This window comes from Argopecten irradians, chromosome 2 (assembly GCF_041381155.1).
Source record: "Argopecten irradians isolate NY chromosome 2, Ai_NY, whole genome shotgun sequence".
In the NCBI taxonomy this organism is placed as follows: domain Eukaryota; kingdom Metazoa; phylum Mollusca; class Bivalvia; order Pectinida; family Pectinidae; genus Argopecten; species Argopecten irradians.
In genome coordinates, this window is record NC_091135.1 from 23,871,926 (window position 1) to 24,016,104 (window position 144,179).

The window sequence follows — 144,179 nt, forward strand, 5'->3', positions numbered from 1 at the left end:
CCCCATAACTAGGCACTAAGGAGAACCTACATATGAACCCCCATAACTAGGCACAAGGAGAACCTACATATGAACCCCCATAACTAGGCACCAAGGAGAACCTATATATGAACCCCCATAACTAGGCACTAAGGAGAACCTACATATGAACCCCCATAACTAGGCACTAAGGAGAACCTACATATGAACCCCCATAACTAGGCACCAAGGAGAACCTACATATGAACCCCCATAACTAGGCACCAAGGAGAACCTACATATGAACCCCCATAACTAGGCACTAAGGAGAACCTACATATGAACCCCCATAACTAGGCACTAAGGAGAACCTACATATGAACCCCCATAACTAGCACCAAGGGAGAACCTACATATGAACCCCCATAACTAGGCACTAAGGAGAACCTACATATGAACCCCCATAACTAGGCACTAAGGGAGAACCTACATATGAACCCCCATAACTAGCACCAAGGAGAACCTACATATGAACCCCATAACTAGGCACTAAGGAGAACCTACATATGAACCCCCATAACTAGGCACTAAGGAGAACCTACATAGGAACCCCCATAACTAGGCACCAAGGAGAACCTACATATGAACCCCCATAACTAGGCACCAAAGGAGAACCTACATATGAACCCCCATAACTAGGCACTAAGGAGAACCTACATAGGAACCCCCATAACTAGGCACTAAGGAGAACCTACATATGAACCCCCATAACTAGGCACTAAGGAGAACCTACATATGGATATCTCTTTACTATCTTCTGAGAGAATCTAGTACTTACCGTACTAATTGCAATTGTCAAAATCCAAGATGGCTTTCAGTTCGCCATCTTGAATCTGCAAAACTAGGCACCAAGGGGAACCTTACCACGAAAGGGAACCTTACAATGGAATACAGTATTTGAGAAAAATCCCTCCAGAATAAGAAGTTTCTGAGAAATAGAAATAACAATTACTGTACTTCATTGTCTAAATCCAAAATGTCTGATTAGTCCCAGAATGTGATATGCGCATCTAGACACCAATGGGAATCTACATATGAAATTTGAAAGAGTATAATTTAAATACCCCACCATCTGATAATGGTGGGTTAAAATCCTCCAATGATTAAAAGAAAGTTAAAAAGATAAGTTCTTCCTGTTGCAGTAACAAAAAGTTACTTGTACTATAATTTTTTTTTTATACCTTTAAATCTGAGGTAGAGGTCACCTTGAATCAGAGTAACCCAATAGCTGCCACTGTCAATCGTTTCTTCGTCAGAATTAATGATCTGCACAAAAGCTGAAGAAGCACCAGAAGAACCCTACTCTAAAAAATATGTAAAGTATGATAAAGTATGTGGTAGAGATATAGATTTGACATATGGTATATCATGGTATACCATCAAATTGATTCCATGAGCTCGGCATGAATTTCAATTTAATAGAAATAATGTAGTTATTACAAACAAAATGTCGGTAAAATTCACATGAATTTCAAGAATCAAAGTACTCAAAGTACTACAAATACAACACAGCAGAAACTTTATGACTAGTAGCGTTTTGAAGGAATTGTCCTCTATTTCCTCTCTTGGGCCCCGCCCCTCCTGCCCCTGGAGGGTCAGAGTAACCATTTATACAAAATCTGTTCCCTTCCCCCTAAGAATGTTTCTGGCCTAATTTGGTCAAAGTCCAATCAGAACTTTATGATAAGGAGCGTTTTGAAGATATTTTCGTTAATTTCCCCTATTGGGCCCCGCCCCTCAGGCCCCAGGGGGGCGCAGAGTCACCATTTATAAAAAATCTGTTCCTCTTCTCATAAAGATATTTTAGACCAAATCTTTTCACATTCCCCCAAAAAATGTTTCTGACCAAATTTGGTCAAAATCCAATGAGAACTTTATGACAAGTAGCGTTTTAAAAAATTACCAAAATTTCCCCTATATGGCCCCGACCATCCAGCCCCAAGGGGGTCAGAGTCACAATTTATACAATATCTGTTTCCCTTCCCCTAAGAATTTTCTGGCCAAATTTGGTTAAAATCCGATAAAAACTTTATGACAAGTAGCGTTTTGGAGGAATTGTCCTCTATTTCCCCTATTTGGCCCGCCCCTCAAGCACCAGGGGGGTCAGAAAAAAGAATAATTAATTTGAAACATCATTAACAGAGATTACGTAAGTTGGACAGAGGGGTCATCAGCAGGCATAACAGTTAAGGCAGTCTTCCCATGACTACCGATTATTATTCAATGAAATTGAATAGGGAATTTATGAATGGAAGTTTAAGAATGAAATGGTTCAAAAGGTCACCACTAGATGTCATTGTATGGCAAGTCCTACAAATCAACAATAAACCAGATAACAATAAATACAAACGCTACACCCGTTGTATAGAAAACATAATCAAAGTCAAGTTTATCTGAAAAAAGCACAAAGAGCAAATTGAAATTTGGGGTGAACAAAAATTGACTTGAATTTTGTGTGAGTATCCTTGCTGTAGAATGTAATGACTAATGTCTGTACTTAGTTGATTCATGGGAAACAACCTCTCAAGGGAGAAAATGGTAATAAATAAAATTAAAAACAAAACAGGTAAACAGTGACTTTCATTTATTGCATACAGAATTCTTTATCACAGAGAATGTGTTTGATGAAGTGATTTGTAGAAGAACATATTCAATATGTCCCACCATGTAGTATCTCCAACATCTATGTTTGAAGTATCACAGTATTTTCAGATATCTCTTTGCATAGTTCCTATAGTTACATATTACAAATATATATATAAGGTAATAGAATACATAAAACCATTTAAATAAATAGATGTCTGATTTGGAATGTTTGGTAAAATAAAAGATCAAATCTATTTTAACAAATTTACACAAAACACCCTTCACCTCTTGGTTAAAGACAAGTCTCTTTTGGATCATTCAGTGGTACATTAACCACTAATTAAAATTAATACAGAAATTAATTGTTACTTAGTACTCAAAGTTGTGATGAAGTTTCATATTATCCTGCCATAAATAACATGATACTTCTTACTTTTAAAAAACTTACTTCATTTTGATATTCTTTCAAAAGTGCTGATTTATTTTAAAAATTGAAATTTTAAAAAATGGCTTGTATAGAAATAACAAATATTTGATCCAAATATACTTAGTAGGATCAATGTGACATAATTACTATTTATCTGTTAATTTTCACACAGATAATATTTTAATGATTTAGCAGGATGTTGGTGTGGTCATGAACATTTCTTCTTCAAAATAATAAGCAATAGATGAGTCATGAAAAATTTAATTTGTAAAAAAAAATCATTTTTGTTTGACCTGCAAAAACTACTGATTATAAAGTATTTTGCAAAAAAAAAAATATATATATATATATATATACATTCTTCTCTCAAAATCATATTATAGATATTACTTTCTTATTCAAACAATAAATTTGCACCTTTTGTAAGGATATTGAGTGTAAATATAAACAACAAACAAAAACTAGCACTAAAGGCTGTGAGTTAAGTATGACTGTATGGAACCACAAATGCATAAAATGTCCGATTTAAAGTAAACTTCACAATTTGAGAATCTGCCAAACAAGAGATCACTCAAGCTCTCACCATTCATACTTTTAAAGTCTGTAAAAAGTAATTGTTCCAGTGTCTATATTTATCAACTGGAATGGCAATATATGAACATATACTCAAAGTATTTGAATTTTAAAGAACTGTGAGATTACTTTAGTTAATGAAATAAGACTTGGTCCCAAGTAATAAATCTTTCTCTAAATGCAATAAGATATGTATATATGAGGAAGATCAAATGAAGACATGTATATTAGTTTGTCAGATAAACTATTGACTACAAACCATCATGTCATGTTTTACTTTGGTAAGGCAATGTCACAGTCTGTTTATTAGGACAGTGAAAGAAACGACACAATATTTGGAGGAGAGCTCAATGGGGTAGTCTAGGAAGGGCACTTATTCATAGGTCAAAAAAGGTCAAATAATTCACACTTCAGCACAACACAGGAAATGCTTGAATAAGGGAGATAATTAAAGATTCAGAGTATCATGATAACATAATGAACAAAGCATAATTCAACAGTTCTCACGCCAATGGCACAATCAAAACCACAAAGACAAAGTATCTAATGTTCTTTGTGCCAGAAATAGCCTTCCCCAATCTCCTGCTGACCAGAAAATAAGTTTGTGCCATTGATGAGAGGCTGATCGACAAAGTTTACAGAACATGTTGATGTCGTCTGACAGGGAGCGCCCTCTAACTCAAACATCAGGAGCACGTTGTTGGTTGGTGCGGTCTGCAGGTATGGCTTTGGGACAAACATTCGCACCTGTGGTCCCTCCTTAGGCCAGTAACGACCGAGGTTAATCTGTCCTTGGAGGAGAGCCTGACCCTGAGAGAAAAAGTCAAAGGAATAAGTCAACATCACTATGATTCAAGATTCATGATAAACATTTTAGATATGTAAGAATATATGTCATTATTTGTGTAATATCTGAAGGCGAAAGAGCCGGTTTGGTGTCTATGGTAGCATGTTTCAGCAGGATATCATGTTTTAGTAGTAAGACAGCATGTTTTAATAGGATAGCATGATATACAATAAAGTAACTCAATAGGAATTCCAGCTTAAAGAAGATAACAACGAATGATTATTTCAACTGTCCTCCAAACCAGCAGGCGCTTTGCTTTTTTCAAAAGCTGTGGTTAAATGAACTTTTTAGATGTTCAGCAATAGAACTTGATTGGATTCTATAATACAGAGCAAACAAAGGCTGATGAAGAGTACAGCTGAAGAATGTTATCTCCCACCTGTAATTAATCAGAATGTTATCTCCCACCTGTAATTAATCATACTATAAAGGTAAATCATGAAAAGAAATAACAGAGAGACTTTTCTAGTGTGAATCCTACTTTTTGAATAATAAACTTACATCAATCTCTTCAGCACTGGATGACTGGTGTATCTTTACAAAACTATCGAAACAGGATAAAGGTTAATAGGAGTGGTCAGTTTTATACCTTGGTCCATCCGGTCATGTCCAGGTAGGTATCCTCAGCACTGCCAGTGATGGTCAGTTTACCCTCGTAGATGGACGGTGTTGATAGCCCAGCTCCTGACTTAGGTCCATCTCTATACAGGTATAATAATGTTATCATTGTAATTATTTTTTAAATTTTAAATGTGTTTCATATAGTTTGATTTATATCATAACAAGCATAATACATAATATATGTTTGATCATGATTGTAAAAGGGTTATATCACAATTCAGAACATGGAACCAAAGAGACAGAAACAAGACATTTAAATTCAAGTGTCAGAATATTCCTTCTTTACATGATGTAGACTCCAAAGACTTACCCTGGCTGGATACTGGTCGGGATGATGTTATCAAGAGATAAAGGAAACACCTCCCAGTCTGCCAGAATCTGTCCCTCCAGCGTGACATTCTCGATGATCCCCTGTGTGGTAAAAACAGTCATATATCACTAATAATTTAAAGTGAACAGTCGGGCAAAGATGGCTAAAGTCGGTAAAAATGGTGTGAATGTATCCAGTATAATTTCTTATGAAATAGAAAAATAAAATCTCTCGCCAAAATCTGTCTGTGTACAAAGAAATTGATTTAAAGTATAGGAATCCTAAAACGTCCTCCCGGCTGACTATGTCCGTGGTTACATTTACACGCAGCCTCGCTTTCAATGCTTTCAACTTTCCTTTACTTTAATGGTCAGAACTGGGAAACGTAAGCAGAACTTGGCCGTTGTATTAATATGTGAGAACTTTTGGAAGGCCAATGAACGCACTTAGACTGGTTTTCTTTGCCCGACTATTCACTTTAACATGTCTGATACAAACTTCAGAAATAAGTTTGCATTTTCGTTCTAATGTAGGCGCCTTTAACATATCAAAGACCTTTACAACAGGCAAACAGAATATGAAGGAACGTGAAACTTTAAAGTTAAAGAAATGGTATAACACTACACCACCGAGCTGTTTCCTGAATCATTATCTTGTATCGGACATATCAAATCACTGTGTTCTTTGCTACCTTGCTGTTATTGTTGATACCACTGTGTACTGAGGAATGTTCTACCTTGCTGTTATTGTTGATACCACTGTGTACTGAGGAATGTTCTACCTTGCTGTTATTGTTGATACCACTGTGTACTGAGGAATGTTCTACCTTGCTGTTATTGTTGATACCACTGTGTACTGAGGAATGTTCTACCTTGCTGTTATTGTTGATACCACTGTGTACTGAGGAATGTTATACGTTGCTGTTATTGTTGTTACCACTGTGTACTGAGGAATGTTCTACCTTGCTGTTATTGTTGATACCACTGTGTACTGAGGAATGTTCTACCTTGCTGTTATTGTTGATACCACTGTGTACTGAGGAATGTTCTACCTTGCTGTTATTGTTGATACCACTGTGTACTGAGGAATGTTCTACCTTGCTGTTATTGTTGATACCACTGTGTACTGAGGAATGTTCTACCTTGCTGTTATTGTTGATACCACTGTGTACTGAGGAATGTTCTACCTTGCTGTTATTGTTGATACCACTGTGTACTGAGGAATGTTCTACCTTGCTGTTATTGTTGATACCACTGTGTACTGAGGAATGTTCTACCTTGCTGTTATTGTTGATACCACTGTGTACTGAGGAATGTTCTACCTTGCTGTTATTGTTGATACCACTGTGTACTGAGGAATGTTCTACCTTGCTGTTATTGTTGATACCACTGTGTACTGAGGAATGTTCTACCTTGCTGTTATTGTTGATACCACTGTGTACTGAGGAATGTTCTACCTTGCTGTTATTGTTGATACCACTGTGTACTGAGGAATGTTCTACCTTGCTGTTATTGTTGATACCACTGTGTACTGAGGAATGTTCTACCTTGCTGTTATTGTTGATACCACTGTGTACTGAGGAATGTTCTACCTTGCTGTTATTGTTGATACACTGTGTACTGAGGAATGTTCTACCTTGCTGTTATTGTTGATACCACTGTGTACTGAGGAATGTTCTACCTTGCTGTTATTGTTGATACCACTGTGTACTGAGGAATGTTCTACCTTGCTGCTGTTATTGTTGATACCACTGTGTACTGAGGAATGTTATACCTTGCTGTTATTGTTGATACCACTGTGTACTGAGGAATGTTCTACCTTGCTGTTATTGTTGATACCACTGTGTACTGAGGAATGTTTCTACCTTGCTGTTATTGTTGATACCACTGTGTACTGAGGAATGTTCTACCTTGCTGTTATTGTTGATACCACTGTGTACTGAGGAATGTTCTACCTTGCTGTTATTGTTGATACCACTGTGTACTGAGGAATGTTCTACCTTGCTGTTATTGTTGATACCACTGTGTACTGAGGAATGTTATACCTTGCTGTTATTGTTGATACCACTGTGTACTGAGGAATGTTCTACCTTGCTGTTATTGTTGATACCACTGTGTACTGAGGAATGTTCTACCTTGCTGTTATTGTTGATACCACTGTGTACTGAGGAATGTTCTACCTTGCTGTTATTGTTGATACCACTGTGTACTGAGGAATGTTCTACCTTGCTGTTATTGTTGATACCACTGTGTACTGAGGAATGTTCTACCTTGCTGTTATTGTTGATACCACTGTGTACTGAGGAATGTTCTACCTTGCTGTTATTGTTGATACCACTGTGTACTGAGGAATGTTCTACCTTGCTGTTATTGTTGATACCACTGTGTACTGAGGAATGTTCTACCTTGCTGTTATTGTTGATACCACTGTGTACTGAGGAATGTTCTACCTTGCTGTTATTGTTGATACCACTGTGTACTGAGGAATGTTCTACCTTGCTGTTATTGTTGATACCACTGTGTACTGAGGAATGTTCTACCTTGCTGTTATTGTTGATACCACTGTGTACTGAGGAATGTTATACCTTGCTGTTATTGTTGATACCACTGTGTACTGAGGAATGTTCTACCTTGCTGTTATTGTTGATACCACTGTGTACTGAGGAATGTTCTACCTTGCTGTTATTGTTGATACCACTGTGTACTGAGGAATGTTCTACCTTGCTGTTATTGTTGATACCACTGTGTACTGAGGAATGTTCTACCTTGCTGTTATTGTTGATACCACTGTGTACTGAGGAATGTTCTACCTTGCTGTTATTGTTGATACCACTGTGTACTGAGGAATGTTCTACCTTGCTGTTATTGTTGATACCACTGTGTACTGAGGAATGTTATACGTTGCTGTTATTGTTGATACCACTGTGTACTGTGGAATGTTCTACCTTGCTGTTATTGTTGATACCACTGTGTACTGAGGAATGTTATACCTTGCTGTTATTGTTGATACCACTGTGTACTGAGGAATGTTTCTACCTTGCTGTTATTGTTGATACCACTGTGTACTGTGGAATGTTCTACCTTGCTGTTATTGTTGATACCACTGTGTACTGAGGAATGTTATACCTTGCTGTTATTGTTGATACCACTGTGTACTGAGGAATGTTCTACCTTGCTGTTATTGTTGATACCACTGTGTACTGAGGAATGTTCTACCTTGCTGTTATTGTTGATACCACTGTGTACTGAGGAATGTTCTACCTTGCTGTTATTGTTGATACCACTGTGTACTGTGGAATGTTCTACCTTGCTGTTATTGTTGATACCACTGTGTACTGAGGAATGTTCTACCTTGCTGTTATTGTTGATACCACTGTGTACTGAGGAATGTTATACCTTGCTGTTATTGTTGATACCACTGTGTACTGAGGAATGTTCTACCTTGCTGTTATTGTTGATACCACTGTGTACTGAGGAATGTTCTACCTTGCTGTTATTGTTGATACCACTACTGTACTGATTGTTGAATGTGTACTGAGGAATGTTCTACTTGCTGTTATTGTTGATACCACTGTGTACTGTGGAATGTTCTACCTTGCTGTTATTGTTGATACCACTGTGTACTGAGGAATGTTCTACGTTGCTGTTATTGTTGATACACTGTGTACTGAGGAATGTTCTACCTTGCTGTTATTGTTGATACCACTGTGTACTGAGGAATGTTCTACGTTGTTCACCTGGTTATTGTTGATACCACTGTGTACTGAGGAATGTTTACCTTGCTGTTATTGTTGATACCACTGTGTACTGAGGAATGTTCTACCTTGCTGTTATTGTTGATACCACTGTGTACTGTGGAATGTTCTACCTTGCTGTTATTGTTGATACCACTGTGTACTGAGGAATGTTATACCTTGCTGTTATTGTTGATACCACTGTGTACTGAGGAATGTTCTACCTTGCTGTTATTGTTGATACCACTGTGTACTGTGGAATGTTCTACCTTGCTGTTATTGTTGATACCACTGTGTACTGAGGAATGTTATACCTTGCTGTTATTGTTGATACCACTGTGTACTGAGGAATGTTCTACCTTGCTGTTATTGTTGATACCACTGTGTACTGAGGAATGTTATACCTTGCTGTTATTGTTGATACCACTGCCAAAGTGATGTGTCCCTGGTTCTCTACCAGTATATCCAGTGTTGAATCCTTTTTCCCTGTGATGGTCACGTTAGTGGTCTTCTCACGGACAACAATCCCCTGGGGTACCTATATAATGAGAGTGTCAAAGTAAATTAACCAGTTTTAAAACACAGATCCATTACACTCAGTCTGTTACATATAGGATCTGATTCAACATTAAAGATTCAAATACCGCTACACCGGTACCGTACCAATGTATTTTAGTCTGACAACATCCCATTAGAAGTCATGTTCTTGTGATATTTTGGGCTGGTCAATTATTTTTTTTCATTGTTCTTCCATGTAGAACTTTTTGTGACTATATATAATGTGGTACCTTCACCTTTACAAGTTTGTGTAAATTGCCTTATGAATATAAACTTTAAAACAAGTAAACAAGCTTTTATAATGACATCAATTAGGACCTACCTTATCCACCATCACATAGCCACGATCTCTAATGCCAGGGATAGCTAGTGTCTTGGACACTACATCCTTCTTTAGGGTGTATCTGTATAGGGCGAATCCCTGGTACTGAAATGATAGACTTGACATAGATACACACAATATCTGAATAGGGCGAATCCCTGGTACTGAAATGATAGACTTGACATATATATACACAATATCTGTATAGGGCGAATCCCTGGTACTGAAATGATAGACTTGACATATATATACACAATATCTGTATAGGGCAAATCCCTGGTACTGAAATGATAGACTCGACATATATATACACAATATCTGTATAGGGCGAATCCCTGGTACTGAAATGATAGACTCGATTATATATATACACAATATCTGTAAGGGCAAATCCCTGGTACTGAAATGATAGACTTGACTTATATATACACAATATCTGTATAGGGCAAATCCCTGGTACTGAAATGATAGACTCGACATATATATACACAATATCTGTATAGGGCGAATCCCTGGTACTGAAATGATAGACTCGACATATATATACACAATATCTGTAGAGGGCAAATCCCTGGTACTGAAATGATAGACTTGACTTATATATACACAATATCTGTATAGGGCGAATCCCTGGTACTGAAATGATAGACTCGACATATATATACACAATCTCTGTATAGGGCGAATCCCTGGTACTGAAATGATAGACTTAACATATATATACACAATATCTGTATTGGGCAAATCCCTGGTACTGAAATTATAGACTCGACATATATATACACAATATCTGTATAGGGCGAATCCCTGGTACTGAAATGATAGACTTGACATATATATACACAATATCTGTATAGGGCGAATCCCTGGTACTGAAATGATAGACTTGACATATATATACACAATATCTGTATAGGGCGAATCCCTGGTACTGAAATGATAGTCTCGATATATATATACACAATATCTGTATAGAAGAATCCCTGGTACTGAAATGATAGATTTGACATATATATACACAATATCTCTATAGGGCAAATCCCTGGAACTGAAATGATAGAATAGACATATATATACACAATATCTGTATAGGGCGAATCCCTGGTACTGAAATGATAGACTTGACATATATATACACAATATCTGTATAGGGCAAATCCCTGGAACTGAAATGATAGATTTGACATATATATACACAATATCTGTATAGGGCAAATCCCTGGAACTGAAATGATAGATTTGACATATATATACACAATATCTGTATAGGGCATATCCCTGGTACTAAAATGATAGATACAACATGTACACACTACACAGAACCAGTGGTTATCTACTGTAAGTATTTTTAAAATTCACATTTGTGTGTGATTTTTCAGGAAGATTCAAAATGATAGCATTGTTTTCATAGCTATAGATTCATGTTCAAATAGAATCTAATACACAGTGACTTTAATTATTACATTTCTTGTTTATTATGTCTCAATAACTGATTTGTTCGAATTCAATGTTTGTAAAAAGATGCACACACATACCTACTGGTAATAGTTGTAGATTTGTCATTTCAAATCATTTATGGGTGACCAGGTCCTTATGATGCACAATTTTTGTAACATGCACTTTAATTTTGTATCTCATTATAACATTTTATATACAATAGAGTTTCTTCAAAGCATGGAAATGATTCCAATATTTTGATGCATAAAGAAAGTATCCAACTAATCAAATTGACTTAACCTACCTGGCCGATTGATTCCATGGTAACCGGGTACTGGGATTTCACTGGCCCCTTGGGACTCAACTGGGATAGGGCATCTTGTAGGGTAGACACCTGTTCGTTTTTACACATAGAGTAGTTTTTATCAAGATGCATAAATAAGTTTTAAAACATCTATTAACAAAGAAAGGATTCCTCATCCATATAAGAATTCTTCATTATGTTTGTATTATTAATACCTGGTAATTGCCCCACTTTTGATTCTATATTTGAACATCTTAACTTCTTGACCAATGTGACCATTAATTTAATATAATTAATCCTTTCATTAACATGCATGATTACACAAAAATGCACAGCTGTTATCCCGTTGTTCGCTTCACATATTTTGTAGAAGATATTAATTGTAATTGTATACTCACAAATTTCATCTGTACTGGTCCGTAGTTGGCTTTTGGTGTAGAATGAGGTATGGGCATATCTGGTACTGGGAGGTACTTCAAACAGATGGAAAATCACAGGCAATTCAGATTGTCAGTAGAGGTAATATATTTATATAACACTACCTCTAAATTAATGAGTACAATCTGAATCATTCTGCATTTAGATCTTCAGATAAAGAGCAACAGGCCTATGGCCATTGATAGTCAGGTGAGCTATCTGATGTACAGTAAGACACATTTATAACAAACTCACTTACAACCAATTATATATAATTCATGGTTATAACAGTCATTTTTATTCCCATTCAATGTTCCTATAAGATGTTTGTGTACAGTGTATTACAAACTATGCTTAATAACAAATAAATTATGAAGGACCCTAGAGGTTTGTTATAATGTATTACATTTTTAATTAGATTTTATTGATACCTGTCACCTTGATAATAAAGGTCAGCATCCCTTGGTCAAATGTTCAACTACTAACCCAATATGATATCTATGGGCCTTGTTTTTACATTGTTGTAATCAATGATGTAGTTTTATTTTCCTACCTTTGATATAACCTGACGTATTTCGAGGTACTTATCAGTTATGTCCCCTGCCTCTGTGAGTGGCCCGTCATAATCGTAACTGGTCGGTACGGGCTGGAAGGGAGCATAGTTGGCTCCTACACAAAATGCATTGTATATCATAATATCAAATAATTAATATAATAAAAAGTACCATTCATAATGATATGTCAAAGCAAATGAACTTTGAAAGAATGTGATACATATAGCATGTGCCCTTGTGCCCACAAGTTAACATAGGAAGAAACTGCAGTCTGTGACCTTAAGGTGCTCATTTCTCTTTTTGTTTCTAAAATCTATACAAGAAGATTACAACAGTGAAATGTGATACAAATATCATACAATTATTGGTAAAAACCAATGTCATCAATACTTACCATTCCAGAAGCCAAAATTGGTTCCACCTTCGAACATGTACCTATAGTATATAGAAAATTAAATTTAGTATTAAACAGTATGTACATATATCAATTGCTTTTAGCTTATATAAGATTCCTGGTGTTGTTTTTTAAAGAGTGATAATATATCTGACTAGTTTCATCTTACTTTTGTACAGACCACCAAGGTGTTGAGATTTATGTATTTTTTGTTTCTCTTTTTTATCTCATACAAACTAAAGAGTCTCTGTTTGATGTAAGATAAACTGTAAGAGTCATGCCTGATGATCTTTAGAAAATTGGTCAAAATCACAATATTGTTAAGGCAGCCAACACTTAAATCCTTCATTTGATAATATAGTATTTGTAGTAAATGGGAAAGTTTGGTTTAAATCCTTCATCAAGATAATGTATTATTTTTACTTTAAGGATAAGTTTGGTAACATTAGTACAGTACTTACATGTTAATATTTGCACCATAGGCTAGCAGCACATCCAGACTAGTGGCCACTTTGTTGGCATCGGTCACTGAGTGCTTTTGGCCCCAGTGGTCAAGCCAGCCCGTGTAGAACTCCGAGTTTACCTAATTATTACAAAAATTATTGAACGTTTCATACGATGATATAAAATACCACGCTTCACCAGTAACTGTGTCAGCATTTTAACTCAATATGTGAAGAGACTGCAGGTAAAACGACAAATTAGGTAAAGCAATTATTTCTACAGTAATTAAATGTTCGGTTAGCTAACAAATAAAATCAAATGTAAGTTTTGAAATCTTCAATGAAACATTACAATTCTATTTCTAAAAGTAAACAGTAAGAGTTACTATAACCTACCAGAGGTCCTTTTGGTTCGTAATCTCTCTGTGCCTTAAAACTACCAGCTGGATTGACTGTAGTTGTAAAATAAAAGATAAGACTTAGTAAAACAAAACTGACTAGAACATTCTGATTACATTCATTTGAGGTTTGCTTTGATGAGGGATCGACGGTTTAACACTGCATTAGATTTTATGGCGTTATTTCCTAAAACTATCTTACTTTTATTACAAGCTTTATTTAGTCACAATTCCAATTAATCCCTTAAGACCAATACAAAATTTTAACCAGTTAAATGAGCCAACAAATATCAATTTATAATTTATCAATAAGGAATGATCTGGAGGCTGTTTCATTAAATAGGGAAAAAAAACTACAGTTTGGGGTTATTCTTACATGACACTCCAAAATCCACCGTGGCATACACCTCTGGGATATAGCCACACTTGAGGAAGCCGTCACTGCTGCCGTCAGTCGTAAAAAGGACCACATCCTTTCCTAGGTGGAACCGAGCCTTGTCACGGAGGTGTGTAGTGTAGTTCCTGTCACAGGCGTAATAACTTCCATACTCATTCTCAATCTGAACCATGATCACAGGACCACCATTGTTATAGAGAAGAGGCTTCAGCTTGGGGAGGAGGACATCCATCCATTGGTCAACATACTTTATATAGGCTGTCAAAGTACAAAGTAGGGCGCTACTCAATGTAGTTTATGTAGGTTGTCAAAGTACAAAGTAGGGTGTTAGACAATATACTTTATAAAGGCTGTCAAAGTACAAAGTATGACACTAGACAACATACTAAAAATAGACAGTGTATATACATTACATGTATATAAATATATGTATCAGCTGTCAAAGTACAAAGTAGGCTGCTATTCAACATACTAAAATGTACATACATATAAATATACATATCTGCTGTCAAAGTACAAAGTAGAACACTTTAAAACGTATTTTATACAGTGTATATACTAGTATAGGCTGTCAAAACAAATTTATATCTATATTAACTGAACCAATGTCATTTACAATTTTTATAGATCTTTGTGAATTTGGAAATGCTTTCATTAACTTTTCAATTGGTCAGATTAAGAATTAAATAATTGGAACTTAAAACCTTCTATGCCAGACACTAGCCGCTTTACTGATAATTCATTCTGTAATTTTTCAGAAATACTTTTGCTTAAAAGTTATCTTAAATGGGGATTTTCTGAGGAAAATCAAATTAATTTTAATTCATTAAATTTCCATTTAGTGATCGGAAGAATACATTTGGAAAATTTATCTGAATGAATGTATTTCAAAATATTTTCATTAATTTGCAACACATAGCTTAATTAATGAAAATGTTTGTATATGAGCTAAATGTATCTAGTAACATAGTGATCAGGTATTGAAGATTTACAGTAGTGTTTACATGTCCATGTCATTAGTTACATGGTTCAAGCAAGAAAATATCTTTATTTGAGATGTACAATGTATGCATATGAAAATTTATGTAACAGATTTCTCAAAATTTGAGATTAAGACTTCAACTCCTAACTTTCAGAATTATAGTGATACAGCAGCCATTCGTGATTTATCTATGCCAGCTTCCAGTAAATAAGTCTACATGTTATATGGTACATTTGCTCACAAGTTATCTAATATTTACTTACTTGGGTCCATCGTTCTAAACACTGTTGCAGGATTTTCTTTCAAGATCCAAGCAGGAAAACCACCCTTTTACGGCAAAAAATTTGATACAAATTAATACAAGAACAAAGAGATGGCTACTTCTGGACAAGCTAGTTATATAGGTCTTACAATTAGCATAAATAAATAATTATCATAGTCACTAGAATATCTATGAATTATTATACAGCTAGCATTTTAAAACTTTTCTGATAAATGCTATTTGTAAAGATTATGTGTTGAAACACTTTCACATGAAAACTAAAATCATTAAGACCTAGCTAGTACGGATAACTTACGAAGTCCCATTCTCCACAGATATATGGTCCCGCCCTCATCACAACCAACAGACCAACATCCTGAGCAGTTTTTAGGAAGGTCACCAAATCCTGCTGGCCAGAGAAATCGTACCTATCCTTCTCTGGTTGGTGGATATTCCAAGGTACATATCTGAATCAGACAAAATGGGAACTCTACAATACTTAACATAGATCTTAATATAAATCAATAAATACACTGTATATAATGGACACAAAGTATTGATAAAAAAAATGAAATGTTTGAGAGCATTTCATTGTAACTTATGGTAAATGTAAGTAAAAATCGTGATAAGATATAGCAAATAGGTGACAGTTCATGTTGTGTTATTACATGTACAAGTATTACAAATTGTATGTTTAGAAGGTTATAAGTACTAAAGCTGTAATTTTGAGTGGATTTGTGTTGTATCACAGTATGACATAAAGTGCAGCAGCATTGAACTCTATTATATATCATTATTATATAACAACTTTTACATGCAGCTGTTGAGTTTGTCTATCAGCATACATACATGCAATCAAACCTTCCCTAGCAACTAAATTTGTACAAACCCAACTGCTTAAAAAGACCACTTTCTCAGCGCCCCAAATGTTTCAACACAATTTGCCATGGGAACAAATTGAAGCATAAATCATTAACTATGTGGTTATCAATAGATTACTGAAGATTAAGAATAATATGTAAAATTTTCCATCCAGTTACAGCAACATATAACTTTACTATATAACCTGTTTTCATTTGGTCCACTACATGGTGGTCTTTATACAGGTTTGAATGTACATTTTATACTCACAGTTGGATAGCATTGAGTCCAGCAGCATACATCTTAAGGAGCCTATCTTTCCAATAATACTGTGGAATCCTACTGTAGTGGATGCTCCCGGATACATAGCGAAATGGCTTTCCATCCTTCAGGAATGTGTTCTTGTCATAATCTATTGTGAAATTGGCTCCATTTGCCTAAAAATAATAGTTGATTTGATAATAATTAACTCACACACTGCATATAAAGTAGAAAAAAAATACAGCTGTCGCATCATACAGTCTTTGTACATTTTGTGTAATATATAATATGTATGGCTACAACAGCACAATATATATATACATGTACAGTATAAAATACACTGTATTTGTGTATGATGTATATCATTACATGTATGGGTCAGCAAGGAAGTAATATCAACAGTTATTTTCCATATAACACTGGATCCTTATAGACATACATATGTCTGTAGGCTACGAATTACTTAAAGCTGACAATGCAAGTTAAACTGATTAAATTTGACAATCTTTTGTCCACACTGTTAGAATTACTTCTTTGTCCTATATCATATTTTTTACATGTACCTTGTAATCAGGTCGGGTGAAACCACCAACTTGAGTATTAATTTATACACAAACTTTTACTATTATAATACTTTTCAAAAAATCACATTGATGTATGCCAAGATAAAGTACAATTTACTAAAATTTGTACAGTATAAGCGTTTGTTACTTAGGAACTTGATGGAACTTTTCTCAAAGTATTGCATCAAGGACATACTTATGTAAAAGGAGCGAGTCGGTGTGACTTGTACATAGTGTTAAATACAGTCTCTGTCACTCAACTGACGGAGCATGCTTCTTTGGCTCAGTCGGTAGAGCCGTAGATTTCCACGCCGGAGACCCAGGTTCGATTCCTGGTCGGGGCACTTGACAGGAATGTGTATTTTCCCTGTTCTTCTACATTGGCGCCCAACTAAATAACCAATGGAAGGTGGTTAAAGAGTCTCGGGTTGAGATTTAGGAAATCTCAAGAAAAACAGGGGGAGTAATATAAAAGGAGCGGGTCGGTGTGACTTGTAAATAGTGTTAAATAGGGTCTCTGTCACTCAACTGACGGAGCATGCTTCTTTGGCTTAGTCGGTAGAGCCGTAGATTTCCATGCCGGAGACCCGGGTTCGATTCCTGGTCGGGGCACTTGACAGGAATGTGTATTTTCCCTGTTCTTCTACATTGGCGCCCAACTGAATAACCCATGGAAGGTGGTTAAAGAGTCTCGTGTTGAGATTTAGGAAATCTCAAGAAAAACAGGGGGAGTAATGTAAAAGGAGCGGGTCGGTGTGACTTGTAAATAGTGTTAAATACGGTCTCTGTCACTGACGGAGCATGCTTCTTTGGCTCAGTCGGTAGAGCCGTAGATTTCCACGCCGGAGACCCGGGTTCGATTCCTGGTCGGGGCACTCGACAGGAATGTGTATTTTCCCTGTTCTTCTACACTTATAAATCCTTGATGATAATCTACAGAAATCGAAAGTGGGAAAGATCACTATATAAAGATATCAATATTATAACAATTGATGATATATGTATAATAAGTGTAGCAGGATTGGAATTGGTGACCAGGTAGCTCAGTCGGTAGAACACTTGGCGAGCTCGAGTCTTCGGAGGGTCCCATGTTCGAATCCTGGTCTGGCCGCTACATTTTCTCCTCTCCTGTTACAGAATTAGCCCCCAACTAAATAACCCACGGTGGTGGTGTTTGGAAGGGTCTTGTATGCCTTTAAGAGGGTGAAGACTTCCAGAAAGGAGGGAGGAGTGTAGCGCCTATGGTTAGCCAATCAGCGTGTCGCCTACGGAATCTTCCGTGTGGTTGATTCATTCGGAAGTGTAAACAGATAATAGTACGTCCCGAGATGTTCCAATTCTAGGCCAGAGGTCATGCTGAGGTAACCTCGAATGAGGCATCGTTAGATCTTGTATTGGAGCGTAACGTAGAGTATCGCAGTGGAGCGGAATAACAAGTCTAATTTTAATTAGATTGGAGTGTAGCGGGATTGGACTTGGTCGATCATAATTGACCAGGTAGCTCAGTCGGCAGAGCACTCGGCAAGTGTTCAAAGGGTCCCGGGTTCGAATCCCGGTCTGGCCCCTACGTTTTCTCATCTCCTGTTACATAAGTTTACAGTGTATGAATATCCATTTGGATTGGAAGTGGGTTTTTTTTCACTTTGCTGATGCCATACATAATTAGAATGGGGATTATGAATTGTGATTGAATGCCAAAGCTAACCCACTGGATGTGCATTGCAATGCATCATGCTTTTAGATAAATGCTTCTGAAATATCAAAGATATAACACTGAAAAGCTGAACAATATAAATCTTGGTACACACCCCCACCATAAAATACACTTTGGAAGATAAAAGATTCAAGAAATTCAAGATTCGGAAACTGGCACTGAAGCATATTTGGCCAAAATGATACAAATACCACAGGAAATCGAATTGATAACGTAAGGAAATAGTGTTTACCTCAAAAATAACCGATATAGCGACTGTAGTTATCAAGGCAAATGCTACATTTGATACTGCCGCCATTTTGTTTGATCATGTGATCTTTCTTGGGTTCAAAATCACGTGACGGTATGTTGGGGTACGGGTGCATTCGATTCCCAATAATGCGACGCGATAATGCATTCAGAAACATGTTTAAACAGGGGTAATCGTCATAAGCAACTTTAATTACATAAATAATGTACATTTAGGCATAGATAGATGACTAATGTGTAATATGCTTCGATTATTGAGGTATGTCACAACATCACTATTTCGAACACTTTATTATTTGATTTTTGGCGAGTGTGATCTTATGACTCCAGATGTCCGGATTAGTTGAAATCAAGTTTTTGATACATAAAAGCATTCAGAAAAGTATTTTGTCAACAAACATTATTAAAATGATAAAAGGATGTTATCATTGATCATGATGACAGATCAAAGCCGACGAAAAGACAATTTTATGGCAGTTTGCTTTGATCGAATAATAAAGCATTTGGAACAAAGATACATTTTCCGTTCACTACTGATATCCGTTACCATCTGATTACTGTGTTGTAATCGGAAAAGGTATATAATGTACGAGTACGAAGAAAAATAAGTGGAAAAAACACATCAAAGTTTCCACGTCACAAAATGAAATATTACTTGTATTCATCTTGAAATACTTGGAAGAGATTTGGAAATAACATAATTTTCGCACACAAACTCATGACGTACGTAACAATCAATGCGTGTCTTCTATGGTATCACTGTTCGGTAAAAATACTGAATATTTTCACAGCAAATACTGCATTCTGATAAGTTAAAGACGATTTACAATATCAACGCTATGTCGCGGTGTTTAAAAAAGCAAATAAATATCTGTGTATGTATGCAGAAATTTGTATGAGACAATGAAGTGATTCCAACCGTGTGGACAAAAAAAAATTGTCAAATGTTCGAGGCGATCTGCCCCTTTATCAAGACATACAAAACGAACACGATTACATAATAGTATACGAACAGTAATAAGGGACAAAGTAGACAAATATTTAACTAAACAGCACAATACAGAAATATTGGAGAGCAATTTACCGTTCGGCAAGTAGCCGAAGGATCGAAGTAACGTTAAAATATGAGCGATGACTGGAAAGCGTGCCACGCGTGACGTCAAAGTGGCGAAATGTCGTGCTCATACAGAAATATTGTACAGAAATTTGTACACAGACACTTTGAGTGTAGATCAATATACGTGTATTCATGAAAAATACTAATTACAACTAAGAAAACCACAAAACTATTGTAATGAAATGGTAAATTATCGTAGTTGTTTTGAATTTCGTCTTTCTTCCTTCCAAACAAGAAAACTGAGCTTGAAATGGTCGTCTAATGAACTAGACAATTATAATCAGCTTTGTTACAACAAAATAAAACGGTTGGAATAATAAATACGGGTATATAAACGCCGCAGATGCCTTCATTGATATCCAAAAACCTGAACGGAATCTGTATCATTAGAACATTCCATAAAGGTCCTTTACCTTTCTAAAACGGGTTTTTAATTTTTAAAACGGTAATGTAAATCGAGATTGTGATTTTGTAGAGTCGTAAAAAGCTACACTACTCTTCACGTTAACAATTCAATTAAAATGAATATAATGTTTAAAAGGTACTTGAAGTTTTTACATGAGCAGGATATTTGTGAAACTGAGTGACACAAGGTAATACTGTGACGGCCATCCTCGATACCTCAGGGGTTCCGATCACTTACGATCTTTTCATCCCTGGACTATATATCTATTCTGTTATATATAAATGCCCCTTTCCAGAGGGAACTGTTCTCCTATAGTGTTGTTTAGTCCCCAAGTCGAAATAGACTCTTGACTATACCTCGCTAGACAACACTAGGAAAACTGTTCCCGGGGGACAGGGTCATATATTTGGTCGCGTTCTTATTCCCATGGAATATAATTTGCAATTGGTATTTATGTCTTGGGCCTAGTTCCCGCAGTCACGTATATAGTCTCCTGTAGTCAAGAAGGACAGGGCATTGTCGCAAAGTAGACCATGGCTGTTATCCAATCGGATTCCTAGTAATTATCATGTGATGCTAGCTCATAGTAAAATTGAAGGCAGCTCAGGGGGAAACACCTGAACCAATCACGGGCCTGCACACATTGTAACTTAATACTTTCCTCAAGTTGAAGAATACAGAAAGAGCGACGGCCAACTTCAAAATCACACTGCATCCACAATTTACCGTTATACGGCCCTTTTGATGTACATTAAAGGACTCAATTACATACTCTGTTATGTTGCCTCCAGTTTTGCTATGAGATAATCCAGGTATGTAAGCTTAATGATAGACTAGTAATTAGGCTATCGAGGATGACATTTTGTATGTTCATGTGTACTTGAAAGTCAAGTTTATTTATTTTAAAACCAGATCAATCAAGAAAACAAATGCTAACCTGTAATTTATCGTAAGTTAAAAAGTAGCTATAGGTCAAAAAGCCCAAATTCAATAGAACAGCCGCTATGTGGCCTAATGTAAACGCGAGAGAGTTTCCGAACGTAAGGATAACGTCATTTCCCACAATTCAATGGATTAAAGATGGAAGGAAGAGGATAGATCCACGAACTCTTGCATCGCAAATGTCGCCTTTTCAACAGATTTCGGGCAAATGCGATTGGATTAGGTGTTGAAGTATTTGTAATCTTTCATTTTCAACCAACAGTACAGGAATTGTACAGATCTTCTGTATCTGTAGTCGGTCACGATCGATCGTCTTAGACAAGGGCCGAAGCCGGTGTGTCCAGCTCACCTGCATTCTCATTAGAGATGGAGGGGGATGCTAGAGAGCTTTAACAATGTTATGATACGCACTTTACCTTAGGTGTTAATTGTATGTATATAATTAGAATATTTTGAGCTCCAGAGGCATTCCAAAACCTCAAAATGGGTGACGAATGTGGCATCAAAGTAGTGTGCCGTGTTCGGCCCCTGAACTCGTCAGAGGAAAAGACAGGGAGTAAATTTGTCCTGAAGTTCCCAACAGACGATTCTATCAACTGTGGGGTAAGTATATAATTGTCGTCATTATCTACGTGTTCGAAATCGTATCATCTCATCATTTCATTTAGAAACGTAACTCATGATTCACAAATTGTTATTTATAATTTATAAATGACAAATCTTATCATCATAATTCATGACAAGATATGTAAGGACAGGAAACGGGCCTGCAGATCAATAGGATTATTGTAAATATGTCGTGTTAATGCTGATATAAAACACATTATGTTTATTGGGCTTATATATATAATTATCATGATACTTTTATTTGTAAATTCTTCCATAGTGCTGTTATTTTGTTTGAGCGGGGTCACCTGCAGGTTGACCTCTGATGCAGACACGTTAGAGCTTCATTGATTGGTTACTGTTGCAGTGTGTTACATCATGGCAACTGGTGCTGAAGCTGTCAACTGCATCAGTGCTGAGTCGTGTGTAATCAAGTGCTACAGAATCATAACAATCAAAACTGTCAACATAATAATACAGTATAATAATATAATTTATTTATCATGTGTGTAATATATATATATATTAACATTCATGAAATATTCAGCAGTTTTATTTTGCTTAATTATCATATTGATTCATTATAAGGGTGTTGTTTTCTCATTGTGTTATAATTAGGTAAAACTTTTTTGTAGAGAAGAAAACATTGGGAGAATTAAAGCGTTTAAGAGTTTGTCCTTAAATTAATGAAAATGTGTAAAAATGAAGCAAAAAAGTATTTAACCAATAACACTTCTCTGCTTTCACATCATATTTTGGTCTGTGATTAAAAATTGAATTCTTGCAATCTGAACTTTTTTGGTTAAATTATTTTTATTACATTCTGATTTGTTAATAGTATGTGTAATAAATCTTTTAAGAGATATTTGCCATGCAGTCATGCAGATTTCCCTAGTATTTCTATTTTTTGAATACAATTATAATCATACAGTTAAGTTAATATCCCAGTGTTTTTCCTGGGCATTTTGGGAAATTGCCACCTGGTGAAAATTGGGAAATTTTGTGCGATAAACTATGAAATGAAAAATTTTAACAGTGTTTATGGAAATTTTGGAAAAGGTAGAAATAAACAATTATTCTTCTCTAAGAATCAAGTGTAAGAATGTATACTAAAATACCACATTCAGACTTGGGATATCCAGAATTTTTTTGTTTCGTCACACAAAATAGGCGTCATCTCACTGATTTGGGAAATTTAGACATAAATTTGGGAAAAAATAACAAGAAACACAATTGGGAATGGGGCCTTATTTTGGCCCCAAATATATAGGCAGGAAAAACACTGTATCCCTTGTTTAATCTAGTGATATTTTGTATGCCAGTATCATTTCTTAAGTGTACAAATTGATAAAAAGTGTGTATGTATTGGGCCTTACCATATATATGCTTTTGTAAAGTTGAACCCGGTCAAACAAGCATTCCTTGTACCCGATATATAGACATTAGTAATCGTAATAGCATGGTTATTTGGTGACAGAAATATGTACCGAACCCTGTGGACTTGTTTTACTGAAATGTACAGTTTTTGCAGATTTTGGAAAAATGGACAAGCAACACAACAAGCTACAATTTGCAAAGTTTGGCCCAATGTATACACAATTTATTAACTCATAGTTAATGAGTAGTTAAGGTATTACTTATTTAAACAGGGACAATACCTTTTATATAAATTAGGGGATGATGCAAAATTTTGGTATTAAATATAGGGACTAGTTGCATTGAGTCACAGCTGGTATATAATAAAAACGGGTACATATTCAGTTTTTGAGTGCCATGCATATTCTTTTCTTGTGGGCCCCCCGCGGCCGGAACATGTCAAAATTTTGGAGTTGATCAACGTTGTGGACTTTCATTGGAAATTCCCACTGAAAAACCAAATGAAATTTCTTTAAGTTAGTACCGGTAATAATATATATATTGGTTTAAATTATATGTGTACAGTAATAATTATACCAATGCAAGCTAAGGTATAATTACACATACATGGTCTGCATACCTTGAGTAATATCCATAAGATTTACCACAAAACTTGTAGTGACTATATGACATAGTTCAACTCAGCAATATATACATGTACATGCAATATGCACTTATGCACTATTGATCAATTATGGTATCAGAATGACAGCTGGTTTCTCCTTTTTTATTGACTATAAAATTGTGTTTTCCAGGGAAAGCTGTTTGTGTTTGATAAGGTGTTGAAACCTAACGTCAGTCAGGATTATGTATATGAGACTGCTGCCAAACCTATTGTCGCTGGTAAGATATGTTTTCATTACAAACTATCCAATTCAGTTGCTTTTTTGTGTTGTCTTTAAATATATTCAGGATTTTTCCTGAGCTTCCATGATTTCTTATTCATATAATTGTCAACACAGATTTTAGCTACTAGCAGAAAGCTTGATGGTAGTCTATAATTGTACATGTAAAGCACATTTTAGCTAGTCTACCACAAGGGTTGCACACTACTAGAAGATCTGGGCTGGCCACCAGTCTCTAGAATATTGAAAAATATCACCAAGATTTGGCTACATAATAAATATACTGCAGCCTCCCAAAATACACACCGCACACTAAATACACGCTATACATATACACTGCAAGCATGTGAGACCGTTCTTACATGACCCTGCTTGTATGATAGGTCGATAATTAATAAAAAAAAAAAAAAAAAAAAAAAAATTGAGACATTTATCATTCTAGAAAAATTCAAACTAAGGGGAGAAATATCTTGTGTTTTAACTGATCTGAGAAAACATTATTAATCTTATCAATAATGTAACGTCTAGTGGTCAGTCTATTTGCAATTGCATGAGTGAAGTCTAAATCTAAAAAATTTTAAAGCTCATTATTGATATACATTGCAAAAAAACCCTTGAAAATTTAAATATAAAGGAAATGAATTACTGAAAATTTCATGGCTGTTGATTTAGATATATATGTCTATGCTTGAATTAAAATACGGAGCTTTTAATAAGTCAGGAATTGGGACGATATTGAAATTGTTTCAATTTTGCCATTATAGATTAAAATTCATGAATCAACCATCATGTTGCTTGTTCACATACATGTTTTTACTGCTGGAAGCCAGCTGTAGCACTTGTATATATGATCAGACACTGTTGTAGTTCTTCTGAGTGTTTTTTTTTTCTGAGAATATTTACTGACTTGAGTACTATTTTAATACATGATATGGAAGCTGAACATATTGGTATACTTACACAATTAGGTGTTTTGAATAATAACTATAAACTACCACCTACACTGCCCAATGTTTAGTTATGTGTACATATGTAACTTGTTAATAATAAATCATCGTTTTATGGACCATTTTGTCACAGGTTTGCTAACTTACAACATTCCTCAGTATATCGGTTTTACTATATAGCTAGCAGACTGTTAGGATTTGCCAAGTACAAGCTGAATGTGATTTTTATGCTCCCCCTCCTCCACGCTATGAAAGTAGCTAGGCACAGAGAGGGACGGGAGGCTTACATTGTTATCCATGTCTGTTCTGTCCTATCTTGTGGCTACTTATCACACCTCATCCAGATTTCATATCTGATGGACTAAGATACATCATTCAGAGTTAGATTTAGATGAAAATGAGAGTGAGAGACTTGAGGGTAACATGTATGACTGGATAAAGACGAGAGTGAGAGACTTGAGTATTGCATGGTTGAATGAAGATAAGAGTGAGAGACTTGAGTATAACATGGTTGAATGAAGATAAGAGTGAGAGACTTGAGTATAACATGGTTGAATGAAGATAAGAGTGAGAGACTTGAGTATAACATGGTTGAATGAAGATAAGAGTGAGAGACTTGAGTATAACATGGTTGAATGAAGATAAGAGTGAGAGACTTGAGTATTGCATGGTTGAATGAAGATAAGAGTGAGAGACTTGAGTATAACATGGTTGAATGAAGATAAGAGTGAGAGACTTGAGTATAACATGGTTGAATGAAGATAAGAGTGAGAGACTTGAGTATAACATGGTTGAATGAAGATAAGAGTGAGAGACTTGAGTATTGCATGGTTGAATGAAGATAAGAGTGAGAGACTTGAGTATTGCATGGTTGAATGAAGATAAGAGTGAGAGACTTGAGTATAACATGGTTGAATGAAGATAAGAGTGAGAGACTTGAGTATTGCATGGTTGAATGAAGATAAGAGTGAGAGACTTGGAGTATTGCATGGTTGGGTGAAGATGAGAGTGAAATACTGGAATGAGTCAGTACATACTATATAGCTACAGCAGAGTATACAGCTTGTGCCCCATCTAACCCTGTATTGATTATTGGACCGGCAGCTGGAGCACACATTTTATACTGTAGTAGACAATAAAACACAAGATGGGAAAGTTCCATTATACAATACAATACTGCTTCACAGACACAACAGTGACTAACTCCTAATTCCAGCATATCTTACAGAATTTAGAATGTTTATCCGATTATATTAGCCCAGTATATATCCCTATGGACTTCATGACCTCGGATAATGTAATGTAGGTTTATATTATTTTTTTTTTCATTTTGCACGTTGTTATCTCATCCAAATGATGCAATAAAGAATTCTATTGATCTATTTACAACTGAAATTTAGATAATTGTACACAGATCTAGAGTCACATGTCTACATCGGATATCACTGAAACCAGCATATATGGCTAATATTACAAGGTAACCGGATTATACAGATTTAGTTACAACAGAATTGGAAAATGCCATAAAGCATCTAGAAAAAAGAATTGGAAAATGCCATAAAGCATCTAGAAAAAAATAGCATACAATGCTGAAATGGATCTTCATTCATCAATCTCTAAGCTTTCGTATAGACTCAATTTTAGATTAACATTTTCAAATTTGAAAAAAAGTGTTCATTTATATATATTTGATTAATTTGTATAACAACTTAAATTATGGACTAAGACAATATTCCCCAGTCAATGATAGCTGAAACAATTGAATGAAGTCTATTAACTCCAGAAGCTAGAATAAAAAAAATATACCCAGTGTGTACAGATTATATTCTCCAAAGTTACAGCTGAAACAATTGAAGTCCAATAACTCCAGAATCAAGCTATATCTAGAATCTCAATATACCCAGGGTACTACAAACAATTATATCATTATACTGTCTAGTGATTTTGGGTTGGAACAACAGATAGTTAGCATGTTGGAATGCCAGCCGCCCTTCCATTGAGATGCTCCCCACCAGATGTGTGTATTCCACATGACTTAGTTGGCATTAGGCCCTCAGCATTATCAGGCAGATTAGCTCTAACTGTGCAGCAAATTGTTGTGTGAGCATTTTGTGTCTACGATAGGGGAGGGGGTGTGTACACATATCTTTACGGAGGTTATGTCATTGTGTGAGTGAACTCAGGCATGGGAACTGTCTTGTTTACTATTTTTAGCTGCTGTAGATATGGTTAGCTGCTCTATACAACTCTCACATCTTTTAAAGTAAGTGGAGTTTGTTTACTCCACCACTAGACCTTGAGGTCATGTAAAGTGTTAAACTGTTTGTAATAAACACATGTACGCTATATATCTAGTAGCCTGACATCACTAACTTGCAAGAGATTTTATGGAATATATGTACATATTGGCATACAAGTTTTTGCTGAATACTCCCAACGCTGATATGAGGACATTGTTTAAGCTTCCATAATTAGAAGCAGTTCAACATGACAAGCAGTTTCCATGTACAAACAAGAGACTTAGAGCTTTTAGTCACAGTTACACTCAGTTAAATCCCCATCAGTAGTATCAGTCTAGCCAAGGAATGCTGATGGGCACAGAATAGGTTAGTGTGTATTAGGGTACCGATAAACGTAAACAGAGGATTTAGGACATTAAATTCCTAGGAAGCAACTAAGGCCAATTCATCAAGTGGTTAAAATATTTGGACATAATACCACAAATTTAAACCATCCACCTTAAGGTTGTCAATTTGAATCCCATGTGGGGCAGTTTTTTTGTGTTTTTTTTTACTCTGGCTTTAATTTCCTCTGCCGTCTCTTAACCCGGCTTGTCTTGAAATGACCCTAGCTGTTGATAGGATCTGATTTGATATTAAACCATTCAAACCAATGTATTCTAAGGATTCAGGGTATTCTATCTACAGTAAGTCTACTTTTAGGTTATTTCTCTTCTGTCCATGTGTTGACCAAACTGTTCATGATTACTGTGCACTGTACATGTAGATAATTTAACCACAAACCATTGTTCCTTTTGGCATTATCTTCATTTCCTTTGTCCAAAATAAATATTTTTTATGTACAGGACCAAATTCTTGTGGGAGGATTCAGTTTGACACTAGACTAGGTTGGGTCATGATCAAGTCATCATAATCTGAGATAAGGATACACATCTCTATGCCAATTGAGTTAGTGTTTATATTACAGGTGGTCAGGAGCCTCCTAGGTCAGAGTGGCCAGACCATTAATGGTGCTTACTTAGTAATTTTATGTCGAATTGTTGATCTTTAACCTGCATTTGCGAAAAACTGTTAGTTCTAATATTAAGTTAAACCTAAGTGTTAGTACCAAAAGGTAAAACCTTCAATATTGCAGGATTCGTCTAATTAGTAGTACAAGTTAGTTAATCTAGCTGAACACTTATTGCTGGAATGTTCATGTAAGTCACAAATCTAAGAAAAGTTATAGATGTTTGGACATCATTTAATTAATGATTATCTCCCTTTCCTAACCTATTTATTAGTTAATTAAGTATCAGAACTTTATGTTTACTCAAAAAATGAAATGATTCAGCATGGAACATAGATAGTATGTATTACAAACAAGAAATTATGATATGCATTCCCTACATTTCCACTTGGTAATCGGAATAACAATCAACATATATATTTAGTTCAATATGGTGAAAACACATCTATTGTCCTCAAACATATTCTTCCACAAACATGCACAGTTGTAACCATTTCGGCATACAGTTTTAATCAAACATTAAAGTTGTAAAACATCTGTTCTATATTGAGAAGGAACATGGAATGAATGATAAAGATTAATGAATCATGAATATTGAAATTCTTTTCATTGGTGATCAATGTTTACTTGTACTCAATAACTTTTTAAGTTACATAGCTTAATGAATTGATGCTAGAAAGTCTCTTTTGTACATAGTGATGAGTAACTAGATGTTGGACAACTGCCAGACGAGACGTGTGTACATCTTTTATAGATCTGTATAAACATCTCCACACTACTCCAGACAATACAGGACCAGACCATTATTGTGACTTCTGGCATTTCTGGAACTCCGCAGTCGCCAACCTTTTATAATGTAACTAGCTAGTTAGCTAGCTAGGTGGTTGTGGATAAAACATAACAGGAATTCGAAGTATTCTCCTTATATCTTCCATGTTCATGTTGGAACTAGAAAATAATAAGCTTGTTTAGGTTGTCTAGGTATAGATCAATTAGTCTCCACATTTATATTGTACAGATTCGGGGAAAACAAGTCAGTAAATGGATGCTCAAAATTGTTTACCACCACATCTAAAACAATGGCTGTCGACTGACATTGACTTTGTTGACTTACAAGTCTGGTTGTATGTATATATTATGCATGAAATTGCTGTGAACGTTCATCACATCAGGTCCACATCTAGATAGACTGATCTTGTGTATAGACATGCAGTTGTTGGTACTATACTGGAAGTTTGTATGAGGAGAGACTCAGTTTCTTGTTTCATCATCACAAACAAGATAGCATTTAATAATCAAATTACAATGTTAACTATTAAAATAAAGAGTATATATATGTGTGCATGTACACGTACCATTTTCACTTTTCAAACATCCCAATTATGAATGATCAAGCTAATATACAGACAGTTATATGTGTTACAAAAAGCTGTGGAATACCCCATTAAGTAAATTAGAATGCTCTCTAACTTTGCTATACTGATATACAATACATTAACATGTGTTTCCTTGGTCTGTGCTGGACTGTGAGACCATTCCTAGCCTGCTGGCCTACATTGTATTCCCATGTGGAAATCTCCAAGCCTGCTATAGCAATGTATTCCTTATCTAGCTAGGATACTGGACTCTCTAGCTGCCATAAACTATGTATATATATACACACACCACAGAAAGAGTGGCTGGCCAGAAAACAAGCTATAAATCCATTATATTGTTTTCATCATATGATGGTCTTAAGTTCAATATTCAACATGTACAGTACTAGTTCACTGTCCTTATATGACAAATTCTTAAGTTTCAAATCATTAGACTATGTATATGTGTATACACACATATATAAATGTATATATACCCTTTGGTGTTACCTTAATTAATTCACACGTGCACACACAATTAAAAAAATATTCGGAAAATCACCAAAATGGAGATCTCAACTTGTTACATAAATGATTTATTGTTTGTTTATGCACAACTGTTGCTAGGAAGTGTGCTAAGTCTCTAAAGTATTTGAAGTTTACAATAACAAACAAACAAAAAATAATAATATGTAGAGTCAATGCTTTCATTTTTTTGTTGTAAACTTCTGCAGTCTTCAAATCAAATGGCTTATATAATTAGTAATTCCATGAATGTTACAGTATAGTTTGAAGGAAAAAAACATGTTTGCTAAAATTATAATGAATTAGGATGGTGTATTGTGTGGTTGTATTTTAACATCCAGTTTTGTAAGGTTAATAATTCCGTCTTTGCATATTCCAGAGTTACCTCCCTTGCAGGTAGCTATAGGTATCCATTAGAGATGTCATTACTTTGCGAGCAAAACTTGTGTCATTTTCTCTGAAAAGTTTGATGTTATGCTCGCAAACACATGATGTCGCAATAAATACATACCTGAAAGGGTAGATAACTATGTAATATGCAAATACAGAATTGACTTGTTCAGGTTAAATGACAGTTTTACATTATCTGATTAGAAGATTGATGATGCCTTTGTCTTTTATCAAAGAGGAATTCTTTACATGTCTTGGCATGCATGTTACAGAGTTACTTGCCCTTGTGGCATCTATACAGGTGTACAGTGTACTTAGTTTGAGATTATGCTCACAAAGGCAGGCTGTGTTCATTTATATGGTTATATTTACAAACTGTGCAATTAGTCCAATCATAATGATATAAAAAAAAAACAGCCAAATACCATACATGATATATATAACTAAAATCTACCATCAAGGGCAGATAACTCTGTTTGGAATATATGCACACTCAGAATAGAAACTTGCGTCCAATTGGTTGAAAATGAAATAAATCATTGGATCAGGTTATATGTACAAGGTGTTAAGTTTGCTGTTTGATCATTTCAGATGTGCTGGGAGGCTACAATGGAACTATCTTTGCCTATGGTCAGACTTCCAGTGGTAAAACACATACAATGGAGGTAAGTGTTCCGACATTCTATACCCCCATAGGTCAGGAAATGTAAACAATTCTGCAAGTCCGAGGATTGACATATTTTATTATCCTGAGAGGACAGCGTCCATTAACTTTCCTTCAAAATTATGCCGGTCAGATGAAGATAAAAAGTAGTGAAAAAAGACATGTGTTTTGGTGTCTTCTCAATGAATGTCGTAACTATAGCATTACCCTGGCCTCTATTGAAGTTCTGTCTCAGAAATACCTGAGTGCTTTCCGTGAGACTTAGTTTACCTGTGTGTACTAGAACTAATGCTATCTGTAAATCTGTTATTGATTTGTTAACTCCAACATCTTTATAAGTGGTCATCATCATGGCTGTGCAGTTGTGTTTTACGGTAGACACAGCATGCATATTGACAAACTGTCTGGGTTTGAAGGGGTGTATGAATTGTAGCTCTTCTCTGATTGGCTAGATATCATCACCTGAATGTTCTTTAAAAGTAAGCTTGCTTGTTATTGGATAGGATGAAGCATCCAACTTGGTTGTTATTGGCTGTTGGTATTCGAATTCCTGACAACACATGTACACACTTACAATAAAAATTATAATCTTATTGAAATGCTGTTACCAACATGTGCAGCTGTCTGGAGTACAGTTTATCAATAACATTTCCATGCCAAAGTCAGTATTTCTAGATCTTTATTCTCCTTTGAGATAAATAAAACTGCTCTTATATATATACAGGTATTAAAATGTGAAACTACATATAGACAGACATCTTTTAGTGACCAAAATTCTAATCTTTGTGCTCAGACAAATTTCAAACTTTCCAGAGTGATTGGGGTTGTTTTTATCATTGATACACATGTCGGGGATGCATGGGATTGACTGTATCAGAAATACATATACTTGAATTGCTGTAAAGATACGAGGAGAGATGGATTTCTGTGTTGGAGCAGTATTGATCAGAACAGCTATAGGAGCACAAGCATCATTGATCGAGCAGTCCTTCTCTGCTGAGTTACAAAATCCACAGCAACTCTTAGTGGCAATTCAGCAGGCTTGAGTATAGGAATAGAATCTACACTTGTTATAATATTAAATAACGTTATATAGCTGTCTGATACTTTATAAGGGTATAGGGTATTAGTTATATCATGTGTTGCCTTCCAAATCACTGACACACCTTAAGTTGATAATTCCTTAAAGGACTAGTGCAAACTTGAGATTGCTTTCCTGGTCAGATGGCCAAAGGTAAAGGTTAAAGCTACTGAAATGTATTAGAAACAAAATACAAGAAAGAATACAAGATCCAATAACGAGTGCTGGTTATTATATAGCTAGTTACTTTAGAAATATACTTGATGTAGATTTTGAATTTCAAAAGTTCAAGAAAAATATAGAAAAACATATCTTCTAATCTTACCCTGGCACCCTGAAACATTTGAACAATATTGTACAATCAGCAGTAAATAAACATATAAGTTGTATCTGAAAACGTTATGTCTGTTCACTACAGCACACAATTGGCCTGTTTCTATACCAATACTAGACAATGTAAAAATCAATAGTCAGGATACACAGGGATATTCTGAGTTTAGATGTGTGTGGCACGCATCACTTAACAATTCAATGTATACAATAAACATGTTGTTAGAAGAAAATAGACTCGTATAAGACATATCACTTACGTTGTGTATCTATATGACTAGATGTATTGATCATGACTGATGGTCTAAAATATCACTGTAGAATATTTTCAATGTTAGCTATGGAAAGCTGTGTGGACTTATACCAAATTTTGAAAATGCAATTTAAATCCTTGATGATAATGATATATAATTGGTCATATTTATTGAAAAGTAAATAAAATCAATGAAATATACTCCATGCAATATAAAACATCTTTTTACCCAACATATGCATATTAGGGCCATTGATGAACAACTTATACAATAAAAAAAATAATTTGGTACAATGTGTAGATTTATGGAAACTAGTACTGTATGTATTATCTTGTGTGTTGATAGCATTATGTAATCATATGATCTTGATTCAACATAGAGATAAAATCAAAACATTGTGTAACCATTTGTTTCAACAAACATTGTATCAATAAATTAATTTTAATGCCATCTTACATCAATTTTCTGATTTATTAAACAATTGATATTTTTTTGTTTCAGGGAGTTATTGGAGATAACCACATGCAGGGAATCATTCCTAGGATTGTACAGGACATATTTAACTACATCTATGGCATGGACGAGAACCTCGAGTTCCATATCAAGGTAAATTGTAAAGGACATATTCAGCCACACATTTATATTCTGTCTTTGCTAATTGAAAAGTTATCTGTCCATGCTGGTAGGTATTGATTGTTAAGTCATGTATTTATGATGAGTGTAAGGGTTTTTTTTTCTGAGAAATTGATGTACGTTGACATCACAATTGATACCTTCTCACAAGGGAGATAACTTTTTAACACGCAATGATGAAATACGGCACCGACGAAACTCAATTACTATTTTAAAGAAAATTGTACTGGCAAAATGAATTTTGATAAAAAAAAAAAAAAAATTCAACCGAAATAAATGGTTAAAATTTCCAAAATTTGAAAGAATTTGTTCAAAATTTTATAAGATTTGACTCACTTTTAAGGCTAAATTTTGAAGTTATTTAAAGAATGTAAGAAAGTGGTAATTATATAAAGCAGGTATCCAAGAAAAGTCCATCAATGCACTATTCTGTTGCCTCTTGCAGGCATACAGGAAATTACAATAGATTGATTAGAAAAGTTTGTCTTAAAAATGTTGTAATAGAATAAATGGGATATTGTAAATTACAGGTATCTTACTTTGAGATTTATATGGACAAGATCAGGGATCTGTTGGACAGTAAGTACAAAGTTCGCTACGATAACAGTACATAATATGAATTGTTATAGAAATTAATTAATTTTTGAAATATACATAAAAGTGTAACATTTAGCTATGATAATATAAGTGGATATTGACCTAAGAATTTTTAAATTAAAGATCATTTTACATTTAAAATGATCATTGCTATGTCTAGTTTATGGAAAAGATATCATGTTACATGTAAATTCTATATTCCCAAAACAAAACAAAAATGTTGTTTAGAAAACATTGATGTAATGATCATCATCTTTTCTTGACATAAAATTAGCTAAACTATAAAAAAGTTGCATAATGATAATGGGTAATGAAATTTTTGTCCTCCTACAGTTTCCAAGACCAACTTGGCTGTACATGAAGATAAGAACAGAGTGCCCTTTGTCAAGGTAAGCTGACATATAATTTATAACAAACCCCTGTCTCACTTCTAGACTTTATTGTCTACCGGGGACATAATTTTGAAAATTGATAGCAACAAAATAATTTTTAAAATATGTCGTTATAGGTCGTTATTGTTTAAAAAAACTGGGATACTGTAAGATGATTCGACCAAAAATAAATGGTATTTATATATAGCCATGTGGACTTATACACAGGGCAAGTAGTGTTGAAATTGACTATTTGGGACCTTGAGAAAGTTGTCTTATTAAGCAGATGCATGGTCCTTATAATTATACAGAGGTGGTCGCTAAGGCTGGTTTGACTACTTGTCAAGAAAGGTTGCATTGTGTTGTATGTATTGCAGGAAATAGTGAATAAATTTCAATATCATTTAGAGTATTTGATTAATTGAAGCTATCATTGCTCTAAGATCACCTATATAAAAATGAGATAATGTTTTTGTGACAGGGCGCAACAGAAAGATTTGTGTCAAGTCCAGATGAGGTGATGGAAGCTATTGATGAGGGCAAATCAAATCGCCATGTAGCTGTGACCAGTAAGTCATACATTAGTTGTTTAGACTATAAATTCAGTTTCTCTGTATCTCATATCTTCATGTAGCTAGATTGGGAGCTGTATACTGGTTGATTCATGTTACAAATGTCAGGCAGTCTTACTATTCACGTTGTAGTCTGGACTATATTCTGTATTTGCATATTATATATAGAGTTATCTGTGCTTGCGGGTAGGTATTGATTGTGACGTCTTGTGTTTGCGAGAGTAACGTCATACTTTTAAGAGAAAATGATGTGAATTTCACTCACAATATCATGACATCACAATGGATACCTGCCCACAAGGGAGTTAACTCTGTAATGTGCAAACACAGAATATTAAAAGGTCAATCTATATGTATTTGTAAAACGTTTACTTAGCAAGTGCATAGTTTTTGTGAGATGGACATGTTCCTGAGTATACCACCAAAGTTAGCCGTAACATTAACCACCCAGAGAATTAATCACCTGCAGATTGAACAATAAAATAAGCTTGATGAAGCTTTACAAAGGAAATAAACTGTTCAATGTGGAATGTCTCTGATTTTAGATATGAACGAACACAGCTCCAGAAGTCACAGTGTGTTCCTGATCAACGTAAAACAAGAACATCTAGAGAACCAAAAACAACTTAATGGCAAATTGTACCTGGTCGATCTCGCTGGTAGTGAAAAGGTAAGAAATGGTTTGTTAACAATGAGGGAACTATATTTCAATCATAAATTATGCATTAAATGTCAATTGAACTTTATGGATCTCACCAGTCATTAGAATTAAAAGAAATAAGAAAAAAAATAAAGGAACCAAATGAATAAAGATGCATTGTAAAAATAAAAATTGACTTGAAGCTTTATGGACTTGGTATAACTGATCTGGATATATTATTTATATAAAAAATAAACAATCTTGAATGCTATTGTGACATTGATATATATGATGAATTTACAGGTCAGTAAGACCGGAGCAGAGGGAGCCGTATTAGACGAGGCTAAGAACATCAACAAGTCCTTGTCAGCTCTGGGTAACGTGATTGCCGCGTTGGCTGATGAACAGGTTCGTACTGTACAGAAGTAATACAGCACACGTGCATACTTGAATACCATTCTTAATTATAATTATTCTAGTTAAAACCTGTATAGTCTGGAAACCTGTTTATACCGGCCAAATATGGTGACCCCAATGACATTTGATGTAGACAAGTTGTATTTTATATTTTATTTATTTTATATTTTATATGTTATGGTTTCAACAGGAAAGCTATATATACAGAAAATTCCTGCTTCATGCAGTGACAGTGAATGTATTCATACCATGTTTTGATATGTACAGAAAAACCATGTACCGTACCGTGACAGTTAATACAATCATACATATGTTTTGATATGTACAGAAAAACCATGTACCATACCATGACAGTTAATATAATCATACCTATGTTTTGATATGTACAGAAAAGCCATGTACCATACCATGACAGTTAATATAATCATACCTATGTTTTGATATGTACAGAAAAGCCATGTACCATACCATGACAGTTAATATAATCATACATATGTACAGAAAAACCATGTACCATACCATGACAGTTAATACAATCATACATATCTTTTGATATGTACAGAAAAACCATGTACCATACCGTGACAGCTAATACAATCATACCTATGTTTTGATATGTACAGAAAAGCCACGTACCATACCGTGACAGTTGATATAATCATACATATCTTTTGATATGTACAGAAAAACCATGTACCATACCATGACAGTTAATATAATCATACCTATGTTTTGATATGTACAGAAAAGCCACGTACCATACCGTGACAGTTGATATAATCATACATATCTTTTGATATGTACAGAAAAACCATGTACCATACCATGACAGTTAATATAATCATACCTATGTTTTGATATGTACAGAAAAGCCACGTACCGTACCGTGACAGTTAATACAATCATACATATGTTTTGATATGTACAGAAAAAACCATGTACCATACTGTGACAGTTAACAAATCATACATATGTTTTGATATGTACAGAAAAGCCACGTACTGTACAGTGACAGTTGATATAATCATACATATGTTTTGATATATACAGAAAGCCACGTACCATACCGTGACAGTTAATATAATCATACATATGTTTTGATATGTACAGAAAAGCCACGTACCATACCGTGACAGTTAATATAATCATACATATGTTTTGATATGTACAGAAAAGCCATGAACCATACCGTGACAGTTAATACAATCATACATATGTTTTGATATGTACAGAAAAGCCACGTACCATACCGTGACAGTTAATATAATCATACATATGTTTTGATATGTACAGAAAAGCCATGAACCATACCATGACAGTTAATACAATCATACATATGTTTTGATATGTACAGAAAAGCCACGTACCATACCGTGACAGTTAATATAATCATACATATGTTTTGATATGTACAGAAAAGCCACGTACCATACCGTGACAGTTGATATAATCATACATATGTTTTGATATGTACAGAAAAGCCACGTACCGTACCGTGACAGTTAATATAATCATACATATGTTTTGATATGTACAGAAAAGCCACGTACCGTACCGTGACAGTTAATACAATCATACATATGTTTTGATATGTACAGAAAAGCCATGTACCATACCGTGACAGTTAATATAATCATACATATGTTTTGATATGTACAGAAAAACCATGTACCATACCGTGACAGTTAATATAATCATACATATGTTTTGATATGTACAGAAAAACCATGTACCATACCGTGACAGTTAATATAATCATACATATGTTTTGATATGTACAGAAAAGCCATGTACCATACCGTGACAGTTAATACAATCATACCTATGTTTTGATATGTACAGAAAAGCCACGTACCATACCGTGACAGTTAATACAATCATACATATGTTTTGATATGTACAGAAAAGCCATGTACCATACCGTGACAGTTAATATAATCATACATATGTTTTGATATGTACAGAAAAGCCATGTACCATACCGTGACAGTTAATATAATCATACATATGTTTTGATATGTACAGAAAAGCCATGTACCATACCGTGACAGTTAATATAATCATACATTTGTTTTGATATGTACAGAAAAGCCATGTACCATACCGTGACAGTTAATATAATCATACATATGTTTTGATATGTACAGAAAAGCCATGAACCATACCGTGACAGTTAATATAATCATACATATGTTTTGATATGTACAGAAAAACCATGTACCATACCGTGACAGTTAATATAATCATACATATGTTTTGATATGTACAGAAAAACCATGAACCATACCGTGACAGTTAATATAATCATACATATGTTTTGATATGTACAGAAAAGCCACGTACCATACCGTGACAGTTAATATAATCATACATATGTTTTGATATGTACAGAAAAGCCACGTACCATACCGTGACAGTTGATATAATCATACATATGTTTTGATATGTACAGAAAAGCCACGTACCGTACCGTGACAGTTAATATAATCATACATATGTTTTGATATGTACAGAAAAAGCCACGTACCGTACCGTGACAGTTAATACAATCATACATATGTTTTGATATGTACAGAAAAGCCACGTACCATACCGTGACAGTTAATACAATCATACATATGTTTTGATATGTACAGAAAAGCCATGTACCATACCGTGACAGTTAATACAATCATACATATGTTTTGATATGTACAGAAAAGCCATGTACCATACCGTGACAGTTAATACAATCATACATATGTTTTGATATGTACAGAAAAGCCATGTACCATACCGTGACAGTTAATATAATCATACATATGTTTTGATATGTACAGAAAAGCCATGTACCATACCGTGACAGTTAATATAATCATAGATATGTTTTGATATGTACAGAAAAACCATGTACCGTACCGTGACAGTTAATACAATCATACATATGTTTTGATATGTACAGAAAAGCCACATACCATACCGTGACAGTTAATATAATCATATGTATGTTTTGATATGTACAGAAAAACCATGTACCATACCGTGACAGTTAATACAATCATACATATGTTTTGATATGTACAGAAAAACCACGTACCATACCGTGACAGTTAATATAATCATATATATATGTTTGTGTCAAATATGTACCAAATATGACTGAAAATTTCTATGAACAACCCACCTACCTGCAAAAATTTAGGGGAGTATCTACAAATTTTACTGGAATCTGTTTGTAGTTGCATTTCTATATACATATGTTTTGATATATACAGAAAAGCCATGTACCATACCGTGACAGTAAACTGACTAGGATCCTCCAGGAGAGTTTGGGAGGTAACGCCCGTACTACAGTCATCATCTGTTGTTCACCAGCGTCCTACAATGAGGCGGAAACTAAATCTACACTTCTGTTTGGTCAAAGGTCAGTGGTGGCTGTGTCTTTATCATCTCAGCTCTTGGTGTACAGTGAAGTGAATATCATCTTTAAGAAATAATAATATATAGTATTATGTTTTTATGTAGAGAGAGTATATATATATACAGTAAAAGACGGTTCTAACGAACGAACATCTTTGGAGATACTTCCTTATAAACTTTAATCATAATTGACAATAGTCATCTTTTATAAATCTTGATAGGTAAAAATTCATAGTATGAGTACATAGATAATACTTAGATTTGTTACATCTTAGATAGAAAGATAAAGAGTTAAAAATTTGTTACATCTTAGATAGCAAAGATGAAGAATCCAATAGGAAAAAATGTTGAAAATAAATACTTATGAGTAAACAATATCTGTTACAGAGCCAAGACCATCAAGAATGTTGTGTCAGTGAACGAGGAGCTGACTGCTGAGGAATGGAAGAGGAGATATGAGAAAGAGAAGGAGAGAAATGCCAGACTTAAGGGTGTCCTCGCTAAATTTGAGGCTGAGCTGCAGATGTGGCGGTCAGGTAAGATTTTAGGTATTTTATGCAAGTTTGTGACTGAGCTTCAGATGTGTGACTGTTGTTGAGGAAATGAATACTTTCATAAAATCTTGTAAAATGTATTTAATACACTTGATAAACCCTACATTTGGAAGAATTAATTTGAAGCCAGGGCATGATGAAAAGAGCCATTAGTTTGTTGCTCAGTCATTTTCTGGTGTCTTGCCAATCTTGAATTCCTGAGATTACGTTATTATTTATATCATGGCATTGCAGTGATCATCATACACTAATGTATATAGGTGAAATCTGGTTAACAGGCAGGTTATGTGACAAACCATAATATGTTTATGGATGTTATTATCTGTGTAGGCCAGAATGTGTCCCAGGATGAACAGTTTGACATGAAGGCTAGCACTACGTCCCTCCAGGAGGCCGAGCCAAAAGAACAAAAGAATGACATTGCCGCAAAGTTTATGTCCTCCAGTACCAACGAGGCAGACAAGGCTCATTTTGAGGCAGAACGACTGAAACTGTACCAGCAGCTAGACGATAAGGTTAGTATTAGGGGGTCGTCCCCGAACACCAACTCTAGGTCGGATGGGTGGGATGTTTTCATATGGGTTAAGGTGTGTTGATAGGGAGTTATAGTCTATCTCAGAATTGTTCTCAGTGCAAGATCACAGATAAATCTCAGGTAAATCAACTCAACTGGTAGGTGATCAGCAAATCAGTAACTGTTAATTGTTGTCATGCTGCTGCAGAATGGTGTATAAAACAGTGGCATACTTCAGGGAAAAAAATCATACTTGTCATAATATTTGAATTGAACGTAAAATTATCAACTTTGCTTGTATTAATTTTGTAGACTTTTTTGTCTTAGTCTTAAGCTATATATTTTTATACTACTTCTAAGCGTTATAAGTGTAAATATTAAATCGAAATACTATACTAGATCATCCAATGTCTGTTCATTTTCTTATAATTTCTGACTTATTTTAGTTTTCAGATTTAAATTAAGATAGACACCATGTGTACAACCTTGTGGACTTTGATAAAGGTTGATTGTTTATGATTGTTTTTCTAGACCTGGCACTCCTTAATAAGACATTAAACAAATAAATCAAATACTGTAACCATTTGCTCATTCTGTTTTAGACCATTGTCACTTACTTTTTAATCACACTCAATTTATGGGTAAGACATCACTGTGTACAGCTGGTAGAAACTTGGTGATTTCATCTGAAATATTTTGTGGAAAATTTCTTTGCAATCATAGGAATGCCCTACAAAAAAAAGAAGAAATTATCATCGCCACAAAAATAGCCAGCTACACAGTATCTACATGATCCCTATCAACTTAAGACAAACTGAAAAAACATCTGTTGATGAATTTCGGATAAACTTTTAAGTCGTCAGAAAATGAATCTCTAGTCAAAACTCTCTGTTAAAGAAATAAGATTTCAAAATGCTGAATTGCTTGTTTCTTAACTAGTAAGATCATATTTATGTCTTTAGCTTCTGGTGTGTAAGTTTGATTTAGAAACTGAATTCCTTTCAATGTACCGGTATGCCTGATTTCACACCTGAAATAAAACTCATTTTTCAGGATGACGAGATAAACAACCAGTCACAGTTGATTGAGCGGCTGAAGGAGCAGATGCTTGAACAGGAGGAGCTGATCGCGGTCGGCAAGCGTGACATGGATATGCTACAGGTAGATATGTCTCGTATCCAGGCCGACAACGACTCAGCCAAGGATGAGGTGAAGGAAGTTCTTCAGGCTCTTGAGGAGCTAGCCATGAACTATGACCAGAAATCACAGGAGGTTGAACTCAAGTCCAAGGAGTACGAGACTCTTCTAGAGGAAATGAGTGCTAATCAGGTTAGAATTTTTTCAGAGATTTAAAATTGAATGAAGAATATCTAGTTTGGGGGTAAGTTTGGGTATAACTCTCATGGAAATGATGTATTTAGTATAGTTTTGGTCCATACTTTAGCAAAACAATTTCTTCATTGTCTGATAGTTGACTGATTCATATCAATACATTCAATTTTGTGAGTACAGAACTTACTTTCATGACAGTAATATATGGTTTTGGGATAACATTTTCATTCTATATAGTATAATGTTAGTGTCTTCACTTCAGTAAAAACAGATTGTGTAATGATTGCTACTCACATGCAAGTTTTGTTAGTTTGTAATTTGATTTGAAATTAAATGTTTCTTTCAGAGCCAGGTGAACAGTCTTCAGACAGAACTTGACAGCCAGAGGGACTCGTCCTTACATCAGAAGAAACGTGTCGCCGAGATGATGGCAAGTCTCCTGAAGGATCTGGGAGACATTGGAACGATTGTAGGGGGAAACACTGCCGAGTCCAAGGTTAGCAGGAGTTTAGTAAAAATTATATCAAACATTGAATTAATGAAGGAATCAAACATTGGCAGGTGTGGGATAAATTCTGAAAGGAAACTGGTTTAGCTTTATCAGTGTTTCACAATCTAAAACAATTTGGATAGGAGGAATACCTTGAAAAGTTCACAAAAATCATAGTCAGACAGATATAAAGAAATAAACCCACTTGATTTGTATCCTACATAGAATGCTCACTATTAAAATGATCATTTAAATTCAAAGTGAATCTAAACAGGTTATAGATTGATACGTTTTGAAACAGTAAAGGAGAATCTGTGACAGGGATGTAATTATACATTTTCCTTACTCAGCCTAACATTTCCTCATCGGAGAAACTGGAGGAGGAGTTTACTGTAGCCCGACTATACATCAGTAAGATGAAGTCTGAAGTAAAGACCCTTGTGTCTCGCACTGAGAATTTAGAAGCCAACCATACAGAAAACCAGAAGAAGCTTGAGATTACAGAGAAGGAGCTCTCAGACTGCAGGCTGCTTATCACTCAACACGAGGCTAAGATGAGCTCTCTTAACGAGACAATTCGTGACATGGACCTCAAGAAACGGCAACTTGAGGAACAAGTGGATACTCTAAATGATGATTACTCAGCTCTTAAAGCTTCAGGTAAGGCCATAAAAAGGATTACACAGTCCTTAAATCCTTAGGTTAAAACCAAAATGACAATGACTTGCCCCACAAGTACCCAGGTAAGGCCCTAATAAAGATTACAAGGTACATGTTTTCTTTCGCTTCAGATAGGAGTATAAAAAGAACCTAGGTATCACTTTAAATAATTTTGTAGCATTTTGTCCTGCCATCTCACAATTTCATGGGGAGTTTTATATTAAAAGAGATTTCTGGTCTTCATTAAGTTTCAAATTCAACAAATTCCGTGATGATATGAGACACCATATTGAATTATTGGCATTGTGTGATTACAGAGCGTATGGCGTCCAGCACGGCCTCCCAGAAGGAGAAGGAGGCCTCTGACAGAGTTCAGTCTATGAATGATATGAAGGATGCCTTGGAGAAACAGTTGGAGAAACACAGAGCTCAGCACCAGAAGCAACTCAACTCTCTCCGTGACGAAATTACAGATAAACAAACTCTGATTGAGACCCTCAAGGAGTAAGTTATCTCCATTACACCAGTCATATTTATTCCAATGGTCCTACTTTCAGATATTTCCATTTTAGGAATACATTTTTATTATCCAAGATATTTCTGATTGGCTATGGATGAAAGTTTATTTATACATTTTACGATTTATAATTTAACTAGCTAATCTAAAGAATTGAAAATGTTCAGCATTTAGAGATGTCTATAAATTGTAGTTGTGGAATAAAGGAAGCAATATGTCATCAGTATATGATCATTTTCTAATCAAAATTGATGTATTTATAATTTTCATTATTATTTTCAGTACAAACCAAAAAGTGGTGCTGGCCCTTGACAAACTACAGTCTGACTATGACAAGTTGAAACAGGAAGAATCAGAGAAGTCTGCGAAGCTTGCTGAGTTATCCCTCCAACTCGACCGCCGCGAACAGGCTAAACAGGACCTCAAGGGTCTGGAGGAAACAGTGGTATGTGGTCAGAGCTGGGCTCAACTGACCATTGGTCATTTTATAACTTATAGAAAGAGGAAGTTTGCTTTTCTCTGGTGACAATGAAAGATAATGTATAGCTGGTTATATACGAGGTTCAACATTTTCACAATTTTAACTAAATATGATCAAATTAAATTAAATAATGAACACTTCAGGGTATTAAATATTTATTGTCTATAATTAATTCACAGCAGTCAGTACTTGAGTAAATGATTTTATTTGACATATGGAGTTTATAAGCCTGTTGTGTTTGTCAGGCCAAGGAGCTGCAGACCCTACACAACCTCCGTAAGCTGTTTGTACAGGACCTGCAGACTCGGGTTAAGAAGGTGGGTAAAAACAACAACACTGTGGTAACGGGCTGGGACGCTCTGATTGACGAGGTACAACCCACAACTTCTCCTCCTCCCCTAGGTGTTGTCTGGTTGCTCCTTCACGCAGAGATGTAACTCCTCTGAGTCTTAGCTACTTTATAAATACAGCTAATGTGTATGTAGGTAAAACCAAATTACTTAGGTCAGATGTCAAGCTTATTTGGATGACATATTATACCCCATTTGTGGAGCCTAATTGATGGAATAGTACATTTTATACTTGGAGAGCATGAGAGCCAGGCTGACCAAGAAATCTTTAGAAATCTTAAGAAATATTTTGTCTACCTTAAAAGACCACAGTCTGTATTCATTCTCATCATGTATATTGGAGAATTTAAGCTATCTCCTTACAGAAACCTTTATTAGAAGTAATTATTTTAGTTCTGGAAGACCTAAGAAATGTATTTTGTTTAGAACAAAATATTTTAGTTCTGGAAGACCTAAGAAATGTATTTTGTTTAGAAGAAATTATTTTAGTTCTGGAAGACCTAAGAAATGTATTTTGTTTAGAAAAAATTATTTTAGTTCTTGAAGACCTAAGAAATGTATTTTGTTTAGAAGAAATTATTTTAGTTCTGGAAGACCTAAGAAATGTATTTTGTTTAGAAGAAATTATTTTAGTTCTGGAAGACCTAAGAAATGTATTTTGTTTACTTCATTTGAAAATCAGATAAACTTGTTTGTATGTTGGATACTTAATTTCTATGTTTTTGCCTTCCTGGGACCGCAGTACTGGCAGTGTGTTTCCTGATTCATCTTTGTTTGTCTATCCTGCAAATTTGAATAGAAAAATTTCACCTGAAATCGACTTGAATTTACCTGAAGATATTTTCCCGTGTCCTGTTAAGTTCAGTTACTTTTATGAATCTCCTGTTATATTTCTTGAAGTCCATCCCCCTCCCTTACCTTGAGTGACTTACATCATACTAAATCTTACCTTTCAAAACATGATTTAATCAGCAAGAATTGATAGATATACTTAATTTGATAGGTTCATTTGTATGATTGATAGATATACTTAATTTGATAGGTTCATTTGTATGATTGATAGATATACTTAATTTGATAGGTACATTTGTATGATTGATAGATATACTTAATTTGATAGGTACATTTGTATGATTGATAGATATACTTAATTTGATAGGTACATTTGTATGATTGATAGATATACTTAATTTGATAGGTACATTTGTATGATGATTGATATATATATACTTAATTTGATAGGTACATTTGTAATGATTGATAGATATACTTAATTTGATAGGTACATTTGTATGATTGATAGATATACTTAATTTGATAGGTTCATTTGTATGATTGATAGATATACTTAATTTGATAGGTAATTTTTATGATTGATAGTATACTTAATTTGATAGGTATGATTGATAGATATACTTAATTTGATAGGTACATTTGTATTTGTAGATATTTATTATAGATATTATATATTATATATTTGTAGATTTGAACCTGGATGAGTTACATCTCTGTACACTGCTCTTCCTTCAGTTTGACTTGGTGGATCATATATACCTTTTTATGTACATATTTATTGTTTATCTGTGGAAAACTGCTTCATATCTTTATTTAATTACATGTATTAGTTCTGATCTTAAAACTATACTTTATATTTTTGAGTTATTTATAATTATTTCCTGAGTATGGTAATGTAAAGATATTTAGGTATGCCCTAACTAGATCAAAACTTATTTAAAGTTCATATTCTACAATCCTATTTCAGTCGAAACCAATTAAGTATATTGCTGAATACAACCTTTGTTTACATATTTTGTCATTTAAATGCCATTTCAATGATCAGTGAAATTGTCCATTCGATTATTATGAGTTGTCAAACTATTATTTCCCGAATGTTTTTCCTGTTTTCTTTATCATTTCTTTCTTTTGAAATCAAAAGTAGTTTAGTGCATGATTTGTTTCTATAATTTAATTAATCTATTGAAATATTTAATTTAAAGAAAAAAAAATATATGAAATGCTTACTTAGTAAATTTATAAATTACGTGTGTATCTGCACAAGAATGATGACACAGGAAAATATCATTGGTTGAAAAAAGGCATGGTGCTATATAAATGTAAAACATCTTACAGATATATAAAAGGTTGTATTGTAATTACTCTGTTTATCTGATGAGGTAATTGGTTAAGGATATCACTTGAGTATTTGTCTCATTGAGAAATAGAAACAATACATAATATAGGTATTGCTAATATGTGTATGTTAAAGTTGTACATTTCAGCTGTAGTAACTTCAGTAGAATGTTATTAAATCTGTTTGTGTGATTATTACAGTCGGCCAATAAAAAGGAGGAAGACGAAGAAGAAGATGTCGGTGGTAATGCTGCCCAGAAACAGAAGATCTCCTTCCTGGAGAACAATCTAGAACAGCTGACCAAGGTCCACAAACAGGTAGGTGGCACTTGTAAACAACACTCAACATTTCTTATCACAAGGTTCATGAGTTTGAAATGATGATGATCCATGCTGTTCAAAGAAACAAATAATTGAACTGAACTGATGTTTAGCTGATAAAATCTGGGCGACGGTGGCCAAATGGTCAAGAAGTCTGACAAGTTTTCACCTATAGGTTGCAAGTTGGAATCCCATGTGGGGCATTTGCCAGATACTGACATTAGACCGGTGGTTTTACTCCAAGTACCTCCTAAACCTGATTCATCCTTAAAATAACACTGGTTGTGGGACATTAAACCAATCGCACTAAACCTGGTAAACTCTTTGTGTTGTCAAGGTTTCTTGTGTAAAGAAATATTAATCTTATCATATGGGTTAAATAAATGTATTATGTCGCTGAAGGAGAATGTAGACATTATTTGTGTTTCTTTGTAGCTGGTGCGGGATAACGCTGACCTGAGATGCGAGCTTCCGAAGTTGGAGAAGAGGCTCCGTGCCACCATGGACCGTGTCAAGTCTCTAGAGACGGCTCTCAAGGAGGCTAAGGAGGGTGCCATGCGTGACCGTAAACGGTGAGTCACACCACACTCATTGAGATATTATTTGTACTTCACTTTGGAAGTTTTGAAATTTTTTCACAAAAATTTGTCTACCAAAGTATTTTGAAGTTTAAACTTTTTTGGACTACATTTTGTATATTTATTGGTGAATGGAGATTTTATCAGTAAATGTTGATGGCTTCTAGTATAGCTAGACTTAAAGCAATACGAAGGACACTAACAAAAGGGTATTAGTATATTATAAGGTTTTCATCAACTTGTTTAGGAAAGGACAAATTTTGTTTGTGCTGAAGTCGATATGATACATGTTGTGTAAGCACCTCACACTCGCTGGCTTCAGTGCACATAGTTCATTGGTGATATACTCTGTGTTTGTGTCCTAGGCTCTCTGTGTCATTGATCTATTTATAACAGTTTATTTAGGTAACAGCTGCTCCATACACTTACAGAACCCAGTCAAGAGGACCATGAAACAATCTCAGTAATCAAATCAGTAGCCAATCACAAGTGACTTTATAAAAAGTTGCATCATTTTTTATTGTTTCATGATCCTGGAATCAGGACTTCATGTCAGTGCACTAAAATATTGCCTCTGCTTTGACGCCATGCTATAATTTCCTGTAGGTCAGTAAGGTAGCCACCAGCTACTGCATGTACATTGGTCTCATCCAGGCTGTTGTCAAGATAGCCGGAATTTCATCAAGCTTATACGTTTCTGATCTATAACTTTTCTAAAAACTGTAATTCCCAAGTCTACCAGTAATATGTAGCTCAGATGAGTAAAGACATTGTATCAAGTACTAGTCCTAAGTGAGATATTGATTGCAATACTGAAGATGGAGCAGGGAAGAGTAATGTAATGTAAAGATGTGGTGATGAGAAAGAGGGAATGAGATGAATGCAATAGGAAGTGTGAAGTGAAAGAGGATGTCAACGAATGAATGGAGTTCAATGGAATTTCATTAATTTAACACAATTATTTGAATTGTTATATTATTAAATATGACTTTGTAATTAATGGCGGAACAACTAGATGTGTGATGTATTATGACGTGTAAAAAAAAAATGCAGTGTAAAAAATTTAAAGCACGTTTAAAAATGTGAAGAGAATATCATGATACAAGGAGCAAAAGAATATGATTTAAGACTGCATGTAATAAGTTATGGGAGAGTGAAAATGGAAGAGAGAGAGACAAGTGAAATACAAAGGATAGTTCAGAATGGTTAGAGATAAAAACTCTTGTGTTGTTTTCTCATTGCCAGTATGAGACAACATGTTAAGGACGTTCGGACCCTGGAACTAGTGCCTTTTTACAGACGGAGACAGACCGGGATTATCCCGGTCTTCCCGCCTAGCTTGGACAGCGGCGACTGTCCCCATCACCTCAGTGGCCTTACATCATACCCGAAAGTATCTCCTGCCCGCCTCCTCATCATGTTGTCTGTATTTACAGCACCACACGCTCCCATCTTCTCTGTTTATCAATATAACCTAATTAAGCCCAATTATCACTATTTTACTTTAGAACAGGGTAGACCTGATCAATTGCATTGATGAAAATGTTTGAATTATTTTCTTGTGTAAAATGTGTACCCTTCCAAATCTTAGAGTAATTATGGTTAGGTATAACAGGATTTATGTCAGTTGTGACCTTCAGGATAAAAAAGAGGGTTAAAATCCACTCTATCCATTAACAAATGAAGCTGGGAAGTTATGGTGCTGTGAAAGGTTTTATTTGTGTTTTAGATTTACATAATTTGATTTTTATGATTACTGCACAGATAATTAGCCTAATTTTACCTCTGGACTTGTTTTTCCAGGCCATTGCTCACTTGACCAGGCTGTGTCTACTTTTGTTTTTAGTTTACTTTAGATTAGGTGTCCAGAACCACCTTATGTGTACACAGGCTTTATTTCAGTTTACCAGCATGCTTATGTATTAGTGCCAGCATTATTCATCCTAGAAGTCTCATGACAATTTTTGTCTATTGATCCTTTCAGTTTTTCTCCTGTATTGAATCTTATTTTTACCCAGATTTACTTTCACTGTTGTATTATCACGATGATTTATTGTACAAGTTTTAGTCATATTTAATTAAATCCAGTTATTTCCATTGTTTGGTATACAATACGGTTACAGTAACTAGCATATGCTATTAATTACATAATGATATAGGTCAAAGCAGATAATAGTATATATAGATATGTTGATATTTTTACCAAAAAAGTATGAACAAGATATTTTTCCCATGATTAAAAAATGAACCAATAAAATGCGCCTATGCCAATATTGGTGGCATTTAGGTTTGCTAAACATTTTAAGGGTTTTTGTCATTTTTAGAATGTACTGAACTTCAATGAAATTTATTTATACTTTGGATCATAAAGGTAAAAATTGTCATGAATATCTTCTAGGGTGTCTAAGAAGCCATCAACATTGACTGACAACTCCATTCAGATTTATATTTTCAGTGTATTTATATATGATTGAGTCATGGCTTTGTTACAATGGTTTTGATTGTTTCATTGTATTATTGACTTCAACTGATGTATTTACCATACAGATATCAGCATGAAGTGGACAGAATTAAAGAAGCTGTCCGACAGAAGAATTTGGCAAGGAGGGGCCATGCTGCCCAGATAGGTGTGTATTATAGATATTATACAATTATCGACCTATTTTTCAGGTGGATACGGTGAGTTATCAACCCTTGAAAATGATATAACCCTCGGCCGGATACGGTGAGTTATCAACCCGAGAAAATGATATATCCCGAGGCCGAGGGTTATATCATTTTCAAGGGTTGATAACTCACCGTATCCACCTGAAAATAGGTCGATAACTGTTTTATTATATGACACTTACATGATATTAACCCAGCTCTTCAAAAAGACTATAAAAAACAGGATGATATTTGCAAACTTTCTGTTTACAAAAGTAGTTACATATAGTATATGGTAAATATCCAAATGTTTCTTGCTTACAGTGTATACTGGTAGAACTGAAATATTGTATCAACTGCAGCCCGTCTGGCATTCGTCTTCCATAAATTGAAGTTTGCAGTTGATTACTGTTGATCACTGTAAACTTGCTGCCTTCCGCCATATATGTTGCCGAAAATAATAATGACGTCACAATAGATTATCCCGACGTCATTGAATGAAGGAAACTCCTGTTATGCTATATTTGGGTACAACTCGACTTCAAAAGTGATTATGACGTCACATCTCAAGGGAGTTTTCCTGGATCTATTTTTGACACAGGTTACTGGACTCGGGACAGTTATCTGGACTGAGTTCAGTAACCTGGCGTGCTTTTCGCCGCCAATTTCGGGGTTGATATTGCAGATGTTGAATACTTATGAGAAACGTATTGGCTAATCAAAATACAGCAAAAACACCAGTCATATAATAAATATCTATATATCCCATGGGTCATTAGTTCCAAACACAAAACGAAGATGACACTAAACTGCATTAATATGTCATTTATTATTGTGATGAAAATGGATATCATCATGATACAAATTGTTTGAATAAAAGGTATTTATTCGTAATGTGATTCAGGAATTTATATTAGAAACTGCATTTGATTGTCTTTTCCCAGATAACTGTTGCTACATTATATTATTAAACTTTGGCTATCTTTTAATCTCATTGGATTGTGATATTTGATTAATTATGAATTATAAGCTGTAAATTTTTCCCCTGTGTCATTTAAATTTATTACAGCAATATTGATAAACAGTGTATTTTAGTGAAATCCCAGTCTAATTGAAACTTCCTTAATCATTTGTTTCCAGCCAAACCTATTCGCCCCGGACACCCACCAGGTGGCAGCTCTGGCCAAGCCGCAATTCGCGGGGGTGGTATGGTAGTTAAAGCTGAGCCTCATGCATAGATGCCTGGTAAGTATTAATTGTCATTAAATCGATAGTTTGTATGATTGGAGAAAGATTAATTTTAAAAAAAAATCAAGGCATAAAGGTCTCACATGAGTTTATACAAAATGATTTGGAGGCTTTAAGATTGCTTTAATTTCTGAATTGATTAACATGAAATGATAGATATTTCATCACATACTTGTTTAAAATATTATTCAAGAACCATGTTTAGGGTTGGTACTAAAGACTCCACTACCTATAAGAAAGTAATAAATATATATTCATATGGACTTTTTGGAATGCTAGAAATGGACAAATTTACTCCCTGTCTTATGATATTCTCACACAAAAGGTTTTGAGTAGCCCTAGAGGATTATAAAAAATATCAATCTGTAAGTGTATTCTGTGTGTTCTTGTCTTAACCCTTGTGACCTTGTCTGACCTTTGTTACAGGTAGTGGTACCGTGTCGGGCGTTACCATGGCAGTGATGGCTATTGTCTCATCATTGTCTTCTACAGGCACTAGGAATACCTGCCTCATCGCCATGGAAACATCACAAGTTTATTACCATGGCAACATTCACTTTAGAACTATAATTGTAGATACACCAAAATAATTTTAATTCTGCATTCCATCTCAATCTGGCTGCATGTGCTGTTTAATTGTTTAGACACGTGTCTGTTTACATATTACCTAGGCAACATGTATGTTTACTGTGTAACCTAGGTAACATGTCTATTTCCGGTGTTACCAAGGCAACATGTATGTTTACTGTGTAACCTTGGTAACATGTCTATTTACAGTGTTACCAAGGCAACATGTATGTTTACTGTGTAACCTAGGTAACATGTCTATTTACAGTGTTACCAAGGCAACATGTATGGTTACTGTGTAACCTAGGTAACATGTCTATTTACAGTGTTACCAAGGCAACATGTATGTTTACTGTGTAACCTTGGTAACATGTCTATTTACAGTGTTACCAAGGCAACCTGTATGTTTACTGTGTAACCTACGTAACATGTCTATTTACAGTGTTACCAAGGCAACATGTATGTTTACTGTGTAACCTAGGTAACATGTCTATTTACAGTGTTACCAAGGCAACATTTATGTTTACTGTGTAACCTAGGTAACATGTCTATTTACAGTGTTACCAAGGCAACATGTATGTTTACTGTGTAACCTTGGTAACATGTTTATTTACAGTGTTACCAAAGCAACATGTATGTTTACTGTGTAACCTAGGTAACATGTCTATTTATGATGTTACCTAGGCAACGTGTCTGCTCAGCCGACAACTTGTCTTAACACTTTTGTATGCTTTGAAATCGTAGGATGGTGTTTGTTAAAATAAGAGACCATGAAAATATTTATGTTAAATTGTAAACAGTTGGCAAACATTTTGTAATACAGCCACATTGGCATCAGTGATCTTATGTTAGCAATGATATCTTGGTGTAGTAGGCTTTAAGTAGAGTAAAAAGTGAAAAAACAATTACATCGTTTGAGAGTTTCATTCAGTTTGTTGAACCGTACCTGAAGTAAAGATTGTGGTATGAAAAACACCAAAAGTGTTCCCCTGGCAATATGAAGTGTTAAGACAGGTTGCGTTTGGACAGACACAGGTTTCGTAAGTTATTTTACTGTAGATCTAGACTGATATATTCTGTCACACTTGTGTCGCATTTTCATCCAAACCATTGATATCAGGGTGTGATGGAGGTTTTTGACGTGAGATTTAGGGGAGACACCCGCTACACTGCCATGTGTTTGATTTGCATTGCAATATTAGAGGAACATTGTAGGTTTCCAGGCCTCGATGTTAATCGTCGCTATCTTTACCAAATTATCAGATGATATATTGTAGCTATATTTATCCATGTTTCTTTGTATTGTATGTTGTACTGAGGCTGTTAGAGAACAACTTCATCATGTTATTCCATAAAACAATATCAGAGTTAACAGTCATAATTACCGCAAATAGTTGATACCGGTAGTAATAAATGTGAAAACATACATAGTGTATTATCTTAATAGAAAGCATAGAAATCATTCTTTAACAGCCAATTATATTCCATTTATTTTTAATATTATGCAAAGTTGTTTGTGATTACTAAGCTGTGGTGTCAATATAGCGATGGTTATTCTACACGTGTGTATCGGGTAACAGTTATAGATAGGCCGTTTTGTGGCCGTATATCGTGTATACCATGTACCCTATATTAACCATATCAGTATGTAATCTAATTATAACAAAACAATTCTACACAACCTTTACAAAGATTCCTTTTATGTACAAACAGACTTTTAGAAAGATAATTTCAAAGTGAGAGATATTTGTCAATATCAATAGTTTGATGGATTGAAATTTGTCGCTGATGAAAGGGTTTTTAGATTCTTTTACAGCAGTAACAGTCACCCTTAATATTTACTTTCAAAGAGTTTTGCATGATGTAGAACAGCATAATTTCCATAGTTGATGAGGATAATATATTAATTGAGGTTCATTTCACTGGACAATGTACTGGTGTAGGTTTGGGTAAGTGGATCTACGGTGTAAGGTTGAAGTCGAGACTTTAGAAAGTAATATCTCTGGGGTAGACTTGTTAATGGGCCACGACAGCTACTGATCAGGATAACTACTGCTACAAATCTGTGTGTTCCTATTGAAATGTCTCCACGGCATCAGTTGTTTTCTAAAAACAAAAGTTGTGGGATGTTTAAGTGCTAGAGGAACAGGTTTGTAGCATTAGTTTATGTATAATATCTAGTTAAACTAGAGCTACATGTAAAGAGAAAGAGTATATTATAGAACTGAAAGCACTTATACTGTACAGTGCTTGTGTTACATCCATAGAATATAGAATGTAAAGAAATTTGTTCAGTGTTCCATATTGTTGAGAGAATTCATGGTGGGGTTCTCCACCCACATGTAGATATGTCTCTATACTAGACATTTGTGATGAGTATCGAGCTATAAGGACATGGAGAAATATCTACATGGAATTTGAAACTTGTTCAGATGTATGGATTATCGTCCAACCAAAGCACTGTGTGGTATATTAACTATTGTTATTGACACTATAATTTCTCTTAGGACATATTACTATGGTTACAGGAATTAGTAAGGAGACAAGCATCATCATTACAACACCACTTTTCATTTTATAGTAGCTATATTCATTTTATCAGATTCAGTTTTTAGAAACTGTAAGGAGACTCATAGAAAATGTATCGTTGGGAAAATGTTGGTGTTCCCATTGATCAATCTAATGGTGTAATCAATTCAGGTGTAGGAGCCTTATTTCCATCTTTGTCATGATAATACTTGGGAAATTTTCTCATTGAAGCAGGTACAAGGTTTTTGTGTGGTATTCATTTTTGTCTTTACAAAATTGGACTTACATGGTTGTGGTTTCTGCAGTTGTAAATGTTCATTGTCTGCTTCTCAGAACACATTTAATTTAAGAAAGGTAGGGTGCCACAATAGATATTTAGATATGATAGACAAGGGCATCGTGTCAGAGAATTTACCGACAGAGTTGAAGTTTATTTATACCTCAGGCTTTTTAAATTGTCTAGTCAGACTTTGATAGAACACAATGTTTATAAAAAGTGTTAAGACAACAAAAAATCTGTGATTCACTCAACTGTACAGTTAGATATATCAACTGTTTGAAAATGTGTAAAAAGTATGGGTTACCTCCCTTCTATAAAATGTGTACAAAAATAAATATGGATTACTTCCCTGAAAGAACAATTTGTGATATGCACATAAAGTGATTAAAACATTGATGTACATTTTTGTAAATGAGAGTTAAACTTCTATCATGAAATCTGCAAAATCGTTAATGGGGATTTATTCATTGCTTAATATGAAATACTGTTCCAAATATGTATATTATTAAAACCAGGTTTGTGGGGAAAAACTATTGTGAATGAAGTTATGATGTGTTATCCTATTTATTTATTTATAATTAATGCATTTTTTTAATTTCTTAACCTTTGCTACCCAGCCTATTGTTGCTTGCTTGTGTAAACACATGCCTGTACATGGAATTTACTGTATATTTTGTTTATAGATGTATGATACAGTTTGACTTGAGATTTGATTGACTATTACTTATATAAGGATCATGACCTACTGATGTCAGTGGACAGTTATGCTTTGTTGGTATCAAAATTTTCTTGTAATGAAATACATCAGTGATTGATAGGTTAAAAAATAAACTTGAATTTTCATATCATGACAAATCAACTGATCAGCTAATTAAATGCTATTACTGTATGTTAGAAATCATAGAATAATGGAAAACAATATTAAACTATATTGATTATTCTTTTTTAACATCCGAAAGCAGGTATGATTTTGATGTTGAGGTTAAAGGTCAAATATGGCAACTTTATACCACTTAAAAGAGAAGTTTGTCTATTGTGTATTTTCACATGGTATATATATAATACACATTATCAAATTGTGGCAGTGAAGGAACCCAAAAATGATATCTCATTGGACATTGAATTGCCATTTTGTAGACAAAATTAAGTGGGGCTTGCTACATTAAATGTATAAAAGCACATAACTTTGTTTTCAAATTTAATCCTTAAAAGTGGGGCTAGCTACTTTATATGTATGTAAGCACCTAACTTTGTTTTCAAATCCTTTAATCCTCAATAGTTTTAATTCGTTGTTGCTTTAAGTAAAAGCTTTATTATGATTAATAAAATGCGAGTACAGGGTTTATGGTCGGTAGATCTTGTTTGTCAGCGAATCTCCATTATAGGAGGAATGCTGTCTTCATATTTCCATGGAAATGGGGGAGGTGGGGTTTTAGCATTATGTTTTGATGGTGAATAGTTTACGTCATCTTCAAGGATACAGTAAATTTAAGCCTAATAGTAAATTCATTTTCCCATTTTTGATTGTTATGGTGACAGTACAGGTAAGATTTAAAAGTAAACTAGAGGTGAAAATGTTGAAGGACAGGTTTTCAGATTCTATGTTGATCTCGTGAATGCATAAAGGCTTAAACAAGATGTCCTCATTGTCAGATATCTGTCGCTGTTGTGTAGTGTACATTTGTTTCTGCAAAGTGTTCTTTTTAATTGTACAAATAAAATCTCAGACTTTCCATTGTAAAATAAACAACTTACGACCTACTGAATTAATTGTATAGCAATTTGTGTCAAGGTCATGTGTTCAAGGTCATTTGTGAAGTAAAGTTCATCAAAATAGGAAAGCAATATTGTACATTTGACTTGGCTTGATTGTGAGTTAATTATGTAATTCTTACATGTACTTTTGTGATTGTATTTAAATCTTTATATTAAGGAACAATGTGATGACATGTAAGTAATACATATATAGTTGATAACGTGACAATTCCACACATGGGATATTGTAATTCAATGTGCTTAAGTCTTTCCATTTATATTAACTTAAGTTTTTGTAAAGTTTAGAAGATTTTTCATTTTCATTTCTCTTGCGTGTGTCCATCGGTGAATCTCTGAGACGAGCTGTACACTGCCCCTCAGAGAGAGCTTATAGTGTGGCTGGTTCGGGACGATTTTCTTATATCTATACAAACTACTCATACAATCTTATTGACCGATTTGATTTGGCAATTCCTAACCAAACATTTTTGTTTTCGTCTCTGTTAAACGTAAAAGCAACTTAAAAAATAACAGCTGTTGAGAAATGTTTGGTTTCAGTGAACTTTGGTATGTCTATGAATAAAAACTAAGTAATACGCACAAACATTTCCAATGGTAGGAGTTTTTTAAACGACCGGTCAGTGCTGTTGAGTTACTTGTATAGGTTTGAGAGAATGATCTAGAACCTGTTAGCCACCAATGTATACCGCTGCTTCCCTATCATCAATGCGAGTCACGTTTTTATCCGTCGTTTGATTTACATGTAACCAACTGTGAAACAGATTCGCGCGGTACAATAAAATTATTGTCATGATGAATTAGATTTTCGTGTTGTTTGTTGTACTGCTTCACCTCTTACTCCAAAGTTGTCACAGGAAAGTTCCTCTCCATCATTTCTCTTAAATGTGTCTGCTGAATATTTCTGCAGCACATCGTCACCAGTTACATCAGTAACCAAGCTGATAGGTGTAACATCCTCTATCTCCTGCAGCATGGTTTCAGACAAGCGATCTTTGTAAAATACAACAATGAAATTCGTTGAAGACACCACAAGGAGCAGAACAGATACGTATACCTGTTCTAATGTGGAACATTTCAAAGTAATTTGACAAAAGTTTGTCACAGTATGCTAATCCCCACTCGACATCAGAGACACTTGTATTGAGGTCTCATGAAGTGTGTATAAGTCGCAATGGATAGGGAAAACATCCGCTCATGTAGATTGTAGCCCCTGGAGTGCCCCAGGAATCAAGTGGTTGTATCAAACTCACTCTTCAAAGTCAATGAGATGTCACCGCTCTGCAAAGTCAATGAGATGTCACACAATATCATATCCAAAGTGTGCTTATTGGCTGACAACACACCCGTGTTCCTCCCCGTCACTTCAGACGCATCAACATGCTAACGATGAAATATGGACTTTCAACCAGACAAAATACTTTCGTACCTCTCACAACATAACCCTTCATAGACACAAACTGGAAATAGTAACATCAGTCAATACCTTGAGAGAGAGCATATCCGTAAGGTCTTTGGCAAAACCAGTCGGATCAACGGATTCTTCAAATGTAACGTTAACATCAACTCCGAAGCAGGAAATCCAAGGCATACTAGTGCTCCATATTGGCCAGATAGACGCGAAATGTGTAATTGTTTGGGGCCGTCGTCTGCAAAGAAACAGAAATGTTGAAAAAGATGTAACCTTCAGATATGCAAGCAATACATACAGGCAAAACAACAAGAAAGTGTCATCGACGTGTTTGAGCACTTGGCTATACACTATACATGCCATGGTGTTCAAAATCTACTACAATCTCGTCAGTATCACACATGACGTAACGATTCCATTTAGTAGATTGTCAAGGAATGCTTATAGTTCAACCTACCAAATATAACCGGGGTGAATAGCTCTTGTGATGGTGACTGTATTGGAAGTTTTCATATTCACTCATACATTGTCAAAGAATGCTCATAGTTCACCAAATATTAAATGAATAGCTCTAGTGATAGTGACTATATCGGGAGTTTCCAAAATCGCTCACATATTGTCAGGAAATTGAACGCCTTACCAACTGACTCGGATAATCTGGATGTCTAAGGTGCTGGATTAGAACTATGTTTGTTATATTAACCTGGTTTTAATATTCTTCTCATACACACTCGTGTCATTTGTTAGGCAGACCCTATTACACAAAGATCTCCAACTCGCCCTGTATGAGGGTTGGCGGTAAAATATCAGATACTATATCTTTGACCGATACGATGTTCTCTCTTATCAGAGATATGGGGAAAGAGTGCCACTGAGACTCTGTATTGGAAGCTCACTACTACTACTACTACTATCGGTAAGTCGGTTTTAGAGATCACACGTTCCCTAGGTAATATTATTTGGCCTATCTATTACTCTAATCGACAATATAGATTATATTCATCGATAGTTAGTCATCAAGGGTGTAACATTGAGTCCAACGTTTGATAAGAGCAACGCATATTGACGGACTGTCGTCGAATGACCCAGATATACATGTACTACACTCATGCTTTCTATGTATGCCACTACAGATGATATCGAAAACAAAGTAGTAAGTTAAATAGAACATTTTTAACACTAGTTACTTATAAGTATATCGCGAACAATTTATATTGCAGAAACGAAAACAATGACGACTAGTTTGGCGGTTTATTTTATGTTTATGGTTACCATGGTAACGACGGTTGTCTCCAATACGGTCGATAGTAACCTTACTATAGAGGCCAGGCACATGTACAACACACTGATGACCCTACAACACAGTCGGCACATAATGTTCGGACAACAGATGGCTACAGGACACGGAGCACAAGGTGGACACAGTCCTTACCAAGTAATGGACGCTGGTGCAGATGGCACACGAGGTTGGAGCTTTTCGGTATCAGACTACATTACTTCTAGATGTTTTAAAATACATGTATTGACTAGATATCGTGGTTAAATACAAAAAGGCTTTCAGTTAGGAGCGTTGCTTTAGCCATCTTCTTCTATCCGAAAAAATGTCTGTCGCATTCTCCAAACAAAATACACTACCTTCACGCAATAGGCTTTTAAATTTGGTTCTAAACCAAACCCTTAAATCTTCCATTTTTATGATGAATTAGCCTGTGTAATTCAGGAGATTGTCTTTTTTGTTAGCATTGTAATGAAGTTCTGATTATGAAATACGATGCACTGACCTTTCTTTTTGTGCTTTCTTGAAAACCTGTTTTATTTTGAGAAACATCCGGGGTCTTTCTCTTATTTATGCCGAGATAGTTTGCAGGTACGACATCGTTTGACTTCATGAAAACATATAATGAATGGGTATGAGTGAAGATGTATTGCTCATTAAAAATTGATAAAGAGGTCAGCGTGAAATAATACTTATAGATAGTAGTCAGGCTATCTCAAATCTCCAAATATTTGTTTTTGTGTAGACACACCAAGTAGATGCTCAGCAGCCAGATGAATTATGCGACATCAAGAGTGTGACCGGAGAATATCCAGCTGTCCTCGGTCTCGACATTGGCTCTTTAGCAGACTTTCGGCTCCATATCGCTGCCTATCTTGCCAAGAAGGCAGCCAACAGAGGAATGGTGATCACAGTGAGTTGGCATGCAACTAACCCGGTCACCGGTAACTCATTCTACCTGAGCAAAGACAATGGAGATGTCCTTCACTCCATCAGACGGATACTCCCGGGCGGAGACCATCATCTCAACTTCACGTAGGTTATATCATGCAGTCTTGTCAAAACCTTATATAGGTCAACGGAGGTTAACTGTACACTTCAGGAACATCTTTTTCACCGCTTCAACTAAGTAGAAATCTGATCACTTGGTAAATATCTTTATGGTCTGACAGGTCATACTTACATATCAATTCACTAAAACTGATAATGAGTCTAAGTGCTTCAACTATCAAAGAAAGTATCCTGAGTGCTTAAAAAAAAGAAAGTATCCGATTAAAAACTTTTTTTATCATAAAAAAACATGTAATTTTTGTTCGTACAGAAAACAGCTCGATGTCGTTGCCCATTGGCTAAACCATCTGTACGATTCACACGGGAAGAGAATTCCAGTTATCTTCCGACCATTCCATGAAATGAATGGGAATTGGTTTTGGTGGGGAACAAACAGTCGCACGCAGAATACCGCGCACGAATACATACTTCTTTACCGCTACGTAGTGGAATTCCTTCGAGATAGGAAAAGAATTCACAATGTTCTGTATGCCTACTCTCCTGGAAAACTTCATAATCATTCCGACTACTTAAAGTTTTATCCTGGTGATAGGTACGTAGACGTACTTGGGATGGATTTCTATTACTCCGATCACAACACCAGTCCCAACACATTCTCAGACTACATACGACTTGTAACAGGTTATGCTCTTTCCAAAGGCAAAATGGCCGCCATTACTGAAATAGGTCTCAGCGACAACGGTATTAATACTCAACGCACGTTTTGGACAGAAAAGGTAATGAATGTCATAAAGAGTGGGAACTTCCACCATAAACTGGCGTATATCCTCACCTGGCAAAACGTATGCTCCAACCCCGGCCCACAATGCACCATCTTTGTTCCCTACAAAGGACATCCAGCCGAGGCGGACCTGTTGACCTTTTACCATGATGGGGTGACTGTGTTCTCGGGTGATGTTCCACAATTTTATCCACATATCCCAGTCATAGGGAAGTAAGGATTGTGTCTAGTTATTATGGCAACAATAAAGCTTCCAGTGATGTTTCAATATGTTTTCATCTGTATCACCTGCTAGATTACATGTCTTTGTAAAAACAGAAAAAAAGGAAATCGAATCATAATATCTTGCAATGCCACCATGAAATAAGATTCACGTGCATCTTTTATATCCTGATTCAGTCAATATTTCCAGGAAAATTGGTGTTTGGGGACTACCAACATAGCACCATTTGATTTTTGAAGTGTGCATAATCTGATTATTTTAAAGTACTTCTACATCAAACATGATCAAAAATATAAAATTCATTTCTGTGTTCTTTATTGAATTATTCCCCTTGCTATTCTTTGACTCCATGTTTATATCGTGTTATATCTCGCTTCTGTCGCTTAGGAGATTTTGGATAGTACATGGCAGTCTAAACAGGACGTGTCTATTGGCATTCATATAACCATTACGATATTCAATCTGTCACCTGGAATAGCAAATGCTATTTCTTCAGCGAGCTTTGACCGGATACGTTAATCAACTATGGTATAGCCGATTATTTTGCAGGGCTGATCTTTTCGCCATTTTGCAGGGACATCGTTGTGGTCGCGACAATGTGATTCGCCAAATATTGAGATATTGCTGAAATGTATATAACTTTACAGACATATCGCGGAATTTTAAATCCTCAAAACTTTGATATTAAAATTTTATAAAACAAATTGAAAATAGTTATGTACGCTGTATCAGTCATACATTTTTAGGTATACGATGTATTGCATTTATTTTCATCCTGGACATACATATTGGTTCCCAAACTGATTTCTATGAAAGTCTTCTCCAAAAATGTTTTATTTTCTTTGAAACGACGATCTCATTATAATAGAAAGTAAACTCAATACGAAAATTTTTTTTACTTGCACCAGAATGGTATTACTTAAAATAATAAGCTATCTACTCCACCTTTTTCTAATGTGTGTAGACGATATTGGAAAAACGCATAAAATCTGCATAGAAACAATATTAGAGCTGCCATAAAATAGATGAAAAGGCAATATGAAAGTTAGGTTTATTGTTCAACAACATTGTTACTTATAAATTCACTTTCAGTAAGATATTTATAATTGACGGTTGCAGCTGTACACACGCCTATACTGGCATACTGTACCATCTTGACCAGTTTTGTCCATTTATCCGTAGTGACGTCATATTTATACAAGTCCTTTGTCTCAACTTGTCTTGACCGCCTACCTGGTCGACCAAACACCCTGACTCCCCCACAAACAAAAATGTCATCACCGACTTTTGAAACGGCGGTGAATTTCCGTTCGTCGGGAAAGTCAGCTCCTCGTTTCCATTTATTGATAGCTGGATCATAAATATCGACGGTGAGCGCGTTCTCGTGCTGATAGGAACCGCCTACAATGTAAATTTGGTCACTTACTAACAATGCAGATGCTTCAACTCGTGGTTTTGGTAATGAACTTGAAACCATTGCCCAACAACCGCTCTTTATGTCATATCGAAAAACACATTCAAGCATTTCATCAAGCACATCTTGACCACCAAATACAAAGAGTCCGCCGTCGTGGACAACTGATGTTTGTCGATACAAACTTAATGGCATCGGTTCCAGAATGTTCCACGTATTTAATTCAGTGTCGTATACTTCCATGCTATCAAATGTTGCCCCCTTGGGGAAGGTTGGCTTTCCACCAGTGACGTAGATCCTGGTGCCGTCTACGGCAGCAGAGAAGGCACATCTCGGAAACAGCATGTTTGCACAAGGAACCCATGAGCTCGACTTTTGATTGTACAGATACACAGTGTTCAGTGCAGGACCCGCATCCTCGAAATGGTGATTCTCGTAAAATATCCCTCCTAGAAAGTAGACGTATTTCCTCATTACAGTGACCAACTGATAAAAGTCGAGTTTGAATTTGAAATCGAATGTTGGGTGTGGTTTTATTCCAAGGTAGTTCTTGCGTGTTACCGGATCGTGGGCCGTGAAGGAGCGCTCAGTTGGACCAAATGCTCCATCACTAAAGACTATCAAATTTCGAGAAAACATTCCTAGTCTCCGTTTTCCTGATAATTGGATCTCGTCATCTCCAGTGTTTATACCATCAATGTTATCCATGGTACAGGAATTGAAGTAAGATAGTACGCTCCTACAAAAGGTGTCGTACGATAGCAGCGGGTTTGTGGCTACATTTGTCAGGTAATAATGCCGGTCTAGAAGAGGAAGGCGGATATGTTTAAATAGACGACCGAGATGGTCCTTTCGTTCCTCAATGTCGAATTCCACCCAACTTATCACAGCTTCATAAACAGTTTCCTCCAGCTCAACATCTATGTCATCACGAGAGATAAGAAATTCTAAAAACTCAACGTCAATGGTAGAACTGAAATTGTCTGTTTCACAAATGTCTGTGAAATTTTCTTTGACGAACGTACAGCAAAATTCTTTTAATCTGTTATTATAGTGATACGTGCTGAAGTTGTACAAATCCAGACAATTGCACAGACTTATCTCCTGTAGCATGTGATCAGTACACAGATCAATAAGAGGAGTCATCTGGAAAATGTTTGCCGCGATATATAGATTCTGTACATTGTCGTCTGTGATCGTGATCACTCCAGAATACATGTAGTCCAATATGTCCGCTATCACTTCCGGTATGACGTCATACAGGGTGACCGTCTGCTGCTCGGATTCTTTGACCTGGCTTGTAAACATCGCCCTAAATAAAACAAATTCTTTGTTAATAAAAAAAACTTTCGAGTGCTTCGTACTTCACAGGGTATGACAAAAAGTAGATTGCGGGACAGTTACAGAATGGTTAGCACGGAAAAAAAATTTATTGCACAAATATCGCTATGAATAATCACAAAAGACGAGAATCAGTTATCGAAAACATATTCAATTTCCTCAACGATATCAGACTTAAATTCTACTGAATGCTATAAAATCTCTATGTCAAGACAAGAGAAGTATCCATCTTGCGGAGAAGATAAGTTTTCCTAGCGCATGGCATTAAGAACTTAGCAGATCCTAACTTTTTATCATTCTAGATATTTGAGTTACCTGAAGTAAGGACTGGTTGCAGCAAGGACGTTTCTGTTACAGGGGAAGTGTTGTTTTCCTACCACCAGTGTGACGTCACAAAGTTGTCCTTGGCGGTAAAATTGATGTAATCCCTTAAGAAGTAGTTTTTGGTGATCTGACAATGACGCCATCATTAAGCTCTGTAAAACAAATGTTAAAGGAATCAGTGATCATACAAGTCAGCTGGAAAGACGTTTTGATTCTGTACTGTTTTGGTCTGCATCACTCACACTATCCTACCCATCTACCATAGATGTATACAGGTATGTCAACTCTGGCATGTTATAACAGAATCAACAAAATACTTTCGGTTATGCAGCTAAGCAATGCCTCTACTCTCAGCTAGTTATCTGTTTTTCATGAAAACGAAGATGGACACAACACATGCAATCAGAATACGTACGCTACATGTTACCAAAAGCCTACTAGTATCACTATCAAGTTTGTTACGGTACCAATATACACTGAATATACAATGTCAGCAAATCCCCGTTAATAAAGTAATTTGGATTTTAATCAAGAAATAATAATGTGTTAAAACAAATCAATGTAAACGTAATAAGTCGTCTAAATATGTTTCATAACACATGGGTATAAGCAAGGTAAAGTTAGAAAGTACAGTTAACTGCCAAAATTTACATTATGTATATAGCGTAAGGAGTTATCGCTGACCAATTCAATATAGCACATTCTCACAAATGCATATGGCCTACAATGACGCATTTGAAATAATACAATGTAACCATGGAATTGACATCTGAGCTCAATAAAAAGAATGTTTAAGGGCTCACTCACTTTCCGAATGAGCTTTTATTTTTCAAAATTGGAATCTAATCTCGCTTGACATTTCAGATCGTAAAAGGCGACTAAATTTTGAATCTATTGTTTGTATTCTTCCTAAATGTTCTTTCTTCCTGGTCAGGGGACAGAACCCAGTGCCTTCCTAATTGAACCAAGCCCTCAACTCTTGGCCAAAAGTGAGGCGGTATCAAGGGAGACGTTATGAAGGAGAATAAAGTCACTTAGGAAGGAGAGAAAAGATAAGATCCTAAATTTAATCGCCTTTTACGATCATACAATAGGGGCAGCAGGTACAATTATAACGTCCTAACTGCATGATTCGATATAAGAGGTAGCAGGTATAATTGATATTCTAACGCCCTACCTGCAGGACAAATCCAAAAGGTCAACAGATCCTCTGTGAAACGAAGTGACATAAGAATTAACTGACATTTCTAAAATGACTTTGACACAATTGGGGTTGAGGCTTTCCCACAATGTTGTGGGGTTTTTGTGTGTGTACCAAACTATCCGTAGAAGCACTGGTTTTCTTACAAAGGTCTTCTTGTCGTGATCAGAGTTCGTTCCACGTATGATTTCTAAAAGGAGCAGTTAATTGATTGCATTGCCTCACTAAAATCCCTGCAGGTAGAGCGTTAGAATTGTATTTACTGCCTACATAGCAAACTTACTTCATTTAAGGGAAAATATTGACCAATCACAGACCTTCAGATACTTACTTTGAAGATTACAGAGAGCCGCCACGCCCAACTTCAAAGTCACACAGTGTACCATTAGTCGATTTGTTTCATGTATATCACCAAACTAACTGCCTTATCTATTGTCATATACAACTCTCAGCAGTTTTCCTATGACGTAGGATAGGGGTGGATATTGTGACCGTGATATTCCATGTAACCTATGGAATATCTAGGACATCTGAAAGCGTATTATTAACTAAGATACCTATTACTTACTAATCCATCAAAGTGTTTTTGTTAAACTACGCCAGATTAATAATTAATAGACCATTAGAAATAGAAATATTTCTAGATTTACACTAAATAGCAAGATATGAACTTTAACGAACGATTCTACAGATTGAGCCAAAGAAACATGCTTCGACAGCTGAGTAACGCCACCGACCAGCTACTTTAACTAATATTTAACTAATATACTATATGTATTAAACAGAATAATGCATACTGTAATACATGTGTGTGAATTACACTTACCATATATTATGGAGGAGCACTTCCTACAGAGTAGAAATAATATAAATGTAGTGAGTGTACTTACCGGATTTCGCTCTACTGTGTACTAGGTGTAATACAGAACAGGAGAGGTCCAGAAAGGGGGCACGTGGAAATATTGTTATACATTCATACATACATATTGTGTTAATTATAAGTTGTTGTGCGGTATAACGTTACATGCGCGCGTGCGCGTGTGTGTAGAACATGAGCACACAAATCAAAAGTAAAGAGACTAGTCGTTGTAGGGGGTAGGGTGAGGGGTTAGGTTACTCGGTCCATCACTTGTAATAATGCGCCGACAATGCACATACACACGTTCATGTTCATAGAGATGGAGAAGCCTAAGGAATGTGAATGTGCGGTATGGAAACCTATTGTACCAAAAGGAAACTTTACGTGGCGGCAGGTAGATGAAATATTTTCTTGATGATACTAATGAGAATGCTAACGTAAAATATCGCCAGGATGCATTTTCGTGAGATAGTAAGAAAATCGAATTATGATCAGAAAATAAAATCGCATGCTTTCTGACAGAAACGTTTAATGGCTATGGCCAGATAGTCAAGCTATAAGATTAATTGATGGACGCTTAATGATAAGCGACCCCCTCCTCATAGGTAAACATATGGCGTCCTCCAAATCATTGACCATTTCAGTAACATGACGGCAGAGCATTTGGAAACGGTCGTTGATGGCACGTCTCACGCAGTTATTTACTCTCTTCCTATGACGATTTTTCACGGGCACATTATGATACATACATAACTTTGATATTCTCAGATGAATGTCATTCAAGAAAAAATATTCTTCAAGTGACCTGCCATAGCACATAGTTGCGCGTCATTTTAGATATTTCCATCGATGGAAACAGCAGGCTTCCATAGAAATGTGGGAATATGATATTACTACATTGTAAATAGTATATCATCCCGGAGAAACAACACCACTTCCTTTTGAACGACATGAATGTAAACGATTTTGGTCGCAGTCAACTAGTGTTCATTACATCAGTCATTAACCAAGGAAACAGTTTTATTAATTATTTATCAGTATGACAACATATCCAATGTTGTAAAGCATCGGTGTTGATATCGATATTCGTATGACTTTCCTTTTAAAACCCATCTGAATACTGGTTTCGATATTGTACCATACTATTAACATATGGGTTGATTTTTTTTTCTAGAGGTGCCATTCCTCACTAATTAGATAACTCCTTGTAGCCTTTGGTAGCAGTAGATAATCTCATGTAATCACATTATGTCATATGACATTACACACTGACATGTATCTTGATTGAAAGCCGCTTTCTCTTCTGATCAGAATGAAAAACAATTAGGTATTTACCTTTATCTTATCAATGTCCTTTTAAGTATAAAAAGTAACTCAACAGCATTTCAAGTCTCTATCTAAGATTTTTCTGTTGCTCCAGAATTTTTGTTTTCTAGATTGAGGTCAAAACATATTTCTTTAAAGAGCATAATTAGGGAAAGATGTGTAGAGACTCATGAAAATATATAATAAACAAGTGTTCCTAAAGCGTAAGCGTTCTCTACTGCATATACATTTTTTAAGAAACAGGTGAAATTTCTGATGATCACCTGTTGGTACAACAAAAAGGCAAAATACGAAACATTTGACTAGTCTGTTAATTAACACAAAGTATTTTCACTACATGTCGACGTGAAATCTCCGTTGAAGTGTAATTAAAGTAAGTATACCAGGATGGCCTTTCTGACACAAACATAGCTCAGATAAGCGGTATATACCAGGATGCCCTATCTGACACGAACATAGCTCAAGTAGCTAGGCATACAACAATTACAAATGATTATTAAAAAGAGCGCATTAATTCTATTTTTTTTTCTTTGGGTGTGTATCATTTTTAAGTTGTTATTCAGCATTTCACAATTTGATAATCAGTCATAAAATCAAGCTTATAATATAGAAAATAGTTCCGGGCGCCTTTTTATGTTTTATTTTGTAGGAAGACCAATTCAAATAGACATTTATTAATATCTACGTTCTAAATGATACTATCATTGAAGACACTACACGAAAAAAAATAAATCGCCTTACCATTACAGGAGTAAAGATGAGTTCAGCTATATGTAAAATTACAAATAATAGATGTGCTCCAATAACTTTAGATAATTTATTGGAACCTAGTAAGGTTGTATGCTGGTCTTTATTCTCGATCAAAATTAGTTGTTATATTGTACACCTGGATAATGTCCTTAAGTATATTTACCGAAATTACCAGGTATTAATATTAAGAAAAAACTAATTTACATACATGCATTTGAAATTAAAATAAAATATATTAACGAAATATTTTTTTCTAGAAATGTTTCTGAGACATCCCCTAGTTATGACAGTGTGGTATCTAAGGAAGTGGCAGCCATTTTTCTTTTGCTCTGCTTAGTAACCTTCACTGGCCAACCCCCTATATAAAGGACGGGACACTTGACACACGTGTGTCATTCTAAACATGTCTTGTCTCAGATACACATGCCCCGATATTGCAAATACCAATGTCAAATTTAAAATGAACACTGCACTCACCTGACAATATTTCATTGAAGTAACAGATGAATGCCTTGTCAGCAATATCCCAACATATGTCCAATACGAACTAATAAAACACTTCAATATACACCAAGTTTTACGCGTACATGTACAACGACACGTGTGTGTCCTTGATAGTTGTCGCTCGTTCGGGTCAGGTACGTAGTCACGTGTATATGGTCAGTTGAGTGCATCGAGTACGATGATATACGTGGATATATATGTGGCGGAATATTGTTTGAATTTCTATTCACTTGTGTTGAAATTTTATTTTGAGAAACATCTAAATGACACCTTAGAGGAGTTGACATGTTTTCTTGCTAAAAAAGTCCCATGTAGTTTTATAGGTGAGGGTTTTGTTTACCTATTTGTAGGTGATATATACTGTGGACTGCTAGGTGTATAGGTACATGAATGAGCGCACGTGTGTCGATTCACGCGCTTTATATAGGGGTCGGTGAGTCGTCGGAATGTAAAACAAAAATGGCTGTCCTCAACCGGGGAATGTCTCATAAACGATTCTTGAACAACGAGTATACTTATTTAAAAAAAATCATTTTAATAATTTTACCAAGCATTAATATTAATAAAAACTAATTATATGCAGGTAATTTGATATCGCAGTCTAAAATCAGTAGCTTATACATGTATACAAATCACAAGTCACAACATCTAGAGATAATCAGAAATATTGTGTGTCTTTATTAGACAAAAATAGGCAATGAATGATACACAATTTCAACTGATAGAAGTAAAAAAAATATGATTAAAAATTATGTTAGCTCATATAAGTCGGATCTTAAAACAAAAACAAACATAGGAAAACTGAACGTACAAATATGAAAAAGTATTTCCGGCATGAAAGGAAATATTGAGGAATAGTTTAGAATATTTAGCGGAGTTAAAATAAGAAACAAAATCCGTGACGAACATGATGATGGATACGATTCATTGATACGGATAAAAATGTTTTTCTGTGCTAGTAACGTTTTCTAAAAATATCAGCAAAGCAATTTTGTTATTTCTCAATGAGTCTTATTTTATGAATTTAAACCACGCCTTTGGTTAAAAACATTATTTTCATAAAACGTGACTGCATGATGTAAAACATAAACCGCGGTTGCCATGAATTGCAGACATAATCTGCGTGACGTGAAGATCCGATCCAACGTTGCCCTGGCTATCAGGCATCCGTATAACATAAAACCCCTAGCCATTGTCTTGTGACGTAACGACTCTATCAGAGGTTGCCATAACTACCATACATTGTTCTGTGACGTAACGATTGTGCAAGGAGTTGACATGACCAGATCAGATTATATTTGTGACAGAAAGCCTAAATGTGAGGTTGTGTTGACTTCCAGATATATGGTAGTATGTTTTCCTAACATTATCTGCTAAATTTCATCTTTGTTATACTCGTTAAGTTTTTTCACAACTTCCATTGAAGATTTATGGCACAACACATATTTAGAACAAAAGCCCGACTTAACATGCACCCAGATATGATACAAGTTACCTAGCCGTCCGATTTGAAGCATACTCGGGTTATCTGCCACATAATTGATGTCATTATATGCTGCAAGCCAGAGGTTTAGTGATAAATCATCATATTCCGGTTCAACCGCATCAACATTTTTGTTACAGTTTTCTCCGTCGCAATATTTACGTTTCACGATTCTTTTCAGTGATTCGCGTCAATAACTAGAATGAGTCCGTCTAAATAGTAGCGATCTTTATCAAATTTAGGTCCACCATGGTGCGTCCATCCGTAATATAATGTCTTAGAGTTTAACTTATCGAGTCTGTTGAAAATCTTAGGAACACAGAGAAAGGTGTCGTCATCCATTATGGCCGCCAGTGTGGTTTTGGGTAGTTTTTATGGACGTATTGATACCAGTAATACAACATGTATCAACATTTATTCACCCATCCTCTGTTCGTGTCATTAATGAATAAAATGTCGTTATATATTTCCTGCTCAGTGTTCCCTAGGTCGTTGACTGGATTATCCATAAGAAATTTGTAGATCAGCCTAAATGGCAGCTCCTTGTCCAATCGCCGTATGGAAGATAACATAGTTGCTCTATCTAAATCTCTAATCTCTCTATGATCATCAGCTGACTTGATTCCAATCAAGAAAATTTCTAATTATCTGGCACCCAGATTGCATTTATATCTCCAATACAAATTTAACAATCATTTAATTTTAAATATATTGTATTATGTAAAAGTGCATATGAAATACATAAATCGTTCTAAAATCACCATCAAAACTGTAAGTGATTTATGATTGATTGATTGCTTAGTTTAACGTCCTATTAACAGCCAGGGTCATTTAAGGACGTGCCAGGTTTGTTGGTGGAAGAAAGCCAGAGTACCCGGAGAGAAAAACCACCGACCAGCGGTCAGTACCTGGCAACTGCTCCACATGGGATTCGAACTCGCGACCCAGAGGTGGAGGGCATGTGGTAATATGTCGGTACATCTTAACCACTCGGCCACCACGGCCCCCTAAAAAAACCTGTAAGACCATGTAAGGATAGGTAATAAGTTGTATAACGCTTGGTGTCAGTTTTCAAAGGTGAAATTTAAAGTATTAGTCACTTTAAGACATTGTAATAATAATATAGTTATTGATATAACTATCATACTCTAGTCCTTTGTAATTACCGGAGACAGCCAGCTGTCTGTGTGTTACAAGTGGAGTTTATTTTTGCTAGTTGTTAACGCATGCTCACTTTGTAGTTTTCCTAATCGTAATACCAAATCCGATGCCATGATTTTATACCGATAAATGACCATTCAATCGTCCTTTAATACTTTGCTATTATGAGGACTCGCAACATAACAACTTGAAACTGAATAATATTATTACTATATTCTATCTTTCCCTTGTCAATACCATATATCTGTAAAAGAATATAGCTTCTAAGTCATATTAATTATAAATTATTATCACCGCGAGCTTACTTTAAGTACCTGCCAAGTCTGACATTGTCCAACAAAGTGATTTATTCTTATATATTTTGCAAAGATATTTTTGTTAATAAAACCATCCCATTTCTTTCCACCAATTATTTTAAAAATATTTTTGAAAACACATTACTGAGGGAAGAAAAATGCTTGTAAATTAGATCAAACCAACCTACCAGATTTGTCTCGCGTAAACGAAGCCTAGAGGGGTGGTAAACACGGGAACATTAACAAGAATATACTCCGAGTTTCTCTTATACCCGCTTCACTTATGACGTATGGTGATGGATGGATATTTAGCCTAGGCTAATTATTTTGAAGGGAGCAGCAAAACTCCCTGAACAACAATTTTGGTAAGTGTAGTTATAGTTTTTTTTTCATTTGGAACTCAGGTAAAAATACCACTGATACAGGTAAATCTAAAAGACAGATTTAAAAATATATATTACTGTTATAGGTATTCAATTTAATTTTTAATTACTTTAGTACTGTAAATTGAAATCCACAATATTCAAAGTTGACAAAGACAATCACTAGAAAGTATCATGAAATCTTAATTTCGGTTATTTAACAGGTTAATATCAGAGTTTTAGTACTTGTTTGTATGTTTGGAAATCATATGAAGTTCAAATTTACTGGGAGCGTTTTATTTATTTATGCTCTTTACTATGCATTGGTAATGGTTTCTATTCAATGAAATAATACACATTCTATGAATTATAATATGTTTATTTTTAAGAAAAATATACTGTAGCTATTTACATGTTATATTGAATAAAATGTTGTTCTTTTTTTCAAAACAAGAGGCTCCTGGGCCTTAACGGTCACCTGAGTTCGGATACAAAATGGATCAAAGACATAAACACTATTTTAACCCAACAGACCCTTCAAGTCAGTCAGTGATTTTATGAATTTTCACTTTTTAATCTATGAAGATTATTTGGTTCCATCAAACCTGTAAATTCAGAAACGCTTTGAAATTTTAGCCATTTTTACCCCTTTTGGCCCCGCCTCTCTGGCCGCTGTGGGTCGGCCAGGACCAATATGGATATGTTGTTAAAATGCTATCTCAGGCTAATAATTCTAACCCAGTTTGACTAATTTCCTATGAAAACTAAGCAAATAATGTTCATAAATGTATTCCAGGGGAAAATCTGAGATCCTGGGGCCTTGAAATTCACAAATTTTGTAAAGGGCCTTAAGACCTTCCAATCCATGAAGAGTATCTGTATCTGGTTCCATCAAATCTGTGAATTCAGAAGATCGTTGATATTTTTGCCATTTTGGCTCCGTCCATAAAGCCCTTGGGGGTCGGCCAGGACCAATATGGACATGACATTAAAATGCTATTTCAGGCTAATAATTCTAACCCAGTTTGACTAATCTCCTATCAAAAAATGAGCAAATAATGTTCATAAATGTGTTTTCCTATATAAACTATAGAAAACTTGACCCCCTCCCCAGAGGAAAACATGAGATCCCAGGGTCATATAATTCACAATTTTTGTGAAGGACCTGAAGACCTTTCCATCTATGAAGAGTATTTGATCCTATCAGTTCCAAAATTTCAGAAAAAGATTTTTGAAGTTTTAGCGTATTTGACACCGCCCCTGAGGCCCCTGGGGGTCACTCATGAGAAAATATGTTAAAGGGATTCAATGGCTATCTCAAAGGGATAATTCTGACAACATATGATTAATTTTCTAATATAAATGGCCAAATAATACTCAAAAATGTGTTTTCCTTATAAAAAAAAAACTATAGTAAATTTAACCCCCTTACCAGGGGGAAGCCTGTGACCCCAGGGTCATGTAATTCACAATTTTTGTAGAGGGCATTGAGACCTTTTATCTATGAAGAGTATTTGATTCTACCACATCTGTGAGTGGAGAAGAAGATTTTTGAAATTTTAGTCATTTTTACCTAAAAAAATATTCCGATGATTCCACATCTTAGGTTACTCACATAATCACTGGGTTGTGGTCTGATAAACATAGCGGAGTAGAGACACGGTGATCTCCGAGGGCGAGGATACCACGGAAAGGATCGAACCATCGAACGTACGTTTTGGTTATAAATATGAAAATGCTGGTGATAGATTAGCCGTAATAGATATCAATCAGAGAGATTGAGAAAAAGAAGAAAGAGTATTTTCTATAAAGCATTTCCAAGAGCAAATATTTCGTCGAGATTGGATTGGCAAAATGAGAAGATTTGGTTGAATCCGTTACGCCCGCATGGAAAGAGGAAACGGGGATCCTGAAGCCAAAATTTATTTGAAACCCGTTCAGACCGTATCGCAACAGACATGCTGAGAAGGGGATGATTTCGTTGAACCGCTTATGCTCGCAACGCTTTCAGAAACATAGATGATGATAGTGAAACATTTTTGGGAACTCCATAAGTCATTTCTGCCAATAGAAACTGAGGAACTGAAAATGAAATGATTTCGTTCCACTCTTTGCATGTAAGTGCGAATCGACATAAGAGTGAGGGAGGCTGAAACTGAGATGATTTCATCAAAGTAATTAAAAATGCATCACCAAGGGAAACACAGCGATGCTGGCCATGAGATATATCCTGGAACTCATTAATATCACATTGACAGCAGAAAAAGAGATGCTGAGAGTTCAATGATTTCGTTTAATTAGCTATGCCCGTATCGTCAGCAGAAACACAGATAATGAGAGTAAGCCGTTTCTGGAAATTCCATAAAACCCGATGTTTCTAAGACTCCTTTAATCCGAATCGCCGACTGAAACAGAGATTCTCAAAATAAGATGATTTCGTTAAACCTGTTGAGCCGCATCTACCGGGAAATCATCGATGATGTGAATGAGATTTTTCCTGACTCTCATTAAGCCAATATCTTATTGAACTCTATAAGCAGCGCTTCGCCATCAGAAACAGATATTTGTATAGAAAATCTTCGGACAGTTCTTTTTTGAAACACAGTTGAAGAATATTCATCAAATTGTGACCATTGAATTGATGTTGTATTTCTGAACATTTTCAACTTTACTGACCATAAGGAATGAGTGTGACCGCCCAAAAGTAGCAGAGGCGGCTTGACTACTTCTAAACCATGAACTTCGTGGATATAAAAGACCGCATCCAGTTCATAGCAAGGAGCTTATGGCCTTAAACATTCCAAATGATCAGGTCACGAGGCTACTAGGTTGCAGCATCCGCACATGTTTATAACCTCCTTCGACACGTACAGTCGGGTAATGCTACCATCAGGAGACAACCTAGCGAAGTATTATAAGACATCACAGACAAGAAGTTGATCGTCTGTAAAAAGGTCACATTTGAACAAGTATTCTTCGTCAAAGCATATTGTTTAACCCGTCAGGAGAAACACATAGATTAAGATGATTTCGTAAATTTCGTTTAAACGGAATGTCCAACAAAACAGAGAGATTGAGAAAGAGAAGAAAGATATTATTTTCTGGAAAGCATTTCCATGAGCAAAGATTTCGTAGAGATGGTGAAAGTGAGAAAATTTTGCTGAATCTGTTACGCACGCATGGAAAGAGGAAACGGGGGATGTTTTGAATGAGATATTTCCTGAAAATCCTGTAGCCAATATTTTCATGAAACCCGTCCCGACTGCATCGCAACAGATATGCTGAGAGGGAGATGATTTCGCTGAACCGATTATGCTCGCATCGCCTGCAGAAACATAGGTGATGATAGTGAAACATTTTTGGGAACTCCATAAGTCATTTCTGCCAATAGAAACTGAGGAACTGAAAATGAAATGATTGCGTTCAACTCTTTGCATGTACATGTAAGTGCGAATCGACATAAGAGTAAGGAAGTTTAAAATTGAGATGATTTCATCAAAGTAATTGAACATGCATCGCCAAGGGAAAAACAGCGATTCTGGCAATGAGATATCTCCGCGAATTCTCTAATACCACATCAACAGCAGAAAAAGAGATACTGAGAGTTTGATGATTTCGTTGAATTAGCTATGCCGGTATCGCCAGCAGAAACACAGATGATGAGAGTAAGCCGATTCTGGAAATTCAATAAACCCGATATTTCTTAGACTCCTTTAATCCGAATCGCAAACTGAAATAGTGATTCTAAAAATAAGATGATTTCGTTAAACCTGTTGAGCCGCATCTACCGGGAAATCATCGATGATGTGAATGAGATTTTTCCTCACTCTCATAAAGCCAATATCTTATGGAACTCCATAAGCACCTCTTCGCCATCAGAAACATATATTTGTATAGATAATCTAAGGACAGTTTTGTTTTGAAACATAGTTGAAGAATATTCATCAAATTGTGACCATTGAATTGATGTTGTATTTCTGAACATTTTCAACTTTACTGACCATAAGGAATGAGTGTGACCGCCCAAAAGTAGCAGAGGCGGCTTGACTACTTCTAAACCATGAACTTCGTGGATATAAAAGACCGCATCCAGTTCATAGCAAGGAGCTTATGGCCTTAAACATTCCAAATGATCAGGTCACGAGGCTACTAGGTTGCAGCATCCGCACATGTTTATAACCTCCTTCGACACGTACAGTCGGGTAATGCTACCATCAGGAGACAACCTAGCGAAGTATTATAAGACATCACAGACAAGACGCTGATCGTCTGTAAAAAGGTCACATTTGAACAAGTATTCTTCGTCAAAGCATATTGTTTAACCCGTCAGGAGAAACACATAGATTAAGATGATTTCGTAAATTTCGTTTAAACGGAATGTCCAACAAAACAGAAAGATTGAGAAAAAGAAGAAAGAGATTATTTTCTGGAGAGCATTTCCATGAGCAAATATTTCGTAGAGATGGTGAAAGTGAGAAGATTTTGCTGAATCTGTTACGCACGCATGGAAAGAGGAAACGGGGATGTTTTGAATGAGATATTTCCTGAAAATCATGTAGCCAATATTTTCATGAAACCCGTCCCGACCGCATCGCAACAGATATGCTGAGAGGGGTATGATTTCGCTGAACCGATTATGCTCGCATCGCCTGCAGAAAAAGAGATTATGATAGTGAAACATTTTTGGGAACTCCATAAGTCATTTCTGCCAATAGAAACTGAGTAACTGAAAATGAAATGATTTCGTTCCACTTTTTGCATGTAAGTGCGAATCGACATAAGAGTAAGGAAGTTTAAAATTGAGATGATTTCATCAAAGTAATTAAACATGCATCGCCAAGGGAAAAACAGCGATTCTGGCAATGAGATATCTCCGCGAATTCTCTAATACCACATCAACAGCAGAAAAAGAGATACTGAGAGATTTTGATGATTTCGTTGAATTAGCTATGCCGGTATCGCCAGCAGAAACACAGATGATGAGAGTAAGCCGATTCTGGAAATTCAATAAACCCGATATTTCTTAGACTCCTTTAATCCGAATCGCAAACTGAAATAGTGATTCTAAAAATAAGATGATTTCGTTAAACCTGTTGAGCCGCATCTACCGGGAAATCATCGATGATGTGAATGAGATTTTTCCTCACTCTCGTAAAGCCAATATCTTATGGAACTCCATAAGCACCTCTTCGCCATCAGAAACATATATTTGTATAGATAATCTAAGGACAGTTTTGTTTTGAAACATAGTTGAAGAATATTCATCAAATTGTGACCATTGAATTGATGTTGTATTTCTGAACATTTTCAACTTTACTGACCATAAGGAATGAGTGTGACCGCCCAAAAGTAGCAGAGGCGGCTTGACTACTTCTAAACCATGAACTTCGTGGATATAAAAGACCGCATCCAGTTCATAGCAAGGAGCTTATGGCCTTAAACATTCCAAATGATCAGGTCACGAGGCTACTAGGTTGCAGCATCCGCACATGTTTATAACCTCCTTCGACACGTACAGTCGGGTAATGCTACCATCAGGAGACAACCTAGCGAAGTATTATAAGACATCACAGACAAGAAGTTGATCGTCTGTGAAAAGGTCACATTTGAACAAGTATTCTTCGTCAAAGCATATTGTTTAACCCGTCAGGAGAAACACATAGATTAAGATGATTTCGTAAATTTCGTTTAAACGGAATGTCCGACAAAACAGAGAGATTGAGAAAGAGAAGAAAGATATTATTTTGTGAAAAACATTTCCAAGAGCAAAGATTCCGTAGAGATGGTGAAAGTGAGAAGATTTTGCTGAATCTGTTACGCACGCATGGAAAGAGGAAACGGGGATGTTTTGAATGAGATATTTCCTGAAAATCCTGTAGCCAATATTTTCATGAAACCCGTCCCGACCACATCGCAACAGATATGCTGAGAGGGGTATGATTTCGCTGAACCGATTATGCTCGCATCGCCTGCAGAAAAAGAGATTATGATAGTGAAGCATTTTTGGGAACTCCATAAGTCATTTCTGCCAATAGAAACTGAGGAACTGAAAATGAAATGATTTCGTTCCACTCTTTGCATGTAAGTGCGAATCGACATAAGAGTAAGGAAGTTTAAAATTGAGATGATTTCATCAAAGTAATTAAACATGCATCGCCAAGGGAAAAACAGCGATTCTGGCAATGAGATATCTCCGCGAATTCTCTAATACCACATCAACAGCAGAAAAAGAGATACTGAGAGTTTGATGATTTCGTTGAATTAGCTATGCCGGTATCGCCAGCAGAAACACAGATGATGAGAGTAAGCCGATTCTGGAAATTCAATAAACCCGATATTTCTTAGACTCCTTTAATCCGAATCGCAAACTGAAATAGTGATTCTAAAAATAAGATGATTTCGTTAAACCTGTTGAGCCGCATCTACCGGGAAATCATCGATGATGTGAATGAGATTTTTCCTCACTCTCATAAAGCCAATATCTTATGGAACTCCATAAGCACCTCTTCGCCATCAGAAACATATATTTGTATAGATAATCTAAGGACAGTTTTGTTTTGAAACACAGTTGAAGAATATTCATCAAATTGTGACCATTGAATTAATGTTGTATTTCTGAACATTTTCAACTTTACTGACCATAAGGAATGAGTGTGACCGCCCAAAAGTAGCAGAGGCGGCTTGACTACTTCTAAACCATGAACTTCGTGGATATAAAAGACCGCATCCAGTTCATAGCAAGGAGCTTATGGCCTTAAACATTCCAAATGATCAGGTCACGAGGCTACTAGGTTGCAGCATCCGCACATGTTTATAACCTCCTTCGACACGTACAGTCGGGTAATGCTACCATCAGGAGACAACCTAGCGAAGTATTATAAGACATCACAGACAAGAAGTTGATCGTCTGTGAAAAGGTCACATTTGAACAAGTATTCTTCGTCAAAGCATATTGTTTAACCCGTCAGGAGAAACACATAGATTAAGATGATTTCGTAAATTTCGTTTAAACGGAATGTCCAACAAAACAGAGAGATTGAGAAAAGAGAAAAAGATATTTTTTTGTGAAAAGCATTTCCAAGAGCAAAGATTCCGTAGAGATGGTGAAAGTGAGAAATTTTTGCTGAATCTGTTACGCACGCATGGAAAGAGGAAACGGGGATGTTTTGAATGAGATATTTCCTGAAAATCCTGTAGCCAATATTTTCATGAAACCCGTCCCGACCGCATCGCAACAGATATGCTGAGAGGGGTATGATTTCGCTGAACCGATTATGCTCGCATCGCATGCAGAAAAAGAGATTATGATAGTGAAGCATTTTTGGGAACTCCATAAGTCATTTCTGCCAATAGAAACTGAGGAACTGAAAATGAAATGATTTCGTTCCACTCTTTGCATGTAAGTGCGAATCGACATAAGAGTAAGGAAGTTTAAAATTGAGATGATTTCATCAAAGTAATTAAACATGCATCGCCAAGGGAAAAACAGCGATTCTGGCAATGAGATATCTCCGCGAATTCTCTAATACCACATTAACAGCAGAAAAAAGAGATACTGAGAGTTTGATGATTTCGTTGAATTAGCTATGCCGGTATCGCCAGCAGAAACACAGATGATGAGAGTAAGCCGATTCTGGAAATTCAATAAACCCGATATTTCTTAGACTCCTTTAATCCGAATCGCAAACTGAAATAGTGATTCTAAAAATAAGATGATTTCGTTAAACCTGTTGAGCCGCATCTACCGGGAAATCATCGATGATGTAAATGAGATTTTTCCTCACTCTCATAAAGCCAATATCTTATGGAACTCCATAAGCACCTCTTCGCCATCAGAAACATATATTTGTATAGATAATATAAGGACAGTTTTGTTTTGAAACACAGTTGAAGAATATTCATCAAATTGTGACCATTGAATTAATGTTGTATTTCTGAACATTTTCAACTTTACTGACCATAAGGAATGAGTGTGACCGCCCAAAAGTAGCAGAGGCGGCTTGACTACTTCTAAACCATGAACTTCGTGGATATAAAAGACCGCATCCAGATCATAGCAAGGAGCTTATGGCCTTAAACATTCCAAATGATCAGGTCACGAGGCTACTAGGTTGCAGCATCCGCACATGTTTATGACCTCCTTCGACACGTACAGTCGGGTAATGCTACCATCAGGAGACAACCTAGCGAAGTATTATAAGACATCACAGACAAGAAGTTGATCGTCTGTAAAAAGGTCACATTTGAACAAGTATTCTTCGTCAAAGCATATTGTTTAACCCGTCAGGAGAAACACATAGATTAAGATGATTTCGTAAATTTCGTTTAAACGGAATGTCCAACAAAACAGAGAGATTGAGAAAGAGAAAAAAGATATTATTTTGTGAAAAGCATTTCCAAGAGCAAAGATTTCCGTGGAGATGGTGAAAGTGAGAAGATTTTGCTGAATCTGTTACGCACGCATGGAAAGAGGAAAGGGGGATGTTTTGAATGAGATATTTCCTGAAAATCCTGTAGCCAATATTTTCATGAAACCCGTCCCGACCGCATCGCAACAGATATGCTGAGAGGGGTATGATGATTTCGCTGAACCGATTATGCTCGCATCGCATGCAGAAAAAGAGATTATGATAGTGAAGCATTTTTGGGAACTCCATAAGTCATTTCTGCCAATAGAAACTGAGGAACTGAAAATGAAATGATTGCGTTCAACTCTTTGCATGTACATGTAAGTGCGAATCGACATAAGAGTAAGGAAGTTTAAAATTGAGATGATTTCATCAAAGTAATTAAACATGCATCGCCAAGGGAAAAACAGCGATTCTGGCAATGAGATATCTCCGCGAATTCTCTAATACCACATCAACAGCAGAAAAAGAGATACTGAGATTTTGATGATTTCGTTGAATTAGCTATGCCGGTATCGCCAGCAGAAACACAGATGATGAGAGTAAGCCGATTCTGGAAATTCAATAAACCCGATATTTCTTAGACTCCTTTAATCCGAATCGCAAACTGAAATAGTGATTCTAAAAATAAGATGATTTCGTTAAACCTGTTGAGCCGCATCTACCGGGAAATCATCGATGATGTGAATGAGATTTTTCCTCACTCTCATAAAGCCAATATCTTATGGAACTCCATAAGCACCTCTTCGCCATCAGAAACAGATATTTGTATAGATAATCTAAGGACAGTTTTGTTTTGAAACACAGTTGAAGAATATTCATCAAATTGTGACCATTGAATTGATGTTGTATTTCTGAACATTTTCAACTTTACTGACCATAAGGAATGAGTGTGACCGCCCAAAAGTAGCAGAGGCGGCTTGACTACTTCTAAACCATGAACTTCGTGGATATAAAAGACCGCATCCAGTTCATAGCAAGGAGCTTATGGCCCTTAAACATTCCAAATGATCAGGTCACGAGGCTACTAGGTTGCAGCATCCGCACATGTTTATGACCTCCTTCGACACGTACAGTCGGGTAATGCTACCATCAGGAGACAACCTAGCGAAGTATTATAAGACATCACAGACAAGAAGTTGATCGTCTGTAAAAAGGTCACATTTGAACAAGTATTCTTCGTCAAAGCATATTGTTTAACCCGTCAGGAGAAACACATAGATTAAGATGATTTCGTAAATTTCGTTTAAACGGAATGTCCAACAAAACAGAGAGATTAGAAAGAGAAAAAGATATTAAGATTAAGATGATTTCGTAAATTTCGTTTAAACGGAATGTCAACAAAACAGAGAGATTGAGAAAGAGAAAAAAGATATTATTTTGTGAAAAGCATTTCCAAGAGCAAAGATTCCGTAGAGATGGTGAAAGTGAGAAATTTTGCTGAATCTGTTACGCACGCATGGAAAGAGGAAAGGGGGATGTTTTGAATGAGATATTTCCTGAAAATCATGTAGCCAATATTTTCATGAAACCCGTCCCGACCGCATCGCAACAGATATGCTGAGAGGGGTATGATTTCGCTGAACCGATTATGCTCGCATCGCATGCAGAAAAAGAGATTATGATAGTGAAACATTTTTGGGAACTCCATAAGTCATTTCTGCCAATAGAAACTGAGGAACTGAAAATGAAATGATTGCGTTCCACTCTTTGCATGTAAGTGCGAATCGACATAAGAGTAAGGAAGTTTAAAATTGAGATGATTTCATCAAAGTAATTAAACATGCATCGCCAAGGGAAAAACAGCGATTCTGGCAATGAGATATCTCCGCGAATTCTCTAATACCACATTAACAGCAGAAAAAGAGATACTGAGAGTTTGATGATTTCGTTGAATTAGCTATGCCGGTATCGCCAGCAGAAACACAGATGATGAGAGTAAGCCGATTCTGGAAATTCAATAAACCCGATATTTCTTAGACTCCTTTAATCCGAATCGCAAACTGAAATAGTGATTCTAAAAATAAGATGATTTCGTTAAACCTGTTGAGCCGCATCTACCGGGAAATCATCGATGATGTGAATGAGATTTTTCCTCACTCTCATAAAGCCAATATCTTATGGAACTCCATAAGCACCTCTTCGCCATCAGAAACATATATTTGTATAGATAATCTAAGGACAGTTTTGTTTTGAAACATAGTTGAAGAATATTCATCAAATTGTGACCATTGAATTGATGTTGTATTTCTGAACATTTTCAACTTTACTGACCATAAGGAATGAGAGTGTGACCGCCCAAAAGTAGCAGAGGCGGCTTGACTACTTCTAAACCATGAACTTCGTGGATATAAAAGACCGCATCCAGTTCATAGCAAGGAGCTTATGGCCTTAAACATTCCAAATGATCAGGTCACGAGGCTACTAGGTTGCAGCATCCGCACATGTTTATGACCTCCTTCGACACGTACAGTCGGGTAATGCTACCATCAGGAGACAACCTAGCGAAGTATTATAAGACATCACAGACAAGAAGTTGATCGTCTGTAAAAAGGTCACATTTGAACAAGTATTCTTCGTCAAAGCATATTGTTTAACCCGTCAGGAGAAACACATAGATTAAGATGATTTCGTAAATTTCGTTTAAACGGAATGTCCAACAAAACAGAGAGATTGAGAAAGAGAAAAAAGATATTATTTTGTGAAAAGCATTTCCAAGAGCAACGATTCCGTAGAGATGGTGAAAGTGAGAAGATTTTGCTGAATCTGTTACGCACGCATGGAAAGAGGAAACGGGGATGTTTTGAATGAGATATTTCCTGAAAATCCTGTAGCCAATATTTTCATGAAACCCGTCCCGACCGCATCGCAACAGATATGCTGAGAGGGGTATGATTTCGCTGAACCGATTATGCTCGCATCGCATACAGAAAAAGAGATTATGATAGTGAAGCATTTTTGGGAACTCCATAAGTCATTTCTGCCAATAGAAACTGAGGAACTGAAAATGAAATGATTGCGTTCAACTCTTTTGCATGTAAGTGCGAATCGACATAAGAGTAAGGAAGTTTAAAATTGAGATGATTTCATCAAAGTAATTAAAAATGCATCGCCAAGGGAAAAACAGCGATTCTGGCAATGAGATATCTCTGCGAAGTCTCTAATACCACATTAACAGCAGAAAAAGAGATACTGAGAGTTTGATGATTTCGTTGAATTAGCTATGCCGGTATCGCCAGCAGAAACACAGATGATGAGAGTAAGCCGATTCTGGAAATTCAATAAACCCGATATTTCTTAGACTCCTTTAATCCGAATCGCAAACTGAAATAGTGATTCTAAAAATAAGATGATTTCGTTAAACCTGTTGAGCCGCATCTACCGGGAAATCATCGATGATGTGAATGAGATTTTTCCTCACTCTCATAAAGCCAATATCTTATGGAACTCCATAAGCACCTCTTCGCCATCAGAAACAGATATTTGTATAGATAATCTAAGGACAGTTTTGTTTTGAAACAGAGTTGAAGAATATTCATCAAATTGTGACCATTGAATTGATGTTGTATTTCTGAACATTTTCAACTTTACTGACCATAAGGAATGAGTGTGACCGCCCAAAAGTAGCAGAGGCGGCTTGACTACTTCTAAACCATGAACTTCGTGGATATAAAAGACCGCATCCAGATCATAGCAAGGAGCTTATGGCCTTAAACATTCCAAATGATCAGGTCACGAGGCTACTAGGTTGCAGCATCCGCACATGTTTATAACCTCCTTCGACACGTACAGTCGGGTAATGCTACCATCAGGAGACAACCTAGCGAAGTATTATAAGACATCACAGACAAGAAGTTGATCGTCTGTAAAAAGGTCACATTTGAACAAGTATTCTTCGTCAAAGCATATTGTTTAACACCGTCAGGAGAAACACATAGATTAAGATGATTTCGTAAATTTCGTTTAAACGGAATGTCCAACAAAACAGAGAGATTGAGAAAGAGAAAAAAGATATTATTTTGTGGAAAGAATTTTCAAGAGCAAAGATTCCGTAGAGATGGTGAAAGTGAGAAAATTTTGCTGAATCTGTTACGCCCGCATGGAAAGAGGAAACGGGGATGTTTTGAATGAGATATTTCCTGAAAATCATGTAGCCAATATTTTCTTGAAACCCGTCCAGACCACATCACAACAGACATGCTGAGAGGGGGATGATTTCGCTGAACCGATTATGCTCGCATCGCCTGCAGAAAAAGAGATTATGATAGTGAAACATTTTTGGGAACTCCATAAGTCATTTCTGCCAATAGAAACTGAGGAACTGAAAATGAAATGATTGCGTTCCACTCTTTGCATGTAAGTGCGAATCGACATAAGAGTAAGGAAGTTTAAAATTGAGATGATTTCATCAAAGTAATTAAACATGCATCGCCAAGGGAAAAACAGCGATTCTGGCAATGAGATATCTCCGCGAATTCTCTAATACCACATTAACAGCAGAAAAAGAGATACCGAGATTTTGATGATTTCGTTGAATTAGCTATGCCGGTATCGCCAGCAGAAACACAGATGATGAGAGTAAGCCGATTCTGGAAATTCAATAAACCCGATATTTCTTAGACTCCTTTAATCCGAATCGCAAACTGAAATAGTGATTCTAAAAATAAGATGATTTCGTTAAACCTGTTGAGCCGCATCTACCGGGAAATCATCGATGATGTAAATGAGATTTTTCCTCACTCTCATAAAGCCAATATCTTATGGAACTCCATAAGCACCTCTTCGCCATCAGAAACATATATTTGTATAGATAATCTAAGGACAGTTTTGTTTTGAAACACAGTTGAAGAATATTCATCAAATTGTGACCATTGAATTGATGTTGTATTTCTGAACATTTTCAACTTTACTGACCATAAGGAATGAGTGTGACCGCCCAAAAGTAGCAGAGGCGGCTTGACTACTTCTAAACCATGAACTTCGTGGATATAAAAGACCGCATCCAGATCATAGCAAGGAGCTTATGGCCTTAAACATTCCAAATGATCAGGTCACGAGGCTACTAGGTTGCAGCATCCGCACATGTTTATGACCTCCTTCGACACGTACAGTCGGGTAATGCTACCATCAGGAGACAACCTAGCGAAGTATTATAAGACATCACAGACAAGAAGTTGATCGTCTGTAAAAAGGTCACATTTGAACAAGTATTCTTCGTCAAAGCATATTTATTATTCGTTAACCCGCTAGGAGAAACAAATATATTAAGTTGATTTCGTAGATTTTGTTTAAACGGAATATCAAGCATAAACAGGGAGATTGAGAAAGAGGTTATTTTCTAGAAAGCATGTCCAAGAGCAAATATTTCCTAGAGATGCAGAAGGTGGGATTTCGTTGAATCTATTACGCCCATATCGAAAGAGGAAACGAAGATTCTGTGGGTGAGATATTTCCTAAAACTCCTTAAGCCAAAATTTTCTGACCACCTTCAAGACCACATTCCAAAAGAGGTGCTGAAAGGGAGATAATTTCCGTATCTTGCCATCACAAACACAGATGATGAGAGTTTGACATTTCTGGGAACTCAATAATCAGATATTTCCGAACATCGTAAAAAACCGCTTATGCCATCAGAACCAGATATGCGAAAATGAGATGATATCGGTCACCTCCTTCAGTGCGAATCGACATAAGAATTAGGGAGGCTAAACCTGAGATGATTTCATCAAACTAATCAAACCTGCATCGCCAAGGGAAACAGCGATATTGTGAATAGATATCTCCTGGAACTCCATAACACCGCATTAACAGCAGAAACAGAGATGCTGAGAGTAAGATGATTATAACCTCCTTCGACACGTACAGTCGGGTTATGCCTATTACCATCATGTATTATAAGAAATCACAGACAAGAACTTGATCGTCTGTGAAAAGGTCACATTTTAACAAGTATTCTTCGTCAAAGCATATTGTTTATTCGTTAAACCGCTAGGAGAAACAAATAAATTAAGTTGATTTCGTAGCTTCTGATAAAACAGAATATCAAGCAGAAACGGGGAGATTGAGAAAGAGGTTATTTTCTAGAAAGCATGTCCAAGAGCAAATATTTCCTAGAGATGCAGAAGGTGAGATTTTGTTGAATCTATTACGCCCATATCGAAAGAGGAAACGAAGATTCTGTGGGTGAGATATTTCCTAAAACTCCTTAAGCCAAAATTTTCTGACCACCTTCAAGACCACATCCCAACAGAGGTGCTGAAAGGGAGATAATTTCCGTTTCTTGCCATCACAAACACAGATGATGAGAGTTTGGCATTTCTGGGAACTCAATAAACAGATATTTTCCGAACCTCGTAAAAACCGCATATGTCAACAGAACCAGATATGCTGAAAAAGAGATGATATCGGTCACTTCCTTCAGTGCGAATCGACATAAGAATTAAGGAGGCTAAACATGAGATGATTTCATCAAACTAATCAAACCTGCATCGCCAAGAGAAACAGCGATATTGTGAATAGATATCACCTGGAACTCCATAACACCGCATTAACAGCAGAAACAGAGATGCTGAGAGTAAGATGATTATAACCTCCTTCGACACGTACAGTCGGGTAATGCTACTATCAGGAGACAACCTAGCGAAGTATTATAAGACATCACAGACAAGAAGTTGATCGTTTGTCAAAGGGTCGCATTTGAACAAGTATTCTCCACCAAAGCATATTGTTTAACCAGCCAGGAGAAACACAAAGATGAAGATAATTTCGTAGATGTCGTTAAAACAGAATGAGTGTCCAACAAAACAGAAAGATTGAGAAAAAGAAGAGATTATTCTGTGGAAAGCATTTTCAAGAGCAACGATTCCGTAGGGATGGTGAAAGTGAGAAGATTTTGTTGAATCTGTTACGCCCGAATGGAAAGAGGAAACGGGGATGTTTTGAATGGGATATTTCCTGAAAATGCTGAAGCCAAAATTGTCTTGAAAACCTAAGGCCGCATCGCAACAGACATGCTGAGAGGGGGATAATTTCATGGAACTGATTATGCTCGCATCGCCTTCAGAAACATAGATGATGGTAGTGAAACATTTTAGGAACTCTATAAGTCATTTCTGCCAATAGAAACAGAGGTGCTGAAAATGAAATGATTTCTTCAACTCCTTGCATGTATGTGCATATCGGCATAAGAGTAAGGAAGTTTAAAATTGAGATGATTTCATCAAAGTAATTAAACATGCATCACCAAGGGAAACGCATCGATTCTGGCAATGAGATATCTCCTGGAACTCTCCAACACCACATTAACAGCAGAAAAAGAGATGCTGAGAGTAAGATGATTTCGTTGAATTAGCTATGTCCGTATCGCCAGCAGAAACACAGATGATGAGAGTAAGCCGATTTTGGAAATTCCTTAAACCCGATGTTTCTAAAATTCCTTTAATCCGAATCGCAAACTGAAATAGAGATTCTAAAAATAAGATGATTTCGTTAAACCTGTTGAGCCGCATCGACTGGGAAATCGTCGATGATGTGAATGAGATTTCCTCTGACTTTCATTAAGCCAATATTTTATGGAACTTCATTAGCACCGCTTCGCCATCAGAAACAGATATTTGCATAGCAAAGGCGGCTTGACCACTTCTAAACCATGAACTTCGTGGATATAAAAAACCGCACCCAATTCATAGCAAGGATCTTATGGCCTTAAACATATTTGGGAACTCCATTAGCCATTTTTCCGAGAGTCCTTAAATCTGCATCTGCCATCAAAAATAGAGATGATGAAAAAGAATTTCATGGAACTCCTTAAGTCTGAATCGACATTAGAATTAGGGAGTCTAAAACTGAGATGATTTCATCAAATTCATTAAACCTGCATCGCCTAGGGAAACAGCGATATTGTGAATGAGATATTTCCTTCAACTCCTTATGACCGCATCACCAACAGAAACAAAGTTCGTTGGATTAGCTTTGTCCGTATCACCAACAGAAATACAGATGATGACAGTTAGACATTTCTAGGAATTCTATAATCCGATATTTTCTTTAACTCCTAAAATCCGTGTGGTCAACAGAAATCGGGATTCTGAAAATGAGATGATTTCGTTGAACTTTGAGAAACGACCATGTTGTGAATAAGACATTTCTTTGGAACTTGACAAGCCGATATTTTCTGGAAATCTATAAAGACCACATCATCAATAGAATCAGAGATGATTAGAGCAAGATAATTTCGTTGAACTGGATATGTCCCAAAGCTGCGATTTTGTGAAGAGGCATTTCTTGAAACTCCCTAAGCCGATATTTTCTATAACTTCAACCGAATCATAGATGCTGAGAGTGTAATTATTTCGTTAAATTGGTTATGCCCGAATTCCTACCTAGTTCATGAACTCCTTAATCCGGAATCAGCTGAAGACAAAGAAATGCTGAGAGTAAGATGATTTCGTTCGCTTCATCATACTAGGGTTTATTCAATATTTTATACATTTCAAAAGATTGATTCATCTAAATTATCCAGAAATTACTAATTGATGCAGGTAAATATTCAACATGACAATTCTGGATAGAAAATAAATTCCCGTATGAGGTAGATGAACAGTTTTATGACAGTTGAACCTTTTTAACTAGAACTTAGAAAAATCTTTTTGCAGTAATCCTTTACATTACATTACAGACATATGACAAATATGTCAGTTAACAGGTGTATTTCCGGTGAGTCTGTTATATGGTTTCGCCGTATATAAGGTGTTGGGCTGGTAGCGGTGCCGCTACGTCACATCGTTTGCTCAATCCCTGCAGTGACTTACAGCAACTCAGCGAAAAAAAGACGAACCTCTGATATCGTATCAGCATGGTGATGGCATCTGGAAGTGGTACCGCTACATTGTCACGGCCAAGAGAAGAGGTCCTTCAAACATTGTTTATAATCATTACACGCAGGTAACGGAGGCAGTCACGTACTATTCTATGCAAATAAGACGTATCTAGCAATCAAATTATAGAATCATAGCTACTAATTAATGTATAAGCATTTAATTTGCCAAATTAACAAACTCGTCGAAGGTACCTACATTGTAAAACAGAACCGTAGGATTTCCTGTTTTAGTTCGAAATTCCGTTTCTAGTGACATTAGCCAAATCCTTACATAATCACTGAATATTAGGCGGGGTGTGTGATAAATGCATTGATTCATCCCTAGTCCTGTCAGGAAAAAAACATGAATGAACATGCTACCATATCTATATATAGCAACGTGAAGTTAGCACCTTATTCGTTATTCAAAATTGAACAAGCAAATAACAATTTCAAAACATGAAAAACAGATCAAAATATAATTTTACAACCTCAAAAAAACCCAAGATCTAATTGTAGACGGGTGCCGTCACATTAAGTCCCCCTAATCTCCACAGAGTCTAACTTGAAAAGAGTGACCTTCCCTGAATGATAACATGACAATATAATAGGCACAGTAATGGCTATAATTGTATTAGATTGTGATTCTTAACCCAGAAGTAAGACTTTTGATATGTTATCCATTTTGACCTTTTGACCCCACCCCTCTGGCCCTGGGGTTCAGCAGGACCAATTTGTAAATGATGTTAAACATGTACCTCAGGCTATAATGCTAACCCAGATTGCACTAATTTTCCTATGAAAAAAAACTAAGCAAATAATGTTCCTAAATGTGTTTTTCATATATATACTATAGTAAACTTGACCCCCTCCCAGAAGGGAAACATGAGACCCATGCCGGTATATTATTCACAATTTTTGATAAAGGACTTTAAGACTTTCCATCTATGCAGTGTATTTGATTCTACCAGTTCCGATTTCAGAAGAAGATTTTTGAAGTTTTAGCCTATTTGAACCGTTTTGGCCCGCCCCTAAGGCCCTGGGGATCAGTCATGGAATAATTTGTAATAAGATTCAAATGGCCATCACATAGGGGATAATTCTGACAACAATTTGACTATAAATTTCCTATTATACGAACTAAATAATGCTCAAAAATGTGTTTTTCTATATAAACTCAGTTAAACTAACCCTCCCCAGGGGGAAACTGAGACCCAAGGGTGATGTAATTCACAATTTTCATAAATACACCTTAAGACCTGTCATCTATGAAGAGTATTTGATTCTACCATTTCCAGTATTTAAGAGAAGTTTTTTAAAGTTTAAGCCTATTTGGCCCCTTTGGCCCCACACCTCTGCCGTGGGGGTTGTCAGGACCAACATAGATATAATATTAAAATGTTATCTCAGGCTAATAATTCTAAACAAGTTTGACTCATTTTCCTTTGGGAAAATTGAGCAAAAAAATTATCATAATGTGTTATCTCTATTAAGCTATAGTAAACCTTGACCCCTCCCCGGGGAAACGTGTGGACCCAGGGTCATATAATCACCATAAAAACATCTTAGACCTGTACATCTATGAAGGAGAATTTGATTCTACCATTTCCAGTATTTAAGAAGATAGATTTTTAAAGTTTAAGCCTAATCATTGCCCCTATTGGCCCAACACCTCTGCCCGAGGGGGTTGACGGAACCAACTTAGATTAAATATTAAAATGTTATCTCAGGCTAATAATTCTAAACAAGTTGGACTCATTTTTCCTATGAAAATGAGCAAAAAATTATCATATGTGTGTTCTCTATATAAGTATAGTAAAATTGCCCCCTCCCCCCACAGGGGGAAAAGTGAGACCCCAGGGTCATATATCACAATTTTCATAATAATCTTAAGACTGATCCATCTATCAGTATTTGAATTCTACCCATTTCCAGTATTGAAGAAGAAGATTTTTAAAGTTTTTGCCAATTTGCCCCTTTTGGCCCACATGCCCGAGGGGTTGACAGGACAAACATAGTTATAATATTAAAAATGTTAATCTCAATGCTAATAATTCTAAACAAAGTTTGACTCATTTCCTATGAAAAATGAGCAAAAAAATGTGCTCATAAAATGTGTTTTCTCTATATAAGCTAATAGTAAACTTGACCCCTCCCCAGGGGGAAGCGTGAGACCCCAGGGCCATATAAATTCACAATTTTCATAAAACACCTTAAGACCTTTCCATCTATGAAGAGTATGTGATTCTATCAGTTACAATTTTCAGAAGAAAGATTTACAATTCTTTGAAATTAATAAGCCAATTTGATCCCTTTTGACCCCGCCCCTAAGGCCCCTGGGGATCAAGTCATGGAAAATTGGTTAATAGGATTTCAATGGGCCATTCATATGATAATTACTAGACAAGATTTGACTCATTTCCTATTACAAATGATCAAATAATACTCAAAAATGGTCGTTTTCTCTATATAAACTCATAGTTACAACTTAATCCTCCTCCCAGGGGGCAAACCTGAGACCCCTCTAGGTCATATAATTCACAATTTTTGTAAAGGACCTTAGGACCTTTCTATCTATGAAGAGTATTTAATTCCATCCACATCTGTGGTGGAGAAGAAGATTTTTGAAATTTTAGTCAATTTTACGCCTTTTGGCCCCTCCCATAGCTCCCTTTGGTGATGGGGTACCATATGAATTAAATTTTGATCGGCACTTATCCTTATATTTTCAAAAAAAAACCCGATTCCAGGCAAATCGGACAAGTAGTTAAATATCTATAAAGCAGTTCAATTTTGAACAATGAAAGGCTCTGGCGGACATCTTAGTCGGAAAAAATGAAACTGGTTGACACATCTGCAGGTCACCAGAAATGACCTCACAAAATTTCATGGCGATCCGAGACAATGGTCTGACAAAGTCGCAGCGGATAAGAGGAACCAAAAGAAGAAGAAGAAGAAGAAGAAACGGAGCAAACACAGTAAGTTCCCCACTCCGTTGGGGGAACTTAACTTAATACCTCGATATATAGTTTTGAGTTTGGATACCGAATACAGTGCCAGTACCGTATTCGTTCTTCTGTTTTTAATTTCGAATAACGAATCCGGTGCCAGCACTTTATTCGTTATTTAAAACTGAATAAATGAATAACAATTTCAAAGCATAAAAAAAATTCAGAACATAATTTCAAACCCTCACAAAACTAAATACCTCGATAAATGTTTCAAGACTTGAAAATCGTAAAACACCTCCTTAGATCGTTTTGCGTTATTCAATAACGACTCCAAAGCAATCACTATATTCGTTATTCGGTATAACAAATCCGGTGCCAGCACTTATTCGTTAATAGCAAATGAATAAATAAATAACCATTCCAAAACATAAAAAAACAGATCAAAACATAATTTCACAACCTCGAAAAACTACGGAAGCGTATTAGGCTCATATCGGAAAATATTTTTCAGGATAACGTTAATGTTTTATTTGGCGGCCACCAAATAATTATATGGCGGCCGCAGTTGCGGCCGCCTTATGATTATTTGGCGGCCGGCTTATGATTTTCTGGCGGCGCCACCACTTAATTTATCTGGCGGCCGCCACTTCAATTTCTGGTGTATAGTTATATGGCGGTCGCAACTTAATTTATCTGGCAGCCGCCATATAATTAAGTGGCGGCCGCCAGATAAATACAAAAATGTAAGTGGCGGCCGCCAGATAATTATATGGCGGCCGCCAAATATAACATTTCCGTTATCCTGAAAAAAATATTTTCCTATGAAACACTATTATTTGGTTACTTACCAATTTCGAGTTTTCCCATTTGAAGTGAAATTTGGGGGAAAAAATCACGGTGAAAATAAACGGCAAAACCGATATTGAACAGTATGTTTAGGATTCATGTCATAAGCACGTGATTGCAAATTAATATAAATTAAGTCATCTGTTTTCCCTTTATATTGATTTTCTACGAAACAGAATATTTCAAAATTGTACTGCTCATATTTTTTTTCGGTCTCAAGCCATAATACATTTGAATACTGCTGACAATTTCAACTTACGACTCCTCAGACTGTCGGTCTTAAGACTGCCAGTCTTTCGGTTTATCGGGCCATCGGACAATCGGGTCCATTGTCCGCCTAACCTCAGGATACAGGTCTTCAATAGCTCTGGACAGGAAACGGCAAGTCCCTAACGAAATTAAACACAATACATTATATATCTCAATAGTCCATAGTGTAGGCAACCCTACATGTCTCAAGTGCAAATACCAAACATAAGATACCACCGAGTTCTGCCCAGTATGACATGCTATACTGAAAGAAAAACAATTTTCGAAATGAATTCCCGTAACGTATAGAAACTATGATAGGCGATTTTCAGTACATATTTTTTAAGAAGTCATACTGGTAGCAGAGTACAGTGGAAAGTATAAAGAGCTTGCACATTTAGTATATAATATATAATATGTATCGATAAGTCCATTAAGTTTAACGTGATGTTTCTCAACAGAAACAGAAGTACCAATCTATTAATAGGAAACCAAGCGCGTAGCTGCCATGTAAGCACAAAAGACCGTGCAAGCACATCAGTTCCTAAAGTATGTATATTAAAGTCGGAAAATTCCAATATTCGATGGACGTTTCATGATGAACTGGTCAGTAACTGTGGAGTTTTATGTGTAAGTTTCTGTGAACTCGTTTTAGAATGAGTACCACGTGTGTGAGTGACAGTCTGTAAAAGAATTGAATGAAGACTATATTGTTTACCTGCTATTACTTCAGGCTAGTGTAGGTCAGTTAATTTTAGGAAGTATTAAATCAAGATTATTGAAATATTGCCTAAGAGGAACTTATACATTTCAGGTTTAGAAGTCATGGATTAGAGATCATTTTATGGAAAATATACTTAGTGTCTGAGTTTTGATTTGGTCATTCTGTATGTGGATATGTATTTTGTACACTATTTTATACATTCCCGTAAACACGTTTCTCTTGCGGAAAATTTGAAAGATGGAATCAAAAGCAAGAACATGAGAGTAAGAATTAAAAATGTTACCTATATCTTGGAGAAAAAACGTGACCGGTGATCTGAAGTTTGCTAATTCTAAATTACGAATAGATCTTCTTACTAAGTAGATGGGGGTAAATTCCATATCTTCCAAGCCACTAAGCACACATTCATTGAACATCTAGCATTAAAGATAACATACCTACCTATAAATGATAAGTCAATATTTCAAATTGATTTAATTTCCAATGACATCACGAGAATAAAACATATATGATATATACAGTTGTATCAGCATTTGGTGTTTACTGTGTTGCATAATGGTAGATCACGTAAAAACCACCAAAAGTGACCAAATGGCACCATTTGAAATCTAGATTTTCAATTTGTCCCGGGGCAGACTCCCTCTGTTACTTCATTAGGCAAATTTCTAGCTCCAGTTTGCTTGCTACATTATATTCATACATGTATATGCTATTGACTTTGGTTAATATTTGGTATGTTTACTACTAAATTAAAACTATTCTTTATCATATAAATATGCCAATGAAATAATTGTATTGAACAAACGATACATTTATAGAACTTGTCCAACGTGTATGTACAGGTCACTGAATACCAATGGACTAATTTATACATTTTTATACATTATAAAGGACTAATTTATACATTTTTATACATTATAAAGTTCAGAAACACAACATATTTTGTTATTAAAAAGGGGAGAAAGCTAAAGATTTCAGCAGCTTGAATGTGACAGGAAGAAGAGGAAAAACGTATTGAGATTCTACAATAAACATTATTTTCCCTGTCTTTACTTATGAGTTTCAATTTGATAGAGTTCTTTGATATAGAGGTTCCCCAACAAGTGACTGTTGTTTATCATGTTTATCAAACACGAGTTAGTTAATTTTCAAATTTTTAACAGACACGAGCTTTAGTGAGTGTCTATTGAAAATTTGAAAATTATCTAACGAGATTTCCCCTGATTTTTTTTTGATTTTTTTTTTATTATTATTCTTTTTTATTTATTTACTATTATTGTTATCATTATTATTATTTTGCACCACTAAAATGCACTATAGATAGTACTAAATATATGTATGTACGTATACTCAACTAGTTGCCACATCACTTACATTATTCTTTGTACAGATTAAGCCATGTTGAATATTGTATCACATGTATGTTATTCTATTTATGTAATCTTCAAATTGGAGGAAATAAAGAGAATAATATAATTAAAATGATAATTAAAACGGTAGATTTGCTTCCGTTGAATAGTTACATGTAAGATATTACACCCTACAATTTTCATTAGAGTTAAAAAATGTTATATATTTTCTCTATCCATTACCAAATGTTACTGCGAGTGAGTGAGTTATCGTGTAAGAATCGTGTTATCATGTTCCAAAGTTATTAATTGCTGTAAAATACATGGTGATATGTTTGCATAAGTGTCTGGGACACTTGTTCCTATTTCCAATTTATTTTTTATATATTCGTTTTATCATATATGCATATATCAAAGTAAAGAAAGTTTAAACTAACTATTGTGACGATATTGTCCTTGCACTGTCCAATTGTTGAGTTCATCAAGGTGTTGTCATATGGCCATCGCTTTCTTATAATATAACGGAATAACGTAAAATCCTACCTACGCCCCTGTTGTTAGTGTTATCTACCACATGACTGTCCAATGTGTAAACATGAATAATTCGAAAGGTCAATATTCAACGTTTTGATATCCGGCAATTTTAACTTACCAGCTATTGTATGGGTGACGACGATCCGCCATTCGGTACTTCAATGTCACAACGCCAGTGTTAGGTAGGTGACAGTCCTGAACTGTATTAGTGAGCACTGCTTATACCACAGGCATTTGGCTCTATACACACACACATATATATACATGTAATACACGGTAAACATTAACAGAGAGAAAAATGTCCATACAGCCAAATGCCTGTGCTTAAACCGGTCGGTATCGGAACCAACCTGGAGAGACAAATATCGTCCATCGATACGGTAACGGTACCGGTGTCAGCAACGGATCCTTTTGCTTTCCTCCGACAACAGGTCCGTGAGCGGAAACGTGACAGCTTTCAAAAGAGTAATCTTGGCTCTGCTAACCGGACAGCAGAGCAGATTTTACTTCTACCAGAAACCCAATTTCAAAATATCAATTGCTCCGTTATTCATCCTGCTTCAATAGTTGATGCTGCTTTTAATATGTTTTATAATAAATTGTTGTTTTATAAACCAAGGATCTATAAGTGATATTCTACGTCCTTGCATAAAATTTTGTTTACCGGAGGTTAAACTAAGGACATTATCAAAATCTCTTATTTATCAGATGCAGACAGTGCAGAGTTATGAACTTTTTGTGCTTTAATACAAATTTGATTACAAGAACATGTCAAGACATCTATGTACAAATGTGTCATCATTGTAACCTGCCCAGCCTTGCAGTGTAGAAGGAATTATACTGAGGTCATGTTTTTATTCCAATGTGCGTATAGTCTATATGATTGCAATACTTTAACCGGAACAAATAACTTTTTAGACCCCATGATATTTTAAGATCTTTTACCACTAAAATATTGTATCCTGTCATACTAATTAATATACGGGGTACAGATGTATAATGTTTAAATATAGTACAGACGTATTGGTTATGGTTCACTTGAACTTTTTAAATCAGATATGAAAAAAATATGTTTAAGAAAGATCCCTTGTACTCATCATTGATGATGTCGAAATGTATTTCAAGTACATGTATTTTATTTGTGAAATCGCCACATCCTTATACGGATTTGTTCTATCATATACTATATTTACATATTGTTTTTTAATAACTACGGTATTTATATATTGAATGTATGTTAATTTAAACTTTATTGATTTTTATCAATTCTGTAACTGGTCCCCTGGTTCTGTTGAATTGACAATAGATAAAATACAATAAATAGAAAAAAAACATCTTGATATATATATATATATATATAAACAATCGCCTGAAGATGGCCTGAAAGGCCTGAAAACGTTAGCGAAAATGAATGCTGTGTTGATATATTTTATTCTTAATATACATGTATATATATATACAGTGTATATAATAAATAAACTCTACAAGAAACCTTTTCGTCTCAACTCGGCAATACATGTATATATATACAGTGTATATAATAAATAAACTCTACAAGAAACCTTTTCGTCTCAACTCGGCAAGAAATGTTTTCATTAACAGGATAGTGGAGTCCTGGAATTCTCTCCCTGTTGATGTGGTCAATGCTGAGAACCTGAATATTTTCAAAAATAGACTAAACAAGCACTGGAAAAATCACGCCATGAAATTTTCACCATCAACCCAGGAAAGACAGTATATTATACATAAACCTAGGACATACTATTAAGGATTTTAAGCAATCACTTTAAATATTTTACAATTATTGTAAATAATAACTATACATCTTAACAAGCCTTTTGTGGCTTCCCAATGATGTTAATGTTGAATATCCTTGTGAGAAACTGATGAGAAAAATAAATATTTAATATCCTTGTGATGGAATTTAAATAGAAAAAACACCTGTATATGTATTTAGTATAGTATCAGTAGTTACAGGGAAAGTATGTGGTTGTACAGGAGTGAGGGAGTCTATGGTACATGTAGGTACACACCAGGAAGTACAGGTTGAAGATGTAGAACTAATCCCATCAGCTTCAACTATTTACCTAGATCATTCTCTGATAGTGTTTATAATTAATAGCTCAATTGATTTGAAAAGTGGATGTTTCTGCCAGTAATACATTTTGATAAGACGCTTTCTTATGCTGTCATACATATGTATAACATATCAATATGAAATGATACTAATCTTTGTATAAAATTCTCTGTTTCGAGCAATGTTAAATGCGAACAGTTCCAATTATGATCACAGAATGTGCAGAAAAATGCTTGATAAAGAGATCGGGTCTTCAGTTGAACCTACATGCTCACAGCTCATTTTCAGTCGTTGATAAAATCTAGATTAAAAATACTTACAAAGTCTAGGAAGATTCCGTCCATTGTATTCTAAACGTATACTTTTCTTGAAACAATTGGTACGTTGAAAAACAAAAGTCAGTTTGGAAGAATTGAAAAGTTAAGATTTTAAATTTAGTCGCCTTTCACCAAATACAGGAGCGGTCAAGACAGAAATTTTATAAACAAGATAAGTTTCAGGCAATACTGTCTCCAATGAAAAATAGCAAATATGATAACATAGTCCTTTTGATATAGGGGACACAATCATCCAATGTGAGATGGCAGTCAAGTGGTATTGGGATGTAATCTTTGATTCTAAATCTTAATATTGTTGTTTGGAAAATAAATCATCTACAGTAGGCAGATAAATGTAATTTGCCGTCTTCCAATGTATATTACTGTAGGTGCAAAAGGCAATTTATCATGCTGTTATAACATAAAACAACAAGTTATGTCCTTTGGTATGACACTTTTCCTCTCTAAAGTCAAAAGTCTGTTTTAAGCTCGAAAATCCATGTACCGGGATTTTGAGTCACTATCATATGGACTACCTGATGATATCTGATCAGCAACCTCTTATAGAGATTGACGGGTGTTTTTATTTTTTTATTTTTATCGTACTGGAATGGTAAAACCTGCGTATTTCTATGTCTCAATAGTATTTATGATATTCAGTAAGTGTATCCAATTGTTTTGTACGGTTGATAATAAGAGGAATCCAGTTCATTTCTTGAGTTTGAATTATCTCCCTTTACCTGTGTGCTATATGATAACCGTATTTATTAATGTTGTTCCCCTTCACCACGATACTACGAGTACAAATACATTGTAAGGACTCACTATCAGTTTAATCCATCAATGTGGACAAATCATCTAGATATTTTCGTCAAAGCAGTCGGCCCCTTTTTCAAGGTAACACAATACTTACATGATATATAATTAACAATAGGAAATATAAGAAGACAAAAGAGAAACAAAATAGGTAATAAAAATAAACTCATATTTTGTTTTCATTGTCTTTGGTTAATTCTATATAATACATTAAGCTACTATCTTTATTTCCTAAGTCGGTCGACTTTGTCAGTCTTTTTCATTGCACATTACAAGATCAACCAAACACATGAAAAGTATATCTTTGAATATAGGGTTTTCATAAATAATTATCTGACATAAATACTTAAATAAAGATGAAACATTACCCCACCTGGTTGAAAATAAACTTGAGTGCTTCTCTTGGTGCACAAACGGTATTGGCTGGTGGCATGGAAATAAGGTTGATAGTTAAGACATTAGGATGTGTGGTTTACAAATACCACCATTTTATATCAAACACAACGTCTGGGGACTCGTTGTGATCAAAAAAGCACACAAAATCAAACAAAGAAAAGTTATGTTTCTACTTTTTTTAAACATATACTCACACAAATCAGATACCGGTAATCGCATGATATTTGTAATGTAGGTCACAGTTATGTTTTCTGAAACCTACTTGCCAGTAAAGCGGAAAAATACACAAGAAAATGATCCCATTTTCCTAAAGAACTTTTGAGGTGCCTTAAATATTAAAACTTTTACATCATTGTAAATAGTAAGAATTATTACCTTTGTACATTTATGTTTTATTCCTCTGTTCATAAAGGCTCTTTGTGTCTTTTTTTCATTAATGGAACCTAAACCCTGCCAGTACATAGACCAAAATAAGAAAAAACACTCGTTATTTGTACACAATTTTCTTTCGAGTTACCTCCCCTTATTTACATGTCTCTGTTAAGATATTTTAAGGGGCCTTTTTGTACATAACATTTATTCATATAAAATACAGTAATGCAAATTGATCCAATTTGAAATATATTGAACGCAAATATTTCGAATACTAATGTATCTGATTTTCTTTCAACACCAATTTGAATAATAAATTAATTTATATCCGACATTGGCAACAACGGCGACACGATTTTTTTTTATAGAACGAAAAATATTTTTAAGTAAACATATAAAATATATGTTATATTTTTCATGTTATATTTGTGTAGCCATATATATCATATACATCGATACAAAAAAATCAAATGCAAAGCATTACAGTATACACTATAACTAATTATCAGATTCATGTTAATTATTCCATGGTAGAGTTCACTTATAATCCCTCATGTACCAGTAAGTGAGGTTACCAGTCTATCCCGAAGTCTATAACGGCCACTGAAGGGCAGACAGAAAAACTGTAAATATAGACAGGTTTGGCTTTATAGACAGGTTGTGGCTTTCGTGCCAGCAAGCCAGTAACTATTACAGAAATATATGAATGCACAACAGACGTGCTATCGTATATTTATACATTGCTTTCCATGCATTATTTAAGACCTAATTATGTCAATATAATTCAGTGATGTGGGTTTGTTTTCTTAATATTATTTAAAAAAATATTTTGGTTGGGGCCTTCAAATACAGTGGGAAATTCCGATCATTTAATTTTCGATATCATATTGTTAATCCCATGACCTACATTAGACATGATATTCTCTTGTAGTGACCTAATTATTTAAAGTTGAAAATATAAAAGACTTTGTCATTTTGTAACGTGTTCATCGGCAGGTAACATTCGTCAGAATGGATGTCTGCCCCATGCTAAAGAAACATATGATAATATCATGAGATGATAGTTTGGAACGTAGTTGTTGGCGAATGCGATGGTATTTGGTAAGCACGATTCATATAGAGCGATATGGGTTATTTAAGTATGAATGGGCGGATACTTTCATGTTTATTTTGATGTATTTACATTCTGAGTGTTTCGTCACTATATGAATCAACCAACTGAAGAAAACAAACAGTTGCATCTGAAAACACTGTGAATACAACGACTCTCGCGCATCGATCAGCTGATTTCAAACAATGCGCCAGTTTCATATCAATAAAAAATAGTCACCCACAATATGTTAATGTATAATCTCTAATGTATTGTTTCTTGATATAGAATCAACTAACGTTTACTGTAATAAGTCAATCAAATCTTATTTTAACTATACATGCATTTCTAACGCGCTCCACGGGATATGTAGATAGCTTCTGCTATTCATAGCCGCTATGAAAATTAGAAAAATACATTCAATCCCTATATGTTATGAACAGCATTAATGTTTGAATATATAAATTTGGCTTGATACCTCGGGGTGATAATGTTGTCTGATTAGACATTATGAAACATCTGTGTACCGATATTACCGGTCAATGTGCAGCAGGTAATTATCTACCTGTAGACGAGTCGCGATCGTGTGCATGCATAGATAAAACGATCAAAGTTCCGAAAGGAATTTTTTTAATACAAAAAAAAAAAAATTTGCTTTTTGTTACGTTGCGACGTCCCTAGCCCTGTCACACGCAATATTTTAAGACAATGTTTTAATTTCTGAACATTTATTGTTTCAAGCAATGTCATAGGTGATGAGATTCTTTAAGCATTTCCGTGTCGTAAAGGTCATTAAAATCCTGTTGTATAATTGTGCTACATAACACCATCCCGCGTGGCGTGGCCGAGAAAGGTATCTCTCGAGTTTTTTTCTCTCGAGCCATTTTATCCCGTCATTCTCTATATATTTCGTACTCAATCTTTATCAAGAATCGTCTGGTTATGTAATCGTTCTATTAACAACTGAACGCACATATTGTTTTGTCATTTATGGACCTTTAGCCTATCCAATGCCTATCCGGCATAACGTCTTAACTTTAAAGACGATCAACCGCTGACAAATAGATTTTTTTTCTCAATTAAAAAACAAGAGCGGACGAACGAGTATTTTTGTTCAGTTATAAAGTTACTTATTTTACACCATGACCACCATTGAAAAGTTTGAGCTTCTAATTTTACTTAAAGATAAAATTATTGAAAATAATTAATTGCATCCCGAAAAAATCTGTGGCACTATGTCTTTTATGGAATGAAGTACTGATTGCGCATAAACCAAAAGCAAAACAAATTATTTGTATTATTTATTGTGTAAATTGGACATATATATATACATGATTTAACACCAATTATTGTTCAGGTGATGAGTATCCTTTATGCTCTGTCTGCGGTGGAGCATCTTTAGAAAGCAAACTTGAATTTAAAGGTAACAACATTTTTTTTCAAAATTATCAATGGTGTTGATTTAAGGTCGTATATACTAAAACCTTAGAGAAACTTCTCAAGAACCCAGGGTGTGTATAGTTTCCAGTTTTTGATGCATGATATTGAACTTGAAAAATTATTCATACAATGTAATGTAAAATAACATTGTATTTTCCACATACCATTTTACATTTTACTTTTGATTTTTTTTTAATCATTTTCACATTATTAAAGATGCTCCACCGCTGACAAATGGTATTTTTTCACTATTAAAAACAGGAGCAGACGATTTAGTATTTTTCTTCAGTTACAAAAGTTACTTACTTTACACCATTAGCACCATTGAAAAGTTTGAGCTCCTAATTTTACTTTAAGTTAAAAATATGAAAAATAATTAATTGCATCCCGAAAAAAATCCGTACCACTATATCCTATATGAAATGAACTACTGAATGCGCATGTACCAAAGGCAAAATAAATTATTTTATATTATTTTTTGTGTTAATTAGACTATTATATACACGATTAAACACCAATTATTGTTCAAATGATGAATATCATTTTTGGTCTGTCGGCGGTGGAGCATCTTTAAAGAAATATGCATAATGTTAAATAAGTTTTATTGTATTTTCATCTAAGACAAAAAGTTTCAACCAACTTCGTCTCAATAACTATAAGACTAAAAAACATGATAAAAGATACATGTACTAAAATAACCATTTCACAATTACTACGGACTAATTTTAAGAGATTGAATTTTCTTACTTTGCGCGAGCTTTAGAAACTTACAGTAAATAGTTAGATATACCTTGACATTCATGCCTAATAAAAGCTATAAATCTTTTGTTCACAAGTGTACTTTAAATATTTATTTGGTTAACAAGTTCGTAAATATAATTGACCGGCTATTACAATATAATGAACACGTTGAAAATCTGACAACATTGCATAAACTTGATTTATCGTGTAATTTATAATTATCTCGCTGCTTCGTAAATAGAATGGATGGGGCACAACGGTCGACTATAAACTAACCTTCGAGGGAACAAATGCGGGGGAGTTGTTGTTGATAAAGATATGTCTGTCACGTCACCAGACCTAGTTACGCTGTGGTAATAGTCACTAATAGCCTAATTTTCTACATTTCCTTTCATGACGAAAGGGAAACTAGTGATCGGTAAACAACATTATCGTCACGATCATGAAATACGAAACGTTCAATATCGACGAGCGTTAATTATGTGCAATACGAAAGTTAACGATACGTATAGATGATAGTATTTTCGTCATCACTCACGCAAATCTGGTCATTGCACCTGCATCTGGTATAATCAAGTTTTCCGTACAATGCTTATTTTCATTGCTGGCCAAGAAAAAAAAGTGTAGTATGTTGTTATGGATAGTTATTTTTGGAACAGACAAAATATGTCAAGCGAAATTATGTCTTTTGTGTAAGTACATCCTTGACAGTAATAGCTTAAATAGAAGAGAGGTAAACGACATGAACAGTGTTAAACCAATCACATCTCCCTTACGTTATGAAATGTTTGGCTTTGAAACTGACTTTTTGATTTCATTCTTTTATCTTTGTGCCTTGTGAATTTTCTGTAATAGTGTTCCGAAAAAATAATGTTCTATGTTTGATATCAATAATATCTTAAGTAAATCTTTCACTGGGATAACTGGATAATTAACACTTATTATATTTTAAATAGTAATCAACAATTGGACTTAAATAAGTTTTTAACCTATTTTATGGGTACAAGTATATCATAATCATCATCACTGGTATATATCACATTACTAAGCTGCCATATCTATCCTCACCATGATGCACTTGTACATTGTATATGATAAAACATTATGATTGTGATATGGGGATAGGTATACTCCACCCGTGGGGATATTCGCGTTGGCATGGAAGAAAACGAAAAATCAGGTCAATATTATATCATGATGCAGATTTTAACTTGCCCTATGTTATGATTTATGAAGAATTTCATAAAAGTAAAATCGGAAAATAGCCAGATATATCCGAACAATGTAATATCTTAAATTGTTGATATGTTTTATTTCTTTGGAGGGCTACGTTTTAAAGTAAAGTTGTACTCAAAAAGTGAATAGCTCATGACTATGACATTTGCTGAACGTGTATCTATTTAGTCAATATAAAGTTTAGATAACGATGAAGCAATTACGTCAACATTTGTATATATATCATTTATGTATTATTATACATGTACATGTTTTTATTTGTTGTTGTTTTATTTCATGATACACATGATTAATGAAGTAATGACTGCAAACGCATCTTGATTAGCCATCATATCAGTGACAGTTTATATTTAAGTTGAGATTTGCATTTTCTAAATCAGAATTCGTGACTTTTAAGTTTGGGTTTCAGCTTAATTATTACAGTGGAAGTTGGTTTCATTATTTGAACATGGCTTATGTCTTTAATACTTTATATGTATTCATTATAGCATTACGTTAGGAGTTAGTAAAGATGCTGTAACGATATCGGTTTATTTATATTCCCTTACATCAATCTACATTTGATATGTTGCTGTTACATGGTCTCATACTTATTTACTCTATCCTATTTTAATCTTTATAATTGTGAGTACATCAAGGTGCACAAATTGAAATATACAGTAAGCCTATTGTTACTATAACTTGTATAACTTATAAAAGATAATTCTAACCTGAATTAACTGAATTTTAAGGGGGTAGAAAGGACTACGAAAAGCAAACAAATATTTGTTATAACTAATGTTTCAACACAATCGTCCCAAATTGATCGAAGTCGTTTTACTCGTTTCAGTATAACATTAGCTCTTTGTGACCAAGACAGTTTCTTACAGTTAAATTAAGACACCCAATTTATTATTGTGGTTATTTGATTGCCATTATTGTACTAAAATAAATGACGGCTGATGCTTCACGTGATTTCGGTCCTTGATCGGCCGCTTGACCCCCTGGTGTGTCTGTTATTTTTCCTCTATTAGAACGCGTGTCAGAGACATACACACACGAGTCAATTAACGGATGTATCAATCAATGTTAAACTGATTCAATTAATTCCCCTTTATACGCAAATAATTTTGAGCCTCAAGCGTTTTTCCGATGATAGGATGCAAGTTTTTCAGGTGAAAATAATCTACTTATCCATAAATTACAAGACACTCACTAGATACGTTTTCCCAGCGCGTGGCATGTATCTATTTATGCTTGGCATGTGCGCGTGAGGTGGCAATGAGTAAACATAAAAACCGGGGACCGGACGGAAAGATCCGGATGACACGCTCACAGGTGACAGGTCTCATAGATACATGGCCTCACAAACGGACATGGAGCACCGTTTTATTGTCCCCTACCGTGCACACACATGCACGTACATGACAATGTCAGTGATAGGAAGATAAATCACGTGCCAGGCATGTCCGTCACAGATTACTATAGAGATATTTTAGATCATTATAAGTTTGGATTAAACATAATATGTTTAATGTTATAAATCGAAGGCGACTTCGATTGAAATATTTCAAATTTCGTATGGGTATCTCCTTGAGAAACATATCGGAGAAATACCTTTTATATATTTAAAGTTATATGTGCCGTATTTTTCGTACTCACGAATCAAGATGAGCTTTTAATATGTTATTCATCACCAAAAATTACCGACTTTTTGAAAATTACAGTGCTTTCAATGCATAGGTTTTAATTTTACATGTACAAATAAGAGCTGAAAATGATTTTTGGCAGTACTGCCAAAAATCATTTATTTACATCAATAGTGAAGTGAAATGAGTACATACGGTGAGGCCATGAAGTTAAATTGTGGTCTACAATTTCATTACACATTTATACAATGTTTTTAGTAATTGTAAAGTGACCTCTGCAGGTATGTTTTCATTTCAACATATTTAAGGCATAAAAACAACAATTTTACAGTACAAAATTTCTGTGATATAACTAACGTTTATAAGTCATCTGAAGCCATTTGAATGGTTTTTACAGCTTTATTCATCAAACCTTATGGTATTTAATAAATTAATGATGAAAAAATAGCATGTCAAAATTATAGCCCAGTTACGGCACATATAACTTTAAATATGATGTTGTAAGTAAGAATCAGATCAAATAATATACAATGTACAACGTCTTATGATATATTAACATCTTTTTGGAAAAATTGTGGAAAGCGGAAGTTTGTTCTATCGTTTGTAGCACAAAAAAATTGCTAATGTAAATATACGCAACGTTACCTGTGATTTACTAAGTATTGTATGTTTTGTATTGGATCATATTTGCTGCTATGAATGCTCTATTGAAAAGTCACAAAAAATCTGCAATAGATACCGGTAGGTACACAATACATCCTTTTCCTTTGAAACCCACACATCCCAATACTTGGGGGGTCAGAGGGTGCAAGCAATACTTAGGCAGTTTTCAATCAAATATCCTGCTTCTTTATTTACATCTTCTAAACAAAAATGCGAGTCCGTTCACCATGGCACGTTTGTGAAAAAGATACAAAAGTTATTAGTACCCCTCCCTTGTGCCCGTTGTATCGTTTGCAAGTACAACCTGTCATCCAGAATTCGTCACTTAGATAATGATATCGATCAGAATCAAAGTACGGGGGTAAAGATGAAAGGAAAGGTTAATGTGATAATAAGAGCACTTATGAGATGAAAGGAAAGGTTAAACATCAAGGTGGTCAATACAATAATATTTCGTAAATTATTGAAAAAATATTAGAAAGATAATATTGAAATAACCTTTGTCAACCATTGCAGTGCATGGTGTACGTGAGTTTGGTTTATAAAGAGATGATTCAAGGGCGGGTACCGAAGCTATTAATATAGTATCAGTCTCACGATTGTCCAGCGCTGACCTCAGGAATATGATAACTGCACTTTATTGTAGGCGGACACCAGTAATGTCCATTATGGTTGAGGAAGCATTACCTATGAGTTGAGTTCATAGATGTTGTCCAATGTGCCATGCTAACAAACTGTGTAGTAGATAGGGATACCCCGGCGACACCCGCGGGCTTGTTACGTTTGTAGTATGTCCGTGTGGGAAGCAGATACATTACAGACGAACCCGCTCACTTTGAGCTTTATATACCATTAAATCATCTGGAATGATTCCTAATGCTTTATACATAATTATGCAGCCTAGCAATATTTCATTCAAATGTTTCAAAATCGTGTAAGGATAAAGTGTAATTCTGGCTATTCACTCGAGTCAAAGGTGCACCATCTAACCTTAAATGAGCCGAAATATGTATGAATTATGAGATAAAATAACGAGATTTAACCCCGAAAATCTGGTTTGTCCCCCGTCTAGGGTAGGGGCGGACTAAAGCCACGTATAGTCTACATCTAAAGGTGTATTATTCACGCGTTGTAAGATTATGAGAAATGTTAATGATCCGAGTTTTACATTTCATAAAATATAAAAAGGATCCCTTCTACCTTATTGTAATTCTTGTTACATTCATATCCCCGACGGATTCAGCCAAGCATGTCCAGAAGCATGGGCTCCTTTTCTATAAAGGTACTTTTTGTCTCACATCAGATACAGATATCTTCCCACATTCGTTCTGGTGCCGAATCGTTGTAAAATCATCAATATTAGTTTGTCCACGGTCCATGTACAATGCGACGGATATGGTTTCTCTTTTCATCAGCTTTAGTCTAGGGAATGATTCAAATAGAGTTTAAAATAAATCATCAGACAGCCATGGTGTATACTAGTAGTTAGGTTATAAGCATTCTACAACTTCAAAAGTAAAATAAAATTTAATATCTATGTTTTATAATAGTAAAGATATCAAAATAACAAATATTAATCGATAGAAATGAGCATCCTACCACCGACAGGCCATCAACAGAATGACACATATATTCTAGTTCCGAGAGCATTAAAAATCGTGTCATAGATTGACAGTGCATCTCTTCTTAATAATAGTTTGCTTGTTAGATCGATAGCTGTAATAAACTTGAATTACCAATATACTACATTGAAATATGTCATTTCATTTTAAATTCGTTATAACTATGGATACTTGAATTAACATAAATTCACCAAGACGTAGATATCATACAAAGAAATATGTTTCGATTACGTGTCGTCAGATAGTAGTCGCAAATATATAGTTAACGAGTTTATAAAATTACGCGAGTGGAAATATTGACTTGGCTTTAGAAAGATATTAACTATATCATGAATTATTTTCGTAGCATAACTGCTTCAGTGCATATATTTATGCATTCATTTGTTTGATGAAATGACACATAGAATTTTAAAAACGCCTTGACTTTAAAAAAACATCTACATAAATATGCAATTTTATCACAATAAATCGAGTTATGTTATGAAAAATCACATCTGACAATGTGCACCCACATAGTCAATGATCAATCCTTTCCTATATATCGCCAAATAAGATTAAGGCCAAGAAGCTGTCAAGTACTCTTGGCGATATTGAAAACTATTAAAATGTCAGAAGCCACTTCTATGCTGTGGTTCGTATTTCAGGATACTTCATACACCTTTCACTGACCATGTATCTTTATTTCGCTGTTTTACAGTCACATATAGTACGTTTAAATGTTTCTGTCTCATTTCAGTACTACTGGATGTCAGATAACACCCGTTCAAACTCTGTGTTACAATACAGAGGAGTACTGTCTTTATCAGATCAATTATTGTCGATAAAGCAGTCATATGTGAACGATTCAAGCATTCCAATGACTTTAATGCTTCAAAGATCTTAAATGACAGTATCGCTCAAAATATCAGTCGTATAAACTATTAGTGAGAGGAAATGTTACCAACGGGCGTTGTTACAATACAACTTGTATTTCCTGTAGCAAATTGAGTGTTTTGTCGTAAAAAATAAACTACTATTTAATTAGTCAATTTTATCATCACCTCTGGTCAGTTTCCATGTGTTTACTGGCCCTAATTACCCGGAAGTGATAAGTCGTTAAAATGATGTCCATTAGCATTCGATAGGTCATCACACTGCGAAAATGAAATTAATACTGAAAATTGTAAACTCAATAATCATTTTCTGGGGGTAGGGACGACTTTCGGAAATCTATCAAAAGCTCATAATAATTGTAAACGTTTAATTTCCTATACAGTTCTGATTCCCATTTTGCACCATTCATTGTCATCTATGTGTATTTGTTTATTTGTTTTAATATTTATCATGTATTTTCATCGCCTTTATGTCGTTTTTTATTCTTTATTTTCAACATATGTCAATAACGATATTTGTTCCACTGAAGCGCCATCGTCAGTGTTAACTGGAGCATCCCTAAATATTTACAAAATAATCCGGCATTATTTCATATCTTTTCATATAACGAACCCTTTATTCAGTGTATAATGCACTTTAAGATAATCTAAAATATGATAATCCATCGAAAGAGATTAATTTAAAAAACGTTCAATTTAACATTATTTTGCATGATATTTTACACTAGCGATAGTTGATACCTGTATCGAACTAATAAAAATATGACACTGTCTCTCTATATAGATTATCAACTCCCGTAGTCAGTCTAAAAGCAATTGTGATCTTTTCCGTATTGGTATGTAAATGTTTTAAAAATCATACCAAAAAAAGAGAGAGCGATACATTTGCATTTCTAATCTGAACAGTTAGTTTGATCCGTGGTTTTGCATTAATAGAAATGTTGGTCTGAATTAACGACATGTGCGTCAAGTCCACACACCGGCAATACGGTAATGTATGTAGGATTCAAACAGCAACATTGAATCTTTAATGCAAATTACAGCAAGACAAATCGTTTGTTTATTACTTCCTTGTTTGGTGATTAAAACAGAATTAAAACGTGGATTTTTATCATAAAAGGAAAAACCCATTAGTTACTATCTATTTTTATCTTATAAGGGGAATAAATTATCTTACATTAAATATGTTATTGTGTGATATTTTCATAATGGACAGACGTTGATGTACAAAAGTATTATTCTTATTTTGCTTTGTATATCGTACGATTACCATCAACTTATTTTTTTCGTAAGCGATATGAAACATTCTTTGCTTGGTTTTGATTTCTATTTGAAAACGTCTTTCCAGTTAGTCTTTGTTGTCATTCTTACCATGTATCTTTATATGTTCAATGTCATCAGTTATATTTCAGTGAAAACTTTATTCATTTCATTTATTATTAAGGTTTCGTTTATGACGGAACATTTTATCTTTATAATTTACATTTGATTGATCTCCTTTTTGTCTACGCACTTGTGTATTAATTTAAGTAGTTCCTATATAAATTTCTTAATTGTGTTCCATTTATCATTGTTTTAAAAACCGCAATAAAATATGCTACTTATTTATAGCTTTTTATTATTTTATTTTGTATGAATGTTGCATTAAAAAAGAAGTTCCATTGATTTTAATACAAACTAGAAAAAAGATAGTATTTATAGTATATACATAATTGTTTTACGTTAACATTTCTTCTATGAAAGTTATCAAAAATAAGGTTTTGTCTAAAATGACACCATAATAACACCATGAAAACCAATTTATATCAATTAATATTTATTGTTTCGAAAATTATTTCAATGTTTATTAATGTGATATGACGACGTTCGTTAATTTTCATTAAAATATTTGCTCGAATATTCAAATATTCGATTATGGCAATATATCTTATAACGACAACATCTTTCATTTGTCAAAATCATGCGGAGAAAATTCGCAAATTATGATAAAGCCTTTCCACGCTGTGGTTAGTTGGACTAGCTACTAGAGGAAATAGCTTCGCGGAGTGGAACAAAGAAGCGCCAAATACAAAAAAAATATTTCTGTGGTTGTCGGACATGGATACAGTTGTAGAAACAAAGAGCAATATAACTTATAAATGCATCATTAATCTATCACCAGACGTTTTATCTCGTATGTTATCATCAAACAGATCTAGAATAATGACCAGCAGCTGACTGGACAGTCATTCGGCTCCCACATGGTCAGGACGGAACCTCTGTATCATCCGATGATCAAGTGCTCTCCATTTCGGTAATTGAAGGCCAGGTGATCAACATCATTTCGTGAATTTATACAAGAATCGGAAAATTTGCAATTTTAATTCTTAATTTTTTATTTTGTCGGTTTTTTCTTTATTTTTTTGCATTATGTTTGACAATGCTTTAAGAAATATAGATTTATGACTGTTTTAACAACTCGATACTCGACTGCAGCATGGCAACTGCTGCGCAACCACCGCTGGGATACTCCATCGTGCCAAGAAGAATTATACAGACACTTTGTAAGTGAATTAAGGTACAGTCACATAATTAAAAATCTCCTTAATTACGTTTGTATGAAGTAAAAGAGGGGAAGGGGAGAACAGGACTTGTTCTACTCCTGGTTTTAATGTAGTTTTATTGCACACATTTACCTTCAGATCCATGAATAGTTCAATAATTGCTCGATAGATACAGAATGTTTAACTTTTAGTCACTAAGTTTGTACCGTTAGATTAATATAAATAACGTTAACAACAATGACCTTTAAAAACATGTACGGAAATATAAACTTCATTAAACCAAATCTATGTGTAATCAAACTTAACAATGAATTAGCATGTGCATTATCATATTTTTTATATAAGATGATAACTTGCCTGTTGATATGCTTAGAACTGTCTTTCTTTGTAAAATCTGTACAGATCAAACATTACGGACAGCTTTGAGTGTTGGTAAAACTCCTGTGTGTGTCTATCTAGCACTGTGCCTCCCACTGAGTGTGTACTTACCGTTATGTTATGCTATTTTTGTTTGCTATATTTCATTATTTGATTCTAGGAATATCGGTGGTTAAGTAAACATCGATGTTTATTTGATATTAAACTTCCTCGCTTTCAGGTTGTGATATAAGCTTTCCATAAAAAATACGAGCTACAGTTTCAAAAGTAAGAGCGTGCCTTCACGATTTGCTCAGAATTAAGAAACTTATAACATAACGAGACAAGGCTTAAGCTAACAACAATGATTGATATTGGGCAAACAGTAGCTGACACTAGTAGTATTAAACACATTTCGGAGAAATTGATATGAAATTAGCCTATTTTCCTGAAATTTGGTCCGGCCTTCTGTCCTCAAAGTCGGCTACACTACTACCCCCATACATGACAATACTGACGGTACAGCGCACTTTGTTAACCTCCTTAATTTTTAAACACACATATAAAATTACAATAGCCCGGTGTTAAATTTATAATTAATAGGAATTTCCTCGTTGTTTATTCTCTTGATGGTAAAACAATTCATCTGAAAAGAGACATATTACTCCTGTCAAGAGTTTTAAAAAGCCAAACTAAAGACCGAGCTCTTCTCTCTCACTTTAAACCGTTTATTCCTTTATCAGTTTCCACAAACCGCGCTAGATCCCCAGCAACACGTGTCCTCGTCAGTAATGTGTGTCCCGCTACTGAACTGGAGATGCAGCACTTGTTTTAATCCTGTATTGCTAACGAACGTGCGCAATTTGTGCTGCGTGTATCGCACGTGTTTAATGAATTGGCGCGCGCAGGTCGGGCGCCGCTCGTAGTCCAGTGCGGGTAATAAGCAGGTAAACAGGCAGCCATTCCGCGACGCCGTCATTAACACAACTCTTTCAGTAGACGGACGAACCGTGAAATTGATGTTTCCTCTAATCGACGCGTTCACCACCCGTACCTCTACTGGATAGAGGAATAATTACATCGATAACTGCTCAAAGTATATTTCCTGTGCGTTTCTTCTCTATTTGTAATTCAGACTTGTTTTGTTAACCTCTTTATATACCACTTATTCGCCGGACATACTCTTATAGATCCAAAACTTCTTCAAATCTCGACCGTAAAATAAAAGTGTGTTGATAAGTTTATATAGCCTCTAATCAAAAGCAAGAAAACAAATTAATCATAATTTCTAATAAAGTCTACCATGTTTACTCGACTTCAGTATCTTAACTATCCTCTTTTATGGCAATGTGGGTACAACATTTCGTCTCCTCATCACTTTTCGGCGTATTTTAACATTTTCATGCTTCGAGTAACAAGAAATAATTATGAGAATGATGTATTTCATAATTTTTATTTCCATACAAAAATGTTATAGATACGCATATTAATATATTTTCCATGCGACGCTATTGTGAAGGCAAAGTCTTACTTACTTGTCGTGTATGTGTTCACTACTAACTATAGTTTGGTGATAAGCATTGGTAATACAGGAAGGTTAGCACTTGATACCACCGCCTGTATACATAAGTAAAACGCAATAGTTCGTATCATAGCACAATTCCCACTACTATGGTTACCGAAATTGTCTTAATATTTTCTTTTGGACAATGGCACCACTAATTTTGATTTTCGACAAGTTATTCAAACAACAGATGATTATTTAAAAAATAAACTTACACTTATAACTATAAGAAGCGTTTAATATATACAAGACAAAACCAAACAAAATATGCCAAGCTCGTCTGCCGGACCTAACAAACGAAGAAACGGTAGGTATTACAACAATTGTAGTCACACTTTGTAATAATTGGGCCGTGACCTTCTCACACTGACACTGCCTAGGGTGACGAAAAGCTGACCTGTATTTTGTTTATCTTTTAAAAGTGCTAACATTCTAGATTTTGAATCAGTTCGTCCAGTCGACACTTCAGTAGATTAATCATTAAACGACACTATCTAAGCAACACCAGTGGTCGCTATGCCTGATATCTAATCTAGATCACAAGATTTACATTACGTCGTATGGATCCCGTCATATTATGATGTAGTAGAATGTATTAAGTTACAAGTTTACGTTTTATATTTGTCTAGAACGAACTTTAACGGCTGTTATGATAATCAGTATTGAACAAGATTATCATACCATTTGGAACTCACAGGACCGGGTTACGTGCACTCCTTGTCGAGTCCTTTGTAATGGATGTAGGGGTAAGCGTTGTATCTTTGTGTTGGGGAGAAAATCTGCAATGTATCTTTGTGTTGGGGAGAAAATCTAATTGTCTTTAGCGTTATCACGTGCACCATTCGCTTTAGACTAGGCGTGAACTCTAGTGAACTCTCAAGGTAAGGCGTGATTGGGCGTAACGTTACTCACGTGCAAGAGGTTTTAAATTTGAATTTAACGCAGAATAAAATTGTCTCTTTTGAATTTATTTGACAACTTTGATTTTTAAGTGTGCGTAATATATTTTCTTATTATATTTGTTGTCTCTGTGTCCTTGTCGTCCAATTTTACTGATATGTGAATTATAACAGATTGTTCATTCATCAATGAAATTATAAAAGTACATGATTATGTTTTGTTCGTTAAGCATAACAATAGAATGCTAATGTTAATTTACCGAACCAAGTGACCGACATTTCTATCTCCTTACAAAGTAATCCTCTGAATATTACTGTTTTTCATAACAGTGTGTGCCGTATACTGTATGACAATGAAGAAACTAGACATATCAGTATGTTGTGAACACACACTATTGGTAATACAAGTTTAGCCAATTAAATGACCGATCGTAGTTCCACGCTTGTGTTGTCTTTTTAATTATGAAATATATCAGTTGGTACCGTGATATATAGGGCAGAAATGTTTACAGTCATGAAAAGAACATTTAGTACAAAAGAGTAAAATCTTCATATATTGGAAAATAATGTTCATAATATTGAAATTTTCGTGTACGATGGGCGCGGTTTAAATCAAATCTCGGAAATATTCCTAATGTTTGACAAATATCGAATGGAAATAGCACATTTAAAAGACAATTAATAAAAGACTAATCTTTGTTTCAAACATAAAGACACGCGCTGAGTAATGACTTAAAAAATGATGTCGGTTGAGCTAACTCAGTGTATAAATTACATACTAAGTATAAGATACCAGTACTGTATTGCAGTATCACAAATTTAATGCATTAACTGTGTAATCAAGACATTCGCTTGATATACAAAACGAGAAACGATGATCAGCTTTACTATCTATGTTCTTGTTAACTTCATAACTTCATAGCATAAAACGGACAGACAATTAATTTGCAGTAATTCACTTAAGTTAAGCATTATCAAGTATCTTAGTTTTGCAATAAGAGCGCAATACAAGCAAAGCAGTATATATAGAATCGGCTTACACTATCTAATTTATCACAAGATAACAGGTTTCTTTTACGCGGTATATATTCAATACTAAACATGCAAAATAAAATGTTGACTCCTTTTACAAATCGTTTTTACTACTCGTGCCATGAATCATAATCATTCAATCAAATTTCCATAAATTTCATCTAAAATAAGAACAGAAAATACGATCAACTTACTAACCACCAATTCGTAATTTGTCATTTCTGATACATATACTAGAAGTTACTTATTGGATACCATTCAAATTTACTGTTGAATGTATCTATTACTGTACTTTCATGTACTTTGAACAAAGGTGTATTTCTAATATTTGACATTTTATTCATTTAATGTTGGACTAGAGTTATTTAAAAATCGATTCTGTATTTTACTAATTTTATATTTTATATAGAAATACGGTTGCAGAGAAATTTCCTCATGTTTGAACTACATTGTAAATTATATATTAAAGTTAATTTCGATATGTTTTCAAATTATCATTTCGTTCAATATTTGCGGTCTTATGTATATATCATCATTATTTTTTTACGGGAGAAGACGGTTATGTCTAATTCCATTTGTATATAATGTGCATATAAAATATGTTTAAATCAGTGTACACTAAATAGTGGTAGAATCCAGGTGTACGATCAAGGCCGGGTCATTGTCCTCCATACTCCCTGCTGATGTTGACTTTTATGTGTACACTTATGTACCATTAGATAATAACACCGCTCGTTAAGTACGGTGTGGCTTTACAGGTATAGAACAGGAACAAATAATTGAGTAAATCATACAAATGATTCATAACATCTATATCAAACAAAGTGCAGTTAAAAGCATGCAATGTTTTGTTACCTAACATATGAAAGGACGCGGTGACCGTAAGCTTTAAGGTATCTGAAGTAAAACGACACATGTGAAAAGAATAAAAAGGAAAATGCGCATTAGATCATCCGTTTTACTACTCCACAGTCTGTTGTTAGGGTATAACAATCGATGACCTTGACCCCATTATCCAATCCTACCTAGATCAATGTGTTTTATACTGTATCTTGTTTGTAAATCGCCATTAAATGTGACCGGGGTCAATGACCAGGGTTGGTTGTATAGACGCATTAATGACATCATTTTTCGGAGGAATAGGCCACACTCAATACGTTTTTACAAGATCCAGGCTTAATATTTTATTTTATCATGACTAAATTTGAAACTACAATTCAAAATTGCTACTGTTAACCTTCTTTCTTTCTTCTCGATTACTTAATTTTACATAATTAACTTTTGCGGAGTAAAGAAAATACAATTTAATATCATGCAGATATAAATTTAACGGAAAGAAACTTTCCCGAATTTACTTTGAGCGTGGAAATTCACGAAAGTAAATTCCACGTGAAATAAAGTTGGGTTACAGTATCAAAATCTGGTTCAAATACCACAACGCTAAACTACTGCTACACTTATGAATATTATTTAATAATTAAAGAGACAGAGAACAATAATGGATACGTGCATGAGTATAATAGATGCAATACTTTTCACATTGGATAACAATAGATTTATAAAAACACAATATTTGGGTTGGAAGCTGGTGAGTATAGCAATTAGATGCCATATTTAATATTCCGACAATTGCTGAAAGAAAAGTGTTATATTAATTATTATATTGTGAAAAGTAATGAAAAAATAATGCCATGATCTTCTTACATGTTTACAGATGAACAAAAATAATTATTGACATCAACACAATACTAATTAACACTTGAATAAATGTCATAAGCAATATGAGAATGACACTTCGGCTGCTCATCACCGGCAGTATGTCAGTTTTCGTAAATATAATACAATGCCATATATCGATTTTCTTGTTTAAGTATTTAATTCAGACATAAGCTTCATCAAATTACCATAAACAATACTACCGGGAGATAAAATTACCAACTTTGGTGAAAAATATATTTCAATTAGAGTTCACCGAAACGTGACGTAGTATCTCTCAATATGACACGCTGACTGCACTGTCATTTGCTCACACGTTCGGTCATTTAGCGGATGATTGATGCGGAAGTCTGGCGTTCCACTTCCGTCACGCATGCGTGCACATGTATCTATGACAGGTGTCATCGTCACATAAAATTAGTAAACTGATGATTGGGAATAGCCAGCACTTACATGGCTGTAGTTTTATTGACCGACTGTTTATTTTTTGTGGTTCAGGTAACCATTGTGTGACTGCCATTATCACTGTCTCTAACTTCCTATAAACGACTATTATAATGTTTCGGTGGTTGACACTCGGCCGAGGTGACACTGGGGATCATCTTCGTAGTGTTGTATCGACTCATTACTCGTCACACTAGGACTAACTTCGTGGTTTTTTATGTGTTTTTGGACAGTTTTACGAAAATAAGGGGATTCCTTATTAGTTATCATGATTTAAAACACCATAATACACATTATCTACGAAATGGTGATTACTTGAAAAAGTTAGTCGATTGCTTATCAACGACACACTTTTATTGAGATTGATTTTTATAATATCAGTTATTCCTTGAAAAAGGTCATAATTACCAACCATTCAATATCAATTGAAACATGTTTCACTTTTAGATATGAAAATATATTAGATGGCTAAATTTGCACTGAAAATAAAGGGGAAACGAAAATGAAAAAAAAATGTATTAGATTGTCAAGTTTTGGCAAAAGAAAGCGACGGTAACCACATTGAAAAGGCATTTCATAAAAATGTAAAAGGTTTTGATAATAATTTTTTTTTTATTTTGAATATATTTAAATCGGTATCGTGTCGTTGATTCGGGAATAAGTGCTGTTATTGAATGAATTGTTTTATAACCAGAACAAAGTATTAGTTTGACTCCCCCATTGTCCGTAAATCAGATTGTATTGTACAAACTAAATTATGGACAATGGGGGAGTCAAACTAATTAACCTTCCGGTTTCTACTTACAATGTATAAATCATCCCTGATGTATTTGTTGCAAACAACTGTCTCAGTATCAAAGAATAAGAAATAACGTTTCATGCATTCATTGTAAAATGATATAGCATTTAAATATTGCTCCATTGCTTTATGTAAATTGTATTAGTATGAATAAATACAGCGTCAAACCAAGCCTGAACCAGCAACAAATACTGATATTTAGGTATCGAATATCAGCTAATTAATTCAATTATTCGGCTTGGGTATCCCTGCTTCTAAGTTATTGTGATTCTGTATGAAACTTAAGATTTCTTGAATTTTACAGCCATTGCTAATGTCGTACAGAAAAGCAAAAACTACCTGAGATTATTTTCAGACGATCTGAAAATACAACCGACCTATAAATTATGTGGTTCTGGCAGAATTGTAAAAGATGTTTATTTTAGATTACTAAGCATAGAACGTTCATTTGTACATATTCTTAGTTAAAACTTAAAACTGTCTTGAACTTCGCCGAAAACAATATTTTATTTTCAACTATCAAAGAGAAATAGCTTTCAAAACACGTACAACTTTTTTTACAAAATGAGCTCGACCTGTATTTTTTTTTAATTCTGAACTGTTAGCAGAACCGGCATTCTTATTATTTTCTTACAAATTTTTATGAAGATATAATGTTTTTTATCTGGTATTGATAGAATGTAAACTAGCTAAATAGTGGGAAATCCGTGGGCGCGAAAGAGTTGTCTGTCTTAAAAAGAATGAGACGTTTTCAAAAAATTTCCTTCAATGGACTAAAACAACAGAAACATAATTTCAAATAGCAATATCAACTAAACCATAGATGAAGCATTACCACAATAATCCTTAAAAAGAATCATATTGTGATCCGAATTTAAATTTTCTGTCAACCTACGTTTAATCTGATTTATTTAATGTAATGGAAATTCTTAACAAGTGAGTATCTAAATCTTATTATTCCTATATTAATTGAGATATTAGTTGCATCGGATATTGTTGTCTTGATAAATTATTTAAATCGGTATTTTGTAACAATGAAGTAAATCCTGCTTGACCGTGTCAAATTGGTCTTAAAATTAGAAGAAAAAAATCCAATTTACTTATTTATTCAAGAAAGTAACGATATTTTGAATTTTTCATATTCATTTCCCTTTATTGATATACTTGGTTATAATGATAAAATAAATATTTGGTCATTAAAACGCAATAACTGGACTAAAAACGGTTAATTAGAAATGCATACTCAACAAAGTCTTCAATTACGACAAATGTTTAAAAAAAACCAATACGGCTCTCAAAGGCGAAATGTAAAGATTAAAGGAGAATAGATTGAAGTCATTGTTGTATCTTCAATGACCTTGTGGATCGTTAAATTATTCACTAATGAGGTAAGTTAGAACCACTAATACATGCTCAGGTGAACAGAGAAGGATTGAAAATCTAAAGAACACTTCGCGCCAACCATTCACAGTCAAATCAGACCTGGGCCGCCATAAAGTCATTTATCTCTCTGCCTTTTTTAGTCACCTTTGTGTCCGAAACACTCGAATTAGTTGTATCATCGGTTCACACTATATGGCTATTAGTATTTATGAGGATATTTGTATTATGTCAATTAATAACCTATTTATAACTAAGACTGTCATTTTAACGGGATGCACAAAAATGCAGTCCAGGTGCAATATGCGTGTGCGCGAGGGGGCTTAGACATCTCCAAATCATGTCAATAGCGAGGGACAACCGACTACAATTTGTCAACAATGTCTAAACAATAAACTGAAATAAAAGCATCTATCATAGTGACTGCTTCCGTACGAGACGACCCAACCAAAGACACTCGTCTTCATTATCACCGGATATAGAAACGTCCGAACGAAACATAAATCACAGTCAGTCAGATGTTTGACGGCTGACTCGCTGACCATGCATTGTCCGGAGTGACCATGTCAGGTGCTTGTCCAGTGCTGCTGCGCGATGACGCGTGGCAGTGTGTCACCTTTAGAGACGGGTGATTAGCTGGACAGGTAGAGGTGGTCAGTTTTACACCTACCTGATTAGGTCATGATGGTAACATCCGCGAGGTGTCGCAAGAGTCGCGAGAGAGACTGTTAGTACCGACAACGTCACATACAAAGAAGGTGGCAGAAGTGGAAGACACTTTAAAGAAACCACAAAGAAATAATTTTCCCTTTAACGTAAAAAGAGTAGATGATTGGTTGTCAAAGAGTAGCGGCATCTTTAACAATAGTGTCTAGAGAAAGGATCGCGTGGTGGGATAATCCGGTCTTTATCACTGTATTACCTACACAAAATAGTACTCAATTGTCGTAATTGGATTTACTGGTCAGTTCGTTCTTCATAGCAATCCAAATACTGTTGCTTTAGATTATGTCACTTATACAAAAGAAAATCAAACACACAAATAATGGTAAATAGAATGGCCACAAACTTACAATAACAAATTATCTCCGAGGATGACAGTTTCTACTAATTAGGCGACCCTAAATGTACCGCAAACATATGCCAGTATGCTTGGGATGGGCCAAAATATCATAAAATCAGAAAAAATAATATACGTTTAAAATTATAATATGTATTTTACTGACCAATACAAATATTTCAAATCACTTATGACAGCATAAGCACTCACTGATATCATATAATATTGACATTAATTTCAATATTCAAATTATTGTATTGAAAAACGTATTATTATAATATGTTAATAAGATTTGACTAATATTGATGTTAATACAAGTAATAACATTTAATATAAAATAATAATAAGATATATCCTCATGATAACTCTTTAAGCTTGAAGTTATATGTGCCACAACTGGGAGAAATTTTAGACATATTATTTTCTCTTCAGTAATTTATTAAAAACCATCAGGTTTGATGAATTAAGCTGTGAAAATAATTCAAATGGACAGACAAGCAAGTGTAATGACTTATAAACCTTAGTTACATCATAGAATTAATGCAATGTAAAATTCTCGTTTAATGCATGATGTATGTTTAGATGGATACATACCTGCATCAATCCCTTTACAATTAAACGACTGTACAAATGTGAAATGAAGTAGTAGACCACATCTTTGCTTCATAGTCTGAACATATATACTTATTTCACTGAAGTGTTGATGTTAATATAATGGTTTTGGAAGTACTGCCAAAAATCTTTTTCACTGCTTGTTTGTATTATTATATGTTATTTTAACTAAAAAATGACATCTCACTGGAACAAATAATTTAAGCAAACCTATTTCAAAACCTAAAGTATTCACCCAAATTCTCTATAAAAGCACACGTCTTTTTGACAACACACACTGTACAAATCTAGATACAGGATTGGTAATGATAAAAGACATCAAAAGAAAATGAGATATTCCGATGATTTATAAAAATATAACACAAAACAGTACACATTGATTATTGACTAAACCTACTAAAATATATCTGCACTTTATTATATTAATTATATTATCGTGTTTCTGTAATTTCATTATATTCGTTAATACCTTAAATATGCTCCACCGCTGACAAATGGTACTTTGTTCACAATCAAAAACAGGAGCAGACGATTTAGTATTTTTCTTCTGTTACAAAAGTTGAATACATACCTGCATCAATCCCTTTACAATTAAATGACTGTACAAATGTGAAATTACCACATTACCACCAATGAAAAATTTGAGCTCATAATTAATTTACTTCCAGTTAAAAATATAAAAAAATAATTAATTGCATCGAGAAAAAATCCATGGCACTATATCCTATAAAGAATGAAGTACTGATTGCGCATGCACCAAAAGCAAAATAAATTATTCTATATTATTTTTTATGTTAATTAAAGAAACATATACACGATTAAACACCAATTATTGTTCAAATGATGAGTATCATTCAAGCTCTGTCGGCGGTGGAAAATCTTTAATTTGTGTTATGTTCTATACAGTTATTCGCGACACATTTGAATTTGCTTGCGACAACTTGTATCTTTGCAAAAATCCTTATAAAGGTCAAAAATGACGTCATGTGATATAAAGTCCTAACATGGAGTACATATAAATATTATAATTGAAAATAAATATATATCCGAAGCGGTTGATTGAGAAAGAACCATACCACTTCATATTAGTATCATTGAGCGTCCCTTGACAATTATTCATTAGTTATTCCTCGGAATGATTAAGCATTGTGTATTATTGAACTTGAATTGTTTTAGACAGAAAATACCACAACAAATTATGATTTGAAATTGAGTCTTTAACAGCGTTTAGTATCATGCATGGTCGAGTATCACGAAGCAGGATTGTAGAAAATGTGTCTGTTTGAGTGTTATGACATTTTGCGCAGTCATGTGCTAATATCAAAGTAAAATTTATAAATTTCCAAAAACTAATTCAAACACCAAATGATATATGGTTTGAGCTTAATAAAAGAAAAAACAAAAAGTATACCACAACGGAGAGTAACGTTCAAAGTACATTGTATGTACGGTACATTTATAACACAGCAATAACCCTTATCGAATATCATTATTGGATATCAATCTTTACGTGCTCTCCCCCAATCCATACAAATTAGTGATGTGCCAAATACTTTGCATATTTATCATGATATTTCATCTTGCAAGCATGTACATCAGAAAACATGCTCAATCATATTTATCTCTATTTCAAACATCATTAAATATATTTTAATTGGATTTGGTATGATACGTTGTGCTACTTAACATTAATTTACATATCATAACAATATTTACCGCTTTAAACCTTATGAGTACATATCTATTCTGGTACCCAACACCAGCCATCGGTTAAACCTTCCTTCATATGACCCAGAGACATCAAATAGATTAAAAACGCTAACACCGGTAGTCTCGCACGTGGACGAACCGGCGGGTAACCTAGAATTCGATCGGATATAACTGTTTGTTTTCAGAGTTAAGATGGATCAAGATAGATTATCATACAATATGCTGCATGCACTAGGTATTATTGTATAAATGTCTGCTTGACAGAATAGAGGGGCGAGGATAGAATTAGAATTTCTCTGAATTTAAATGTATTATTCAATTTACAATTTTAATTTCTATCAATATTTTACGTAGTTTGCATAAAGGACCAGTCCGCTTCGCAATCGTAATGGCCTTCAACGCGCACGCGACGCACGTAACAATACGTCATAGCTCTCACTGCTGCCAAATGACACGCGCAAGATTTGGAATTTCTGCACGTGTAGCCCGTACAACTGACCAGTGAACGCCACCTGGTGACAAAACATGGCATCGTTTCCGTTGTTGGTAGATATATCAATGTAGTTAAGATGTTCTGGGACACTGGGACATCGTCATGCTTTTATTATAACTGACTGGTTGGCCGCAGGTGTGACGCTGCCGTGGTAATCTGGGCCATTAAATGATTCCAGTAGGTTGAAAAACTTGCCATGGGCCACGTGACTTTGGTGGAAGATATTATTTTTTATGATTTTTTATTGTTACGAAATTATGAGACAGCGTAGGTATTAATGCGTTTATTCAGTGTTAGTAATCGGACGGCTGGCTGACTGGGCAAGAGGCTTAAATAACCTAATTCAATTGCATATCAAAAGGCTGCAATAGCCATAACGTGAAGTTGGCATCGACCTATTTTAAATTTGACACAATCTGGATATTGAAATAATTGAACAACACGGTCGATAAAACCTTTAAGATTGTGTTATTAGATACTCGAGTGTTATAATTTATATAGTTCATGATTTTAAACATGTACACTGTAAGGCCTGAACTATCTTTATGCTGCAGGCTCACACAGTTTCAAAGTAGTCCGGTGTCTTTTATGTCATTTTGTAAAGTAACTTACTTTTTTCTGAAATGATTTCAGAACATATCGATGCTTCAATATCAATATTGTATGATCTAGATAGCACGACCCCAATTGACTACTTGGTCATTAGTTTAATACGCCCTGAGATTTCTTACATTCGTTCATTTTTACTGAAACAAAACGTTATAACAACCCGATGCACTGTTGGCTAAAGACAAAAATGAACCTGGTTAGGTGTTCTTTTATCTTTTCGTAATAATAATAATTTCGTATTAGACACAGAACCAATAATGGATGTTTAAAACGATGGAATATATTAAATATTAGTGCAAAAAAATAATAATAAAAAATCAAAACATTTTTTTTTCAAACTAAATCCAACTCTCTGATTGGCAGATTTTTTTCTTCATATACTATGAAGAAAATATCCGAGAATGGTGCAAAAACTGATGTAATCATGGCGTCACAATAGAGACGTCGACGTTGCGTACTGATTTAGAAAAACATAATCTATCAGAAAATCAATGGATCGTATTTTTACACGTATTTTATGTTGTCAAGTAGTATGAAAAATAAATTATAAACATTTTAGATATATTTGCAATCTTTTATGAGAATCTGCTACACTGATTCACACAGTTTGCAAAGTTTCTGTCATACCCCAAGAAGTTAAAAAAAATAGTAACATCAATGCTTAAGTAAAAATGGTGATATGGCGCGGCCAACACTTATCATGAAAGGCGAGATGATAACTGAATGGGTTTTTTTATCTATTTTTTAAAAAATAAACAAGTAAATGTTTGGCGACACAAACATCTCAGAATATGGTCAAGTAAAAATAAACACATTTCGCCACTTATCAATAGATCATATCAAATTATACACATTAAAATGAACCATATATTTCTATTCCACGTTCCGTATAACGTCTTCATATTACATCTATTTGGCAAGCAGGCGCAAAATATAGATAATATCATCGACAAATACATATATGAACAATACTTCCCCACTGTTTTAGTTTATTTCTAATGCTAACAGCATATATGATTACTATAAACATACATATGACATCATTTTACATTCCCCCAATCCCTATGCATGATATTTCCTACCAGGTGGTATCGGATGACTATGTTATTCTCTACAGATTTATGTATTATGGAAGTTCCCTCCCACAGAACGAAGGTTTAGGCTTTAAAAGATAAATTATTAACTAATTGAGAAACTTGCAATATTGTTATGAATGGTTTGAGATTTTCCTCATATCTTCTGACCCTATGTTTTGGACTTGGCGTTCAAACTCGGTAGAGATAAATCAATAATGGTATCCTGGGTTGAGATGGGAAAGTGTTAAACGCATCCTCTAATAGTTTTCCTACTCAATTTATGAACAGAGACGTAGAACATACGAGTTAAGACAAGGTGACTTGATAGTAGATTTTTGTATGAGTTTTATTGACAGATTGCTTCTCATGTAAAATGACAATAGCTGAAAAAAAGGAAAAGGAAAAAAAATATAATGTATTTAATCGTGCCAGGCTTCTTTCAAAATATGCATATCACTGATAACAATGTTGGAAAAACCAAACACATCAATTGGCAAAATAGTAAATGTTATTTTCACATATTGAATTGCAGCAACTCTCAAGTTCTGCGCTGGACAAATGCTATATCCATACTATCGTTATTACCTAACATTGGTAGTCTATAGAACAGTTTATCAGTTCTCTTTAGTACGTCGAAAGATGAAGTTATTTACGGTGGAACCGTCACCAGCTTTATCCTACCGGTGTCCTATTGACCAATCAGTGTCCCCGCTGTGTCTAAGTTGTAAACATATCATTGCCTTAAACTGTAAACCTGCCAGTCAGTGACGCACGTGCTAGCCTCGTGACATGACTGTGAATCTCGATCTATGTAAATAAAATTCATACCTAATAACGGTATTAATAGTCCATGCCTCCGTATGAATCCTACAAATACTGAACGATTGATTCGTCAATTGTGTTCTTTCATTAGCTAAAGCGCAAAATTGAAGACCACGCGCAGACATTCGAAAAGAAGCGCACGTGAAGTGAAATTAGCCCAAACAAACCACTTACTATTCACCTTCGCTTCAGGTTGTCGGTGTTTACATCGTCAATTTCCTTTGTATGTGACTCTGAAAGGAGCTATCGAATCACACCAGGTATGTTTTGGTACTTTAGTTGGCTTCAAACGATACGCACACGTGCGTTAAACATCTCCGCCTTCAAGTGAATAAGGCTTGAAATGTTTTCACGCACGCAAGCTCGGCATGCGTTGTCCAGTTGAAGGCACGCGACAACGTGCAGCGCGTGTGCTCGGCATGACGACACTTAACATACCTATTATTATCTGTAATATGGCGCCTTAATACAAATTATATGGATCATTGTGGTCCGGTACTAAATACATCGGCTCCGTTAGCCGTCAAGTTGATGCCAACAGCCTGAAGAATATCCCATCATGACTGTCAATAAATTATCTAGGTATTTCACGATCGCCTTTTATTATTGAAAGAAATGTCAGCTATTTAAGATTGAGAATCGTGTGTATACAAATCCTAATTAGAACAGGTGAGGTAATCCAATAAGTTTGGCTGAAATATGATAAGACTGATTAGTTTATTGCTACCCGAATCCAAACATTTATAATTTATAAATACCCAATGGTATAATGTGTATAATACAATGCCATGTTCAGGATATAATGATAACAGCGTTCGGTAAGCTGTAGTATGATATAAGCCGCGACCATTTGTGTTTAGCAAACTCACTGATATATATCCACTTTCCTCTATCACCAAATGGGTACAATACTGGTTTAAATACACTCCGATATTGTATCACATGGCCACTGAATACTGATACTCATATAATTTTCAAAACGGCTGTACTGTCGAGTACGTGAGTAGCGAGATGTTCTAATCATAATAAATCATGCGATATGAGGTTGACATGTGTTATTAAGAGAGGAAATGTTGCAATTTGCTATTTACTTAAACATTTTAAGTGGAGCATATTCAAAATGGTGTAATATTATCGTGTGGAATATGGGGACATACATTGATAACGCTAAGGTATGGCAGACAAATTTTAATGATAAAGAGTGACTTATTCTAACATTTGGACTACAGAATGCTGTAATCCTCTGGTGAAACAATTTTTTTTGTACCACACACTTAGGCCCTCTTACATAATATCCCTTTCCTTTACGTCCACATATGGTGAAAAACTCTTATCATTTTTGCTTTCAGTACTGCTATACGACCACACTTACTCCTTTTTCGTGGAGCATGATATGCAACATACATAGATGTGAATCAGATTATGAGATATAAGTCAATAATTTTCTATATTCAAGCAATGTTTTTTGACAGACGATACTAATGAAAATAATACCTGTTGTTATTTAGAGATGCTCCACCGCCGACGGACCATAAACGATACTCATTTGAACTATAATTGGTGTTTAACCATGTAAATGTATGTCTAATTAACAAAAAAAACTAATACGAAATGATTTATTTTGCTTTTGGTGCATGCGCAATCAGTCCTTTATTCCATATAGAATATAGTGCCACGGAATTTTTTCGGGGTTCTAAAAATTGTTTTTGATATTTTTATCTTGAAGTGAAACGAGAAGCTCAACCTTTTCAATGGTGGTAATGGTGTAAAGTAAGTAACATTAGTAACCGAAGAAAAGTACTAAATCGCCTGCTCCTGTATTTGATAGAGAAAAAATACCGTTTGTCAGCGGTGGAGCAACTTTAAGATGTTTTGGTATTTTGTACTTTTTTACTTTCATTTGCAATTGAAAATCATGCTTAAGGATTTAAATCTGCCAACAGATGCTAAATTATGAATATTTCCAAATATTTAAACAATAAGCCAAATATCACCGACCACGGAAAAACGTATATTCGTAAATACCGTTAGATAGGTTAATGATAATCGACAAAATAGTTAGATCAGGTTGATATTTGCTAGACTGGTTGGAGAAAATGTTGGGCACACACAAAACGTTAGTAATATTGAAAGAATAGACAAAAATAATTTCCAATCTTTCATAATTAGCTTCATGTGTCTACATCACAATATGTAGGCTGGAGGCGCTAAATAACATCAGTGTGCCTTGTGTGAATGTAAACAAAAATGAAACCTAACTACAAGCATTTGATTGGTGTAACATAAATCTCTATATATGGAATTTTGGGTACAAAAATTCATCAACATAAATCGGTCTAATTATTATCGTCCGCTGATCTAACTACTACAAATATTAACTTCACAAACTTATATATCTAAATAATTGTACATATAATCTTGATTATATGAAGAAAAAATGCAGACAGGTTTATTTTCGATTTTTATAAGTCTATCTAACTGTTCTATCGATTATCCGACCAACAGGGGTTGATCTTTGGTACCCTAACTAGTAATCTGTAAGCTAGTATCACCGCACGGGAGATTTATCACCTTCTCGCAGTAATCTTAGCTAAATGTGAAAAAGGAAAAGTATGCATTCATAAAACATGACCGAAAATAGACAAAGAAACATAGTTCAAAATTGTAGAATTGTGTTTTATACAATCACTGATAATGTGTTTTGAGAAAGTCGTCGTAACGCAACTATGATTTTATTGTGGAAATGGTCTCCTTCACCCAGCCCACCAACACTTGATACTGGAGAGGGGCAGATAGACGATATGGTTTAGATACGTCCCTCATAAAATCCAGTTAAGGTTCCATTATACCTCCGCTCTCTCCTTTAACGACACACCTGAATTAATACTTCCGGGACAAAAGGTCTCGGAATTGAGCACGTGCGTGAGTATCCGACTCGGATCTACGTATGATACAGTATAGGGTGTCTATTTAGCAAACTCATTCCACAAAGTACCATTGTGGGGGCTATCAACTCGTGTCTAAATGACTATTGAAAAACCACGCCCTCTGGGTTGAGACTATATACACTCCGGGAGAAGGATCAACAAACCTTTCATCCATCCGACAAAAGTCAACAGAGTGCAGTCGCAATCCACAGAACGCTTTGTATTTGCTGTTTTCTGTCGAATATACAAAAGAGTTTCTGCGGCAGCCGAATAATCACCTGTGGCGAGAGTTTGATCAAAGTTAATCCGGAGTTAATCCCTTTTAGGTAACTCTTGGGTAGATACGGGCACCCTTTTCACTAAGAGTTTTCACTGGGGCAAAGTTTGTTTACACGTATGAGTCGGAGAAATCGATTCTGATTGGTTGCGGGTCTGAGGGGGGTCATTTCGGCTGTAAACCAGACGTTTTTATTATCAAACTTTAATGCAATTAAAAAACTGCACACAGTAGTTAAGTAGATTATGTGACAATGCTTGATAATAGAGTGACACGGCGAATGACAATAGCTCCCTTGGTACACAGTTTGTAAGGATTTGTAGCGCCACAAAGGGAGATCATCCCTACCATCGGCGCCAATACAAACTTTTTACATTTCCGACACGTTTATAAAATACTCGTATTGTACACAATAGCCGTTTTATTAACATTGATATAGGAAACTCTAAAAATTATAAGAGAAAACTTATAGATTATTTCTTATGTTTGATATAGCTATTAAAGATCGAGGTGTTTGGCAGGCTGGGAACAAACTGCGGACTTGGCGGCAGACTTCGGACACATGGTGGGCGGGACGAATAGACAAGCGAGAAAACATTGCTATTTACACAAGGAAACTGTCCACATAAAGATTAGTGGCTACCATAAAGTGCGATCTGGACCGGAGACTGGACAATCACAATGGACTATTGTCCCTGGGAATACTGTCCACAAATATGTAATTATATATTGATTAAGCCTATATCTGATACAACTCTGAAATTCGGTTTCATCTATTTCATTTTTCTGAAAATACTTAGATTGAGTGCATTAAAGATTTGAAACAACACATTTGGTGGATTGTTCATAAACATTAAACCTATAATGGTAATGATTTAAATGTCAGTGACATTTATCATAAACAAAATTAATCAACTAGAAGTTGTTATGGGTAAATATAAAGTCTTACTTTGTTTGACAATTTTTATTGCAATTGTTTTCTTATATTTCAATGTGATTTAAAAGACAGTGTTGATTTGTGAAATTTACCCCCTACATTCCATTACATATACCAAACTAGGATGCCTACCTATAGAAGTAAGATTTGATAGCGTGAAATTATCTTAATACATCTGATTTTATTAGACACCTATTGGATGGTTTTTTTTTACGATTTATTAGTCGACGGCCTAAAAAAGTAATCTCATAGATGACATAAAAAGTGTGTATTTGTACTAAGAAGAAAACCAGTTCACATGTTTACATGTACAGATATCATTCAAAGCACTTAAATTACATTTAGTAGTCTAATTCAGATGCTAAACTTTGCTTAGTGGCCACAAATGACTGCTTATGACTGAAATAAGGGAATTAAAAAAAATAAAGGAATAAAAATGTTGACATCAAACCATGAAAAAAACATTATTGACGATTTATTTTTCTGAACTAAATATTGTGTTTAGAAAAGGTCTGTCTGTGTCGATGGTGTTGGCACGTATTTATCAATGCATGTCAATTAGTTTACGGCGCGTGGCATTGTTCCTCGAGACGAAAATGACAATAATGTAGAGAAGACTTTATCATATCTGCTGAAAACCTATGGTAATCCGAGGCATGGCTTTACAGAGAAGACTGGCTGAACATAGGTTCATATCCTCAGGTTTCTTAACACAAAATAAAGAACGGTGTTAACAAGTGTACACATTTTTCATAACGGCATTCAAACCGACAATTATGTAGTCACTTTACATAAAACTCTCGTTTACTCGCGTCAATACTTTTTTGACGTCTTTTTTAAAAAGATAATTAGTCGCAACGGATAACAAAGCGAGTGAATTAGCTGCCATCCGGAAACTGGGCCGTATTAGGTGTACAGGCATGCGCCGGCTCGTTTACTCGCGTCAATACTTTTTTGACGTCTTTTTTAAAAAGATAATTAGTCGCAACGGATAACAAAGCGAGTGAATTAGCTGCCATCCGGAAACTGGGCCGTATTAGGTGTACAGGCATGCGCCGGCCCTTTAATTAGCACACCAGTAGAACACTGTCGCGCTCCGCGGTATCATTAGACGCGAGTTGTGGAAAAATAGCCAACCGAAAGTTTTCTTGGTTAACCGAATATACATTTCTATTTATCCCCCGTACTTCTATGTACTGTGGTAGCTCCACCGCTTACAACAATGGTTACGTTGTCAAACGAAGCGTGCCACGAGTCAAGCTATCCCATTCATATATTACCTGTGGGGCCCATAAGGGGGCCAGCAGCGGTAACCAGAAATTAAAATGAAAGACAAAATAAATGATGCGGTAGAAAATTGTATAATTAGATACACGAGATGAATGCACATATCGCAAAATGAATTAGTTGAATTGACAGAAAATGTAGCGTGTTTCAAAAAAATAATATTTCACTGTATGTCTCGCGTTTTCAATTTGATGTCAAATATTGTTTTCACTTTCAAGATTTAAGAAATGTTTTGAGCACACATGTATCAATTTAATATCTGTAACATTGTTTTGTAAAACCGTAATATAATCATATTAAGATATTTTATGATTAAATCATGATTATGTATCATGAATAAGCGAAATTACAAAAATCATAGTAAATAAGTAGTAATTTATATTAAGTAATTAAATATTTGGAGCATTTGCCCTTATCAATGGCAACCGTTGAGTCCAAACAAATTCTAAATTTATTTTGAAATATACTTTGGTGCCATGTTTACTTCGTCAAAAATATTTTCCTTTGTTGTTTTATGTTAAATTCATAAATGAACGGATATTTAATTATATTTTTAGGACCAACAGGTCTACAACTTTTACATACTAATTAACGCGCTTGTGTAGTTTATGTATCAAAGAAATGTATTTTTAATAAACATGCAAGCTACACAGGTGAGCGTCTATGTTCTATGTTAGAATTCTAAACATAATTATTTCTTCGATATCTATCTGAACCATTTTTATTTGTGATATCAACACGTGTTACTCAATTTGTTGCTCACTTTGAGAAAAATCGTCGCGAATGATTGGATCTTTTCTAGTTTGGACAGCTTTTGTTCAAAGTTGATATTTTCTAATAATTGCCAAAATACCCCTAGCTCATAAAACACGATGGGAATAATATCTCAAGGAGGCGGCTAATTTGATTTTAAATGGGTGTGTGACTTTAGGTCATGGCTAGAGAGATGGAGGGGTAGATAGTGTGAGGTCCATGTTTACCTGATCAAAGGATCACACATCCCTTCATCACACTACTGATAGGGCGGCTTCATTACAAAAGTTATTTATCACTGTCAAAATTACACACCTTCTTATTAAAAAATCAATATTTTAATTTTCTTTTTTTTTCTCTCTTCATCTTATTTTCATATATCAACTCATGCAACAAATTACCCACTACATAAATCGTTTGGATGTTATTTGAGTCTTTTTTGCGTGAGCAGTTTTCTAAAATGTTTTAATTAATTCAGTTAGTTTCCCTCCTTGTGGCCTCTTGCCTGCACGAAAGGTATTTGTCAAGTGATCAGTTGCCATTCCCGCATAGAATGAAGATACGCCTTGTCGTCAAATGGCCCACGACTGTCACGTGCCATAATGTAGCCCCGCCCCAGCACGCTCCGACGACATTATACATCTTTATCCCGAGCGCGTCAGCCAATCGGAGAACATGAGTCTGTCACCAGCATCTCTACCTGTGAAAACTTTGTCAACTGTAAAACTTTTACAGGTAACGGGATATATAAGTAAGACACACTCAAAAGTGTGCCACAAATCATAGAGCAGCACCACATAGCAGACGACACTACTGGCTCGTGATTGTCTCGTGTCTCTCGGTTTCCATAGAAAAAGACATATTTAAATAACACTAAAGCGTGAGCTCAGAAGTGTACCGGTTATCAGACATTTACTTTTAGCTGTCATTTGTATTTCTCGGCGAAGTGATTTTGAGATTTTTTCCAGAAGAAATAATTCTTTTATGGAAACCACTTGTTCCAGCCATTGAACTTTTTTCTGAAAAGAGTGGTTTTAATGATGAATTAAACTGGATTTTTGGAGAGTCGGTTCAGCATATACGGAGGTGTTTTAGAAGTTTCCCGGGTTTTATTATAATAATATCAATATGGAGGTACAGCATCAGGACCAATGCGACTTACAGCAATACGACACGTCCAATATATCTCCGTACGACATGACGTCATCACAATCGTCGTCATCATCACCCGGCTCCATCATATCGAGTGGTATGTACCCAGAGTACACAGACTGGGGACATGCCCCTCAGCCAGAGCTCCATCAATATGTGCCCTACCCCCAGATTCCCCAGACAGACATTGTGGCCCCGGGGTCGTTCTGGCAGGGTGACATGCACACAGGACTGCCATCAAACTTTTCCTACACCACGATGGAACGAGTACCCAGCTATGAGTACAACACTGGAATCATGAACCCCGTCCAAGCACCTATGGTAACAGGATCCAGTACCCCAACAACTACGACAAAATCTGGAAAAACAAAACGGAAACGAGTCCAGAGCGTTCCTCAGCGGAGAGCAGCTAACATCCGTGAAAGGCGGAGGATGTTTCATCTAAACGAGGCATTTGACAGTCTCAGGAAACGACTCCCTGCTTTCAACTACGAAAAACGGCTATCGCGGATCGAAACCCTGCGCCTGGCTATGACATATATTGGGTTCATGAAGGACATCTCCGAAGGCGAAGACCCGAAGGACGTGAAGCTGCAAGCCTTCAAATCTAACAGTGATATTTTCGGACAGTTACAAGACGGAGAAAACAAACTTTCTTCATAAGACTATAAATTGGTAATACAGAGAATAAGGACTTGTGACTTTATAAGAAGTCAATAAATTTGGAACTTTTTTACGTGAGTTCTACAAGAGATTATTGGACGCAATTCCAACAGTTATAACTAGTCAATAATGAAGGCGGCGGCAGTTTGTATGTTCCATGAACAGGTATTTGATAAGTACATCGAATTCCATTTTGTTATTATCACTATCGTTTGTTTCTTTACAAAAATTGCAATAATCATTTTCAATTACGTATAACGATATTGTTCACATTGACGTTTATGATATCAATACATTTCTCACGGAGTCGAAATCCTTAAAAGTATTTTCACTTTTATTATGATATCATTAAAATCTAAGCTTTCCATGCGAAAAGAGATGATATAATTGTAGATATATGTAATGATGCATTCCATGTAAACTTTATTTGTAATAATTCCACGAAGTGTTCATTCTTAAGTGCAATTAGGACGTAGAATATTATTTTATGAATTCCTAACGTTGCTAATGTTTAATAATATATATCAATATGTGTTCAATGGCTATTTCACTAAAAGTGCCTTATCTTGTATGTGAAATGACATTATTAAATCATGATTAAGTGCAATTAGGACGTAGAATATTATTTTATGAATTCCTAACGTTGCTAATGTTTAATAATATATATCAATATGTGTTCAATGGCTATTTCACTAAAAGTGCCTTATCTTGTATGTGAAATGACATTATTAAATCATGATTATCTTGATGCTCTAATTTAAAACATATTTTATTGTATATACAGGTTTTATTTTTGTCTTTCTGTGACTAAGCAGAAAGCATATTATCTTGTTATGCATATTATTATTTTTGAATAAAAACTATTACAGAATATATTTGTTTGTGAGCTTTGTGAGCAGGTGTATTTTTACATTTGTAACTCTCTGCGAAATATTTTATATGAGAATAATTAAGATCAGATGTCATAGCATCGCAAATACCTGACGAAAGCCTAGATAAACTAATGGCATTAGTGTTGCTGCACTTAAATAATTACACATGTGTAACTTGCGGAGTAACTACCAAAGAGGAGGAATGATTTTAATTCATTCGGTAGGTAACCAATTCTGCGCTATACTATACGCATACAAGTGTAACTAATTCTGTGAAAGTAATTACGTAAGTAAACAAGTTTTTGTGATACCATAAAGTACTATGCACTGTGATAAATCCCCAAAGAAGTTTGAACTGATTCGTTCCAGGCGACGAAAAGTGCAATTACGTCACTTAGTCGGGTTTCCAATACAAAGCGATGTGTGTCAAACATGTCTTTCAAATTCAAATAAAAGGCGATGTTGGTAACTCATAAGTATATGCCGTTAAATGAAGATACATATTTGTCTGCACGAAACACGTCGTTATTGAAAGATGTCAATTACAAGCGTGTGGGAGTGTAGGTACACACATTCCGTTAAATACCCTCAACCGGCTGTCAAATGTAGCCTCGACTTCTAACCTTTACAAACGACAAACGACGAGACAACTTCACACCTGTTGAACATATCGCTCTCAGTATTCAATATGACTCGTCAGCAAGAATATATTGAATGGTACGAAATCATATTTGGTAACGGAAAAAACGTTACGATTGTTATTTGAACGAGGAATAATACTTAGCCACAATGGTTCATATATAAGATATGAAGATTAATGGTTATGATGATAACAATGAAGCAGCAATAATTAGTGTTGGGTTTGTTGAATGACAGGAGATGTTGGAGACCTGTTGTATTAATGGTTATAATGATAACAATGAAGCAGCAATAATTAGTGTTGGGTTTGTCGAATGACAGGAGATGTTGTGGGGACCTGGTTGATATATGTGCTTATTGATGAACATGGCATTGTTCAGGCTCAATAGATCATATGTAGAATGTTTATCGACGGATGGGTTCTTAGGCGCAATTGTCTGGGTAAACATGTAGATGCTATCCACTAATTATATGATAAACATATAAAGGGATCCATTTCGTCACCTGAGGCTACAATGCCCTCTCAACAAGACCAACATTTAATCACAGATTTATCTTTTCTATCCATACAACCGCCCAGAGACTTCTCACAACTGATTTTTTTTTCAAAATCAGTAGAATTTTAATTGTTGGTTTCTTGAAACATTGATGTAGAACTGTCCTCTGTAGGAAACCGACGCTATCGTTTATTCCGGCTCTGGGCCATTAAACAGTCACGTCACAACAAGAACACACCCAATCCCACAGTTGGTTAGTTATTATATCAACATCCTAATATCAGGTCTTTTATGGACTTTCGGATATACACAAGGCTTCGGTCTGTTGCTTAGAAGTGTTCGTTTTTTTATATTTAAAAAAAAATCAAAATCATTAATGCGTAGTTGCGCCCTTTCTTTGATATCGCAATATTCTAGATTATATTTCATTTTATTGTGGTTTGTAGGAATTTTCTTCTATGCTATTTACATAATTCACCACATGACTATTTGCAGTTCCTTAATCAATGATTTTTTTTCACCAAAGTGTCTCTCTTTAAAACTATATATTTCCTTTTTACAAAGTCTCGTAGTCTCATATAGTCTCAATAAAACATGAACAGCTATGAATGCGTTTTGGGGGTCTGCAGTACGGTCGTGTTGTGCCTCTTTGTAAAAGTGGAACTCACGCGCCTTTTTATAGTATTATGTCATTGAATCATGACGCCTTGCATGTAGAGATATAGAAGTTTGACTTCTGCTCCTATTGCCCCGGCCCCTAACCGACAAACTTCCTAACGTCCCCCTTGATACCTCCTTTAGCTTTGACCTTCAGTTGTGAGGTAGGATCAAGGTTCTGTCTCCTGGCAGAGACACGCCATAAGCGTTTGTTTGTTTGATTTTTTTAACGTCCTATTAACAACCAGGGTCATGTAAGGACGGCCTCCTATGTATGCAGTGTGTAGCGTGTGTGAAGTGTGAGGTGCGTGTTTTGGGAAACTGCGGTATGTTCGTGTTGTGTCTTCTTGTATATTGGAACTGTTGCCCTCTTTACAAGTGATAGAAGCTCCTGCTTAGCGTTCATACTGGGTGGGAGTTCCACTATACAAGAAGACACAACATGAACATACCGCAGTCTCCCAAAACACGCACCTTGCACAATATACACGCAACACACCGCATACATGGGAGGCCGTCCTTACATGACCATAGCTGTTAATAGGACGTTAATTAATCAAACAAACAAACAAACAAATACTGGGTGGGACGAATGGTTTGCCTGTTCTCAGTATAATCTGATCGGATGAGGTTTGCTTCAGTAGAATATCGCTATAAAAGGGCAAGACTTCCTCAATTACAAGAAGTCACAACACGAATACTAGTCTCGACAGTCAGTTATAAGTCATCACAATCTTCCAAAACACGCGCAACGCGCTTTAGACATCGTATACATGGTCGGAGGCCGTCCCCGTGACTTAGGCTGTTAATATGACGTTGATTTTATAAAACAAACAAACAAATCAGGCAGTCCTTAACAAGTACATCGCATCCAGTCACAGTGTGTGGAAACTAGTCGACCCACTTTCTTTACGCTGAGCACAACTGTGAGGCAGTGTCAGGAAAGACTTTAGTAAGAAGAAAGTAAGTTAAGAATACAATAAAAGATAATCCCAAATTAAGTCGCCTTTTGAGCACTATCTAGTAGTTCTTTGGGCAGTTTGAGTCAGTAGAATGCCAGTCATTAACTTTAGCAGACTTATCTATTTAACAACTCGATCGATGTTATATATTTATATATATACAAAATGTACATACATACATTTCGGGTACATATTAAAAGCTGTTGATTCATTGTTGCAATCTGTTTGTATTGGAATACAGAAAGACTATATCTCGTGCAAAACACCTTTATTATCAAATAAATCTAAGTTCCACAAATATTGAACAACAATAAATTTAAATCGATAGATATGCAATTAATTAACATTAATTGGACATTAGAAATAAATGATCGGTTAATGTAAACTTTCAACGTGTTCTTGAGAATTGTTCTATTTGTATGAGAAAGTTCTTGCTTTTCATTTAAAAATTCTCTTTAATTACAAACCATAAAAAATATTTAGAAAATAATAGAATCTCGCCTTTGTGTTAGATACCCGCTTAAATGCGCTTTTAATTATTCATTCAGGAAAATTACATTTACTCCTATTTTACGCCGTATTTAGCTGCTAATTTTGATCTATTGATTGGCGGGATGTTAAACCCACCGTTCTGTATAATGCTCCGTATTTTAGTACAAACTATTAGCTTCCGATTACAGGATGACCTCTGATAACATTTGAACAATGTCACGGAATATTTGTTATATTTGAGCCAGAGAATTTTACAACCTGATTCCTTATCCCAATAAATTACCAACTTTCATTCTTCTTGACTGATTTATTGTTTATTAATTTAAAATTATGCAGTCGATTTAAGCTGATTTGATCGAATCAACCATTTCAAATAAATGTTAAGTCCTAATTAAATTCCCGGCTCCCGTCCAGCGGGTAATTAGTTGACACTTGACATCATACTAAGTTATATTTGAGTAGCTAAAAAGAGACCAACTTTTGGATACATTTTTATTGGTTTATGAGTGCACGATAATCGCTTATAGGCGAGTCTGTGTTGCATGGTATGGTGGATAGGACTAAAAATTGAAAGAGATTGTGAAAAAGATACATGCATCGTTTACTTATCAATTAAAATTATTTATCATGTTGTTTAATCTATAAAACTATTCAATTAAGGAAATGCAGTAATTCATATATATGAAAGATAGGAAATAAAAAATCAATCAATTATAAGATTCAATGTCATGTAGTAGTTATCTGTACAAGTCAATTACCTTTCCTAGGTTCAAGCTTGCCTACATTTTAGTATAGATTGTATTAGATGATTACAATTTTTTGCACTTTTTTTCTAGGTAGGTTATTACTCCATGGTATCGGCCAATCAGATGAAACGTAATAAACTGATACATTGATTTTCAATTTGCAAAGCTGCCAACTTTGTGAAGAGTGACGTATATGGTTATTTTTGAATTGGTTATTTAATACTTAATAACCTATAAATTGACTTGTTTGAACTCCCTTTTTCACATCCAAACAACCCCTCTCACAGTCCACACCAGCGGGATGGCTTACTACCCGAACTATCAATTCACATTATTACATTTTCAGTTGTTTGTCTTGAACTTTCAATCCTGTTACTTCGTCACGCCTCATTGAGTCGGGTAGCCTTTTAGTGACCTTGCTGACCCTGGCGGAAGATTGGAGTATCCCCACCAGAAAGGCTATTAATTAATCTCAATATTAAATATGGGAACGAGGTAGCACCTGTGTTATAACTCTGAATGCACCGAAGAATAGAGTCTTAAGAGGGGGTGAACCGGATAGAAATAATGCTGAAAGGATAAAATTTTCTTTTACCGCGGACAGGGATATATGCAATTCTACCGATTGTGAGATTTTTCAATCTCACCCTAGAGTAAAGACAAGACACACGAGATCGACATTTGAGCAAAAGAAAGTTTTCCACATCAAATCAAAATATAAGGCCAGGTCATCTTTAATATACATACTAAAGAAAAAGCTACAGTAAGACAAGACTCAGCAGAGGAAAATCACGATTATGCTAGATTCGGCAAGGAATATTCACCGTGATAGAGGCAGAGAGCCAAGGCTAGACTCCACAGAGGGACGTCACGCTTAGGCAAGAACTAGAACATGGAGTTTGTAGTAAGCCAAGACTCCACACACTGAGAAAAGTCACGCTGAGGCAAGATTGCTAAAGTAAACTTTCTATAAACCAAGACTCGACAAAGAAAAGTCACGCAAAGCGAATATTCAGCAGCTAAACGAGAACCAGCCACGGACCAGCATTTCCATAGCGTATCGGACCAGTTTCGATAACGCCATGGTACAGGATTGTGGAACGCTCGGTTGGAATTGATGTCATTATTACGATACGATTGTTCATTGAACTTAAACCATATTTTATTGGGATTTAAATGCTAAGAATGACGACCTCTTTCACACCTAAGTAATCGTACCCACGCGGTTTATATATTCCAATTTATGATTCCAAACGTGTTTGAAAGTTATAATCCTCCAACGAAACCTTCCGAGTAATGCTTTCTGGATTGAATAGCGAAACCTAAAGCTGGTGTCTCCCTGGAAACGGAAATGACTCAGGTGAAATGTATAATATCAAATCGTCATAACGTTTGACCTTGTATACAAAGTTCGTTTTGCAGTGTATCTGAATCTACAATAATGTTTGATGACAGAGAAGGTGGTAGGGAGGTTTATCTCGTTACAACGCCTACTCTCTTGTCCCTAGACGTTATATCTGGCCCGTGATTAGAGATTATCAGAATTATACATGACGTGTCGCGTGCTCTGGAACGTGTCTGAGAGTAGCGTTGGTGCACCTGTCGCAGACGATATTTAAAACACCACCAATTGGACGTATTATCAAAACCACAAAAAAGATTCCCAAATAGAAGAATATTTAATAGAAAATATATAGACTGAAATGTCAGTGGCGGAAATGTAGCCGTTCGAAATGTAAATATAATCTGATCTCGGTGCGACGGGGAGCGGGAGAAGGGACGGCACGTGCCCAGGAAGGGATTGCGAACATATCAATGTCATAAGACCTAGACCTTTACCGACACTGTAGGAGGTGATACCGGAGAGGATACTCTTTCATTAAAATCTCAGGTAAACTGGTATCACAGGTGATATCGGTGGTTAGGGGACGGGTCAGTCGACCGAGACTTACTGGCACGTGCCGCCCGCGTCCTGGTGTAAACTTGTATATGGGTGTATATGATACATACACGGGGTTAAAATGTTTTCCCAGATAGTCGCATACCTTCTGTTATTGTATTGATGTCCCCGACCAACGACGATGTCTCAAATTCTGCTATTATTGCCACGAAAGGAAGACATCATGACCAGGCAGGGACGGAGATGGTATTTCATTTTCATGTTTTATTTACTGTTGTCGCCGATTTTATCTATCTCCAGCACGCATGTATTATGATATCTGGGTTGACTATTTGGTATGCCATCATTAGAAAAGTTGTTTTGTGTGAGCTGTGAATAAGACGGCAAACTAAATATTGACTTGTCGCCTTTATGAATTCCAGGCGAAACGTATTCACAAACTAACTACTTCATAATCCATTCATGAATACAAAGAGAAGATTTATTGATACGATCAGTTAAGAAACTGATTATGCTCAATTTTTAAAAACGGTATAATGAAATCTAACAAATCTGTCAAGACAGAAAAGAAAACGGATTAAATTGAAAACTGCCACACACGTAAAACGGGACCCTGTCTTAAACCTAAGTAAAACACAAGTCACAAGAAAATATATCCAAATACTCCTCGCAAACACATACACACAAACACCAGATATGTATATCATATCCAAATATTTAGTCTGGAGGCTCAAGCCATGTGTTTGGCATAATCGTGAACTTTGTAATACAAGTAAGAAATTTAGCATATCGGTTCTATGGCCTAATTCAAACTCAGGACTGGATCTTGTTGCTGATGGTCATTTATGTCAAAATGATAAAGTAGAACTGTTTAATATCTAATATGTCTAATATCTGGAAATTCAAGCCCGATTTTCAATTAAAAATCTATAGCTTTACAGAGTGATCTCATTGAAACATGCCTCTAAAAATAATTTACACTAATATATTACTTTCATAGTCCATTTTCAGTATGTGACTGGGAGGAGTGTGCTTGTTTGGTATCTACGACGGCATGCTTACCTGTATATGGAGTGTGCTTGTTTGGTATCTACGACGGCATGCTTACCTGTATATGGACCACCCTTAAAGTTTATAATGTCCAAATTTCTCTGTTAAAGGCGCCTAAATTTGGGAAAACAAAATCAGACAGTGTGACTTAATTTGGGAAAAGAAATGGTAATGCTGACAACGAAAGATTTTCTCGTCTAAATTGCTGATACCCTAGCTGTGCATTCTGCCAAATATTAAAAGTGTCTAAAATTAAGAAAATAAAACCACTGACACCTAAACGTATACATGCATCTATATTGTGCTGTTTAGGCGAAATGACTACCCAAATTGCCCTGCAGGTAGGGTGTTAGAACTGTATCACCTATTGCATGACCGTAAAAGGCGACTAAATTTAGGATCTTTTCTTTTCTTCCTAGCGTCTCCCTTGACATCGCATCACTTTTAGCCTTCTGTTGAGCGCTCGCCCCTGTGAGGTAGGCTCTGGGTTCTGTGCTCTGGCCGAGACACATCAAAGTCTATAAAAGTGGTAGTTTCTGCCCTGCTTAGCTCTCAGCATACCGGGAGTGGGACGACTGTTTCACCCGTTGTCAGTATATTGTGACTGGATGGGGTGTGTTGCTTGGTGTATTCGGCGACTTGCTACTGTGATATAGCACTCTTAAAAAGAGTAAGAGTTCCACTAAGTAAGAAGACACAACACGAACATACCGCAGTCTCCCAAAACACGCACCACGCACTTCATACACAAGTACATCGCATACATTGGAGGCCGTCCTTACATGACGCTGGTTATGAATAGAACGTTAAAAAAAACTACCAACAGGAATATGAAAAAAACAATTTCGACAGGTCTTGCTTATTATTTCGTCGCCGTCAAGAATTGCCGGTTTGAATGGTCACTAGAATGACCTCATGATTTTAAATTATCTTCCTCAGCAGCAGGATCTGATTGGGATCCCGTTCTCAAATAAAACACAACGGTTACGCGATACATTGGATATGTCTGAATCCAATTGTGTTCATACCACCTTAAATAAGGCAATAAAAATATGTTCAATCTCTATATATAGCGGACACCTATATTAATATATATGTAATACTATGTAAAGTTCTTGCTAACTTTCAATGATATAGCACTATATATGTGTTGTGCGATGCGTGTTTTGGAAGACTTCATATTCATGTTGTGTCTTGTATAGTGGAACTGTTACAATATCACTGAAGCATGCCGACGACACCAATCAACACAATCCACCCGGTCACATTTTACTCTACGGGCAAACTGGTCGTCCCACTCCTTTTTAGTTAAGCGCTAAGCAGGAGTCGAAACTTCCGCTTTTATAGGCATAAATATGGTGTGTCTCGGCCAGTTGACAACCCA

The 144,179-nt window shown here is 35.2% G+C and overlaps 5 protein-coding genes across 10 annotated transcripts; 3 read left to right on the forward strand and 2 right to left on the reverse strand.

Annotated features, from left to right (window-relative positions):
- Positions 1-2,587: 2,587 nt before the first annotated feature.
- On the reverse strand, positions 2,588-19,285 carry LOC138314871 (beta-galactosidase-like). The gene is given in 17 exon segments (XM_069255467.1): positions 2,588-4,414; positions 5,041-5,152; positions 5,383-5,483; positions 9,520-9,551; positions 9,554-9,653; positions 9,996-10,100; positions 11,737-11,826; positions 12,135-12,209; positions 12,707-12,822; positions 13,102-13,142; positions 13,563-13,684; positions 13,941-13,996; positions 14,319-14,597; positions 15,585-15,648; positions 15,900-16,050; positions 16,715-16,881; positions 19,215-19,285. Coding segments are annotated over 17 exon segments (1,944 nt in total). The 5' UTR covers positions 19,281-19,285; the 3' UTR covers positions 2,588-4,147.
- A 2,520-nt stretch (positions 19,286-21,805) lies between these two features.
- On the forward strand, positions 21,806-57,757 carry LOC138314875 (kinesin heavy chain-like). Its single transcript, XM_069255470.1, has 23 exons — positions 21,806-22,299; positions 24,474-24,561; positions 31,621-31,694; positions 33,860-33,964; positions 34,522-34,570; positions 34,922-34,977; positions 35,441-35,528; positions 36,077-36,201; positions 36,475-36,579; positions 39,843-39,991; positions 40,375-40,523; positions 40,872-41,056; positions 42,109-42,384; positions 42,734-42,883; positions 43,228-43,537; positions 43,855-44,041; positions 44,337-44,499; positions 44,781-44,852; positions 47,217-47,333; positions 47,772-47,908; positions 50,462-50,541; positions 51,701-51,805; positions 52,235-57,757. The coding sequence occupies exons 1-22, from the start codon at positions 22,180-22,182 to the stop codon at positions 51,796-51,798; spliced, it is 2,883 nt and encodes a 960-aa protein (XP_069111571.1). The 5' UTR covers positions 21,806-22,179; the 3' UTR covers positions 51,799-51,805; positions 52,235-57,757.
- Positions 57,758-58,450: 693 nt separating this feature from the next.
- Positions 58,451-61,697, forward strand: LOC138314877 (mannan endo-1,4-beta-mannosidase-like). 3 transcript variants are annotated; one of them, XM_069255475.1, is made up of 4 exons: positions 58,451-59,284; positions 59,589-59,848; positions 60,390-60,679; positions 60,966-61,697. In XM_069255475.1, exons 2-4 carry the CDS (start codon positions 59,600-59,602, stop codon positions 61,651-61,653), a joined length of 1,227 nt encoding a protein of 408 aa, XP_069111576.1. In that variant the 5' UTR covers positions 58,451-59,284; positions 59,589-59,599; the 3' UTR covers positions 61,654-61,697. The 3 variants fall into 3 exon arrangements, with proteins under 3 accessions (XP_069111576.1, XP_069111577.1, XP_069111578.1); XM_069255476.1 differs by lacking the exon at positions 58,451-59,284 and having other exon boundaries at positions 59,472-59,848; XM_069255477.1 differs by lacking the exon at positions 58,451-59,284 and having other exon boundaries at positions 59,706-59,834.
- Positions 61,698-62,696: 999 nt separating this feature from the next.
- LOC138314876 (kelch-like protein 41) lies at positions 62,697-96,808 on the reverse strand. Of its 4 annotated transcripts, XM_069255474.1 has the most exons (4): positions 96,717-96,808; positions 94,002-94,131; positions 64,730-64,890; positions 62,697-64,385 (listed from the first exon to the last, which is right to left on the reverse strand). In XM_069255474.1, exons 3-4 carry the CDS (start codon positions 64,882-64,884, stop codon positions 62,711-62,713), a joined length of 1,830 nt encoding a protein of 609 aa, XP_069111575.1. In that variant the 5' UTR covers positions 64,885-64,890; positions 94,002-94,131; positions 96,717-96,808; the 3' UTR covers positions 62,697-62,710. The 4 variants fall into 4 exon arrangements, with proteins under 4 accessions (XP_069111575.1, XP_069111573.1, XP_069111572.1 ...); XM_069255472.1 differs by lacking the exons at positions 94,002-94,131; positions 96,717-96,808 and adding an exon at positions 66,830-66,916; XM_069255471.1 differs by lacking the exons at positions 94,002-94,131; positions 96,717-96,808 and adding an exon at positions 66,766-66,838.
- Positions 96,809-133,921: 37,113 nt separating this feature from the next.
- LOC138314879 (protein Fer3-like) lies at positions 133,922-135,574 on the forward strand. The gene has a single exon (XM_069255478.1). It carries the CDS (start codon positions 134,294-134,296, stop codon positions 134,978-134,980), a length of 687 nt encoding a protein of 228 aa, XP_069111579.1. The 5' UTR covers positions 133,922-134,293; the 3' UTR covers positions 134,981-135,574.
- The last annotated feature ends 8,605 nt before the right edge of the window (positions 135,575-144,179 follow it).

Bases quoted from the DNA above. Each gene is read 5' to 3' on its own strand.
- LOC138314875 (XM_069255470.1), top strand. From the start codon at position 22,180: ATGGGTGACGAATGTGGCATCAAAGTAGTGTGCCGTGTTCGGCCCCTG. The intron at 24,562-31,620 runs GTAAGATATGTT...TGATCATTTCAG, and splicing joins TGCCAAACCTATTGTCGCTG to ATGTGCTGGGAGGCTACAAT. The intron at 43,538-43,854 runs GTAAGGCCATAA...GTGTGATTACAG, and splicing joins CTCAGCTCTTAAAGCTTCAG to AGCGTATGGCGTCCAGCACG.
- LOC138314877 (XM_069255475.1), top strand. From the start codon at position 59,600: ATGACGACTAGTTTGGCGGTTTATTTTATGTTTATGGTTACCATGGTA. The intron at 59,849-60,389 runs GTATCAGACTAC...GTTTTTGTGTAG, and splicing joins CACGAGGTTGGAGCTTTTCG to ACACACCAAGTAGATGCTCA. The intron at 60,680-60,965 runs GTAGGTTATATC...TTGTTCGTACAG, and splicing joins GACCATCATCTCAACTTCAC to AAAACAGCTCGATGTCGTTG.
- LOC138314876 (XM_069255471.1), bottom strand. The intron at 64,386-64,729 runs GTAACTCAAATA...TGTTTTATTTAG, and splicing joins GCAACCAGTCCTTACTTCAG to GGCGATGTTTACAAGCCAGG.
- LOC138314879 (XM_069255478.1), top strand. From the start codon at position 134,294: ATGGAGGTACAGCATCAGGACCAATGCGACTTACAGCAATACGACACG.